Source organism: Phalacrocorax carbo, chromosome 13 (assembly GCF_963921805.1).
Source record: "Phalacrocorax carbo chromosome 13, bPhaCar2.1, whole genome shotgun sequence".
Taxonomy (NCBI): domain Eukaryota; kingdom Metazoa; phylum Chordata; class Aves; order Suliformes; family Phalacrocoracidae; genus Phalacrocorax; species Phalacrocorax carbo.
In genome coordinates, this window is record NC_087525.1 from 14,333,505 (window position 1) to 14,455,400 (window position 121,896).

The window sequence follows — 121,896 nt, forward strand, 5'->3', positions numbered from 1 at the left end:
GTAGCAGTACATCTTACATGTTATTACTAGAAAAGGTCATGAAAAGATCAATACATGCCTTATGCTTACGTATCTTACTGTAAGAAATTGTCCTTTAGAAGCAATATAAAAAAAACCTTCCTTAGAAGGAAGCAGAATCATAAGAAATAAAAGTGGTAATTAATAGAAAGCAGATGGAATGCCTTGAACTTTCAAGGTTTGTTCCTGTGCAGGCTAAGAGGAGATAACATCCATAATAGACTCCTAATAACACCAAGCACAGATATAAGTGGAGCTAAATAGGAAAAGCAAGGGGGGAGTTGCGTGTTTACCTACTGAGAAGTGGATGAGACTATAATCAGTAGATTAAGCAAAACTGCTTCCTCCCAATGCCCCACCCATCCATTTTTTGTAAGAATGGCATAATTGCCCGCTCCTTCTAAGCGCTGACTGCATCGCAGAACCAGCAAAGATTTTACTCAATAACTAACTCAAAGGAACCAGGTTACAAATATAATTTTAAGTTGTGGTGCAAGTCACCAGTTGGCCCAAAGTCTATTTTAATTATGTGTTGTTACTACTGTTGCACGATGACTTCATTTCTGGTTTGGAGTAGATGGGCATAATGGAGTCAACCTTTCCCTATTGTACCAAAGGCCTTGCAAAGGTTTACCATTATAGATAACATTTTAAATCTACTCCCTCCTATCATTTAAGGATGAACATTTTGGCTGAAGAATTTTATCACAGCTCCCTTCCTGCATGGCTGTGACCACCAGGAAACCTGCATACTACTTAATCACTTATGTCCTTTTCATGCACAGAAGAACAAGGCACAAAAAACCCCAATTCTGAGATGCAAGAGGAATTTTTGTGTTGAAAGTTGGAGTTACTGGAATGCAGGAACCTAAGCCAAAATTATCATCTTCAAAGCCCATGTTCACTTACTGCCTAAATTTCCCGATACATTAGTTTTCAACTTTTCAAATTCCCCATCTGCTTAGAGCTTGGCTTCTGCACATCCATGTCAGGCAGGTGAGGAAGGCTGAGGAATTCGGAACTTGACATCCGTTTCTTGTTAACACACATAAAGCAAAGTACTTCACATATTTTAGCTGAGGAGGTGGTCTAGCAGGCATTCCCATGATACGCTGAACAAGTTTAACTCCATAACAAAAGTAAAGTTTATCTATCAACTTCAACCCCAGTGACATGCCTCATTCATTCTTTTATAGGCTATCCTAGCGATGAGAGCACTCACCCAGGAAAGAAAAAAAGCTCTTTTTCTGAACACCTAAATATTTAAGATGTGATTTTATAAGAGAGATCTCTACAAGGACAGATTTCCTCCTACAGCACATGACATTCCCCCTGTTCCTTTTCCATTTACTCTATCTGAATCCCTAGGAAACAGACCAACTTCAACAGGAAAGATGGATAATACGTCCACACAAACAGCCTCCAGTCAGACAAAGCACAGCTCCAGCAAGGATGGGGGCTGAGCCCTCGCCAGACAGAGGGAAGGACGACAACACTAGTAACCCACACAATGTGGACATCTTTGGTCACTCCTGTTTCACAGAAGAAAATAGTTAACTAATTTAGTGCTTCTGGGGTTGGATTTTTTTAATTATTTAAAAAAAAAAAAGAAATCACTGCAGTATTGACAAAAGGATTCCCAGTTACAACATCCAAATGGGTTGGGCAGCTTCTGGGGTGGATATCAGTTTTAGCGTACACTTGTGCAGCTTATCTGGCTTACTAACTCCTTTCATAGAGTAGCTCGGTAGGCACCCATCTCCATCTGTTTAATTTTGTGTGTCTTGCTGAGAAACCAAGGACTCTTCTCTAAGTTTACACAGAAAAGTTAGGGCTATAAATCTTCCTGGTAGGAAAAAAAGGGCCAAACAATGTGTTGTTGAATCCCCACCTCTGATTTGCTCTTAGTAACTTGTGTATCTCCTCTCACAAAGGCACCTGTACAACCGTGCCCAAGACAAGGACAGCTTTCAAAACCAGATATTCAGACATTTCCTCAGAGTGCTTTTGTTCTGCTCCTTCTTTGACAGGTTCTTGTACACTGTGTCTCAGTTAAGTGTATCCAGCTGGACTGTCCAGGCAAGAGTTTCTTACCAGTTTGGGAACCAGGTCACCATACTCAGCTGTGACAGTTCTACTTCAGCTCCTGATCCAGACACTTGTCCAAACAGATTGTTTTAAAAGAACTGCCTTCCACCTGGAAGCGGTTCCACCATCTGGTTGGAGATGTGCAGTACTGCAGAAGCAAAAGCCCAAAGCCAGGCTTGTGAAGGTGGCAAACACCCCTGATGCCAGCTCTGCACCTTTCAGGAGTAAAGGAGTTTTTTATTCTTTTATTGTCACTCCCCATGCATTGTCTACAATAGATTGTTCTGCCTTTTATTTTTTTATGGCTCACAACATTTTAACTAACTAAATAACAGGGCATTTTCCACAGGGTGTCATTCATATCCTAGTACTACCAAGTGACCAATTGTCAGCATGTGGCCATGTTTACTTAAGCTGTCACCTAGAAACTACTGTGTTTTTCCATTTGGAGCTCAACTATATTGCAACATAGACAAACAATGAGCTATAAGCATGTCAGCAAATAACCAGCCCGCCTTTAGTATTTTACACCTATTGTTTCACTTCCCATAGCCAATGGGTTTTGTTGTTGAAACAGTTTTAGCCCAAGGTGTCCTGCAGCATGACTGAAAAAAAAATCCACCTCCTGGGGTATTTTCAGGACTCTCTTGGAAAACATTGTATAACTTTTGTCCTTTCTCTTGGAACTCAAGAGTCCTGACCTGTTTTATTGTTATTATAAGCTTGAGATCCTGTTGTTCAAGTTTAAACCTAGAGACACTTGAACCAAGATTGTTTTTACAATTAGGTACATCTGCCTCTAGTGAGAAGGGAAGCAGAGTCAGTTCTCACATTGGTCCTTTACTCTGGAAGGAGTGAAGTGCCTCAAAATACAAGTTACATTTTAGCCTTTTTCTAGTAATTACACATATCAAACCATGAATTAATGCCGATGGCATTACTAAATAGGTGTATTGTAACCGCTAACTGCGCCTCGATGTTATGTAAACCAAGCACCCAGCAAAGACTGATAAGAACAATTAAAGTGAGCAACCACTCCTGGTGAAAAAGCAGTCCCTTCCTTCACTTTGGTGATTCAGAGGAAGCTGGGGGAATTTAAATTAAGTAAAATATTGATTTTTATCTTCCATTATTTCTTAATCTTGGTAGCAACTCGATGCACCTTAGACGCAAGTTTTCTTAGGCGCCGAACAGGCACAAACAATTGCCCTTTTTGTGTTCCTCACTGCAGCACATCAGACACTGAAAGCAATAGAGAAATCAATAGCAACTGCTTATAACTTTCCCGCTGAATGCGGCCAACACCCATGCATGTGCCTGGGCTGAAAGTTTCCTCCTGGTCCAAGCGTCAGGCTGAGACTTTCACCTATGTAGAGACACAACTCCCCAACACTTTGAAAAGCAATCTTCCTACCAGAGACTAATAATAGAGAGGTCCCAATGACTATGGCCAAGGCTTTGTTTCCTTAGACTAGCCTAGGCATTCTCCGATTTATAATGTAGAGACATGGACAGATCAAAGTCAACAATTTACTTTGCCACTAGACCCGATTAAATACATTTTGTTAAATTTCCTTAACCTTTTCTGGATTACAAGCCTCACAGTCTGGATTTTATATGTGATTTCAGACTGCTAGGAGACAAGATTCAGCAGAGGTGAGCTTTCTCTGAGTCTGCATTAGACCACTCCAGCCAATCAGCAATTTTTCCATTTGCTTCAGTCACATAACCTCTGTTGAAATAACCTACGGATTTACTCTAGAAATGCAGTCCCTTACACTGTCTGTGTTTGAAAGTGAGCATAGTCACTGACCTTGAAATATCTCAGCAACATAACTCTATCTAATTCTTCAAGAGAGAAAAATAAATATTCTCTCAAGATCACTAGAACAACTCAGACACCTAAGTATACGTCTTTGCCAAGAATTACACTGCATGCCAAACTTTGCTTAGGGTGTACATGGAAAACTTGTACCTAAAATAAGTCCATATATTTTATTACACTTTATACAGGTGCCTTAACCTATGTAAGAGTGAGTTTTAGTGTACAAATGAGTTTGTCTTGTTCTCAGAGCAAGTTTATGCCGTTATACCAGCACATCCAGTCAATATCTAATTTAGAGCAGATGACAATGCAGAGCAGACTGTACAAAAGAGCACAGCACCAGGACAGAAAAAAAAGGAATACAAATATCAACTCTTTCAAAACAGATAGTTGTTCAGCAAGACAAGCAAGAAACAAAACTAACTAAAAAAAAATATCAATACATGCAAAGAAAAATGACCAGACTGTGACATATCCCCATTGCTTGATAAATGTGTCTCCAGCCATGCTAAGCTTATATTACATCCAGTTTCAAGTGAGTGGAACTCAAAGAAAATATTCTCTGTGAAAATATAACCTGAATTACTTCAGTTAAGCTACATGGAAGCTATAGAATATTTTTGAGCTAGTTGGGGGGGGGGGGGGGGGGTTTAATTAAAAAATAACCTCAGTTCTGTATACACCTGAAAAAATGAGACATTCACATTGAATATTCCTGATATTCTTATCCTGAGAATAAGCCCAAGAGTAACATGAATAAGGCTTTTTGAGGTAGAGCACAACAAATACATTAGCCAATATTTTAGCAGTAATTTCACTAATGGGCAGGAAAACACAGTAAAATGGCTTTTGAAATATTCTACGGATATTCCTTGAAAACATGATTCTAACAGAAAAAAGTTTTGGCTTTTAAAGGTTTGTCTGTTGGACATTTATTTCTTTTTCCCCACCCCCGCTGCTTCTCCCCCTTGTTGTCTACCCATTCGTTATTTCCCCAGAGTAGTCTCCTTAATCTCTATTCAAGTACTTCTTTCCCAGACACGCTCTCTCTCTCCATTTGTTCTGAAATACAAAAAGTAGCCTGCATATTGCTCAAAGATTAGCTTATAGCTAATAAGTTCTGACTTGTATAAAAGACTCCAAGGGAAACAGTTCTGTAAAGCGGGAGAGAGCATGCAGACTAATTCAAGGTTAAAATATTTAAAATTGACCCACTAAAGAGATACAGAATAACAAAAATCCACATAGTTCATCTTTTAAGGAATCTTCAGCCTCCCATTTTCTTCCATTACACATTTTACAACCAAAATTTGTCAGGTTTAACATGCTCCCCCCACCCCCAGCACAAGACAACTTTACTTAAGAATCCAATTTGTCTGCCATTCATCAATGCCCTCCACGTGAACCTCGTGGCATCACGGAGACATTTCTATCCCCTGCATTCACAATGCTGGAGTCTCTTGAGCCAACAAACTGTCAAATTAGTGCCAACTCATGACAGCTTTATGATATGTAATCTTGTTCACCAGCAAATGGTCTGAGACCCCCTGCTTGCTACTGCTGTCAAACAAGAAATGCTTTTTTGTGTCTTTGATAAATTTATAATTTTAAAAGCAGATCCCAGCTGGGAAAGTAGTGGTTCTGCCTCACAAAAATCTTGCATAAACACACTTAACTGCTTTCTCCATGTGTTACTTAAAAAGAAGCTTTTAGGTTTTTGCTTGAAAATGATAAGTTAGGGAACAGCAAATTGGCTTAGATTAATTCAAAATGTACATTGTCCTGCTAATTCAAAATCCTTATTCACCTAACAAGCAACAAATCCTTACTCCTTCAACATTCAACCACAACTGATGCAATGCTAAAAATATTTTGCCTGATCTATGTGGGCTGTAAAGCCCACCTATCAAAAGCTGAGGTGCAGATATACCCAGTTTATTCAGACATAATCTGAAAGAGGAAAAGTTGAATCCACAGCGAAACACTTTTTAAGACTTCAAGATTGTCAACGCTGGATGACACAACAGCACAGAGAAGTTTGGCAAGTATCTCACAAACACCCTCTTACATAGAGAGTTCTTTGAGATGGGAACTGAGTCTTTCCTTTACATATCTTTATAACAACTTTGTTCTAGGCATTGCAATATAAACCAACAAGAGTATACTAGCTGAATTGTCATATGTATCCTGAAATGATCACCTTTTACATCCCTCTTTGTATAAGTGATCTAGTAGTAGCTGCCTGCATTTATTTCTTAATCGGTGGCAGAATTAACCACAAGAAGTAGCCAAAGGGAAAAATTAGTGCGAGAAACACTTAAAAGCAAGAATGCTATTTTCAATTTGCTTCATTTATAATTCAACAGATAAAGGGTGCAATTCTGCAAAGTTCCCATACAGAGTACCCTAGTGAAGTCAGTAGAAACACAAGCATTTACAGGAACAAGCCCTACAAACAGGGTCAAAAAAATCCAAACCAACCAAGGGGGGGACAACACAAAAATGGGACAGTAGGCAAACATCAGTGACAGTTTCCATTTTAAAAGATTAGTTATACAGTCTCCCCTTCAAAAAGGGGTCCAAGTGTAACAACTCTGCTAGAAACTGTCTCTAATTTTCTTCTACTGCATGTTCCTCTGCTCTGCAGCACACCAGAAAGCATTAGTGCTTTTGCTTAAGAAAATCTATTCACAGGTGCAACATACATATCTAGACTTGAGCCAATAGGTTTTAACTAATGGAGCACTTGTACATACCTCTATGTAAAGTCTATCAAATAATACCCCCAAATTACTCACATCAGAAACAACCTGGACAATTAACAGACAAACTTTCCTCACCATCCCATTAATCTAGCTATGTTAGGACTTGCAGAGACCGTACGAAACCAGGTATGCAAATGCCCTGAATCCCTGGCTGCACAGCCACTTGACCCTGCATTTGTGGCTGGGTGCATCAGACAGACTGCTGCAGGATCGTGCAGCAATCCTGATCTGGGGAACACAGAGCTGCTGGAGGGAAGGCCGTCCCCAGGCAGTCAATAATGCTGCTACAGGTGAGCAAATGTTGTCTCTGGGTGTGGGTGGCTTCACATGAAGAAAAACAAACTCTATTCTAAATCAAAACCCCAAGGATTATTCCTAAAACTCACTCAGTTTTGGGGGGAGGTTTAGCACACATGGGTACCAAATGAGAGGCAAGGGGTTTGTTTCTTTTTAGAACCAATTCTTGAAAACCCATTCTTGAACTTCTGGGTGAGGCTCTTCAAAAGCCTAACTCGGGACCTCTGGCACCAGGGTAACCTGTGCACTGCACCATGTCACACGACAGCCGGTGACTATGAAAAACTGCAAGAAACACATTCCTGCCACTTGGCTCTTCACCCTCCATACACTGGAGAGAAAGCCCTGCCGCCCGGGACTGTCCTCCCCCGAGGTGCACTCAGGAGTCCTGGAGGAACCAAGTGCTTTTCCCACTAGAGTTACCTTCCCACTCAGTTCTGCTTGCAGAGGAGGAGGGTGGCCTCTGCTGGCACACACCACACCAGAAAGGCCAGCAGCAGCAGCTGGGCAGATGCTGTCTGATATCACCCCAAAGAAATTCCATTTTTTGGCAGAAATTACTACAGGTTGTCTCATAGAAGAGGTTTCTGTGTCTTTAAGATTAAAAAACATGGCAGATATTCCACTAGTATCTTATAATTGAAGCTGAGATACTTTGGGGGATGAGGGGGAAGAGTTTCTAACATGGCTGACATTAAAGCCTGTTTTTTAATGGGAGAAAAGAATCTGCAGCTTATCCTATTTCAGCTTTAGTTTATTTGAAAACATTGCTTGTTCCTTTACTCTGGCCACCTAGTGCTACATCACGTAGTCTGAAATTGGTTAGGTATTAACAGAAAAATTGACAGCACAAGTAGGCAAGTTTCTGTACAACATCTAACCACACAAACTAACCAATTCAAATGTACAAGCCCACAGTTCTTCCATCTTTGCTGTTTCTGGAAATGAGAATATCAATGTGAAGTATGATCGACTTTTGCAAAACGATTTGTCCACTGGAGTTTCAGTTTGCAGAACAATTGCCAGATACCAGTTGGAATGAAGTATTGGAAAGATGGGAACTCAGTTGTTTACAATCCTCTAAATTTAGTCCTTTAGTCTAGCATTTTCTGTATTCAGATAAGAATTTTTAGATCATCCTACAGTTAAGCATACTAATATGACTTTAAATTATTTGAATTACATTTTCTTAAGTAAAATCTCCAATTAATTTAGGTTCATACAGCCAGGGACTTCGGTGCAACTAAGAATTTGCCACGTTGCAAGAATTAGAAGCAATATGCCTAAACGCAGGCAATCCAGTCAGTAGCTCTGCATACACAACTGCCTGCCCATGAGCGGCTAAGACGTGCTAATTGGTCTTTCCTGTCACATCAGCAATCCATCTTTCCCATTTACCTGCCTTCTAATCACAGAGAAGCGACCTTTCCTCTTGCAAGTTAACAAGTTAGAACTGCTGCTCCCTTCACAGAAGGGCAGCTGGAGATTTGGACAAAATAGGTGATCTACAAATGCACTTCAATAATGCAAGGCATAAAGTCAAGCAGGAAGATTGTTTTTTATTAGTCGTCTTTTTAGCAGAGAAGTCTTATGTTGTAAGCCAGGTAAATCCCTGTCACTCTTTCCTCTGTATATTAGCACACAGAAAGGTACCTTTCCTCCTTAGTGCCAGGTCACAACCTAAAGAGAGCTGAGGAAGGGAGGCACACAAGCTTCTTGACACAATAAGAAACGTAAGCCAATCTCTGGTGCTCCTGCTGAGATGTATCCTTTAACCCTCACCACATGTCTAAAACGGATATATAGGCTAGAGATATTGCAGTGTATTCAATATATAGTATGGTTTGTATTAATAAATAATATATGTACTCAGGTATACTTATGAAATACTCTTAATCATTGCAGTCTATGATCCTTCCATGAAATCTGCTGCTATAAAGTTACATAAAGTATCATCTGAGTATAGGCTGCAGCAACTAACATCTCCGCAGTGTATAGCTGAGCGTGAACCTTTCTGTGCGTGATCTATGGTAGTAAACTTGTGTTTGTAGCCAAGGAAAGACTGCATAGACCTCTGGATGAAATGTAGTCAACCTTTAACTTTCATTACAGTTAAACAGTGACATTCACAACTGTCAAACAGGTCCTAACAAAAAAGGAACTGATAGTTACTGCAGATTTTGAAGAAAGCCACTAAATCCTTCAAATCCCAGACTGCTACAGAAAAGCAGTAAACCTAAAAAATTATTTAAAAAAAAATTAAAAAGAGCAAGCAAGTGGGAGATTATGGTGCATTTGTTCTTTGGTGCCACCAGAGAAAGACTCCTGAGAACAATCTGTATTTATCATGATTGCCAGACTCAAACTTCAGTGTATATGCCTTGGGTCCTGAAAGCAGGTAGATTGCTTTCATGGAGAAATCAGTTCTGCAGGGAAATCAGATCAATAAAGCCCTCAAAAATGTGCCACAGTTTCTTGGTAATTTTGCGTTGGTTACCACCCAATAGATGAGCATTAGTCAGCCTGCCTTTCCTTGATCAAGCATGTAGTTAACTCCCCCTAAAAGAAGTAATCCGCTACGCTGCACCAGACGTGCTGTCCTCTGGGGGATCAGGAAGAGCCAGGGTTCCAGGCATCACTTCTCCACTTAGAATTGAATTTGCATTCAGACTTCAGATAAAGCAAGAAATGAAAACATTATTTCTAAATAAAGAAAAGCATGAATCTCATTCATACTCTCTTTCATGAAAAAGCATTAAAATTAATTCTCACCACTATACTAATGCTTCACATTCATTTTCAAAAAGCACTGTTCAGTATTAATAACAGATGCTCCATCCAACACTAATCCTTCACATATCCTGTCATTTGTTTTGGCTTTCAAGCTTGCTGCTCTTAATGGATTCTTTTTCCAAGTAATGCACATCAGCCTAGATGCTGTATCACTGCAACAGACGGAGGTGCCTCTCTTTTCTTCTTCCTCCCCACACCCTACATGCACATTTTCTGATGTGCCTTTCCCGAACTATTACCATACAGTGTTAAAAACAATACACAAGCAGAAAAAATAATCTTACTCGAACAACAATATATTGTACCCGTAGGTAAACAGTGAGTTAAGGTAAGCAAGGTTTCATGGTTAAGATGTTAGACCAGGACACACAAGACCTGCATCTGCTTCCAGACAGCCAGGATTCTCTTACAACCTTGGGTAAAATTTATAATCCTTCAGCTCCAGCTTTCTCATCTATAAAATTAGAATAATGGCATAGTCCATATGGTTATTTTATTTTTGAGCAATTTTGAGGCTCAGAGTATTCTGTATTTGCTGATGTCCAATATTTAACACCACAGAATACAGATTGGTAGGGCTCTCTAAACATTTCAAGGAAGAAAAATAAGACAGACAGACTTACAAGGATTTTGTTCTGCTTGTTTCTTTTTTAATTCATATCTATTTATAGAAAAACTAACAGTTTTCATTCTTTCATTGCCAGAAACTGAATGGGATACAAACTCTTCAACACCATTAGACAGGAGGAATCAGAGAGTGACTGACAGTTCCCTTCATTAAAAGATTAGAGCCACGGTTGGAAGCAGGATCATCTCACTCCTTTTCACTGACAAGATCTGTGATACATTGCTATATAAATATATCTCTCTCTTTAATGATATAGATATTGTTTGATTTTATATATCTATAGATGTGTATCTATGTACGTATACAAAAATCACACACAAGCAAAATATGGCAGCAATATGTGTCTTGGCAGCCTACATGAAGATGACCTTTTAAAGAAATATCCTTTTGTAAAATCAAAAGTTCATTCTGCTTCACAAGGCAAATTTTAAAGGAAAAATAGTGAAGCAGTGTTGAGTTACTATAGAAAAAAACATATATAATGTTCTGATATATATAGATGTATATACTCACACACACTGGACATATACACATATATAGAAAAAAAACGCATGTCTAAAAAGCCAGAGCAGAAATTCCCATCCACTAGGTAATATCACTGCTGTCTTAAAACAGTTGGGAAAAGTACAAATAGGATGCAGAAGTCTGTCCGTCCATCATCAAAAGTTATAGTCAGTGCAACAATATTATCAGTGTCCTACATGAATACCCTTCCCCTTATCGATTCCTTTGACTAACATTGTTCCAGGAAGGTGGCATACGATCTTCACGTTATATTGGCGATTGCGATAAACCAAAGGTTTTGTGGTGCGTATACGTTTATACATACATGTGCTCAGAGCAGAAATTACTCTGACACCATTCTTGTGTGATTCCAGTTCAGCATATGAACAAAGCATAAATTAAGCATATGCTTAATTTAAATACTATGCTTGAAGTTAAACATGGATTGATGTCCTTCATCTAGGCAGTTTAAATAACTAACAGAGAGAAATACAGTTTTTGCTTGATCCTGATTTGGGCTGGATTCCACAGGTTCTGTGCAGAGCCCATCACATACTGTGAACTCTGTTACCCCCCTAAAAACTGGGTATGAGAGTTGAACTAAAGAAAAAAAGAAATCAACCCCCCAATACCTGTCACTAGCAAGGGGCTCACCAGGTGAGGGAGGGAAATAAAAGGTAAAGAAAAGGTGTATCCCTGGCAATTGTATGCCATTTTCTATGCATTTCACAGTCTCTGAGCTAAAGACACCTGGAAAAGACAGGCTTTAAGCTTTTGACAGTTACCTTCAGTTAGTCTTTTCTATCCCTAACCAGTGACATTTCACACCATGTGATGGGGAATGCCTTAAGGAAGAGCAGCAGCAAAGCACACAAATACACATTGCTCTAACTCTATCCAATTTCTAGGACACCCAGAGTCCCTCGGTTCCGAGAAACTCCCCCATTCTGCTGCTCTCTGAGGTAGAGGAGACAAAGTTAGAGAGACACAGCGCGCTGATAGAGAGAGACGTCTCTGACTGCCAAGTTTCCTGTTCCTGCGAGTGCTGGCATTGCTCCTGGAACAGGGGGGAAGAACAGTCTGTTAAAGTGCTATTGTTATTGTCTCCAATAACTCAAACATCTGCAGGAATGAGGGAATTTACTCTTCTTTCCCCTTTCCTTTCTCCCACTTCTTGGCCACTTTCAACTACAAATTTGTGATGTTCGTGTATATGCCACACTGCAATATTGACTTGAATCGGACAGCGGAAAGCTCCAGTTATTTATTAGTTTTAGCTCATAACACTACATTTCTGTAGCAGCTTTTCAAAAGCATTACATTGAGAACTCATGGAAAACATAACAAAACCTTTTAAAAAAAATTATGCCAGTTAGTTTAAATCATCCACATAAGATTTTATTACAGGTAACTGGCCATTTTTCACTGTTAAAATTAAAGCATTCAGAAGGCTGCAGAATATAAAACCTAAGTCATGTTTCCAAAGTGGTTTAAGATGATCCAGAGTCAAGCTGAATATATGAATACATCTAACACCAATTTCATTATAAGTTTTGTTACATGTAATTGGAAACATTAACACAGAGTCTTTTCTATAGTTGTATAGCTAATTTGTTACACTAGAAAGAGGTCTTAAACCACTACTTTTATACATAGATCTTCATCCAGAAGCACCCAGGATTCATCTTTTGTGAATAGCAACGTATGCTGAAGCAACTTCTCAGTAGCCACAACTGTCCCCAAAATGATCTTTTGAAGCAATGCAAGCATGGAAGTAGATTAATATCATGGAACTCTAAATAGTTCTGAACTGATGCATTATCTGAAGCGAGATATAAGTATACTCCAGTTTGTTACCAAACGGCTTGCTAGCTCACGTTCTGAGCATCTGGGTCACAGCGAAGCATGTGGGCTCTCTTCTGAGGGTACATACGTCTCCATTTCTTAGCCATTAACATTAAAACTAGTATTTAAGTGTTGGAACAACTTGGTGTGTGAAAAGGTGAGCTAGTCCTCATCTAGGACTCATATAAATAGATCATGAATGGCTATGCTCAACCACACATTATAGGCTCAATGAATAAATCACAGGATGAAGTTCTGTATCATTGACTTCTACAGCAGATTAGATGATAATGGTCCCTGCTGTTCCCAAAACCTACTCCTCAAAAAAAAAAATTAAAAACCCAACACACCATAAAAACAACATAAAACAAACAAAATAAATACCACCAAAACCACATGCACCACACTTGACTCATTTTCCCAGTCTGTAGTTTATATGAGTTGAGTTGGCTTAGGAGGGAGAGCTGGCATCTTCCTTGTTATGATAAATCAAGTTTTCATCTCAGAAAACTTTTAACACACATTATCTGCAGCATTCAGACATAAAAAGAAAAACTGTCTAGCACACATGCCCCAACTCTATTAGATGCGCTTTCTAAGCTTGTACATGACAGTTCAGTTCCCCTCTCATTTCTCAGGTCAGAGAGGGCTCGCAGTACTTCAAAAGGTAGCACATACTCTCAGCTGGTTAAGTTCTTTCACTGTGGGGGGAATTACAGTCCCAAAGGAAACTGCTTTCTTCTATTAAAAGGAGAATTTTTGGCTGCTAAGGGAAGCAGAGCTGTGGGAGAAGATTTTTAATGAACTCGAGTAGAAATTGCGTGAATTAACAGCTGCGTCACTGGACCGGGAGTCAGGAGAGACGTGCTCTATTCCTGGCTTTGCGACCTCAGGCAGATCAGTTTTACTTAATAATTACTGCACTACAAGTAATTGGTAGCCAAAAGATGTTGCAATGCTACTCATATAGTACTGTTAGCCATTTTATGTTGCTTTCAGTTTAGTACCAAATGAGACAGATGATGTCTCAGCCCTTCTAAAAAGGTAAAGTGGAAAGAGAAGACAAAACCCAGGATCTGGTTCTCTGGGTGCCACATGTGTGCCCAGTGAGGGGCAAAAATTGAACAGGCAGACACAGCAAGTGAGGAAGAAATCCAAGAAGCGGGATTGCCCTAGCCATACTGACCAGCCACAGAGCAGCATCCAGATCATCCTATTTCCAGGCATTTCCCCTTTCACAGGGCTATGAAGCTGCCTTCACCTGGTGCTGCTTCAGTGGCCTCACGGCTGATGCCCGAGGTTGTTTGCTTTCTGTTATCCTTGACAAAGAATGGTGACAAACAGCAACAGGGCTTTTTTCCCAGAAAACCTCAGGTGCCTCTTACATCCTTTTTAAGATCAGTTCAAAGCAACACAAAATATCCAATGGTCAGTACTGCGAAGAAACTGGCATAGTGACTTTTTTAAAAAAAAAAAAAACAAAAAACAAAATCAAAAAAGAACCTAGAAATCATTAAGCATTTTAACTCCGTAAGTCCAATAAGTCACAGAATTGTCTAGGACTTGGCTGGTCACTATGTCAAGCATATTTAAGGGAATTAGTGACATATAACAAACTGTACGTGCAACGGGTCATATCTTGCCTTCCGAAAGCCACATGGATGGCTTAAAGTTTGGAAGGGGAAGAGGATTATTAATCCTCTATAATACTCTTATTACCAGACTATCAATCACTTTGCTATATGTTATAAAACAGAGACTAGATCCCCGAAGCCTAATAAAATTTAGAAAGACATTCTGCATCCCTTCTGGTTTTGCAGAGTCTTTCCCCAGCTGGTATTAACCCAGACAACCTGTCTTTTCACATTAGCCTCAAGCTGCCTCTAAGCTCTTGGTGCACCCTGCATGGAGAGATTTCTGTTCTCATCCTGCACCTTAACCAGTAAAGTTTCTAGTTCTAATGTCAATATTTTCTCTACGTCAGGTCAATATTTGATATCTTGGCTTTCTTCATAAATGAAATTAATACAGCAGCAAGGAAAAGCCCTCTGAGTTTTGCTAGTTTTGAAACATAAGCTCAAAAAGGAAATCTTAGGTGTCTTTTGAAAACAGAAGGAAAATACCCCAGCCATGAACTTTAGACAATGACTATGCTTTTTAGTATCTACCTACAACTACTTCAAATTATTGTATCTAGTATTTTTCAGAAAGCTAACCTTAAGTGTTAGGACACATTAACCTCTTTGTTCCAAATAAAGACATTTATAAAACAAAAGTAAAAAAGAGGCAGGAAAAACCAATGACCAGGTTCCTGTCATGCTGCATCATGTAACCAGGTTGTACAGAGTAAGAAATGTAGGATATTTGCAATAACCTCTGTCATGGAAAATTCAATTGAATAGAGGCTTCTCTTTCCTATCGATCTGCAAGTTGGCAGGCTAGGTGCATGACATCACGTTTGCTCTTTTTCCCCCTTCTACATATATATACATACAAGGCTAAAGAACCTGATAATCAAACAGCGTGTTACAGCATAAATTTTCACCAGAAGAATTACCTGATGGCAGCATCCCATGTCGTACCTGACATCTAGCTGAATTCACAGGTGTTCACCACCATTCTCATGTGCGTGTCCAGTTTGCCATAGCAAAAATAAAAAGGCAAAGCAAAACAAAAACCCACACAGTGTTTTTCAGCTATAATTTTGCTATGCAGAAAAAAGGTGAAATGTCCTGTTGTGGGCTAAGAGAGGGACACAGCATGTCCTCAGAGGACAGAATGGCCTCAGACAGCGATGAGCTATGACTCAGCAAGCACAGCTCAAAGCCGAGTGTCTCGGCACTGTCACAGCACACGCGCTCAGTACAGGTAAGCTCTGTGCACCCTAAGATCACAGGCAAAATCCTCCTGGTCTGAAGCCCTCTTCTCTAGAAACACATCACCAGCTTCAACACCTCCAAAGTACCTTAACTTTAAATCCAGCAGCATGAGAATACCACCTTTGGAAAAGTCTTTTCAGCTCCAGCCCAGTAAAATCAGATGGCTCAACTAAATTAAAAGCTTTTTTCCCCTCTTTATACACCGTTCAGGAACAATTAAGTCCATAATGTACTCAAACTATGAAATCTCATGTGTCTTGTATTATTATATATTTTATCATATGTATCTTGTAGAAATCTCATGTTTAGTTGCCAGTATAAAGCACAACTTTTTTCCATTCCTTTTATAATACTCATCACCAACGTACAACCATACTCCATGCAAAACTATTGAAAAACAGTGAGAAAACCAGTATGTTTAGAAGATATGCTTGTTATTTGATTGCAGAAATAAAATTATAACGGAGTTTCTAGAGACTTAAATATTTCAATTATTTCTCATGGGAATTAAAGTGGTTTATACTTTTTCTACCCCTTCCTGACTATATTTGCACGAGCTTTGTTGAAAGAAATCAGTTTTGGCTTTTCTAACAAACTGGAAAGGTTAAACCCCCTGTCTCAATAAGAAAAGAAACAAATTAAGAAAATGCTGGAACTGATGGCTCACACGTGCTTCCTACCACCTTCAGCGTAAGCACCAGCACGTTTTAGACAACAGAAATTCTCCAGTCCTATTTTACTTCAGTAGCATTTGCAAGAATTAAATAAATCTTTGCCGCTTCTCCAGTACCATGGTAAATATGAATCACACCCCATAATCAGTAAATCACATAGCAGCCTGGTCCAGTGACGGAAAAGGTTTAAGAGCGAGCAAAGGTTCCAAGGTGGAAGCCAGGCACAGCCAGGAGAGCCCCGCACCTGAGAGCTTGCGTGTGGTGTAAGCCAGGCTCAGCTGCCCTTCCCTGCCTATGGCCATTCTTCACAGCTACCATATGTTCTTTTGTACCATGGGTTTCCTTCCCAGAGCACGGAATAAGAAGATTACTTCAGTTGGCCCCTTTTGCACTTTAATCCACCTGACCAGGAACATGCTTCAGCAAGTAGATGCTCTGGTGTCACACTTCACAAGTAAGCAAAACAAAGAGCAGCAACAAGCTTCATGTGTAAAGTTATACATCACGGAATAAACACACCTGGCTCACATGCCTGCTCAGGAAGACCTGATATTATCCAAAACATAAGTTACCAGTGCACATATAGCCTCTGCAAAGGGCATTTCTAGATCTACTTCTCAGTGCCCAGCAGGTCACAAGTCACTCCCATCTCACAGAAGGAAATCAGCCTGCCTTCTCTTGTTGTCTTGAGAAGGGCTGATTGACAGGACTGGGAAACAGGAACTACAAGACGACCCATAACACTCTTTCTGTTGTAGGCAAGAGCTCCACACATGCTGTGGACTGCAGAGCAGGAAGTAACCTCTCTTGGTGCTGCCCCACCTGCAGCAGCGGCTGAGGAGCCTCTGCATATCTTGGGCTGCCAGGAGCCCCTGCTGCAGGATGGGCAGCAACTGCCTGACACCTCCCTGGGCACCAGAGAGGGGTACTTCACGTAACAGCAGCATCTGGGGAAAGAATGTGTAAGTGTGTACAAACCCAATTTTCTTCCTGATGTCCTCTCCTTCACTCCCCTTAATAAGGCACCGCTTTATTATGGTACTTGGCAAAGAGCATCTTGTTCAGGACAAGGGCAATTAGCTTAAGTTTTTCTGGGTAGGAGCTTAAACCAGCTTTTGTTAGTGACCTCTAAAATTCAAGTTGGGTCCCTGTTGCTCTCAACAGCATCCTGACAGGAGGTTAGAGGTTCAGTGCAGTAACAAGCACTTACTTACTGTGCATGCATCCAGTGACCAGACTTGCAGGGCAGTGGGGAACAGGCATTTGGGGCTCCAGCTACCAATTCAAGACAAAGTTACAAAACTGAAATACATCAACAAGATTTCTCCCCTTTCTTAACAAGAAGGGAGGAAAGGAACTCAACTGAAGCAGCACACTGGCCTTGTCACAGCACTCCTCTGCCCTCGGATCGCAGTTTAAGAAAGCAGCCTGGGATTACAGCAAGCCTGTAGCAATTGCTTAACTGCTGCTCTGAAAAATAGAGCCTTTGCCTCTTGTAGCCTTGTTCCTGTGCTTCCAACAAAAGACTGCCTAACAGGAGAGGAGACCTGACATACTCATTTCTTTTCACTGATTAAATACTGCTAAGGGTAAACAGAAATTATGGGTTATCACTGGCACGACTGAATATCGTAGACAATGCTTAATACCATGTCCTGTAACAAGCCATGGATTTTAGCTGTATCGCTTCTATTTGTGCTAACGTTTATAATGGAGGTAATTTAGGAATATGGAGAGGATTTAAAACAATTTGCACAAAAATCTAGCAAAATAACAATCGGTAATAAACCAGCTGCAATCCAGCGCTCAAGCTCTTCTTAGGGAATGTGTAAAACTGTTCAAGGCTTTCAGCTTGTTATGCAGAAGCATTCTTCCCGGGCAAGCCCAGCAGGTGCTTACCCAGAGCTTTGCTCAGAGGCCAGAGAGCAGAACGAGAGTTTGCTGAAGCCTGGGACATATGGAAGCCAACTGCTTCAATGTCCAAATTAAAAAGCTGCAACAGAGACAATGAAGGGTGTTGAGGTTAAAACAATGCTTTTTAACAGAGTTTGATTAAAAGAACAAAGCTATATTGCCCAGGTGAACATAAAACATATTCCTTCAAACAGGGATCACATGTGGCATGACTGCGCTCAGCAACTCAACCCACACCCATCACTGAAGTCAGAGCTATTTCTTAAACTATTTGACAAAAACACCTCTCTTCCAGTCTGCTGAGCGGATGGCTCACTCCGGAGTCCCTAGCCTGACTCCCTCCATGGTTCTGCTCTCACACTTCTTAACCCGCCCTGGAGCTCTCTGGCTGCACACCCTGGTCACAGCAGGGCATGGACATGTACATGTACATACATATGCTTGCTTCTTGCCAGGATGTGCTGCTTCGTAAGTACCACGCCTTCTCTCACCAAATAGGGCTGAACCGCAGCAAAATGCCAGATGGGTTTACTGGTCTAAAGGCCAAGAATGTAGCCATTACAACTAAATCTTAAACTTTTTCTGAAGGAGAGGTTCAGGTTGATGGCGTGAGCCTCCAGGCCAGCCATCACTCTGCAAATGCCATTTCCCAAGAGGCAGCAGATGAGCATACACTGGCCTGTCTCCACCTCAGATTTACTACACTCTAGGGAGAATAAATCTTAACAACTAAGGAAAAAGACATCATTGCAAACTTATTACAAATGCATGGTTTATGAACTTATTTTTAGAAGTTGGTCAAAGTATCACTTTTTTTCTTGCTTAAGTTTTGTTTCATTTTTTTACCCCAAATATACCAGTGATTTGACTAACAGGAAATCAGAGAAGACAGAAGTACCTCCTTCTTCCTGACGTAAAAGCTTTAGTAAAGAAAAGCATTTCCTGAATATTGCAAGAAAATAGCTAACAGTATTATCATCTACCAAGACAAGAGAGTTACATTTGCCTTCTATCGGCTAGCTACAATATTTATTCCAAATTATCATGGATTTGGACACAAAGCTGAAGGTGCAACATGGGTACTGATGGAGGAATAAACATAAGCCACAGCTTTTCTTTACTGCCTTACGCATCATGTCAGGCATCATTCCTGCCCCAACACTCAGGCAAGAGGCACCAGCCACCCTGTGCTGCTGCTCAGGGATTACCAAAGATTTGGCATGGGGAAGGGGACCTCAGCCAGAGAAAGAGGAGAGGAGGATGACCTGGAGAGCTGAGGACTGCCTGCCTGCTCTCCCAGCTCCAGGTCTGCCAAGACACTCCTCACATTTCCCATCTCTGAGCACAGTCACTGCTCCTGCAGCCGTATTCCTAGATTTTCCTCCTAACAAGTGTCCCTTCACCATTCATTCACCTAAGGCAAATGCTGTGACTTCTGCACCCGAAATTGCATCAGAGCTGCATCATATTTATAAAACAAACCTTTGGAAGGGGGGGAAGGAAAGAAAAAAAAGCCAAACACACGCCAAGAACAGGAAACAGTCATCCTTGACTCTTACAATGTATTTTTTTGCACTGTATTACACTAAACCAACATGCTTGGAAAGCAAGCTGGGGGTGGGGGAAATACCATTCTGTTTGTAGAATTTATTTTACCCAGTGCATAGCATTTTCTATGGTTGAATCACCATATTCCACAGGAATATGTGGTATAAGTATTCTTAACCTCCAAGGAAGCTTAGGTTAAAGAGCCCTCTACTGAAACCTGTGTTTTCTCACAGGTTCGCTGCACTAAACTTTCCGTTCTCCTCCACGTGTCTTAGAACACTCGCATTGATTATTCAAGCCATAATATCATAACCTCCCTCCACAGCTAATACTGTCAGTCAAATCCTGGAGATATTCACTGTTTTTATTTAAAATGCTTTCTCTTTCTGCTGACAGTAACAGTGCTCACTAAGCCTGAACTCTTAATCACCCAATATAATCAGAGAACAGCCTTCAAGACCTACATTTAATTAACTAAGCTTACAAATTTGCACACACCTAGGTTTTCTTCAGACAAAGAAGAACATGCAGTTCTTCCTCCAAAAACTTTACAGTACATTCATTCCAAAACACCTCATTTGGGGAAAAAAAAAAAGAAAAGAAGAAATAAGTTAGATTAGAAGAGTGTGGATGGTTCCAAACTTTACAGAATATCAATTCAAACCCCTTTTCAGTACAAAACTTAATGTAAAAAAAAATATGAGAAAATAAAAAGTAAATTGCACATAAACTTTCCACTGATGGCAACTGAAGAGTAAAGCACAGAGTTATCTGACACAGAGAAGGTTAAGAGGACAAAAGAATGAATTGGGTGGACATGAAAAATTGAAGGAAAGACAAATTCGGAACTGATGTCAGGCCACACATTTTAATTGCGGAACTGCATGCCAGACATTAACACAGAGCCGGGGTCATTCAGAGAACGATCAAAGGGCACTTGGGGGACAATGGGCACTGGGGTGCAGCAACTTCCTACAGAAAATCTTGCTAGTCTTTACTTACTTGTACTATTGCTGTGTTATTTGAAATAGTTAGCACAAACTGTGGTGCTCCTTTAGGGGAAAAAAAAAAAAAAGCACCACACAGAAAGAAAGGAAATAGTCATACCATTGAGGTTGTCAATCATGCACAAGAGAAACTACAGGCATTCCAAACAAACTGCCCCTTTGGAGCTGAGGTCACCTTGTCAATATCAATCTTCTCATTTTGATGCACATTAAGGGCTATTGGAGTGTCCCCTTTTATCCTATGACTGTGAATTGACCTTACTGACACTACTGAATACAATATAGTCATTTAAGGATGTGGTAATTATTGGTAACTGCACTAACCAAGTTAGTGGCACACAGGGCATCGTTGCTCTGGCTTGTATTGCCACCTGGCCTTTATTTTAAGAGATTTATTCTAATTTCATATGCCTTGACTCAAACTATAGTCACATCAGTCCCTAATTTATAGTTATTTTCCATTAGACTCCCATGACAACTTACACCAAAGAAGAATATCTTTCACCTGAAAAAAAAAAAGCTGTTGATTTACAATTTCTAATTAAGTCTATTAAAGCTCATACTACACAAACAGAAATACCTTTAGACTTCCAGCCTTATCATAGCACCATTCTTCATTCTCTGTTTGAACATTATATCAAGGCACTGATGGAAAAAATGCTGCACTAGCACTATCTTGCCATTTGTAAAAGAGAAGAGTTTATTAGAGAGAAAGGCACGCCTGTGAAGTGTTATTGAGAGTATAATATACACACCATTATGCCACAATGCAATGTGCTTGCTAAGCTTCAGCCCTTTAACAGAAGCACCGAGATTAACTACGTGCAGGGTAGCACCAGTTTAGTGACCTTTATTTAGTTAAAACAATAACTGATAGGTGGGTCCTACACATAAAGTATTGAATAGACTTAATTTCTTTGCATAACAATTTAAGATATGATCCATGCACAAAACTACGACTTTAGGAAGACAGGCTTTGTACAAACTTCTTGATTATGAATGGCAGTTCTCAAAAGGGAATACTTTGTGTGTGCATTACTACCTTCGGCACAGCATTAAAGTGGTCTTTGTCATCTCACATTTACTCCTTCTGACAAAAACACTTGCAAATGAATCAAACGACTTTTGTCAAAATACAACAGAGGAATAATCACAGCTGGGTCAAGAATGAGACCTCCCGCTGTGTGCGTCACCGCCCGTCACTGCGGAGGTGACACGGCACGCACCCCAGCGCCTCTGATACACACCAGGTCATCAGAAGCAAAACCCACCAAACCGCAGTGCCCTTTCTCTGGGATGAAGTGAAGTGCCCTTTCACTTCGGTACTCCAGCTCCAAAGTGAATCGAACAATAAAACAACCTGCCTCCAACACTCAAGACTGGGAAGGGCAGGTGCCCAATATTTGCATACGTGCTCCTTTTTGCATTACTTCAGAGCAGCTGCAGCCTTGCGAGCCCAAGACCTGGCCTTACCCGGATGACACCGCTCAACCTGGGCACACACGCCAGCAGCCACACGGCTGCCAACCGCAAGCCACAGCGCTTCCTCATGCAGCCGCTTCCTTCGGTCTGAAATTGGCTTTACTGATTTACTGACGAAGATATATAACATGATCGCCACAGAGATGACTTTGTTAAAAGGAAAAAAGAAATAATCAATAGTAGCTTGGGCTGGAAAGGGACCTCGGAATTGATTTGGAGATGACATGCTGGGCTTAGGCCCAAAGCAGAGATCGTGGCCAAACTAAGACTAATGCTTTTAGACTTCATTTAAAGATGACCCCAAATTAAATTTCCAATTGTAGGAGCCTAATTCACTCTAGATTGTTTAGAAACACTACTAAGGGGGACAAAAAAAAAAATCCTGACACAAATATCCTTCAGAGGTTTTTAGAGTTCAACTTAATAAATTTTTAATCAGACCTTGTATATTCTTCCATGCTTGTTCACTTTTGTTGCTATCGGTTGTCACATTCTGTTAACCCGGAGGATCAATAAGGAGGCAAGCCTCTCCGACAGCTTGCAAACACTACTGTTCTCTTCACACTGTTCCTATTCAGTGCTACTTCTGCCATAGATACACCCACATTTTTAAAGCTATTTATTTTCCACCGAAATAGGTGCAAAATCTGTAGCAAGGAGAAGGCACAATACTCCACCTATTTAAACTGAGCAGCCAAAGATACCTCACCTTGTTTTGCCATGTCACGAGCCAGACTCGAGAAGTTACCTGGCTTTAGACACTGCCATACATTCATCCCTCCAGCCTGCAGCAGCCCCATCACATCAGATTCATCTGCAGCGCAGTCTTACCTGCAAACTATGCCGGCAGCATTTGCTTCTCAACTGTGCGAAAAGTGAGAATAAACTACACGCTGGTGACCCATCAAAAGGTCACCAAACCTGACTCCACTGTGAAATACCAGGAAAAGATCCAGAGCACCAGAAACACAGTGGCCATGGAAAACCTGTCATCTGCTACTCAGAGCATTTCGGGAGCTCCAGCAGCCCTAACACTACCTTAGCACAGTTCTCAGCACCAAAGCCTTAGTGCTTACCTAAAGCATCACTCTACAAAGATAAGGGTGATGGGGTGAGCAGGGGGGCAGAGGAGGGGAAACAAAGGTAAAAAACACGTCTTTAAAGTGAGTCATACTCGCTTTGACTGGGGCGTCAACTGTGCCTTGACAAACAATTAATGCTTGATTTTCACACTACCACTCATTTGGCAGAACATATTTAAGCCAATACAAAACACAGATCGGATTTCAAATTAGCAAGATCACCAGTGAATTATATGATGAGAACGATAGCAAGTCTGTGCTGGCACCGGGCTTCAGCATGCCACCTGGTATTCCAGATTGCACTGATCCCAGCCTGTGCTGATCCCCACCACCTGGTGCATTGCAAAATGCCTCCTCTGCAATACTGCAAGGCTTTCTGAGCAGCCCTCTTGGAGGGAGGGCCCTTCTGTTTCCAAGGTCACCCACATTTCCAAGAAACAGCCTTGAAGAAAGGCTGCTCAGCTGGATCAGACCTTTATTTGCACCTCAGCACCACAAGAACTGTACACCATTTTAGCCTGCTGGCTGAGCGGTGCTCCTGACACTGCGCTCATCCTCATGCCCGTTCTGCTCATTGAGAGCAGCTCCACTTCTCCTGGACACAATCCACAGCAAGCACCCCCACTCCGAAAGAGTGTGTGTGCTTCTGCCCAAATTACCTTCTCCTTGCTGCTTCAGTGGTACCATAACTACACTGCATACAGCATCAAGCATCAATTCTCCACGAGAAGAGAAGGTGGTCACTGTGCCTTCACAGCTCAACAGATAAATAACCTTTATGGCCCCTCTCCTCTTCTCCCCTGTTGAGCCAGTTTGCACAACAGCTCCTCTCTGTTCTCTGGTCACAGCTGGGGCCAGACCACCACCTAAAGCATACCCAGACACATCCAGCACATGCCTTAGCAAGCCCTGCTGTTTGCCAAGTTGAGGTCATCTTCTACTGTATCATCTGACCAAGAAACATAACTTCTTAAATACAGGCAGACAAATTTGCTACTCCAGAAACTACCCAGGGGAAGGTCTGTGGCTATATTTAGCTACAGGTAATTTTGTAAGTTCAAACAATAATGAAATAATCAACTGTTTAGCAGAAGAGGTCAGTTGCCTGATCTGCGTTGATGAGCAGAGGGCAATCATGCAAGGGTCCAGCCCAGCTTCCCCACAGAAGCCTCACACTTTTAGCAGAAACAAGGCACTGCTGTTGTACATAGGCAGCTCTGCATTACTATTTATCTTCTTAAAAACTGACAACAAAAAGCTCCAGGGGTTCTTCAGAGGGCTGAAGAAAAATGGACAGAGACTGCAAGCCTTGGCCAGGGCCCCTCCAAGCGTGCTCACAGGGACACAGCACACAGTACCTGGTGCTCCAGCCCTTGGCACACCGCAGGGACCCACAACCAGCTGGACCCCACACTGGAACACAAGGCTCAGCAAGCAGCACCACCTACAAAATCAGCCCAACCCATCCACCCCCTAGCACTGCATGGAGCAAGTACCAGGGCTGATGCAACATTCATAACAGCAGCAACATATTTGGCTTAGAAAGCCTTTTTCTTACATTAGCCAATAGTCCCTAAGGAGGCTTCCAGGAACACTAGGGATTCTACAGTAAAAAAAGATCCATCTTACTCACCCAGTTTCACCACCAGCCTCCAAGTGCAGCAGCTTTTGTGACCATGCTCAACCTTTATATGGACCAACTTCAGCCACCCAACACTGAACAGCTGTGATGCTGAAACACCTGCAAAACAAGGTGTAGCAGATGAGTTATCACTTACCTTAATCAGAAAAGCCTGTGTCTCATCTGTTAGACCATAGAGCTCTAGCAAATTTTCTGGGGTCTATCTAGCCTAACAGTGGGGAGGGGAGCCAAGGGACTATGGAGCCTGCCTATGTCAGGTGTGGTGCTGGCACACCAGCTGAGCTCCTTGGGCAAAACAAGCACAAGAGAGCTAGAACTGAACTGTGAAAAGATAGGTGGACAGTCTGGTTGTATATAGGAAAACAAAAAGGACACATGAACTGAAACAAAACCTGCCAAAATGAAGTTAAATCATTATGATTTAAAAAAAAATAAAAAGGCATTTTAACCGATAGGATAAAGATATACAGAATTACTGCTTTGTGACTCACAACTATGATGTTCTAAATCCAGTACCAGGAACAGTAAAGCGCAATGTCATGCCATTGCTCTGTTCTCCACCTTGGCAAAAGGAGATAATTTATGATCTCCCTGCTATCAGAGTAGCTTAGAGGCTTCTTACACTAACGTGAGTAAAAGCCATCAAGACTCTTGGAGTGGAGGTAGAATAAAAATGCAAAATATATTAACCGTCCACATTAGCTATGGCTGGAAGGAAAATAGGAGGCTCATCAGACTAATTGCTTTACTCAGTATGGCAAATTATCCATTCCAAAAGGCAACTAGTGGCATGAAAATAATAAGTGAGTGTTAGAGGGCATTAACAGAGGTGCAAGAATTCGCTAGCATTAACAATGTTAGTTTATGCTTTTAAGTTTACAGCAAATTAGCCATACTTTTCTAAATCTTATCAACACTTCTCTCACTAGAAATTAAACCTTGAACCCTAAAATATTGGCACCTCTGCCTTTTCATAATAACAAACCTTAAACAAGACAAAATAACACTTTTCTGTAGTGGTTAGGAAAAAACCCACCGTATCAAATAATGCAACGGTAGCTTCAAAGGCAAAAGCCCACTTACCCCTGCTCCTCCTAATGTATGCCTATTTGCTTCAACGAGAACATTAACATTCAAGAGCAGCCAGGTCTGCTTCACCTGCTCCAGTGCACCAGAGGCTGCTTTGGAGGCACAGCTGACACCCCAGTGGCACAGGCTGCCCTCAGCAGGACACGCTGTCCGCGCGCGCTCCAGCCCATGGCACGGATGTGTCTTCAGGGGCCCTGTTCGTATCAGCGGGGTGAAGGAGCAAGGAAGCCTCTCAGAGAATTTGTTATGGGTTTGAATGGAGTAAGTTACTTGATACTGTGAAACAGTCAAAGAGAAATCACTTCTGAACTGGGGGAGCAAGAGGCTGAGATGGGTTCTGCTTCCCACAATTAGGCATAGTTAAATGAAGGACACATTTCCCTAACAAGCCCTTTTACCCCTATAACAACAGGATTAATTATGCCCAATATCTATTCCAGTTCATTACTTGAGAGGATTAAAATGGCATCTTTCAGTTTTCCAGAAGTGAAAGGCTGGATCACTATCTTTCCCACTCGCAAAGCCTCTGGGACTAACAGGCATCGCTCCATATGGGAGACAAAAATCTGCCCTTCCAGCTGAGACCATAACCCACGAGTATTGATCAAATGTCCACCTCCCTTCCACATAATAGAATTTCCCGGTGAGCTAATTGTTTTTACTTCTTTCATCTCCGTAAATGAGGTCAATGGCAAGGGCAAAGAAGAGAGAATTAGCTCTACGTGTTCTTGGCTTCAAAGCAAGAGGAGACAAAGCTTCCAGGTTTTGGAGAGTGCTGTACAGCATTTATAAAGCACTGTGGGACCTTCCACATATCTGAACTTAGAATTGCTTCAGCTTAGGACGAGGCTCGCCTGCACTGCCCGAGGATCTATGCTTCCAACATCTGCTGTTACAGTTTGGCAATGCCACTTGTGGGTCAATGATGGCCTTAATCCACGCTGTCCCTCCAACAGTGACTGGCTCTCATCCGCAGCTCCTAACGCACTTTGCATGAAGCTTCACAACGGATGTGGAGGCAGGCAAGTACCACAGCGCGTGTCGGTGCCTCATCCTCATAACCATCTGCCTGCAGTGACAGAGCTGAATGGCACCTCCTGCGGTGCAGCCCCACACTGTGGGAGTCTAAGGGAGGCAAGGCAGGGCTGTAGCAATGCAGATTTGTGTGTGTGGGTACACACCAACATCAGGTTTCCAGAAAGGAAAAGTGAACCACCAGCAAAGATGAGAAAGGCAGAATTAAAACCTGACTATCAGGAGAAAAGCGGGTCCTTTGGCTTTCTTTCCCAAAGCCTCATAGTCCTCTGAGGTCTAGCCTTTAGCTCTCCTCACTTCCCCTCCACACACACAGAGGCATCTGTCCTAAATCAAGGCTTTTCCTTGTGCAATGCTGCAGTTTCCTGCAGTAGAAAAACCCTACAGGACCCACTACTGTCTCAGCAAAATAATACTTTATAACATAGTTATCACAGGCAGAACTATTAACAAGGATCAGGAGCACTGGCCTGAGACAGGCACCTGCAGAACTCTGCTTGTATGGGTGGGGAAGCAACTAATTTGCTGCTGAAGTCTTCATGGAGTTACCTCCAGTATTTTGGGAACAGCTAGAATTGCACAGAAATCATGCCACTAGTATAAACAGCAAGAGCAAAACCTCAGTTCTCCAATAGAAAGATTTATAACAAACCCACCTGACCTTTATATACAGCACAATAAGAACACCGCATATTTTTTCATCTCTGAGTCCCGGCCCTATGAGACTGGCAGCCAAACGCTGGCTGCACGTGGTGAAGCCTCTGGCACACCCAGGGCTATTGCAGCATCTGCTTTATAGCCCTCAGGTTATAACCTGTTCCTAACTGCCCAAGTACAAGACAAGGTGGAGAACTGTAAGCAGGGCCGAGGCTTTGGAGGTGGCAGGTCTGTTATGGCCTCACCAGACCTTGCTCCTGCAAGAAGGACGCTAGACCCAGCCCCCTCCCTCATCTACCAGGCAGCCAAATAGCCAACAGGTGGAAACGCTTTTACTCTCTCCCAGTCTGGGCAGGACAAAACTCATTGCTGGAGGTCTCAGCAGTTTGCTTTTCCTCCCTAAACACTAATTCTAAAGCTGTACAAATCAGTTTTGCATTCTGGAAAGATGCCTTTTAAACCAAGCTCTGATTTTTGTGGAGTTTGCAGAGACCACATCTCAAGACACAGAAGAGACCTAGCAGGCATTAATGCTCTGAAAACACATGCTGTACCCTGTCCTTGGGGACCAGCCCCCATTAACCAAAAGCTACAATACAAGTAAGGTCAATAGTAGCACAACGTCCAACATTTGTAAACGGATTCTGCAAAGCAAAATTGTTATGGGAATCTTCCTGACACATCTACATATGTTTTCACTGCATTATTGCCAAAAAGGACACCTTATACAATATAAAACTACCCAAAAACATATGCAGCTCAACTCTGGGAGTAATTTTTGAAAGTCTGTTCCTTCCTGGATGTAAGCAAAGGTTATTTTGTGTCTAGAATAGATGTAGTCTAGACAGATGGAACATCATGGGGGGAGGAGGACTGAAGTCACGATCTGTTTGTTTCCCGAAAAGCCTTTTGTAACGAACTTTGTAAAAGCCTTTTTGTAAATCCAAGTGAATTAAATTGCTTTTATATAGCACTGGGATAAACAACTCATTGACAATTATATTTTTAAAAAATTATTTAAATGATGAATCTTGAAACAGGCGAGGAGGCAGGAAAATTTGGATAAAATTATTTTAAAATACACACATTCCAGTAGGCTGGAAATTAATTCTTTTCCCAAAAAAAAAGTGGTTTTAATTTAAATCATACAAGCAATCCCAGCAAAGTCAAGGCTTTAATATTTTCAGGAATAAAGGTCTCAAGCTATTCAAGCTATATTCAAGCTATGACCAGTGTCAGATCACAGATTCATCTAGCAAGATCCTCAATAATCCATCTCTTACCCTGCATTGATCACTGGCTGTAATGAACTATGAAGACCTCTGAACCTTGAGCAGTCTGTAGCCCCGTATTCTCTCTTGACAATTTTTGAAAGGCCATACAACACTACGAATACAGCCTGAAAACTTGAGCATAAAGGAGAATTCCTATGACATAGTTGTTTTCCTTTGGCATCGGGTATATATTATTAAAAAAAAATTACAAATAACAAAACAAAAGAAAGGAATTTATGATCTTAAAGCCAAACCAGAGAACGAGACAACCTAAGAGACAATCTTAGCAGGCCTGATGAGACTGAAGTGACTTTCAGCTAAGGATAACATTATTTTAACCTATCTTTGTATCATGTAAGCCTGTTGTGGCACAAAAGCCATGTTCTTCCTTATGCACTGAAACTCCAGGTTTGGTGCAAATCCCAGAGGGAAAACATGAGCATGTTTCAGTGCAGTCCCAACTATGATATATCCAGCTTACTAGCCTGCTTCGTCTCCGGCATGGTGCTTTTACCCCTTCCCCTGTTCATATGACAGGAGCCCCAGCAAGACAGAGTAACGGGTTCCTGATCACCATTTTAGCTCTTTCCCACAACATAGTGGTGAGACTTCTGTCTCGAGGTCCTACAACTGCTCTTCTCACAGGGAAACAAGAAAAATATTTTTTCAGATTATTCAAAGTAAAAACCTTCTGCAAACATACAATCTGTGAGTTACCTTTTGAGTTAGCCAGTCTTTACCTTGTTTTGCTTACATACAGTCCTCTCCTACATAAAAAAACTTAGGAACTCCTTCACAGATATTATCCACTGATAATTTAAAATGAGGCTTAAATGGCAACCTGTTTATACCACAAAAGGTGAAATTGCTAAGTGGATGATACTGTGAATAATTCAACTAGCTTTTAATATTTAATTTCCATGGATCAAAAGTTTGTTTCATAGTTCCTATGAAACCTGCCCTTAATAGTAATTAAAAATAATTACAGTAGCATTTTTCAAACATCTGTGTGTGAATGGTGACTGCACTGAGCATTGGGAGCTGCAGCCACAGTTCAGTGAGGTGGTAAAACTGAAAGCTGGCTCAATGAATTTGCCCCCTCCTCCGCCTCCCCGTGAGTTTTTGCCACAGCAGATGACACCCTGAGCTGTGCCACGCAGCAAACCAGAGCAGAGAATTGATCTGTGTCAGAAGTACCTCCCCTGTTTTTCCCTTTAGACACCACTGATGAAGGGCACCAGCAGCATTCACTTGGCATTGCTATCCAAGCGCCCATGTCCTTAGGCCATAGTCTGAAACCCTGCTTTTTCACCTCGGAAACCTGGCATTCAGCAACCAAAATTCCAAGCCAAAGAGCCAGTTGCTCCAGACTGCAGCTTCACAGATGACCCGCCTCGGGTTTGCTGCTAAGTTATCTTGCCGCCAAGTTTTCAGTATAACAGTCTTCTGGTGTAGGAATTTAAGAACCTCCAAAATAGGAAAACATAACCCAGAGGGGAAAAAAAAAAAAGGACACGACAAGATAAATCTAAATATATCCAGCAATATCTTGGGGGGAAAAGAAATGGATGAAGGAAAAAGTTGTGGATAGCTCTTTATCAGATTTTATACAATCAGCATAGAAATGCTTTATAATCCCCTACAATATAAGCAACCCAACATTTTTAGTACTATTTAGAAGCAAATATCTTTCATGTACTAAAGAGAATTCATTTTTAATCTATTTCCACGCATTTCCATTTTCTCTACCAATACATTTCTTATAATTGGAATGAGCTGCTCTAGTAAGCTTCTTAATAGATTCTATGTTCTCAAAACCCAATAACTTCAGGACAATACATTAAAATAGGCAACAAATTAAGCTTGGTGTTTGTGAATGCAAGGTTCCATCAACAGTGACCTTTAAAGCTACAGCAAGGATGCTGTTTAAAATTGGTTGCAGAGAAACCAGTGTCTAATATATCTAATTGCATTAGCTTGTGTCAATGCTATAACACTCTGAGACTCTTTGCAAACAGTTTGTTGGTGGCCAGGAACAAATTACAGTCCTGATGTGAAGCAGCAATGGACACGTGCAGACATCAATGAATTCATTTAGAGCTGTGGGTCCATAGCAGTTGTGAAATAAACAGGACCTCTGTGTTTAGCTGCATCACCTAGCACAGACAGAGCCTAGTTTGAGTGATGAAGTCAAGACTGGCCCTAGCTTTGTATATGCAAGCAACAATGAGCATCACACACAGCACAAAAATATTTTGACAGTATAACATAGTTATTTTAATTATATCAATCAAACCCAATAACTATGCCTCAATATCACATTCATTTATTTTGAAATACAAATGTGAATGGAGGTTTTATTTGCAAACTATTACAAAGATGTAATTCCATTTTAAAATAGCAAACAGCATAAAATAATTCTCTCAACTCTGCTTAGCCCTGGTATGATTCCTACAGCTCCCCCATAGCTACACAGCCTTCACATGTATTATATTATCACCTCTTAAGTCAGTCAGAGAGGAGTTTTCCACCACAAGTAAAGAACAAGGTGACTTAACGTGTGGGGTGAAGTCTTGAACACACGATGAGCAACCGGGGCCAGGGGATGGGGACACCTAGACAGATACTTTGCAAACCACTGAAGCAGGTATTTGCCAGATACCCACCCTACAACCCAGCCTCTAGGAGAGGGCATGAGACCTCATCTGCTCCAGTATGTGTAACACCAAGTCCAGCTTGAAATCACACTGGAGCAACACTAAGAGTTGGGAGGAATGGGGTCTAAATCCTTATAAAATTAATTGAGGTAGTTAACCCAATATAGAGTATATTCTTCATCTACCTTTGTGCTTCCTAGGACAGGTTTTATTTAAAAAGCCAGCTCCTAGCTGTTCTTCACCTGGCATTAGCCTTTGCTAGCCATTTGCACAGATAGCACTGTGGGTAACAGACTCCTGTCAGCAACATGACTCACCTCTTGATTGTACCCTGTCGCCCCATCACATCACATCTCTTTTATAATTCTAATTCCAAACCACATGTGGCCTGTCTCTTTGCAATATCACTTTCTCTCCCAAGTTATACATTTGTGCAGTCTCATAGGTTAAACTGCTGCTGTTGAAATCCCCTTGCACGCAGGCAATTAGCATCCTCTCCTAGGTGAAATATTTTGGGATCATTTTGCATTGCCCTGCCTTCCACCAGCCGATTACTCTTTTATTTTTTTCCCCTCTCCTTTAACATGGAAATCATTGTACGAAATACTTTGCTTTTGTTACAGGTTTTCATGTTTGCCTAGGGCTTAATCACAAACAAGACTGATAATTATTTGTACCTCCTGCAGTGCTGACTAGGTTTATCCACTATAAGAACAGTTCAGGCCCTTGTTCCGCCACCTGCCAGCGCAAGACTGTTGCCAAAGATTCCCCCTGATAACTCAGGCTTTTTTTTTTTTTTTTTGCAGCTGATGAGGAGTAAATATTGGTTTTGTTTTCCTAGCAGGAGGTTTTACTTGGTGGCTGCAGGGCAGGCTTTGGCCTCCTCGCTACCGAAGGCCCAGGCAAGGGGGCGCACAAGGTGCACCTTGTGGCCCAGTGGCGGGAAACAGGTTTCTGAGGACAGGGGATGCATTTGGGGGTTTGAGTAACTTTGGGGGTTACTTAAGACATTTTCTGCAAGGGCAGCAGCTTTCACCAGAGCAAACCGCCCTCGGCTGCCCTTCGTGGGTGCCGGTGCCAGACCAGGGAGGTGCTGAGGGCTCGGCCCAGCTCCACCACCTCAGCACTAACCACCGCCCTGTCTTATGCCAGGGGCAAAACTAAGACATTCAGTGTTAAAAACAGGACAAAAGCACTATTAGGGGCTCTGCTGGGACAGTCACTACACTGGTTCTCTTTTCATCAGTTTGCAAAATAAAGTCATCACTGCCAAAGACTGCAAAACCTCTGCCTTCTTTTTAGCAGGGCTCACACTGGCTCCTACCCACTGCCCGCTGCATATTAAACTTTGTTTTTAATAAAATCAGTTAAATTTACAAAATTCTCTCTCCCTTTGAAGAGGGCTACCTAAAGAGTTAAAAAAAATGGAATATAATTCAGAACAAACAAGTGCGTTGTATAGTCTTTGCAGATGAAACATTTTCATGCTCAATTGGCTCTCTGAGTGGTTCTCTCCACAACGTAAACAAGACTGAAGTCCACCATTTCCCCATTTTCATCTTTGGCAGAGCTATCATGAAAAAACTAGATCAAAACTAGTTTTCATTACATATTAACAGCAGACGTGAAAGCTTAAGTCAAGCGTTGCGGTGGTAACTAACTCCTCAGGTGCTCAAAAAAACTACAACTACTTGTCACGTGTGACTAGATGGAAGATGCAAACAACAGCACAGAAAAATGGAAGTTTGCTCACCACAGCATAAAAAGAGAATTAATAGGAAACACTTCCTTGTCGGTTTAGATCAGACCAGGCCTAGCACAGTATGACAGAAGAGAAAGAACCCTGCAGAATGAAGTCATGGTGGGCCACCCTGCACCACTCTGTGGGGCAAAAAAGCCAACAGCTTTATTGGAAATCTCTGAAGGCAGCGGTTGTTTTTTCAGCAGAGAATCTTCAATTATTTAAGCATAAATCATGTTTTCATATTCACGTGACCTCAACTGAATCTCACGGGGAAAAAAAACTACTGACAAATTAATTAGAGTCAGGCTTTAGCCTAATATCATATAGGCAAAGAGACATGCATTAGAATTTCAATATCAGTACACAGAACATTATGAAAATCCTGAAATGCTAAATGTTCACAAAAAAGTCTACAAACCCATTCAGCAGAAAGCTTTTGTGTGAGGCAGCCTGATCCCACACAGGATCTCCCATGTAAGATAGCAAATATTACTACAGTGTAATAATAATAATAATGAGTTTTGGCTTGACGATAAGGAGTGAACTCATTCAGGAAGGAGACCAAGAAATTAGTGATGTTATCTGACCCACTGCCTGTTCGAAGATGAATTATTAAAAATATATATATCACAGTAACTATTTGATGCCATATATGGCATAACAGAAACTCTACTGCTCTTCCAACAGAATAATTGTTCAAAGCCTCTTGTTGTGACAAGAAAGATTTCAACTCTCAGTTAATTCAACAGGACTGAAACAATCTACTACCTCTCCTCTCCATTCATCTTAAGAAAGTCTAACACCAAATCATCAAACCAAGCTGGCTGGACATAAGACATTCCCAAAGGAAGCAAGTTACCCCGTCTGTGCTTACCTCTCAGAAAACCACCAAGTAGTTACACACATTTAGGAAGGGTCTGATACTGCTTGCCCCAAAGTTACAGTCATTGAGGGATCTACTGCCAGTCTCAGTGTACCAAAACTGGTCAAGTGACAGAGGATCTGGATGGAACACTATTTTGAAGATCTGCTTAGTATCTAGTGAGAAGTGGAAAAAACTGAGATGCTTTCATGCACAGGAGCGAGCTACTCTGGTGGCATCTGCCAGCACATCAAAGAGAGAGAGTCCAGAACTCCTGCCCAGTAACATCTGATCTTCACCCCTTTTAACGGAAGACTTGCCAAGGGTAAAATTTAGGCAGTGGCTCAAAGTACTACCAACACAGAAGCACGTTCAGAGACATCCACAGGGGTTCGCTCTCCCACAGAAATCCACCAGTACTAAGACAAAACACTTACAAACAATATTCTGTAATTAACATTAAAATACTTTATTGGCTAGATAGAATGTGCAGCATAGATAGAAATATACTGAAATACAAAGTCCTCCAGACAATCATGTAGAAAAACCACAATCCACACTTCTACATCTTATTTATATACACTGCCAAATGTATTCAAGAGATTAAGTAAGGTCATATTTGCATTTTTTCTTCTCTTGAAAGCATGTCTAGTGTAGTCCAAAGCCTTTTTGTTTCTTCAACAGAAAATTGCACTGCTACCCTATTTCCTCATTTGGCCTAAAATCTGACGAAATTTTTACATATTCTTCTCTCCCTTGCCAGATCCTTTCAAGCTTGACTTCTGCCTCTTTTTCTCCCTTTGTCCCAATATCCGATAGACTTTTTTCTTAGCCTCCTTTTGCCTCTTGAATTTCTGTTCATCCTCCTTCTGCTTCACTTTGAGATATTCTTTAAGCTGTTCCCGGTGCTTTACTTTGGCTTTCCTTATCTTGTAATTATTCACTGTACTCAAAGCATTGAGTAGGGCTGATATCTAAAATAGAAAATAGAGAATCAGTATACCAACAGTTCAGTTTTGGTAAGCAAAACACAGTTTAACCTCAGCAGAGAGCCATATAATGAATCAAAGATTCAGGGCAAGTTCCTAACTAATTTTGCACCTGTTAACCAATTTCTAAAATGGTTGAATCATTTATCTTGTCTGGAAGTTCATAAAAAAATTTTTGTGAACTCTGATTTTTGGTTAGGTAACATTTAAAAGGCTGTGCCTAATTGCTACTATAGAACACAAAGTGAAGTTTGGATCTTCTTGCCTTTGCGAGCACTCCATAATCCTCAATTTTTCAAGCAGAGTATTTGCTTCAAGTCCTGTCTTTGTTAATAATGCATAGCAATGACAAGTCAAATAAAAGACTGCAGCTGCCAATTTAAGCTACCCATAATGTGAGAGCACTACATTCAACTGAAATACCTCACAAGTCCTGTGACAAGGACAAAAGTCCTATTCAGGCTTCAGGTGACCTACTAGTTAAAAAAAGAACACAGACACCATCCACTCGGAGCCAGTTCCATACACCTACCGCATGCCAAACAGGAACAAAACAAATTGCAGGTGATTGTTTTTCACTAGGAGCAAGTATGTCTTTAGCACTAGCAGTAAATTCAAGTGCTAAAACAATAGTTAGAAATGGTCTAAGCAACACATTTACCCTTCGGGAGTCCTTGCTTCAGAGTAAGTGATAATTACCTTCTTTTCATGAGGCTCCCTGATAACAGCTGGTCTCCACTGGTCTTTTGGAGTCTTGCCTTTCTTCTCAAGATTCTTAGGCTTGTTCTTAAAAGGCAGTGCCTTCTGCAGCGCTTTAGGAATGTGGAGCTTATTGAAATGCCTTTTCTCCCTCACAATAGGCTAAAAGAAATGATATAGAACACATGAGATTCAGGATCTTAAAAAGCTTTTATTTTCCATCTTTCAGGGGAAAAGAAACCAAAAACACCACAAGCAACAACCACCAAAAAAAACCCACCCCACCCACCAAACACTCAAAAAACATTCTCTGATGTCCTTGAATCAAACTGTGAATGGTATTTTTACCCCTATTTTACTATGACAGAAGTCTCACTAAGCTTTTCCAAAAGACTTCTATCCTGCAGATTACATTATAAACTCTCATTGACCCACAACAATCTGCTTTCCACTGCTTTATTCCTGTCTCATGCCAGGAAAGACTGCCTGGCAGATAAAAATATGAAGTCACACATGCATATGTATGAACACATATTTACACAAGCCTTGGCCTGCACAGGTCTGAGGCAGAGCGCAAATTTGGCTGTGATGGCTGTTTTTTTAAGAAGAAAAAAGAAAGAGACATATCAAATATACCTGATAGAGAGAATCTTTGTTTTGTTTCAGTTTGATGCCTCGCTCATGCCTCAGCTGGCCTGTTGTCTTCATTCCACTCCAACTATCTTTCTCACCTGCTGGCTTCAGCAAGGACGTTACAGGGTTATAAAATGTTGGGATAGAAACGGGATACCAAGTCCTCACAAAGACAATATCTGAAAGAAAAAGAAACATTACTTGGCTCTGTAACACCACAGTTCATCACATGCACGCTCTAAGCAAGGATTGCCTGAATAGAATAGATAACTAACATCTAGACCACATGCTAGCGTTGTGTTTGGTATACATCCCGAAACTCTTCAAAGTTCAGCAAAAGAAATGTAACTATTTGTACACTTGGATTCTGCAAAATCCCATAACATCATAAACAGTACATACTTCTGAAAAGCAGCCAGCTGAATACCACCCTATGCATACGCAACTAAAGAACTAGCAACAGAGTTCACATATATAATCTGTGCCTCTGCCATCACTGACAGAAATTATTTCCTTTTCCACTGCCTATTCTTAATAAAAAGAACTAACTTGCTTTTATTTTGCACTATCCATAATTTCCATCAGTTTAGGAAAACAGAAGTCATATAAACCCAAATAAGCAATAAACTCAGGTTCTCAACATCACAGTGATGCTCAGCAAACACGGGAGATCACTTACCCCTATCCCCTGCATTAACTCCCCAAAAGGTTAGTAAAAAAGTTAACTAGAGTTACAATGCCTCTCTTTGGATTTCTCAGAAAAATGTCCTTCTAGCACTTGTACCACTGAATACAATTCATCTGCACGTTCAAGGAGAAAAGCATACCATGCTGTGTAAACCACTTAAAAACCCTCGGAGGAATAGGTCTCCAAGACAAACCTTTTCATCTGGATACTATATGACTTCTGAGTATAACTGAAAGAAATCCAACATAAAAAGTTCTTTTTTTAAAATTCCATTCTGCATCTCACCAGATATTTCATGCTCTTTGAATTCACATCTCAATTATCAGATTCTGGAGATTCTGAGACACAGCTTCTCAATCTGTGAAGCAGGATGAAAGTTGTGTGATAACTTCCATGGAAAGTGCAACTTACCACTCATCAGCAACTTGTCTTCAAATGTTGCTCTGAAAGCACCTACTGGAGTTCGGAGGGCCTTTTTGATCTGTCCTCGGATACCACTCACAGTACGGATCGCTGCACCTTCAAACTTAGCCACTTCCAACGGAGAGTTAAACATCCCCTGAAAGTGTAAATTACCCACCGTCACTCAAGATGCCAAGTCTCTCTCTGTGACCTACGTAGGCCACAAAAACGTAGGTAATTCCCACAAACATATCTTGAAAAGAAATAGGAAGAACGTAACATTGTCTGTATACTAAGAGTGCTGATCATACCAAAAACCTACTGAGCTGAGTTAAAGGTAAGCTACTAAAAGCAAACTTATCGAGTCATATACCACAGGCAAGGCTTCTTAGCATGAAATATATACATTTAAAGTTCTAAAACAGAACACGTTTAAGAGAATCTGCCCAGTTCTTTTACTGCTAGAACACAATATACCTTAAAAGCAAGTAAGATCCCTTAAGCTGCCAGCTGTGAGACTGATACAATACAGCTCTCCAAGGTTTGTGCTTCTTTCATATATCACAAGGAGGTCAGGAAAAATTCAGCATACTCTCAGAGCAAATACTCAAGTGCTTCACTGTTGGCGTCAGTGCTTAGCTCCTTACTGCCCCAAATGCCGAATAACCTAACCTCTTCCTGAGCCTGAAAGCCCAACTAAGGACAGCTGGAAGGTCACTGAAAATTCACTTCATAGAATTCAGAATCATTAGGGTTGGAAAAGACCTCTAGGATCATCAAGTCCAACCGCCAACCCAACACCCCCAGGCCTCCTAAACCATGCCCTGAAGTGCCACGGCTACGCGTTTTTTGAACCCCTGAAGGGATGGTGACTCCCCCACCTCTCTGGGCTGCAACGCTTCCTGCCCCAATCACTTTTGTAACTGTAATTTGTGACGTCCTAAGCACTGCTAGAAGTCATCTTTGATCCCAGAGCTGAAATTCAGTGGGATCAAACTGCCTGAACCACCCCCGAGACAGGTTTGCATTCTCCAGAGGTGTCTGCCATTGCAGGAAGCTCATCAGTGGGTTTGAGCAAGGAGGCCGGGGAGGAGAAAAAAAGAAAAACCCCACACATTGCAACAGTCTGCTGGCTCACACTCAGATTTTTGTCTGGTTAACAGTAATTCATATTCATTGGCTAATGATCAGTACCTTTAGAGCTTGAAGAGATCTCAAAAAAACCCCAAGCAGCGACTGAGATCCAGGATGCTACAGAACAATTATGGGCAACTTCTGCCTCGGGAAAGACAGCTGGAGTCCTAGGTTGCATTCCTTCCTAACACCGGTACCTGTGGTTTCACAGTACACATACCTACATACGTACCTTAATAAAAGACGTGTTCTTAAAAATTTTGAATGGGAAACCGGTTAGCTTTAATTTCTTTACAATAGTTATGGATTTATCTAAATCGAGCACAACTCCTGTCGCAGCAATCCGGAAATCAGGCTGAAACATACAGAGACAAAAGACACTGCTGAACGTGTATTACCAAACAGTGAAGAAACCGTTTCGCTGATATTGTTTCACTGCTTTTTAGAGTTTGAGTTCAGAATTTATAACCTTTACAGGAGTACAGCAGCATGACAAATGCAAACTGACTTCGTACAGACTAGTTGAGGCGCCGCTGACATAACATTCCTAACATTCACTAATGAGATTTTCAGAACTGCCATTCTAATTACCTTGGAAGCCATCTAAGAGTCCTTGTTATCTACCTCACCGTGTTCTCTTTACCAAACAAATCTTACTCAGACAGAAAGTCTCAAAGGAAAAGTGCTTTGTGCACTGTATGTGACTGTAAGTCACTGTATTATGCTAGGGAAACATGACGAAAATAGCCTTATACATATATACACACACATATATAACAAGATGACTGTGCAATAGGACTTAAACAAGGTGTATTTTAGGAAGGAAGTAACTATCACCACTCTGACTACCGTCATGCTCATTACAATGCCATGCAAAGCTTTCATTATACGTTGTACGTAAATGTAAGTCTACCTGGGTAACACATATATGCAACAAAGATCGTATTTGATAAATAGTGCTTTTACGCTATTTAAATTAATTCAGATACCCATAAACATGATAATAAGGTGCACAGAAATCCCACCGAGGGCAAACTTTTTCAACAGGAACATCAGTATCTCACCCTGTAAAGAGGCTTTAAGTTATCTAAATACTTAGTGCCTGAAAATCAAGCAGGTATAAATCCTTCCACAGATTTTCAGTGTAGCAGATGAGAATTGTTAAAAAAGTCTCCATCCAGTTTCCCATCTCATCACAACACAACTTTCAAAAGCTTGAGTCCACCTACTTTCTCAGTTCCTACATCACGGCTTTACCATACGTAAGCCTTCTTCCCCACTTCTATATATTTTATCCAAAGACCCGTGGAAAGCAGTAACCAACGTTTTGCGATAACAACCCTACCGTTGTGCCACTGACAGACTGAACTGCCAAAAATCCTGTCCCCTGAGGAGTGATGGGCCCTACAAGAAAATTAAATTTAAAAATTCATGAAAAGCTTTGCTACAAAACATCTACCCTCTATTTAAACTCAGAAAACTTAGAAATACATGCCAAATATGAATAAAACCAAAGAATAAAGCATTCAACCCACCACTCGCATATATAGCCCCACAAAAGTTATAGGAATGGTTAGCAAGAAGTTTACTCATCTACGGAAGCATTTGCAGGGCTGGGCCCATAATGTGCGCAAGTGCCTCTCTGCACACAGCCAACAAATCAGGTTCCTCTTTGATACAACCTACCAGAATGCTCAGAATTTTATTAAAAACCAAATAATTCACAAGTCCTTCACATAATTCACAAATAATAGGCAATTGCCTGTTTCCCCATACTACTTGGTGTTACTCTATATTCCACGGGGAGCACATCTTTTTAAAGACTTCTCATTCCAAAAGCTACTGGCTGTATTTCCTGATACATCCTGTAAAGCTTGAGATTTTTGTAATGATTAAGTGATACAAGATAGTAATTCCTGAACACCCTCACCCCAAAAAGTCGCTCCACAATGCATATGTTGTGGCGTGTACTTCAGCAGCCTGTGACGCCCATTGTGATCTTCAATGTAGAACATTGGGATGGTCTGAAATCGCCTCCATCCTAACGAGAGGATTAAAGGATCGCGTGTCTTAAGTATCTTCTTATGCCATCGGTGCTTCTTCAGGCGCAACTAATTAGAAGGAAAGACGAACAATGCTATTACAGGATAATAACATCAATTCTGAAATTCGAGCCTTAATTTTCAGGAATGATTGAAAGCAACATCCATCTACACTAGAATTTTTTATTCAGTAAGCTTTATATCTTCGAACGTTCTCATTAACACTAGGTTGACCGGAAACATAAAGCTAATCAGTATTTCACTCCCTTTGAAGTCACATTTTTATGCATACGAGCAAGTATTATGTTAAAATATATATACATGTGTGCTTGTAACTTCTCTATAGTCACTTGTCCATAGACCATGAACCTCAAGAGTGCAATTTATGTTTGCAGTTTAGCAGTCACAATATCAGACCTTAGTCCTGAGACGTCTCTGCAGATGAGCATTAAACAACAAAAACTTCTTCCAGTTATCCATTAAGCCTGTAAAAATCCTGCATCTGATACTGTAGAGTTAATCGTGTCAAAAGCAAATCCTCCATTCAAGAGACAAAGGCAAAGGTTTCTGTATTCACTGTATCTGTAATAAACAGCAAATAACAACTCCAGACGCTCTGAAGCACACCTGTACCAGTATGACGTGCACTCCCAGCTTTGGCTACATACCTGTACATATCCGACATTTCCTTCGCTGTTGCCTAAACCGCCCAGGATAATAGGATAACGAGGGTCAAAATTCAGGACAAATTCACATGGGACATTCTCAATCTCTATTCGAACATACATCCCAGGCCGGAATCCCTCATACTGCACTCTGGTCTCATCATCTTGATCTTCAAATTCCGCTCGATTAAGCTATGTGACAAAGAGAAAGTCACCACAGGTTTTACAAAACTCAAGTATTAGCACCTTGTTCATGAGGTGCCAGTTCTATTTAAAACATGCTAGCATTTATATACATCTTTCAGGAAAGATCTAATAGGTTTTCTGACTTTATTCAGAGCAAGATCTCTGCCACCATGAATTCCTTCCAATTTGGAATCCCAAGTGGGCCTGTTAGTCTACTTGAAAGACAGTACCCAAGAGAAGGAAATGACTGAGTGGCTTCTGATACACCTTTCATAATGGTGACTTTGGATTTTAAAGATACAACTGTCAAAAGAACATTTTTTGATTTAGGAGCCCAAGTACCTTTTTAAAGTTAACATCCTGACCTATAAGGTGTCACTTCATGAGAAGGCTGGGCTCCCGTCTTACTCAGCAGCTTAAAAATATTTCTGTGCATCCTCACACTGTATATCATATCAAAAGGGTCTTTTAAAGCTCTTCTGTACCATATGAATCTAGATATTGTGTAAATATTTAAGAAGACATCCTTGTGAACAACAGAAGCCTGACCCTCCTGTTCCAGCTCCTGATGTTCAGCTACGTAAAAGACACCATGTTTAAGCAAACATTATTAATTCTTTTCTCATGGTACTGAGATATGGCACAAATCTTCTGGTCCAAGTTTATTTTTCTAGAAGCCTTTACTCATCCCCAGTTTGAGATCCTTGCCCTTCCATCCTGCAGTAGGAGTATTGCCGATAGGTATTTCTGTAAAAGACCCCAAGTGAAACAGTTGTAAATTGTCTCACGTTCTTTTACTGGAATGTCCTTCTTTACGCTCTAAGTGCTCTTAGTAAGTACATCAGCATACCAGATCTCATATGATCACTTATGACAGAGGCTAATGCAAGAAGGTAACGATTAATTTAATGACTATTTAGGGCAAGATTTTGTCAGAAGAGGAGACAGGGAAGTTATTAGCCATTTAAGGCAATGTTCTTCCAAGTCAGCTGAAGAAAGAAGCAACTTTTAAGCTTACAATATTTTATCTAAAAAAACAAGGCCTGAAACAAAATCTGATTCTGGATACAATTACCCTGAAGACTCCTACCAAACGTAGAGAGCAATGGTCATCCGTTATTTTTACCTCAAAATAACTTGCAATTTGATGAAAAAGACTGCCACGCAGAACTTACTTATCCATTAATAACATTGCAAAAACCACACTAAATATAATACCAGAAAAATATTTGTCACAAATTAGTATGAGAAAGATTTTCACCTTCGGCCCCCAGCTCCTCTTCCTTGAGGGGAACCTTCTCTCTCATGTTTTGGGCTTTTTTTTTTTTCTTTTCTTTTTTTTTTTTTTTGGAGACCTGTCATGCGAGTCCCACCACTAAGGGACAAATGTTAAAAACCTTTACGCAGAGAAAGTTTAGATGACACATCCTGACTTATTTAGTGTTTTAGAATATGGTTAACTACTTAAGTCAATTTAAATTAAGCTTTCTGTATTTTGGCTTGTTTTTCTTGCCAGCTAATGCAACCAAAGACGTTCAACCATACAAAAATCACAAGCATGTATTACTTTGTGTATGCTTTCTGAAGGAACTCCGAATGTCACATGTGTCTCCAGGAAAAAAAGCCTTTGGGCAAACTCTGTGGGGTGTTTCTGAAGACATATAGCCAGATAAATTGCCAAGTTAACAGCTTGTACCTGTGCTTGTTTATGCATTTCTTCTTTAAGCTCATCAAAGTACGTGGCATCCCCTTCATCATACTCTGCATCAAACATTTCCTTCAGTTTTCGTTTCTTGTCCATGCGCTCCTTTTTCTTTCCTCCTCCTCAGGTTCTGGTTTAGACATTTTCCATCTTCCTCCTCTTCTTCACTTCCAGATAATCAACAGTAAGTTATCAAACATGTAAAACGGTTCATTGAAAACAGTCCATTCCAATTAACAGTTTAATATATAAATTTAAGTTATATTTTGTCATAATGCAAATTATTAGACACTTTAAAAACACTTCTATTTTAGACAGAAAAGGGTAAATTATTCATACAAGTAGATGTAACTTCAGCAATGACCAAAACATTCCATGGTCTAATCATATCCCTTTTCACTGAGAAAACTTTGACTAACATTTATTTTCAGACCCTAGAATTGACCTATCTCTTATTCTACAGCTAAAATAAGCATACACAATGAAAGAGGAAAAAGAAGTAATTGTTGGTAGCATTGAGTAATACTGCACTCGAAGGCAGCACTCCAGAGGCCAGAGAGGAGGAAGTTTGTTCACAGACCATTTGAAAACTGCCAAAATTATGCCGTTACCCTCACTTTTACAATGAAATGCAAAATCATCAAGTTGCTCAGTTGAAAAAAATTTGATTTTCCATCTGTATTGTCACAGACAACTACAGCTCTGTTCTTGGAAGATATCCAAGCCATGGCATGAAATTGCTTGCACCGCTCACTTTTATGCAGATAGGAGAAAAGACTAGAAACTCTGTCAGTTTCCACAATTTTTTGTGTTTAAACAGAGCTCTGTAAACTTCTGCATCAGATGAAATTACATCATACAAACAGTTACCATCACATTTGGTTGTAGAATACTTCCCTCCTACCTCCAGATCCTCCAGCCCTGGATTAAGCTGACACCTACTGTTAAATAAGTGAGGGTGACTTCTCCTACATAATTAAACAATTTAATTTGAGACTGAAGACATGTCATTCTACATATTTATAGGTCCAAAGTCTGTAATAAATATACCTTTCTTCCTTGTTCCCCTTGATTTCTTTTCCACTGATTCACAAAAACTAAATGTATTACACATAGGACGCCTATCGCTTGATCAGAAGCTCACAAACACGTGTGTTGCTAAAGAACATAAAAGTACAGGGTCAGACCTCATCTCCTTCAGCAGCAGGCTGTCCTTTGTGCACAACACCAGTTTCAAGGTCTTCAAAATCTCCATACAGTTCTTCTGCAACAACAAGCACCCAAGATACCTGACAGTTAACCATTCTGCTGTATCGTCCCATACCACTTCTCACATTTGCAGTGTTGTGCATTTCTCAGTACTGCTTTGTGGATTAGTTTCAGCCCAAATAATTTTTCTTCCCATCAACAGTTTTTCTGCCCTCTCTCTAGTTTCAGCTGAAATTTCTCAGCTGCACTCCAGTGACTCCTTTTTCCTTTCAGTACCTTTATTATTTCAAAAATGTAAATAAAGTTTAGATCTTCCCACAGGGCCACACAGCACATTAGGAGGCACTCTAATGGCGCAAGACACCAGCTCAGCAATCAAGCTCCTATCCTTATTTTTAAAAAATAAAATTATTTTTGAAATTGAATATAGCAGACAATGTTTATGTTAAAAACTAGTGCTTATAGAAGCCTGTCAAACCACAATCATTTTGCATGTAAGATACGGCCACATTATTAATATTTTCTTAGTATTTCCTAATTTTAAAAAACCAAACAACATCTCCAAAACATCTGAAGATAAATCTCACTTTTCATCCCAATGTGAATGACCGGTTTGCCTTCCCATTAAAAATGAATTTCTGTTTATTTCTACCAAGACTATCCAAAAGAAGAAACCATACTTAGAGGGTCAATAGCTAAACTCAGATACATAACTCAAAGCTGGTAGGGCCAAGCGGTGACTAAGGACTCCATTCCCTAATTTAAATTATATTTTCAGAACATGCTACTTGCCTACTGTTTGTACAGAGATTTACAGCAATGTTTAATTATATTGGTATAATATTTTATGTAACCATTTGAAAACTTTGCAAGTGTATCACTAATGCAAAACATTCGACATAGATAACTACAAAGTCATACTTTTTTCAAAAATCCTGTATACACTAATCATTTTTAAGTCTTATACGTACCATCTTCCTCCAACAACTTTGCTGCATCTTTGTCATCTTCCCACTTTCCAGTAACAAAGCAGTCTCGAATACTGCTCATAACCTGCAAAATAAGTGTCATTGCCTTGTACAGTTACACCTCCTCATCAACAGGATTCTCCAACATGTTCCCCACTCCCCATCAGAGGTAGCACCTCAGAGATAATCTGATATTCTCACACACAGCTCCAGATGAAGACAGCATTACTAAAGCTACACAGTGCCTCAGCAAAAGCAGGAGCATGAAACCACCTCAACTCTTGCCCAAAGGTCTTTACACTAACAAGGTCTCTACCCTACATCATATTTTCACTTGTGATTCCCCTGCTTTTTACTTTTCAGTATATCAGTAGCAAACTATGATTCATCAAATAGTCAACAGCACCACGCATTAAATGGACTTACTCAAAACTTGCCATTCCCATAAGAACAAACCTTGGAACCTGTTAGCTCGTAAAGACTTCTGACAACAGCCAGTAGCAGAAGATAGGTCACTCTGGCCATAGCTCCGATAGGTCTGTTTCAATGACAGCTCAGTAGTACCGTATGAGACACAGCCAGGACATGACCAGTATAGGATACGCAGAAGCAATTATCCAAGGGTATTACCTCTTCTAAATCCCAGTCTTGCGGCTTTTCTATCAGAAATTTGGAGCAGTCAAGAGCATTAGCCTTCTGTTTGGATGCTTTGTCTGGACGGCTGACGCGAAACAAACCTCCAAGTTCATCACCTGCATCCTCACTCTCATGGTCTTCATCCTCGACAGCTAAATGAAACGTACAAGCTGTGATTACTGCCAACACAGTACAGGGATTGCATTCATTAACCACCTCTCTTCTGCCTTACGTTTCACAATACCTGCAGTAGTCTGAGGAAAAATAAGATGCAAACTAATAATAGTTTTAAATATAAAAGACTGAAGAAAAAGGTACACTGATCCAGCATAAGACTTAAATTAATACCCTAGCAAGGACAAAACAGGGTGAGCAGCAACCAGGGAGATACTGTACACTGTCATCATAGTGAACTTCAGTTCTACACTTTTTCCATATGGAAACATGTAATTCCTTCACAATTTGCACACAGTTCAAATTTCTTTGAAAAATTTTGAAGTCTGGTTCTATTTGCATAACTGTAATCATCTGAAAAAAATATTGCCTGACAAGTAAGCGCAGAATGTTCATTCAATATCATAAGTAGAAACAATGCCAAAACTACCTGTGCATAGAAGAGAGATTAAGCTAGGCAGTAAATCAAGAATACCAGACTTGAGAATCTGTCAGCAAACTTTCCCGCTCCTGCACTGTGGGAGGTTTACAAAAGTCAAATTCTCACTGTGTTCTACAGAGATTCTGCGTTATGGGGTTTGTACACTCAGACAGCTGCTGGAAAAGTTGTGAACTGAACAGGACAAACTACATGAACAGCTATTTTCTTCCCCTTCTAAGCCAGTTAGCTTTTTATTTCTTGACAAACATCCTTATTAGAGACATGATAATACTAAGTCATGTCTAAGAGACATGTCTATTCCGCCCTCACTGAGAAATTCCTGAAAACAGTCATACGACACCCCTTTATGAAATGCATCAGTTAATACAATGTATTTGCATAATATCCATCAGATAATTATATAAATGACCGAACTTTAACTGCTATGGGGGAGAAAACAGCTGTACCCAAAAACAGGGGTAACCATCCAGTAGTCTGGAAAAAGAGCTCAAAATGAGTTTTATTGGAAAAGTAAAAACTGCCTTTATTACAATTACTAGTGAAAATTAGTACCAGCAGTTTAAAAAGTCAATTAACTCTCCTCAAGCTTCCCACCAAAAGACAGCGTTCAACAACTCAGACTTGCAAACTCGGTAACAGCTAAAAAGGTACCATGTATTAAGACAGTACAAGTTTCCAAGCAGATTTGTACCTGTTCCATAGACGAGTTTACGAAGATTGGGGGTTGAACGTTGCTGTCTCAGAAAGGCCTGAGCTGCCTTCTGCGTAAGGTCCTCCTTCCACTTAAGTGCACCTGAAAAGGGAAAAAAATTGCATTCTACCTCCAAAAAAATGACAAGAATTAGGAGCTACACAAATAATTTAAAGAAGGACATGACCACAATAGGCATAAGAACTGTACCCCCAGAGTTTGGTTTTTTTATACTCCATACATGCACAGAAACATAAGTTGTGGCTAACCAATTGTGTCACTGATTTTTTTTGTCTGGTCAGTCCCAGTTCTAGGACAAAATTTTAAGAGCTTATTAGCAATAGTACCAGATTATTTTTCACGATGATACATGTCTTCTTCACAAACTTGCAGAATGGCTCAAATTGGAAGGTTCTTCTCGAGGCCATCTTGTCCAGCCCCACTGCTCAAGCTGGGTCACCTAGAGCACATTGCCCAGCACCATCTCCAGGTGGCTTCTGAGTATCTCCAAGGATGGAGATTCCACTCCTTCTTGGGGCAACCTGCTCCAGTGCTCAGTGAGTAGTTAGTACATTTCAGTAATGGTCCCCTAACAATGTTTTACTCTAACTGTAATAGAGTATCATAATTTGTCTTACACATATAGCCATAAAGATTAAAGTTAGAAAGAAATGTATGAGGAATTAATGAAGTTTACAAAATTAATCACCTCCATTTTAGGGGAAGGAAACCGGAGACCTGCCTACTACATTGGAAATCAAAGGCTTAACAGCAGATAATCCCAGGTTTCCTAACTGGAAGTTTGCCACAGAACAACTGTGTGTGTGTGTATATATATATATATATGTATATGAGAGGCAACATTAAATAATATTTACTATGTATAATATCCTTTAACAATGAACTCAATCAAAAATGGAGAATAAAAATTTAACATTTATAGCCTACCTGTTGTGTCAGCAGAAGAATCTATTTTTTCTTCATACTCCTCTTCCTCTTTCAGTAGATTCTCCACATCATCATCCTCAGCTTCTACAGCTTTAAGTTTAGTCTGTTTAATTCTATCAGCTTTCTTTGCTTGAGCGTGCCGAAATTCCCTTCTATTTGACTCTTGAACTTCTGATTCATCATGTGATCCTTCATCATCTCCCTCATCAAGGGAAGAGTTTTCAACCTCAGATTCTGATGCCTCTTCTGCTGTGCAGTTCCCTGAATCTGTAGTGAGCACTGCTTTTCTTTTCAGGCTGTGATCTGAGATTTGTGATTTGATTTCTCGATCTTCACTATTTACTTCATTTTGCTTAGATTCAGCTACCCTTTTGCTTGCAGCCTCAAATTCACTATCTGAGCTTCCATTTTCATCAGTCCTTTGCTCCTCCTCCTCCTCCTCCTCCTCCTCCTCATCATCATCTTCCTCCATCTCGTCCTCTTCAAGGGCAGTTTTTCCCTCTTCTCCGTCAGAACTCATCTCAAGATCATCATCACTGTCCGCAAATGCTGGCAGTTCATTCACAGCTTCTTCTTTGGCCACCTCTGTTTTCAGACGTTTGACACTCCCAAGAGCCATCTTTCCACCTAATAGCTCTCTGTCACTTTCTTCCTCAGCATCATCTTCATCATCGCCATCACTTCCGTCCTCAGACATTACTTCATCATCATCATCTTCTTGGTCATCTTCCCCATCACTTACTGCACCATCATTTTCTTTCTCCTCTTCTTCAAATAATGCCTTCCGACGTACTCTTCCAGACTTCAAATCAATCTGTCTCTCTTCTTTTGGCATCACAAACCTGTTTTGTGAAATACCACATTTCAGGTAAGCTGGTAAAGTACAAGGAAATTTCAATGAAACAACGAAGCTTTATGTTAATATTTAAATATTTTTTTTAAGCAGAGCAAAATTATTGAGAATATTAAAAAGGCAATGGAGTTCTTTAAGTACAGAACGCCTCATAATTCAAAATACACCCTATGTTATAGCCATGAATAATTCCAAGAAATTCCTTCATTTTCCATGGAACAAAAATGGGTTATAAAATGAATTTTACTGAAGAGTATGACTGCCATTCTACAAAACTCTGAAGAAAAACAGAAGTATGTTACTTAGGGCTATATCAGCAAGGAATTCCTGGAAGGCAGGACTATACTGCTTGCAAAACTTTTCTAATATCAATTATTCCTATCTCAATACACACGTGGGGCATACAAGTAGTCTCAGAAGAGGAAGAATTGGGCAACAAGCCATTCTACTACCTGTGTTCTGTTGAGAATTTTTCCTAAATTAGAACCTGAAATTAGAGATTTCTTTCATGCTCAAACACTGCTCAGTATTCAAAACTTACTCTTGTCCTACATCTTCTGAACCTAAGGGTGTAGAGTCCATGAAGAGAGAGACCTTGCTTGATGCCATCTTAACATCAATGGCCGAATGCGTGGAGATGAGGCTCTGAACTAGTTCGTGATTTGGTCTCACTTCCTCCTGGAAAGCCAAGATTTTTTACTTTGCAATTAGAATGAATAAACAAATATCTAATGAACAGCTAACGGAGTCATTAACCTGCCTAAAACGGGAGAAATATGCACATGCAACAAAAAATTCCAAAGCATTTTCAACAAACGTTTTCTCAGAATAGCAAGGTCTCCCTTCCCCTCTTCACATTTCAAGAACACATACAGCATTAACCCAAGAAAAATTAAAGAGGGCCTCCTTCGCAGTATGCAAGCGCTACAGTAAACATCAGGAAGCACACATTATCATAGACCCAAACGTATGTTATGTTTCGCATGATACAGGGGAAGACAGCTGAATTCAGTCTGTTTGCATGCAAACGCTTTCCACCTGTCCCTTTGACCAGTCAAATCCTTAAGTGTTCTCCCACAATCACCCTGCCCTGCAAAAATAAGAGTGATCGTATCCCAGAACCTGGAGTTTTTATAAATCTTAAGTCAGTGTTTGGGAAGTTTGTGAAACTAACTTTAGGTACTTACTTTTAACTGATCCATCAAATGCTTTGCACAATATTTTACACAGAGATAACAAACATATCCCTCCTCTGAAAACACCAGAGGAGAAAAAGTTACCCACTACGGACATATGATTATTTTCAAGAAGCTTATTTTCAAACACTTATTTTGACTCTAAGGATAAGCGCTACATTTTGCAAGAGAATTCGAATCACTAACAGCATTCCCTTACCTCTTCTTTTTCATGAGCATGGCTTCCACCAAGGTCAATATAAACAGCATCTTTATCATATACAATGCCCCCAACTCCTGAAAGAGGGGCATAGACTAGTTTCTCTTTCTCATTTAAAGAACGCTTCTTCTGCTGTTCAGGTAGAGCACAGGGGTCTGGCAGGAAGCTCACATCACTCACAGTAAAGTCTCCTACACCTGGTGTGACAGACAAGGGAAGCAATCAGCTTTCCAATAAGTTTTGATTCTGCAATTTGTACAATTCAGAATGAATTGAAAAAAAATCCTCAGAAAAAAACCCCAAACATTGTAGCATTCAGTGACTCACCAACAGCGAGCTCTGTATCGAACATCCAATTCTTCTGCCTTACCACTGAACTTAGAGAAGCACACCTCAATTCCCCAGATTACTGCCAAGCTTTGGTTTTGTTTGCTTGTTTTCAAATGAGAAAACTATCAACTCACTTTTCAGAGCAGGTCTTTGAATTTATTATTAAAATATTTCCAAATTTAAGCTTTTCAATCATTCACGTAAAATATTAAATTTATTCAGTGAACATGAGAAGTTTTGCATACGCCAAATTTACTTTTCACTATTAGGACTGGTATGTTTTGCACTTCAAGCACCTTTTAAAGTGAAAGACCTTTGAAAAACTTCAGACGCTGCCAATATTGTGTTTAACACTACAATAAAACTACAGAACTATGTACAAGGATTTACTTTTACAAAACATGTATTATGAAAAATAATTTCCAAAAGCATAACATGCATTTAGACAGGCAAAAAAAAAAAATCTATTTTACCATGTACAGTTGAAAGATACAAATCATTGCACGATAAAAATAGCAACAGTTATGTGGCTACTCATAGTTCAGTACAAAACCAGTTTTAAGAATCCAATAAATTACCTGGCATATGAATTTGACTTTTGTTTTTCAGGTGTGCTCCTCTCAAGTACCCATAAAGTGATATCTTCCTGTCGCATTTGGGATTGATTCGAACATCTTCCGGGTTTGTCAACTCTTCCATTCTACCCAATATTTAAAAAAAAAAACCACAAAAGTTAGAATAGCCAGCAGTACTAACACTAACTTTTGATAAAAGGTCATTTAAGAAAAGAGAATTGCAGCATCACTGCTGCCACTGCATGCACTGCAGACTAACAATCAAAAATAGAATAATAATAAGAAAACAATCCATGGAAAAAAAGATCTTTCAAAAATATCTTAAAATTGTATTTTACAACTTGTATAATCATGGTTAACAATACATTTCCAGAGACTTATTGACATGTCACTAAACACGTACTTTCTTAGCACATCTTGATTACTGTTTATACACTTTCCACACACAACCCTCCTCAAATCAATTTTGCCGTTAGAGGGAAAACAGAATAACCATCCTAAGACAGCTGAAAGATGCATTTCCTGCAGCCACACAATACCTTCTTTTCTACCACAGGAAAGGGAAGAGGGAAAGATTGGCTCTTTTCAGGCAGATGAGGGGGAAACTCCTTCCAGAGCTCCCTTCTACACTTCACAAGAGAGGCAACATGAAGACACAGCCAAGGAGGAGAATGGGACGCACGTTCTGGCTGCAGATCAGCTTAAAACCGACCCAACAACCAAAATAACTGTAACAGTGATAGCAACCTAAAACAACGCTACTGAAAGGCTACGTAATATTTTTTTCTTATTTTCCCTCTCCCTGTTCTGTGTATTATTTTGCAGGACTTCACACGATGCTTATCTTCTACTCTGACAATTTCTTCTAAAGAATTTGAGCTTTCAAAGCGACTTGTGGACACCTTAGATTCTTGGGGGAGTTTAGTCCCAACTGTAAGAGTTCTGACAATAAAATATGAAAGGTGAGGTAATTTCTCAGGTAGGCACAGCCACATCAAGATTACTTTCACATTCCAAAGACGCTGTGAATCAAACACTATAGAGATGGAGCAGAAGGGATGTTCCAGGGAACTCAGAGGACTAATTCACCAGCTACTGTTAAATTGCTGGCATCCTGTTTCTTTTCCACAGAAATTCAATATAATCATCAACAAGCAGGATTATTTTAATTTTTTCTCCTGTGTTTCAAAAGTATTTACAATATACCAAATGCCTACCTACATGATCTGATGCAGGTGAAAACTGAATGGCTGAAGGTATTGGCACAAACCTGAGGAGTATGCTTTCATTTCCCCAAAGCCATCTAGATAACACTAAATACCCACGCACACACAGAGATGACCGGCTCTAATATTATAGCGGTTTTTTTAAACCACAAGGTGCTATGTATGCTGAGAATGAGGAACAGAGAGAAAAGCACACACCTGTCTGCGAGAACATATGGGTGAGACGTTTGCCAAGTGAGAGGTCGGAATTTCATAACAGAGATAAAACGCCCCAAATTGTGAACTTCCTGCTTTTGATATTCTCCGTGAACCATCCCAGACAGATAAAACAGCTTAGCACCCTGAACACGTTAAAAAGACATAAAAACATGAAACACCAATTTAATACCTACAAAACTAAAAAACATAATACAACTCTAATTTGTAAACTATAATCAGAAATTGCAAATTACTCTTGGTTCCAAAAGATCAAACTAGTTTACTTCAACATGAAAATTGTACCCTAAATCTTAGCGAAAATAATTCACATCCAGAAAACCTCATGTAAAGGTTAATTTGTCTCTCAGACCTACAAGCATCACACCTGCGTAACAGACCTTTTCACTAGTATCACGTTTAGTAGCCAGTCACGCTGGGATAGACAATAACTACATAAGTACGTTAGCAAATAGAAGAAAGATTACTTAGTCTGGTGCAACATCAGCACTGCCCCTTTCTAGGATTATTTAAAAGATGCAAGAACGTAATAAATACTTAAGTATTGCCCCACTTTTAATTCAGCTTCCATAATGCAAAATATATGGAAAAATGAATGTTGAACGTCATACCGGATACACTTCAGTCCAGAACCTGTGCTTTAACTTCTTTTTAGTCTTCTTTAATTGTTTGTTGTTCTTGAATGTATCCAGGTGGGTAAGAACTCCCATGATTTTGGGAAAGCCATGTACCTGACAGATGTTCAGGAATTCAAACGTTTCCATCTCAAATCCAAAGCTGGCATCAATAAGCATTAGAACCTGAAAACACAACATCAGCATTTCACTGTAACAATACCACCGTGCCCACAGGAGCTCATTTCAAAGACCACACCTTTAAAGACATAAGCTTCTTGGGAACCAAAACCTTGCAAAAAGTTTTATTCTTTGTTTTCATATAACCTGAGTATCAACTTGGGCTTTTTAATTAAAGTTCATTTAGAAGTTAGTGGGGTTTAGGAAATCAAGTCTCTTCTTTCAGTCAAACAAACCTCCTTGATTCGCCCATTGTCTCCGAGAAAACTATAGAGAATAAGGCTGCCCTACAAATGCAAAGACATACAGTATCATAATAAGGTCCGAACAGGTCTTTACTTGGTGAATTTAAAATATGAAAAATTAAGTATCTTCCAATATTTGCAGGAATGTCTGAGAAAATTAAGACAATTTTTATATCTGTGTCTTGGATGCACTAATGCCTCTAAGGCCACGTCTTTCGGTAAAACGAGACAAACTTAGTTCACACATTGCAATTGCTGTTACGCATCGCTAAAACACACTGTCACGGGAAAACAGCACCCAACAGTCACATGAAAACAGAAGCAAAGTTGAGTAAGGACCTCAGCAATTAAGAACTTAAAACGCATGGGAAATGATGGCAGATCTGCAAGCAATTATGTAGTCTCAGCCTCCTATCAATAAAACCAAAGAGATTCTCAGCATGCAGAATCTCAGATGTCCACCACGTCTACTAACAGAAAACCTTTGTATTTTTTAATACATTTCCCTTCAAGTAGGAAACATGCGAGCAGAACAATACCTGGATCAGTGCACACATGTATTTAGGTATTTAATATTTAGATAAGGATCCCAAATCCTAATCAGCTATAAGATACTCCAAATCCACATGTACAGTAAAACTTTAAATAGACAAACGGATCCTGCACTGGGTCCCCAGGATCAGTTGACATAATCCACTGAACCGCAGGTTACAAGTAAATTACAATGGTGACCACACTCCACTGAAATCAATCGTATTACTACCCAGTGATCTTCAAAGACGGACACATCAGAGTGCACTGCATCAAACTGGCTAGGAAACTAATACATATTTCTACTTGAAAACTTCTTGACTAAAAAACTTTTTCAGATTTTTATGTGGTTTGACCAAATCCCTTCACAAAAAGTCACTGTATCACCTTGGCTTGTTATAAGATCTTCCACTAAAATCTTACCAGTTGCATTCGCAATGAAGTTCAGTTGCATTTCCCTTCTTCCACATCCTCCCCACCACCACACACATGCTTTATTATCCCCTACACCCAGGATAAGGAAAGTCCGAGGGGCTGTTCCAGAATATTGGGTTTATTGGTTTCTGGAAGAACAGGACTAAGCTCATCAAGGACAGTTTTGCTTTTGACAGCAATGGGGAGAGGAATCAGACATTGGTGCAGTCCAGTCAAAAGTAGTATTTTCAATATAAATTATAGTAGGAATCACATGCCATTTTTAACTTACCAAATCGGCAACTTTAGCCAGGTCAATCATTGTGTTAATGTCACATCCACATTCAATAATAGTTAGCCTGCGCTTTTTACCTGAAAACAGAAGTAAGAATCAAAAACTGAAACAGAGGAAGTAATTTAATTAGTCCACTGTTTCCTTTTCAGGTCACATTCTCAAAGTTCCTAAAGAGTATCTGGGACTCAAATTCATGTCTAGCATATGGATCATCCAACACGCACCACTGTAGAGGTGGTTGTTTTCAAATATTTATACTTTTGCTAAATTTTAACATTTTATTTTAAAATTATCAGGTTGAACACAAGTTTTCAAAGCAGTTGTTTGGTCTTTTCCAAAAACAATGCTAATAAACCAAACTTTTTTTGCCTTTTTTTTTAACTTCGCTTTTTTTATCTTTAGTGCCCCAGAGTTAGTACTGAGGATTTTATTTTACCATATATTTTTGTTCTTTTGATATTCTTAGGAAAAATACACTCTCTTCTAGCCTTAAAAAAAAAAAAAGAATAGATTTACACATCAAAAAATTTCACAACATGCATCCAAATGAGAAAAAAATACCCACTGTTTCCTTGGCTTCACTAACTTGAGTTAGCTAACAACTTCAGGCAATAGGAATAACAACTTTCAACAACTACAGACAACAGGTATCATCGATTTTTTTTTTTTCCATTCAGGTTATCAGTTGCAAAATTCAACCCTTGAGTCCCAGTAACCCAAACAGGAAATCCAATTTATCACATAAACTTCCCTTTCCGTTTTATCCTACCCATATTTGTCAATCATTCCTTGGCAAAAAGGAAATTTATTAAAGTCTCTGAAGAATCTACCTGTACCAAACACACAGTTGTCTGTGTCCAAGCAAGATCTCCCTTGTTCTCTCTGCTTCCTTGAGCTGCTGTGGGCTGTGCTCCCACTAAAACCTCAATCATCCTTACTGGCAATATTCAGGGGAAAGTACGAAGGGAACAGGCTAAGACAAGTGAAAACTTCACGGAAAAAAAAAGGAACTGACCAGGGGGTGAGGTGGAGAAACGTAACTGGAAATGGCTGGGCAAACTAATTCTTGGCTTACAAAAGAAAGGAACACAAAAAAGGGATTACAGGACAGGGAGCCTGAAGGAGTGTGAAATGCATGTAGAGGTTAGGAGGAAGCCAGAGAAAAACAGTTCAAAAGGAAAAAAAAAAAAGGACCCACTGGAAAACAAAAACTTGGGGAAAGTTTGGGGGATGGAAGAAACCAGGGAAAAAGCCAGAAAGGAGAAAAAAAAAAAAAAAAACACAACCAAAAACAAAACCACCAACAGAATTTGGATCCCAGCAAGGTGGAAAACAAGTTTAGAGGGACAAGTCCCCTAAAGCCTAGACCTCAACATTCTTTTACTGTTAATAAGTGTATGCCTGATAACGCATCCAAATGATTTCTTAAAAGTGACTGAGATTTATGAGAACATGAACAAGTCCTATCTCTAAAAGCAAGACAAATAAAGAGTGCAAAGTGAGCATTTTCATTTCTCGTATCTTTGCTCTCACCTGAAACAATTGTAACAGGACCCCGGATTTCAACCAGTTTTTGCCTTGTGAAGTTCTTAATGAGGCATTTTATTAAGGTGCTCTTCCCAACCTTGGGAGGGCCGACTACAACCACCACCACAGGAGGGGGCTCCAAAGGAGTACGGTCAACCACAGGAATGTGATGCTTCTTAGTCTTCAAATCCTGAGTTCTGAGAAGAAATTTGTCAGAAATAAATACAAGAACTTAAAAAACAGTAACATTTATTCTTTGGACGTCTTCAATATTTGCAAAAGCTCAGACACAAAGGTTCACCACAAGCCCAGATGCCAATATGTAGGTGGAACTCCCACCAAGTCCAAGAAGCTATACACATTTTCGCCCATTAAGACTAATGCAGCCATACCACTTAACGCCGTCGCAGAAAGCACCACACTGCCCACACACGGCTCAGCTACAACCCGTGGCATTGACACGGTGAGTGACAAAAGCTACAGGAGCATGCCAGGGAAAATTACACTATGTGTGTTTCTACATAAAGTAACAAAGAAACCCCAGCCAACACTTATCCATCCAGCTGACCTTGTACGCTCCCTAACTACTTCCCACTTCTTACCTGTGGAAAGTTCTGGCCATCCGCACAGCGGACTGGACCGTAAAGGCTTTGGGGTTTCTCTTCCGTGCATTCTCCTCATCGCCTATTCCCAAGTCATTGAGATAACGCTTCCTTTTCTTCTCCGCCTTTGGCCCGCTGTGCTTTGCACGATGCTTCTTCTTCTCTTTTTCCTCCATCTCACTCTTTCATCAATTGCTTATGATCAGTATGATATAGATCACTTCCGTGTTGATACTGCGCACAGCTGAGGCAAGACGAAAGCGCAGTCACAGTCAGCACATAGAGGATACGTATACAGGATACCTGCGGGACAGCAGTGGCGCCGCGTGAACATCATTAACCATCTCTAAGAACAGATTTATAGTTCGTACCCTCCCTGGCCGCACACAGAAAGCGCCGCGGCCCACTCAGCGGTAAGGCAGCACTCCCGGCTGAGCCCAGGCCCTGTGCACCGGCTGCAGGGCTGCGCCCAGGACGGGCCCCGCAGGGCCGGACCCAAGTCGGGCTCAGGCCAGGCTCCGCAGGGCCGGCCCCAAAGCGAAGGCCGCTGCTTTCCTCCAGCGAGAGCTGATTTCCAAGGCCCCCTGCGGCAGGACGGTGCCGGGCACGCCGCGGACCGACCCCACGCCCCCCAAAGGAACGGAGAGGGCTGTGCCGTGGGGGCCGCCGCGCCGCGGGGCCGCCGCCACCACCATCACCACCCACCTCTCCCGCTGCACGCTCCGCGTGGGCCCGCACCCGCCCGCCCGCAATAGCGGCCCTCCCGGAAACAGCGGCCGCGCCTGGAGTTCCGGGAGAAGCGGCCGCGGCGGAGGCCTATTGCCGTCGCACAGGGCGGCCGCTCCCTCGGCTCTACCCGGGCGAACCACGAGAACCTTGTTTAAAAAAAAAAAAACAAAAAACCCTTACCAAGGGCTGTGGGAGGGCGAACAGGCCGGAGGGTAAAACCCCGCGAAGGGCTTTCCAGTGCTACGAGCTGGGGCGACACGCACTTAGGCGGGGGCTTTTCTCCAGCTGCCGAGTCGGGCGCCCCACGGGGCGTGAGGAGACACGCGGGGACAGGGGCGCTGGGCGGGAAGGCAGCGGTTCTTCACCCCAGGCCTGTGCCTGCGCCTTAAGGCGAGTCCTCCTGACGTTATTCACAGGTACAGGCCCTGTGTAATTAAGCGAAGAACCACCTTCTCCGGGGTAATTTGCCTCATGCCAGGAAACAGTGAGGAGCTGGGCTGCTGAAAAGGCATCTAGGCCATGAACTGCTGTCTGTCTGTCTGTCTGTCTCTCCGATGCTGGCCACGTCTGGCCCCCCCAGGCAGGCGCTTCCAGCCAGGACTCTCAGCTGCAGCGCAACTGTTGCTCTGGTCCCGCTCAGGGAAGAGGTGGCTGAGAAGAAAGGCATGGGCTTTGCGGGCTCCCACCAGATGAGGAACTCGGGACACCCTGCAGTGGGGCAGGCCTGGGCTGACCATAAACCACGTTGGTAAATTTGGGTCCTCACTATCTCTATGTTATGTAGAAGAAAATAGTTTTCACTATTCACCACACAAAATCCTCCTTTTTTCTAGAAACAGGAGCATTTTAAAGGCAGTAGAAGAGTAGACCAATACTGACAACACTTGGTTCCTGCCCCACCTCTTCCTCAGCATCACCTACTGGTATGACAGCAGAGATGCTTTTGGCACACAAGTCCAGGGGAAGCTACTAATACCACCGCTGTGAAAGTACCTCCTGCATGTTGAATAAGCATGCAGTTTCCGTCCTGATGTTCTCCACCTCCTAGCAAGGAGTGAAAGTTTACGGAAAGGTCAGATGAGAGGGCTCTGCACAGATTTTTCTTATTTGTGAAATACATACTGAGTAGGCGTGTTAAAAGTAACTTGTAACAAAATAAAGAAACCCAGTAACTTACAGAAAACCTCTACCCTGAGCTGTTGGTAGCTCTGTGACCAGAGAATGATTTATTTTTTCTTGGACTTGCTCACAAGGAATATTCAGAGTGTATTCCGCTTCAGTGTTGGAAATGTGGGTTTGCTAATAAGGGAATCGTGTTCCCTAGACCAGATGAAGGGCTTGTAAAGCCTGGTATTATTAGAGCAGCCAGGAGTGACAGCTCAACACCGAATGCCTACCACAGCCGCCTTGGTGCGGCTTTGTGAGATTTGACAGAAGAGGATGTCTACAGAGTGAGAGGGGGAAGGAGCTGGATGCGCTGCAGAGAGCAGGCTCACTTTAAGAGTCTGTAACAACAACCCCCCCAATTATTTACCTCAGACCCCTGTGAGGTAAGAGGGTGCTGGTCAATGCCTGGTGAGCGCAGCAGGGAGGATACCATGGGGAGAGCCGGTGCTGCCTGCCAGGAGCAAGGCTCACTTCCCATTAAGTAGGCCTTATGAGGGAGAGGGTATATGTAAATAAATAAGTCTTAATGCACAGTTTTTCAAAAGTTTACCAAAGTAGTCATATATACAATTATAAATACATTCAACACCTTGTACTTGGCGCTCAGGTCAAACTGTTTGTGTTCAAAGCACCTTGCAGCTATTGTCGGAAGTTACGGTTCTTCCATATTGCAGGAACGTGTTCTGATTCTTCGGGTCAAGGCAGAAAAGTTAAATGACTTCTTCACAGCTACGGCTAACAATGACTGACTGAAGTCAGGACTAATTTTCTGAACTTCTTGTGTACACACCTTCAGGAGACAGCTTTGTCACAGAGATAGCAGCTTTATTAATAAAATAATGGTCTGTGTTTATTTTTACTATGTATCTTTTCTTCTATAAACAAAGTCATTAAGTTAATAACATTTGTCTTAAAATCTGGGCATACTTAAAATATTCCAGAGCCACACTTTAAATGCGCAAAAAAAAGGATTTGCATGTAGAGTTTTCAGCTTCCTAGGCCCAATATTGCTTTAATGCACAGACACGGCAGCACATGAAGAACTCTTCCATCCTACAGCTGTCTTCCAGACAGCCGTGCATCCTGAGAAGTCTAAAAATAGGCTCAATGTGCAAAGATGGAACACAGTAATTTTTTTTTTATGTGAGTGCAGTTCTACAAGTTCATTATCACCCAGGTAGAAAACGTTCATTTGGCAAATAGAAAATTACAATTTTAAAAAAAAGATAATTTGGAAAAAAATTATACAAAAGGAAATAATAAAAATCTGCCTTTTAAAAGGCTACACATGTGGTCATTTTTAAATAAAAACACTATACATTAAGTATGTAGGAAAAGACCGGCAGTGTTCTTTATCAGGAGCACACCTAAAACGCAAACACACCCAGTGAGCCGTCCCCTGCCACCACCACGACTGCTTTTCCCATGCTTGGAGCCCTCTCACGTTAACGCTTTCTACACTAAAAACTATAAGTCTGTTTTCTACAGATTTCTTAAGTTAAAGTAGTGAATTCTGACCAGAATAGGAAAAAACCCTCAATATGGTAAGGCCACAAAACCAGTGCCGCAGTCCCAAACCTCTCGGCAGAATTACTCCGGCACGGTCTGAACACAGAAAGAGTAGATCTCTAGTACTGCCGTGTTTGTGAAGAAGGTCAGTCTGTGCATGCAAGTTAACGTGAAGTTAACTGCCGATAACCAAAGGCGTGCAGGAATGCTGCAAGCAGCTTGGCAACAGCTCCCATCGGATGGGACGGGGAGGCAGCAAGTTATGCTCCTGGAGAAGCTTTGCTTCTTCTTCCCCTCCCAGCCAGCCCACACACCTCAGAGCAAGCACTCCACACTTAGACCTGCAAAACCTCCAGCCGCTTGGGACAGCACTGCCAATCGAACAAAAAAAAAATAAAATCCCACATTGATCTTTCCATCGGGCAAGCAGATACACTGTCACTTTCACACTTGACCCAAATGACACGCTGAACTCTGGCCGCCAAAAGCAAAAAGGTAACTTTTTGGCCCACCTTGCTCCCCGTTTTGCTCAAACAAGGAATCTAAGCCTGTTCCCAACATTTCGTTTCTTCCGCCCAGCCAGTGAGGGTCATAGCCACTTACTGTCTCCAGCAGCTGCTGCTGCCCATACGAGGGGGCTGGAGCGGCGAGTGTCCCCTGATACCCCCCTTCGTGTTTTGGGAGTACCAAAGGCAGAGCGGTGTGACTAGCCGTAACCAGGGGCGGGCTGTGCCTCATCGGCTCGAGCTCAAGCTTATATTCCCCTTCACCATAACTGAAAGCGGAGCCCTTCCCAAAGGGAGAAGTGTTTGACTTGATATACAAAGAGTTCTCATCGCCCAGGCCCTGGTTAGCATTCACGTAGTTCATGACAGGCCTCCTATACACGTTCTCTTTAGCTGCCAAGTACTGGTGATCTTCTCTACAAGACTGGAACACGTCTGCGTCGGAGCAGTAGCTTTCAGGGAAGGGTTTCTTCAGGTATTCCTGCACCTGCTGCGCAGGGAGGGAGAGCTGAGGGGGGCTCCCCACGCTTCCCGCCCCCAGCGGCACCCCTCTTCCCACGCAGTCCAGACCGAAATGAGCCGGGGTCTGACCCGGCCCCCCAAAAGTGTTATCCAGGCTCCTGAAATGAGTATCGAGCCTCGAGTACGGCTGCCCCGAGAAGCTCTGGTGCCCTCCCGGTAGGCCGGGCTGGGGACGGAGGAGGCTGGGGTCCGGCCCGAGACCCAGCGCCGCCCCCGGGGCCCTGTCCTGGCAGCCACCGCCGCAGCGGGGCGGCTTTTGCTTGCCACAGGCCGGCTTGGGGTAAGCGGCGGCTTCGCTCTTCTTGTGGTTCAGCTGCCGGGCCCTCCTGTTCTGGAACCAGACCTGCCGAGGCAGCAGAGAGTGAGCGCCGGCCCCCGCCTCGCCCGCCCGCCCGGGGAGGGCCGCCCCGCCGCCCTTCCCGCCCCTCGCACCTGGATCCTGGACTCGGGGATGTCGGTGAGGCCGGCGAGCTGCTCCCGCAGGGCGATGCCGGGGTACGGCTCCTTCTCGAAGGCGCGGACCAGCAGTTCCAGCTGGGCTTTGCTGAACGTGGTGCGTTTCCTGCGGCCGCCCTCCCGCCCGGCGCTGGGGCGCGCGCGGGCCTCGCCTGAGGGGAGAGGAGAGAGGCGGTCAGGGGCTGCCCGGCCCGGCCCAGCCAAACCCGGCCCAGCCACCCCCCACCCCGGCGCACCCCGGGGAGGCTGACCAGCGGGGCCGGGACTGGGGGGCCGGCTGGCCAGCTCCATGCGGGCCGGGGGCTGCGGGCGATGGGGCGGCACAGCCCGCTCCCCGCCTTAAGAGCCCTCCACCCGCCCGGCCCGGCCCCCCGAGGGTGACTCACAGCCGGCCCCCACACCTCCATTGTCATCCCATCACCAAAATACACATAATGAGGTCTCGCCCCATCAAAGGAGCCAAAGCGTCTCCCGGAGAAGCCCCCGCCGCCGCCACGAACCCATCTGCCTTTCTTTAATTCAAATGGAGGGTGGATAATTCAATGAAGTTATCTTCCACCTCCCCTTCTCCCTGCACCACACATCTGGGGCTCCAGTGGAAAGCCGGGGCTCCACCGGGTGCGGGGACGCCTCTAAACTACCCTTCTCCTGAAGGGAAACCATCCTGGCTGCTATTGTAATAGAAGCCTGACACGTCCTTGTCTTCCCCATTTAGCTGCCCTGCTCCCACTCCCATCCGTGGGACTTTTCTCATCGACTTAACTGCAGTAAATAAAACTCTGGTGGCTTTACTAGACATGGCATCAAACACAGCAAAGGACAAAGCCTCCCGGGTCAGCTCGTGGAGAAGCAGCCATCTCCCTCCAGAACATGTCCTGAAGAGCTCAGCGCAACCTTTCCCTCTCCTCGGGCCGCTTTTTTTTTTCCCCTCCAGACAGCTCTACTCATCCAAGTCATGTACAGAACAAGCAAAGTCTGTGCTTTCAGCCCAAGGTGAAATCATGGCCAACATATTAATCCAAAAGCGAGGCCAGAAATATTATTTAAGAGAGCCAGGAGTGACATAAGGACTTAGGGGGAGCAACAGTTGCAATGCCGAAAAGGATTAGATGTTAGAACAGGATTAGAACAGCAGCATAATTTGTCAAATGATAATTTGTCAAATGAGCCCGTTAATGGCTAGCACTGAAGGTGTTCAAGAACAATGGCATCATTACTTCATGTGTTTTTCATCTCAACATGTCCCCATTCATTTTCCAGCCTTGCGACCTGCTCCACCCTGTTCTGAAGCTGAAGGGTACAAGGGCAAAGCAATCTGCAAAGCTGTTACAAACTGCTTGCATTCTGCAGGGACCGGTGCGTCTGCCATTCAAGCAGCCACTTTGGGGTTGAGCTGGGCCAGGGCTTTAACGTTGCACGCACCACCACAGTGGTTCACAACAAAACTGAATGCCCTCCCAGATGGGGGCAACAGTCAGGCCCTGGGAGTCTGGTACTCCAGAGACTGGATTCCTTCAGCAGCGCTGTCTGTGACCACAGCGTGTAGTCCAAAACATCTGGAAACAACAGCTTGAAGCATTTTCTCGGTGCTCCTCCCCTTTCCTCTACTGTATCATTCCCATAAGCCTGGACTGTCATAGCACAGGTACATCCCACAAGATTTGTTTTCTTCCCCATAGTTCCAGAATAGTTCGGAGTCTTTCCTTTCCATGTAAACAATAAATTTGTATTTAGGCAAGAATTTACATGTGGGAGGAGAAAAAAGCAGCCAGCTGTCAAGTGGTTCATCAGTTCTAGGTCCAGTCAAGGTGTGCTGCTAGCCCTTCAGTTTTAGTTCCATTTTAATACTCTTTTACTTACTTTACTTCACTTTTAGTACATACATAGGGAGGGGTGGATGAAGGCTCAGATGCAGTAATCAGACATACAAAGCTTGGTGGCACAGTTTCACTGACAGCCTACAGCAAATCCAGCTGCAGCTACTCCTTGTCCTAAGCATGCAGGGTGCAATTCTACCTGCCTTTAAACCCCCGTATGGCTTCGCACACAGTCCTGCGCAAGCCACCTCCAGTGGACGCTTGGCTAGAAAATGAGCCAACTCACAGAGCTACTCCTTCCATAAACCGTTCACATTTTTTTGGCCAGGTTAGTTTGTGATGAGCTTAGCTCATGCACCAGCATGGGATGGGGATACACAGGAGCAGAGGGTAAAAGAGAGTTGGGGAGCCCCGATTTAAGCTGGCAGAAGAAACTATGGAATCACACATGACCTTCCCATCCCTCTGCAATTCTGTTACAACTGTCCATGGGGTGCATAACGAAAACTGTATCAAGGATGTCTGTAGGGTACCAAGAGAGCTTGCTTACTCGTTCAGTCTGGCCACAGGAAAGGCTAGAACAAATGCTGTCATTTTTCTTTCCGGATTTCCAATTTTCATGGCAGAAAACATCATCTTGTAGGAATAACTACAACACAAAGCTGACCCTGCAGGCAGCCTGCAATACTGATCTCAATAGGAGAGGGAAGCTGCCCCCTCCAACACACACATACACCTTATAGCCACAGCCAGTGCAGAAGAGAGATAAGGAGGAGTCAGCAGAGGCTTGCACCGACTTGCACTGCTTGCTAATAGTGACTGTCCATCACCACTAGCTAGGTCAAACAGACCAGGCTTTTGTTAACATCCTCTGGCTATGGAGAGAGCAGTTCACACTTCCCGGAGTTATTGTTTCAGGCACTCTGCCAGGCAGCCTCTTTACACCCTTCATTTTCAGAGATTTTCTTTGCAATGCTAATTGATAGAGACTTAGATTGCGAGTTTTGTTTTTAAGTGAGATTCCAGGAAAGAAGATGGCAATCTTGGCCTCTCCCCCACCTTTTCCCCCCTCTGCTGCTGGATCGTATGGACTTTACCAAACACAAGAGCTAATTTCTGCTACAGCTACTTTGACCATACCCAAATCCAGGCTACAACACTGACCAGCCCTTCCTGCCTGTGTTCCCTTGGCATCGTCGTGCTGTCGCATGTCAGTCGTAATAAAAAAAAAACAAAACACCAAACTGTTTGTGAGCTCCCCCATCTCTTCTCTAAATTGTTTTGGGAATATAGTATCTGGAATTTTTCATTCATTTTGCAAATAGGGGAATGGGAAGTATGCAGGGAAAGAAGCAGGAATACCCAAAGCAACATGCTTAACAGAACCATCTCTTTGCTTCATAGATTGCCTTCAGGCTCCCATCAAAATCCATGGAATTTTGCTAATAGATTTCCATAGAGTCCAAATGTCTCAAGTGTCCAAGTGTCCCTCTCACTGTGTCCTCTGCCAGTGCTCCTTTATGCCAGAGCTGTGGTATAACTGCGTCCACAGAGGAATCCAAATCGCACGTGGAATATGCTGAAAATACAACAAAAATTAAGGATATGTATGTAAAGGACATTTACGAGAGACCACACAGTTGTTAGACAAGGACTAGCCACAGTGCTCTTTAAAATGGCTCTCAGAAAAGTTTTGCATCTATCTTAGTCCAGATCAGGGCATCGGGAGCTCCTCTGCCCCTCCAGAGCAGCCCTAGCATTAGGGGGTGCAAAGGTGACCTCCAAACCATGCTAGCATGACAGGATGCCAAACGACCCAGTGCACCAGGCGCCCACCTGGGGAGTCTTAGGACAAGAGCAACCCTCTGGAAATCCCTACATCAAACATTTTCTCGGGCAGTACAATGCTATTGATGTTTAAGCAGAACTTTCATCCTGAAGGAGGCAAGATCAATTTCACTAGTTGGTCTTCAGACATTAACACCTCATAAAAAGGATGCTCATGCCCTGCTTATCTGCAGTGCATCTTTAATTATCTCTTGGTACACCTTTTGCAGCCCATTACTTACCAGTCAACCCTGCTTTAATTATGGGCTTGGCAGTAAAAGGCAGCTCTTACATCACTGAAATAAAAATGTTACAAAGCAACCCCGGAGAATTGAAAAGAGATTTCATGTTCAAACAGAAAACTCTGGAATTCAGCAAAACAACGTGGATTCTCTTCCACAAAGATTCCTCCCCGTGGGCAGCACTGTCACAGCCAGCCGCACCCAGGAACCCTCCAAAGAACAGGAGCAGCCAAGTCACCGTTGTGCTCTCACCTGCTCTTCAGGGGAAGGAACATTCAGAGCAGCCTGTCTTGTTTTGAAAAGAATTCAATGGCCAGACATGCACACTTCCATGGTGTGTCAGGGCAAGCCGGGTGGAGACATATTTTGCACACCTTGAGCAAAAAGAGGGTTTATGATAATCCTTGAAAATCTTACGATAATCCTTTCTTTCTAAGAGCATTCATTCCACAGTCCAGAAGTGGCTCTTGGGAGAACTCTGTCACCAGCACCACTGGGCTTTCCCTTACACTACACGCCTTTATTATGCCAAAGCATTGCTCTAGCCTTCTTTCCTACCTGAAATTAATGTTGTTTCTAACACCTGAAGATGGAAGAGAACAATATTGCTGAAAACAACATGAACCCTTAAGTCTTGCTCTGACTAGGTTCATATTAAAACACCAGATTTCAAAGTGAAAAAGGCATTAGATCAGTTTCACATACCTTTCCAATAATCTCACACTGAAGTTTTTCTGATATTTAATCCTTTAAAAAAAAAATCATGGCATTGATTGTAAGCATCTGAAATTTGGGGCAACCATACCAAAAGGGCCATACCTGCTAAGACAAAATGTCTGTCTAGCCTGATATTTACCTCTTCAGCAATGGCCAAAAATGGACACCTGTCTAGGGAAGGCAGGTACCTAGAACCAGCTCAGTCAGCACCGTAGTGGTACTTTTACCTGGTAATGATGATGATGACGTCTGTTATTTTCAGCCCAGAGGCTTCCTGAGGTGGACGAGAGTTTCTAAGTGTACAGAAAACACAACATGCTTCTCTGTTGTGAAATTAACCAGTCGCTTTTTGAAACTATACAAAATTTTAGCTTCCAAAGCATCCTCTGACTTCCACAGCTTAACTGCGTGTTATATGTAATACCACTTTTATTTGTACTTAACAGGCTGCCTGCTGGAATGATTTGGTTCCTGCTGCCTCCCAGACAAGCATGTGACATGACCGTTGCTGGTTCCAGCAGTTCACATTGCCCATGTTTTTAATTTCATCAAACCCCATCACTTGCCCCCTCCAGCCACCTCTTTTCCAGACTGAAAAAATCCCATCTTACTCACGGCGGCTGATCCACAATTACCCACCCTATGGCAACTGCTTCATGCCTTTCATCATTCTTGTTGCTCTTTTCAGAACTTTTTTCCATTCTACAATATTCTTCCTGAGATAGGGAGACTAGAATGACTCTCAGTATTTAAGATGTAGATGAACCATGGTGTTTTAGGTATTATGATTATTATAATTATTTTTTTCTCCATTGCTTTCCTAATGTTGCTTTGCTTTTTTGACCATGTCACAGAACTACCTACCGAACTCCAGGGTCCCATTTCTGAGCTATAATGGTCACCTGTTGGCTGAACCTGAGAATGGTTCCTTACCTGTACTGTCATCATGCTGCCTTCTGGTGAGTTTTTGAGTCCTGTGACAATCCTGAAAGAAATTGTCGCCCCTTTCAGAGAGAAGGCTGCCTTAACTTTTAAAGGAAATGAGACCCCAGGTAAAACCGAAGCCACATTTGCTAACTCTGTGTCTTTCATTAAGTGGTAGCCTGGTGGTGTCCAAAACTGATCATTTTTCTTGTGGGCAGTAGAACAAAAGTCTTGGGAGGTGACTGTGGGATAGCACAGACCTGCTGGGAAGGTAATGATTAGTGCTCCCACTCTCACACAAAGCAATGTCTCCTGCTCTGCTGGAGGGAAATCTCCCTCCTGTGGGACAGACCCACCTCACACAGCCGCACAGAACAGTGAGCTAGAGTTTGCATGGGCTGAGCCTGAGCCTGTAAAGAGTTCGGGTGACCACAGGGAAGGGCAAATCAGCAGAGCAGAGTCCGCACCAGCACAGGAATGGGCTGGAGCAGGATTTCTACTTGTAATAAGCCTAATGCATAGATTATCAGTATCCTTGTACCCCTTTGAATGTTGAGTAGAAAAGCCACACAGGAACCCCTGTGGTAGCACACCTGTGTTCGCTAAAATCCTGCCTTAAGAAACATAAAAAAACTGTGCATAAAATATCCTCCTGAAACCCAGCCTGGGTCCCCGGAGGGTTACTGAGTGAGGTTCAGTCTGGCAAGCCCTCACTTGCTCCAGCACCACTGAGATAAATATCATTCCATTTAAACGCAGCGGTACTTCATGCCCAGTACGGTCAGGTTCACAGTCTGCATTACTTTGTGGCAATCCTTTCGTATTTGCTGTTGTCTCCTTCCCTGTCTCCTCTCCTTTGTGAGGGACTGACGGTCATCGTCCTCACCGGTGCTGTTTGTGTTACTGGCAGATGCCAGATCAGCTCCAGGAACACTTGTGGACTCTTAGCACTTGAGAAGATCAGACCTCTGAACTGCAGATGTTTTAGGACAAGGACTATGTCTTTTTCTTGTGCTGGCAGAATACAAACACACCCATGTGATACTATAGAAATACTACAAATCGCAACATCATAGTCTGCCGAACTTGATTACGATAACTAGTCACCTAAAGATGAGTGAATTTGGCCTTAAGGCTAGTCTGCTGGGACTGGAGACAAGTTGTCTGGAGTCTTCTCCTCCCTGTTCAAAGAACTATCGCTCTAACCTCCCTTGTCAGTCCTACTCCTTCTCATCTCCCGAATAACATCCCCACCCGTATGGTTGTACTGCAATGTGCTTCACACCCATCTAACCCACCTGCTTGTGACCCCATTTCTCTGCTAGATCTGTGCTAGACATGTAGAAAAAAGAAACAAACCTCAGAGCTAGAAAACTGTGTCAATTGACACGGCTTGTTCATTAACTGAGAAACACAATAAAGATGCATTAGCTGGTCCCAAGAGACCCTCAAAAACAGTGAACTAATTGGAAACCTTTCCTTTTCCCCAACACTGCAGTCCTGTGTTCACTACCATGCATGTGAAGAACTTGGCAACCTAAGGCAGCGTCTTTCAAAACAGAAAGCAGAAAGAAAAAGTTTGGAGTTCCTTCAGAGAGAAACAAGAAGCGGTATCAGATACCAAATACTATGTATTAAAATACATGTGCACTGTCATCAAGTGGTTAAAGAACAGAACAAAGCATCCAAATGCTGATGGTTGGCTGGAGACTTACTCCTTCAGCCTGTTTTAACCACTTAGTCTATAATGCTGGAGGATGCTGGTACGCAGAGTCACGGACCCTTATCTGCATGCAATACAGTTTTGAATAGTCTAAACTACTGAGACTTTTCTAATATGACCAATATGAACAAGGCTGTCTGGTCACATGTAATTTATCCTTGCAAGGTATGTTCAGTATTATTAAATAACTTCCCCAAATGACATAAAATATTGTTTTGCCCACATACCTTTAAAAAAAATCCTGCCAAATACCTGTAGCATATATCCAATTAAAAAAATTCCACCCAATACTTGTGGCATAAATCCAACCTTTATAAACTGAGCTTTATAATGGATGTTACTTGTTACTGTTTAACTTTTTAAAGCTACCTCACACAATAAAACAAAGCCACCAGAGATGTTCACAAAATATTTTTAGGAGCACTAAAGTTATTGGCTTCCATCAGGTATCAGTAAAAACAAATACAGAACTGTAAAATGCACAACTGTGATCAAAACTGAAGCTCTCTGTGCAACCTGACTTCAGACTGGTGAGCTTTGGCTGTCTATTTAGAAGGGCTTAATGAGAATTTTTAATCATGAAGCTGAAGCGCATCACAATATAAAAAAGTCTGTTTCACCTTTCTGTTCCTTTTTAATAACAGAAAAAATCCCACAGTGATAGCATTAGGATGAACATACAGAACTCTGACATAAATTCATCTCTAAAATGCAGAAACTGAATTTGTAGTAAAATCAACGAGAAATTCATACCTTTATAGCTCATCGGTATTACTTACTTCTTAATCTTTGCAAAGAATGAAGTATTTGGCTGGGATCTTCATAGCTGACAATTTCCAAGACTTGAATTACGCTCCCAATTGTGTTAAAAATACGATAGAAGAAAACTAATTTTATCAAACAGCCAAGGAATCCATTTACCTATGACAAGGACACAGCAGAGATATGTGCAAAGGTTTATTTACTTCCAAGTCACAAAGAATATTCATTACAACAACAAGCAGCATTACTATACCCCGTTGCTACTTCTTAAGCATGTCTCACTCCTCTTGACATTCTTTTTTTGTAAGTATGGGAATTTGCTGAAAATCTTGACCATTGACCTTGAAACTGTAATGCTTGTCAAATTGCAACATGAAATATTTTTAAAGAACGTACTTTTTCTTAGCTTCTCTAGTCCAAGAACTAAAAGATAAAAGTGACATAATTTTTAACTCCCCATTAAAAATTATAGAGGACCGGTCATGTGTTAACTAGTTACATTAGGAATCAGACTTGCTTGCAGTAGTTTCATTACAGCATTGTGTCACTTAACTCTGATTAAAAATGTTTTATTGTTAATTCCATCTCCTTAGGTAATTTCACTGAATGCATCTCTTAAATACCAGCTTCAAATCTAGTTTAAAGTTGGCTGCAGTTTATTTCCAAGTAACTTCCTAAAAGGAGCCCAGTCCCTTAAGCCCCATACAGAAAATTGCTGTTGACACAAGTCACATCTCTGACTCCAGTAGGATGACTCACACCATAAAGGTTGGTCTGAATTAGACTAATCCTCCGCCCCCCACTTTTTTTTTTTGCTAAAGAATTTTAAAAGACACAGAAGAGCTAACATGTCTCTATCTAGTCTCTGGCATCTACCAAGAACACCAAACAAAAGAGGCAGACTACCTGGCAAATACCCTTTGTACTTCCCGATGAAAGTGAGATAGTCAATATCTCTAAGTTAGAGATAGCAAATGCTTCTGAACTGAAGGAGGAACAAGTTTTCTCCACCACTAGGTACAACAGAAACTTAGTATTTGAAAATCTAAGGGAGTGATATACTGATATAAACGGTGTGTGAAATGAACCAGCCATGCCTCAGGGATTAGGCAGGAAGAATGCACTGGTCCATTTTATTGTTTCCAGCAGAACCAGCCCATCTCAGTTTATGTAGCCCATCACTAGGAGACCCCAGGACCCTACGGACACAACTTCAGTGATAAATGTTTTTGAAAACTTATAGAGTTGTCTTTGAAACCTCAAAGAGGATCATACACCCCATTTTCACATTATTGTACGGTCAGTAGCCTTACCAGTTGATCTCATAACCAACATCCCTTTCAGTCTTAGATTCTTAAAAAGTACTTGCGGCTTTAATTACTGACCTAATTTGAAATCTAAGCCAAGTAATGCAAGTGAAAGAAAAATATTTGTACGCACTTATGAAGGAGCACGCTTTTTTCCTTTCCAATTTGTTTTTTAAGGTTTTACTTTCTCTCTCTTGTCTATGGCCTTGACTGCTATAAAAATAGACTCAATTTAGCAATTTGTGCAGCCTGAAGCAGGGTAAAGCTGGATTAGCTCATCTTCTTCAAATGCTTGCACAGCCCTGTCATTGTGACTGCAGCTGTGCCGATCGCTAGCTACCAATATCTGCGTGTTCTCCAGCACAGGAAAAGCCCGGGTAAGAACACGGAGCAGTGTTAATCCTGTCACAACAGAGATACATGTTCCAGACTATAAATCTAAATCTGCCTTCTGGTAAGCGTGGCCAGAGCTGCCCGAGCTGGCTGGCTGCGCTCAGCCTTGCTGATATTTCGGTGTGTAGTATGCTGTTGAGAGCTGCCAACTCGTAACAGCGTGCCGGGTCTTCATGCAGTCACTTTGTGGCACTGAGTAAGAAAAAAGGAAAGGAAAAATGTAGAAATCTCAGAAGTTACAATTGGTGAAGTAAAGCATGCAGAAATAGTTTTATTTCCTGTAAACTTGGCAAAGTAAATTGGTTCTGCATTTCTTCAATAATTCACATAACTGTTTGGGATTTGTAGTTTCCAATTTAGATTATACTAAATGCAGTTCACTGACAAATAACGTTTTGAGCGTTGTGGCCACAAATACCTGAAGGTAGGAAATAGGTAGGTAACCTATTGGTCCAAAACACAAAGGCATAAATTCAAATATTTTGCAAAATACAATAGAGTAAGCTTTTCAGCTAGACTCTGGAAAATTACTTCCTCAAAATTAGTTGTTCAGTACATACTAACATCGCTTAAGAAACACAAGAAAGACTAATCATTGACAGCACTGGATTCTTTGTCTTTTGACATCTTCAAAGTTAAGATAAAACGCACCTTGAAAAGTACGCTTTAAGGAAATGCAAGTTACTGAGCGTGATTCGGAGAAATAAGGTAATATTTAATGGCTGGTGCTGGCCAGACTAGATAATGCTACGGGACTTCAGGCTTTAATTATGAAAACTGGAACTATATTCACCTTCCTAAATACTCCAAAGCCTCCTCTCTCTGCCAAGAGAAACAGCCTTTTTTAAAAAGTCAGGTCAAAGACGCTGCCTTGGATTAGAAATGGAATCGCTGGAAGTCCACCCCCACAAAAGGTCTGAGCAGGGAGCTGTCTTCATTAACTACTTCACTTTCCAGTCCGAGGCTGTGGAGACGCCCAGGGCTGGTAGAGCTACCTGTGTCAACAAGGCTGGCAGCGAGTGGGGGCTGCTGTCACACACGAAGACTGGCCCCTTCTGGCGCGCCGCGTGTGGGCTAGCGGGTTTTGTGATCGTGGTCTATCCGGGCCAGGATGAATATCACTTAATAAAAATGTAAATCAATTATTGTTGGTGAAGGAAAAAGAAAAGTAAGCCAGCTACCCCTCCTCTGCCCAAGGCGACACAGCGCGGGCAGTCTTCACTGGAGCGTGGCAGAAAGGCTAACATGACATCACCTCAGACCTCACCTGGCTGCTTTTGGCCACCAAAGCCAGAGAGATGCGCGAGGCGTGTGTCCCCCTCCAAGGGGCAGTAGGAAGGGAACAGGTTTGCCTCCCCAACCCCAGCTGGGGGTCACACACCCCATGGCCGAGATGGCAACACCTTTCTCCTCCCAACACCTTGCTGCTACAGCAGCGCCTGGTTGCTGACCGCCCTCTCCAGTCGACTCTGCGCAGCAGCACAGCCATCCTTTTAAAAAGCCACTGCTTTTTGTTTACATGCTAATAAAACTGCTTTAATTATGCCCTTAGAACTTGTTCTTGGCGTGTGGGCAGAGCTCCTTGTGTGGGGCAGTCCTAGGCACTCCTACTGCAAAGCCCAGGCCTCCTCAGGATCTCAGCACAACCTTTGGACATGGATTTACAGGCAGGCAGAAACAATTTGTGTAGAATGTTCTGAAGAACAAGAAATTAAGTAATAGGAGACAAAAAATATGTTGAATTTTAGAAATCTCTGCCAGATACCAAGATGTTGTAGGTGGAGCCACACACGCGTTTCCTCTGCATCAGCAAAACAAGCCAGGCAAGTGTTTCATGCAGAGGGTATTCCATGTAGCCAACCTCGACGGTTCTATAGATGGCCTCCCAGCAAGTTTTACCACTGCAGGAATAGCTTAGCAAACTGTCCCGTAATCTCCACGGAACACCTCAGCAAAAAAATCACAGTGCTTTGGGCAGGAATAGCTGGAAATGAAATACAGAGGGAGGGAAACAGAACAGTCTCAGAACAGAACTAACCCAAACACATGCAAAGCCAATGCCCTCTACAGCCACCCTTTTCTGCAGCACAGTGCTCCTGCTGGGAGAACCTGGGGACTTGCTGCGTTAGTTGTTGAAGAAAACAGCTCGACAGGCATGCCATTAACACATAGTTAAAAGAGCAGCTGTATTTAGCCTTCAGGCAAGAAGAGGGAACGGCTCGGTCAACATTTCTCGCCCTGTCAAAGTCGCTGTCAAGCAAACAGGTAGCAAAGCTCTAAGGAAAGCATGAGACATCCCGCCCCCGCCAGCATTTCTGTCCGTGGGCGCCTTTCCCAAGGGCCTAGGGACTTCTCTGGACAGGCTCAGCACAGACCCCCAAGTCCCAAAATGCCACAGAGTGGAAAATGCTGGATTGAATATGTTTTAATACGCTGTATAGTTTTCAAAACGGAAGGCAGTATGTAGTATTCTAGGAGTGTCTCTCATATATTGGTAGATCATATAGCATTATGTATGTGCATATTTACATGTATTTTCTACCAGGAATAGCTTAAGTAATTTATTTAATATACAGCACCGATCTCAACGTGTTTTATAACCAGTTAAATCTCATATGGTTGGACTTGATGATCCTAGAGATCTTTTCCAACCTTAATGATTCTATTATTTTAGTCTATAAACCCAGGAGAAATTAACTTAGACCCTTCTAGCGCCTCTTTCAGCTCTGCCTTAAGTTGAGGGTCACCCAAGGGCACGATGCGCCTAAGCCTGGGCTTGCCCAGCCTAGCTGAGCCCTGCCGGACGCCTTCCCAGGGCTCCCCGGCCCTCTGGATTCCCCGTCCTCCCAAGCACCGAAGTGCTCAGCGCCAGAACTGTCGCTAGCTGTTTGCTTTAGCCCGGTGGCGAGAAGCAGCGCTGATTTGCAGCCCCCGGGCGGGCTGTGTCGGCGACACGGGGCGCGCCTGTCGCAGAGGCAGCCCTTTGCGCCCCCCGGGGCCGGCGGCGCCCCTCGCCGCACGCCTTTCCGCCTTATTTCCCCTCCTTTTGCGGCTGTTCAGCACCTGCGCCACCAGAGAGCACCCTCGGTGCGAGGTGCGGGCCTGGTTCCCCGCCGGCCGGGAGGCTGCATCCCGCCCCGGGGAGCGGCGCGGCCCCTCCGCCGGCGGGAAGGGACGGGCCGCTGCTACCTCCCCCCCACCCCAAATGGCCGCCATACCCGGGGGGTGGGTACATGACACCCAGGTGAGGGTGGGGAGCGCACCCCAGCGCTTCCGACACCCGCCCCCCCCCACACCCCCCCGCAGGCCCCGGGAGGCTCCGCCGCACTCCCCGCCCGCCGCCGGGCTGTCCCAGCCGCACCGCGTCCCGCCTTTCCCCGCGGGCACCCCCCGCTCAGGTGTGGACCGGGCCACGCCACCCCCCCGCCACCGAGCGCGGTGGTACGGCCGGCCCCGCCCCACCCCGCGCGCGGCCTTAGCGGCGGCGGCTGGACGCGGCCCCTCAGAGCGGCGCGATGGCGGCGGCGGGCACGGGGGCGGGAGCGGAGCGGCTCCGCGATGGCAGCTGCCACTTCCAGCGCTCCCGGCTCATCTGGATGATCGCCATCACCTTCGGCATGATCATCCTCGGCGTAAGGAGCGGCGGGTGGGCGCGGGGCGGGGGGGATCCCCTGAACGCATCCATGAAGGAGGTTCGGAGGAAAACAAATCAAAATACTTTAACTGGACTCCGGAGCGAAGCGAGGCCGTGCGGCGTCCCTGGGCGCGGTGATAGCAACCGGGTGCTGCGGCTTGGGTGGGTTTGCGTTGCAGGTCGCCTGCGGAAGCGTCTTCGGCGCTCACGGGACTGAGAGCGTCGGGCGCCGGTAAAACTCGCTCTGGGACGGCTGTCGGTTATATCCCTAAGCGTGGCGCATTCACAAGCGGTGGCTTCAGGTACAGGCTGTATTAGCTGGTAGCGTTGTTGGAAAACAGGCTAGTTCAGTCACTGTGTTGTCTTAATTTCTAAAAACGGACTTCGGCTGTGACAGGTCAGATTACTGGAGTGGGAACATCGATGGCGATTTGGACATATGTATCGAGTTTATGAGGTGATCCCTTGGCTGCCATGTGGTGTAGTTTTTCCTTCTATTTGCATGGATTTTCTGTGCGTAAGAACCACCGCGGAAAAAGCGACAGGCGAGGCAGGCCAGACAAGCTCACAGAACAGCTTTTGGACCATTTCAAGGCACAGAACGAGCTTTAAGCCGGTATAAATCCATCATCTTGCCACATCCTTGGCATACCCGAATTTACATGTAGTTACGAACTGTGGCGTTGATACCAGAGGAAAGATAAGCCAGAGTGAACTTTGGCCTAGCTTAGTGCTTACCTTGTGTCCCCAGTGGACCCTGCTGCTCACCGACTCCCTGCTTCTCCACAGCCTGCTAAAACCAGGGCAGACAGTGACAATCACTGCAGACACCAGAGTGACAGGGAAGACACCTGAACGCCGTGTGCGTCTTCAGCCTTGGGCTTTGTGCTCAATTATCTTCTGTCCCCTGTTCAAAATAGAAGAAAATCTGTCATTTTCTTTTTTTTAAGATACAAAAGAAGAAAGACTGATCCCCTAGTTGTAGATAAGTAGTTATTCCTCCCTCTCAGTCTAGTTATTGTTTGAATTCTTCGGGTCAGTTGCATCAGATTAACCTCTTCGGGACAGAGACAGTGTTTTTTTTGCTGCTACCATGTGTAACAGGTAGTGAGCTTACAACCTAAATGCCACTTAATGTGCAGATGTACTCTTCGTACACAGGTAGCAACCTTAAACTTATCACCTTGGCATCTTGTATGTCGAGGAAAAGATATTTCATAGGTTTGAATCTTCTCAGATAAGTGTGCTTTAGAAGGGTAGCGGTCTTGTTGAAGAATACAGGTCTTGGACAAGGATAATGGAATGAGAGTTGAAGTACTATGAACAGATGAGCCCTAAACCGTGTTCGGCAGACATGGGGGGTGGGGAGGAGAGCAAAAAGCAAGCTAATTTGAAGATTAAGTTGATAGTAATTCTACCTTGAAGTAAGTTAACTAATTTTTATTTTTTATTTTTTTCCAGTGGGTAACGCTTTGGCCTTCAACTATACCTTATAGTTATTTGGGAATATTTGGTAGCTTCCTCAAGTATTTAGTGGAAAACCACCACAAATGGGTATGCTATGGGTAAGTTATATTTGACTGTATAATTATTTTGCATCTCTTCTGCTGCCTCTGACTCCTCTGCTTAGTCTGTGTTAACAAGCTTTCCTGTAACCCAGTTGTTAATTACATTTAAAGAGCTCTTCTTTCAAGCTCATTACAGCTAAGGGTGTGGGGCAATAAGTATGTTGAAGACTAGACAGGCTAAGACCAGTATGAGAGTTTAAAAATTCAACATAGAATTTGGCATCTGTGGTGTTATAGTGAGAAAGAAAAAATATTAGGATACTACTTTTGGAGGCAGTTCTTCGTCCGTGTGTAAACTTCCATTTGTAGCACCTCCTAAAGGTGGTTCTTTTGGCCAAATTGTTACTCGAGTTGTCTAGCTCACTCTTTAGGAGCCTTTTTCCAGCTTCAATTAAAGGACATTTTCTACCCTGCTACTAACTTACTCTGATCCTGTCCACGTGAGAAGTAACCTGCTGAGCCAACTGCCCAGCGCCAAGTTTTGCTGGGTTACAAGAGTTAGTTTTTGTTACTTCAGTCAACAAGAGAGCTGGAAAACAATTCCCTGTAACCAGGTCTGACTTCCTGTGAAGACAGCAACACTTTCTTGTATATTTTACCATGCATCACACAGAAGATAAGCTTTCATCTTTGCTCAGAGCATCTTTTGTTTTAGCAAGGTATTAGATTGATCCTAACTGAATATCCAATGGAAGTTTTTTTAAAAAAGCTTCTATATGAAAATTTGTAGACCAAGTTTGACTAACAAGTCATATATATTCTGAATCTATACACACAGTTGTTTTCATAGACCTAAATTATAAAAATTTCAGTAGCTCATTAGGACCACTAAAAATACTTGTGTAAGTAAAAGGGTAGATTTTTTTTCCTGCTTAGCTGAGATTAACTTGTACTGCTTTCACTAAGCGTTCGCCTTTTTGGCTTAATCTAAACACTGGAAGTCTTGGAAGTGTGCTGTGGATACTTGAAATGGCAGGTCCAGGCATACTGCATGACTTACAGTTCCGCTAACTTTGTCAGTGGACTTCAGTTTCTTTTGACACTACGCATGTTTAGTTGTTTGGTTTGGTTCCCCGCCCCCCCCCACCCCCCCCCCCCAAGGTAAGAAACAGACCTCATGCCTTTCTAGGTTTAAGTGAGGCATCACTTCTATGCTACCAGTTTTACACTCTGTGTATAACGCATCTTGGGTACAACAGTCATCTCCCTGTTACTTTCAACAAAATAAAACATGTTGTGGTTTTTTTTAGGTTCTGGGTGTCCTGGTTGATTCACGTAGTAGAAGCCTTCTACGGTGTTAAGTTATGCCAGTAAGTTGTTCCCTCCCCTCACCCCAACACAGATTCTCTGAAAAGGATTTCTGATACGAGTGACATAAGCTACAGAGTGATTTTGGTGGTTCTCAGCAGCAATATTAGTTCAGGGGGTACTGATACAATTCTTCAGTGATAGTCTGCTGTCCTGCACGAGAGGTTACTGCAGATTCTGCAGTGGTTACGGTTGTACAGGGTGGCAAAAGCAAGGGATGGCAACTTGCAGAACCGGCAGCGGCAAAGTTTGCCAGAGCTTGTCTGTCTGCCTCTGAACTCACTGCTCCCTGGGTAACATTGCGTTTTAGGAAGCAGAGGGAACAATAGATGGTGTGGAAATAGCCTGATAACCTCAGGTGTTGTAACTTCATCAGATCTTACCTCATCAGAATTTTGAGACTGCTAATTACCTACATAAATGATTGCATCTTTATTGTGAAAATACAATTGGACACTTCCATTTGGGACTATTTAAGATCTACTTGTGTCTGCAGGTTTGTGAGATAAAATACTTTGACTAATCAGACTATGAAAGTAAGGCCTACTAAGTCTTAGGATAACAAATTATTTGGAAAGGTATGCTGTCCAAATATCCTCCTTCTGTTCATTTAAACTTTGTAATAATTCAGAAGAACGTGGATACTGGTTTTCATGCTCTACAGAGTAGATGAACAGTCTGTTTGCTATTGTAGAAATGGTGGTTTTCCACTTCATCCAGTTCACTTCATAGCTGTCTGTCACAGGCTTCTCAGGTACCATCTCTTGGAGGCGAAGGGATTTTGTTCCATGGAAAGCTATTTAGGGTGGTTCTCGAGATAATAGAATATAGATGAGCATTTTCTGCCTTCAGAATGGGAGTTAGTACTAAATTTTTTACCAGGCTCCAGTTTTAAAGCTACATAATTTAAAGGTAACACTAACTCAGATTCTGCAGATGGGTGGGTGTATAGACTTCAGGTGATGTTTAGGCACGAAGGAACTTCATTACCTGTGAATGTACCAAGTGGGTGTATTGTAATGACATTTTACAGAGTAGTGTTGAAGCCCATAGGAAAGAGAGCACAGATTTCCTGCCCATCATCGTCTCTTCAGGCATACTTGCCTGGATTACTAAGCAGTTATACTTTACTATGAGCACCAAGCACCATGTACTTTCTACTGATGTAAAGGTGATGTCTACTCACGAACATCACATAGGAGGCATGAGGAAGAACGAGGGAGGAAGCAGATGTAAATTAGTTAATCAACAGTAGTACTGTCATGGGCTGTCGACTTCTATTTCTGGATATGGTCTATTCAAGGAAGCTTGCTTTATATAAGCAGGGACGTTTCTTAAGCCCTAGTTTGCCAGTTTCTGCACTCATTTGGAAACGCTGCAGCTGAGATTTTTTTAAAAAAGGGTTTTCAGAGCTGATAAGAAAATTTAAGAATGAGCATTAAGAAATGTTGTGTTAAAGCAACACTTACTACACCATTATTTTGTATGTGTAGAGGCTATGGAACAATTAAGACATGAACTGTTCTAGCAAAGGTCAGCAGAGGGAGCTCCCTTGTAAAGTACTGAGTTGGAGCACAGCTAATGCTTGACATAATTGTTTGCTGGAAATGTGGAATCCATTGGGTTTGCTGTCATGTTATACCCATTCTTTTCTCTGAGAATTCAGTAGTACTTCTCAACAATGAAGCGGAGGGAAAAGTGACATCTTCTGTAATACGCAGATGAATTCACATATGCCAAGTTAAAACTAACTGACATAGGAAGGTCCCCGCTTCATAAATCAAGTCAGGTGTTGTCAGCCCCCTGCACCTGCATTTTTCTAGGCACAAATTCAGGTGACATTGCTTCTCCACCCTGCATTGCACAGTAATTGTCAGCCTCTTTGCCCTGCTGGCATATAATCTACCTTCAGTGACTGTAGCCAACAAGAAGTTATATACAGACTTGTGTGTTAAGATTAGTATTAAGCTACTCTGATTTCTTGGTTCTTTGTACATAAATGTCTAGGATCAGTCATTTCAAATAGCAGAGACTGAGATTGTAATTTATGTTATTGAGGAAATTGTATGCATGAAATCTCCCACAGAAGTTTCTGTAGAAATCTTAAAATCCACTAAAGTCACAAAACCTGGTATTTTTAGTCAGTACAGGAATTAGGTGTCAGCATCGTTAATTTCAAACTACTAAGTTCAAGTGTTCTAATCAAGTCTGACATATCAAGGGTGGGTAGAAATATCTAACCTTACTTTTTAAGTATCACAGTACAGTCTGCAAGGCCAGAAATTTTTTTTGACACATTTTTTGCTTTTGTTAATGTTGCAGATCTAAAGGAATCACTGACCCGGCGGTTCAGTTCCACTGGTTCATCCAGACACTTTTATTTGGGTACGCTTCCTTTGGTCTTCTGGTGTCTTACAAACCTTCAGCCAAGAAGCAGTACTAGAAGACAATCCAAGAAGTCACTTCTCACATTCTTCAGCCTCATTTTTTGGAAAATATCCTCACTTAAACATCTAGGTGCTGTAATTAGCTGAATTACATTCCTGCTATGTGATGCAGTGCCCTTCTACCCAAGTAACTCTCCTCTTCCTAAAGACGACAATTAGAATTCACTGGGCTCCGTGGGTAGTTCAGTAGAAATTCAGCCCTTCGGTCTTGGCACTGCCAAAGTTTAATGCCATTTATTATACAAGACAAGGAAAGTTGCTCCTCTGTAGTTTTCCACCTAGATTGTATACTCTGATCGTCATTGACAAGTCCCTGACACCTGTTAGCAGTGGTTGATAAATCACCTTTTCCTGTGGAAGAATTTTCTTCTAGAACAGGGAGAGTTATTTACAGCCACAAGGCAACTTGCACCTGTTTTATGATAAGATGTATATTTAACTATATTTTCTTTACTACTAGGATGTTTTACTGGCTGTGTTATTGTTGTTAGAGCCTGGTCTCTGTACTTGTTTCATCAACTTCTTGTCTTCCACAAAGGACAGACCACTCTATGGATGCAGGCACATTAAAAAGGCCAGGCCTCAGCTCGGGTTGAGGTGCAGCGATGAGCTTGGATACATTCAGCACTTCAACTTGGTTTAACAGATGTGCCTTAAATTTCATGCAGCATGACCTCATCTTTTGAGTGAAGACTTTAATCTTTGAGTTAGAGTAGTGTAAACTAGTAATCCTGTAGCTTTGAGGGCAGCTTTTTTGAAAAGTAATTTATTACACAAGAAATGAAGACACCAATTAGCATTCCAAAACCTAGCTGAAAATTTTGTATTTGCGAATGAAAGTAGATGTAGTGAGTCAGCCTACGCCACTGTTTCTCAGATGCTGATATCCTGCCATCTATGGTTGAGAGACCATCTCGAGCACCCCTCAGAGAACTTCCTGTATGTGTAATGAGCCTTTTATTGTATGTCTTTTACTTTTGACTAGTTGAACAAGAATTTAGCCTGACTTGTTTTAGCACTTTTCAAAGTAATAACTATTTAAAACAGTAACTATGGTGTGGGGAGAAGTTTTACCATGCCACCTGTGGTGCTACTGTTCTGGAAGAAAGGACAAGAAAAAGTTGTTCTTCCTGTAACGAAGAGCTGCACAAGGCAGTAACAAAAATACTTATGCCTTGTGCAGGACCCACAGACTGTGATGCTTCTGATGGAGAAGTCTTATTCGAGCACGGGTACATAAAGGTGTTTTCTTTTCAGTGGGTACTAAAAGCACAGAGAACTGAAGCATTTGAAATGGTGGGTGTGGGGTTTCTTTTTTTTAATGGCCAAGTGCTGACACTAACATTCTTTAGAGAACTGGAAACTCATGTTTAGTGGCTAGAAATCCAACACGAGCACCTAGAGCCTGAGCTATGTTTTACCTTGTAACCTTTTATCTTAGTCTGTGACCCTGGAATAAAGATTTAAAAAAACAAAAAAGAAGTTTGTTTTCTTTGTAATTTATCCTGGAACTAAATATCTACACAAAATACACAGGCATCATCATTACACTGATATCAGTGTTCGCCCTTGGAACATACAGGGTCAGCGGGCAGTTTGCTTTCCAGAGCAAGTCCCACAGATCCCTCACAGGGCAAGATATTGATGTGACTTGTCTCTACAACAGAAAAAAAAATGCTCCGTAGCACTAAAACATCTATAGGTAGAACACTTTGTGTTTCAAGATGAATTCTAACTGAATGCCTGATGAGCATTCACTTAATATGAAGGGATCAAAGGAATGACTTTGGTTCAACGTTTTCATAATGTGCTTGTACAGAGGAAGAGGTGTCACAATAATGCCAAGGCTAGTTAAATACTTGGAAAAGGTGCTAAAAGACTTCTTTTTCTTCTTAATAGGCTTTTTTGCCTGTTCTTATTTGCCACTACTCCCCTCCCATCAACGGAGCTGTAAATACAGTCAGAACTACCACGCGAGCTTCCCCTCCCACCGCCAGTCTGCACACCGAGCGCTTGTGCCGCTCCCCATCACAGCCCTTCCACGAGGGCCCTGGAATGGCCGTGGATAAATCACAGCTTTGAGGAGCTGACAGCTTGCTCTTTGGGTCAACCTAGAGGGCTGCTTTTCAGCAAGGCAATGGTAAAAGCCTCTGGGATTTTTCTGTGTTTTGGGGTTGGTGGTTTATTTTCGCTTGACAGATCCCAGCAGCTTGCTGTTCGGAGGTTGTTGGGCATTGCTTGTCATCTTCAGAAGTGCAGCTACGTTGCATTCATCTACCTTCAAACACTTTCTCTTCCCTACCCTTGCATGGCAGCAGTTCAGTTTTTCCACTTGTTTTAATAAGTAATTTACTTTCAGAGTTACCCCAGAGCTGTGAGCAGCGTAGATGCCTGTTTTCTGGTGTTTTTGAAGCCCATGAGATCCCCATCTCAAAACCTGAGAAGCACAGGGTAAGCAATGCTGACTAGCTTTTCATGCAAAATAGCCTTGAGGAAAAGGAAGAAACCCGCAGAATGACAAGATTCAAAATAATATTGAGATACCATTTCTGAATATTTGTTTATAGTGTCCCTAACATCGCAGCAAGATAAACATACCATAGCTCTTTACAAAATTATTAGTTTAAAAAAAAAAAAGCCCGCAGAAGCACGAATCCAGGTCAACAACTCACTAAGCCCATCAAGAGACTTTCATTCATGGCCAGTAACACGCTTTTTGGAAACAGCGCTGGTTGCACCAGGCGTAAGCATTTCTCCAGGCTATCCTAATAGTGACAGTAAAGGATTGCTCTTCATCACAGAGCGATTCTTCCCACTGCTGTCCAAATACCCTTTCCACAACAAAAGGGGAGAGCAACAGAGGCGTATCCTTGTGTTCCGAGAGCGGCTCAAAGGCTAGGCTGAGTGTCGGACCATCTCCCACATCAACACCCAACCCACCCGGCCCGCTGAAAGAAAACACTTGCAAGCGTTAGTGCTTCACTAGAGAAAAAAATGTTTCAAAAATATTGCTTCCCACCAAAAGGAAAACCCAATGAAACTTAGAGAAGGGCTCATTCTGTTAAAACACACCACTAAGTAAGAAGGTAGATCACCAAGAAAGCTGAGCTGACACTGAGACAGGTTTTCCAGGATATTTCTGCCAACTAGGCTGTTGACTGAGCTGAAGAGATACAAATACTGTTTACCCATCCATTTCAAATTGAAAACATAAGAAAAAACACCCTTGCTATGGAAGCCTATGTGCAAAACCGGGTAAGCTCTATGCTAACAATGTAAATGAGACGCCAAGAACACTTAAGCCAGCAGCACCTCTTTTTTCTAGGCATATACAAAAAGAAGTTGTTATTTATTTGACCTGCATTGGTGATCAAAAGAAATAATTTCATACAAGTCACAAATAACCCCATCACTTCCAACAGTGCTTCTACTCTGTGACTGCTTGGTAACTTCGTTGCAGAACACCACACAAAGACACTGCCCAGATCCATTTTCACCTTTAAATCATACTACATGGGAGGTGAGCGTAAGGCACTGCTCGAAGTAAGGCGAGCCATCGGGATTGGCATGTTTGGCAAATCACTGCTCAGATCAAGCTCTGTTGGCGAGAGGCTGGGTCAGGAAATGCACCGTCAGCTCCGGAACTTTGCTGAGCCCGAGCAGAGGCAATGTGATGTCGCCTGTCGGTTTCCAGGGACGATTTCTAAAGCCTTAAGGGCTGTAGCTCATTTTTGCGAGGGAGGGATTAAAAACCTTTCAGAATCACAATACATTGTCTCACTTTGCCTGTCTTTTTTGCTGACCTACAACTTTTCTAAACGCAAGAGGAGTCAACTGGGCCAACCTTTGGAAATACCCGAATGTTGGTTCATTAGGGACATTTAATTTGCCCTGGGGCTGGGCAGTGGGGCTCCTGAACAGCAGCCGAGCCCACTTAGCACTGGGGGAATGGCCTCGCTGACCATTAGCCTACAGCCTGCGCTAAGTTTGACCACTACAGGTCTTTGAAGTCCTACAGTCTGCTGCCTGGGGGCATTCCGGCACGATCTCTGGGGCAGGGGCAGGCAGAAACTGCAGGGCTTCCACAGAAAGAAAGTAGATTTTAGAGGAACACGTTATGGAAAACAACTTCTACCTCGCTGATTTTAAGGTGCCCTTGAAGAGGAAGATTTGCAAGTGACCTCTGCAAAGGAAAAAGGAACTAATGCAGTGGCTTTTCCATTAATAAAAGAATCTGAATTATATATTCCTTCTGTATGTATACTGTATGTTTGAATAAAGAGGGGGTAACATGAATTCACATTTCTTAATTACGGTACTGTTGCATACAAGCCCTCATTAATGAGGCCGTCAGTCTCCCTTCACTATTTACCAGGCTATACATTTAAAAAAATCCTTTGCTTTTTTGCTTATTAATTACAAGCTTGCACATTTTTATTCCTCTGCCTCCCAGCAGGTGATCTCCGCATACAAAATACAGAGGTTTTTCTAGAAGTTATTTTAATGATTCCACTTACTTAAGGACTTCATGAAAACTTTTGGCATACGACCAACAGCCTGTACATTGAGTTTATCTTGTCAGCAACATGCTTGTTCAGATGGGTGCCTGTGTGCAAGGCCTGCGCCTACAGCTCAAGAAATCGTCATGGTTTGTTGAAAGCAAGAGAAACAACAACCCCCTCAACTTTTCCTTTGCTATTGCTCTTCAGGGGAGAGGCCGTAACCCGCACGCTGTGCTACACCTCATGATGCCCCTGCAACTCCGCACGTAGCCACAGCACATACGAAGAAGGGGAGAGAAACAAAGAAAGGTCTAAGAAATACCATTGTATCATTCATCAGCATTCTTCAAGACTGTTCTCTCAAAGCCAAACCTATTAGGTGCACAGGGAGACAAATTTACCAAGTTCAGAAACCACGCAAGTTAAAATCTCCTCCTAAAGATGCTCTGGACTTCTTATCAAAAGTCAAACCACACACAAACAACATCTTTTTCCACAAATTTCAGAAGCACTGAAGATTAAAAAGCTCACAGGTAAAAAAACAGAAACAAAACAGGACCAAAAAAAAGGCAAGTAAGAGTACCTGCGTCCCGCAGAGCTTTCCAACAGCACAGCTGAAACCCCTCACCACCAGGGCAAGCCCCTCATATCCTTTCTGTGGCCACACTCAGGTGTGGCTGATCTGGCTCTGCCCCTTAAGGCCTTGCCCAGCTCTTCCTTCCTTCATGGAGGCAGGTTGTGTGGTGGTGTTATGTAGGATCACTGCTGAGTTAATTCAAGATGTGGTTTTTGTTTCTTTTTAAAAGGGTCTCTAATCACAGCCACTAATTTTTGCTGCAGCTTTACTTAAAATAAACAAGGTGATTTTGAGCAATGTGAAATTCATCAGCTCAGGAGGGATGACATTCAACAGGATTCCCCCTCCACTGGGAAACAGCAAAAAGCTGGGAACACATGAAAGCAAAGGTTTGTAGCAGAAAGAAACTCTGCGAACTTCAATGTTCTATATGTGGCAGACTGCTTACAGTCAAACAGCAAAGGTGGCGATGGGAGAATCAAGGCTATCAAATAAATGACTGGCAGGAATTACAGCCCAACCCCAGGGTCTTGCAGTTTGCTTTTTTTTGATCCCTAAACCACATGCCGAGGTCTGGATCTAGCCAAAGTTTGATATAGCACGTCTAATGCACTTCCTGCATTTGCAAGTGCTGTTCGCGCCGCTGCAGGAGGCACAGGCGTTTCTAAGTCTTCCAGAAGTAGTGGGCTAGATGGCAAGGCGCTTCTTGCGCGGACACGCCGCCCGCATGGGGAGATGAACTTCCCCTGATGGTACGTAAACATGTACTGGCAGAGCTTTAGGTGTTAATCCAGAGTTAACAGGACCTGGCTGAAGAAATTAAGGAATCAATGTGGGAAGAGGTTTTGTTTCCATTAGAGATATGCCTGGTTTGCATCAGTCCTCGGAAGAAGTCGTGCTGTGTCCCTGCCAAACCCTGCGTTCACAGGGCTGCTCCCAAAGCCGAGAAGCTTAGCTTTAGTGGAATTACCTGCATCAAAGCATCTTCTTCCACTGGAGACGACAACATGTATTTTACCTGGTGGAGTCTGCTCCACCCTGGAATTGAAGGACCGGATACCAAAGTTCACAATATTTGTGACGAGTACCTCCGAGATCCGATTCACCAGATATCATGGCCTTAATTCACCCACACGAGCCCAGCCCAGGACCCCTCTGCACCCAGACTCCACACGTTGCCCAGGAACACAGCCAGGTACCAGCAAGGTGGGATTTGCACCTGGCCCGCTACGCGAAACAGAATCTCTTTCCAAGCTGGAAAGGAGAGATGCTCACGCAGCCGTGCTGCTGAGCAGCCTGGCAGTCTCCCAGCCCACTCCACGGGGCAAGAGCAGCAGTCCTGCCCACCTGGGCTCACCTCCTCAGCAGCCCAGAGCTCCCCGTGCACGAACGACATGGATTTTGTGTCGATGTCAATGACAGAGCAAGGAAAAAATAAAATTAATTCTGAATTTTTAATGCAAGGCTGCTATCAACACCGTACGAGAGAACGACAGATCTTTCACTGCTGAGGCGGCACAACATCATTTTCATTATTTTTTAAATCAATACAAAGCTTGGATTTAACGATGCTGATTTAACAATTTGTCAAATTTTTACATAATCGTTAAAGTTTTTTTTTTCCAAGGTGCATAAGAACAGTCTCCGTAAAAATACTTCTTTAAATGAAACATTTAAAAACACATTCTTAGATCTTTGAAATGCCATAGTCCTATTCTATTTCATAATGCAAACAAGTCAGCAGCACAGATATTTCGGTATTCTTTCTAGTTGCACACAGTCATTTCAATGTTTAATTTTCAATTTTTTTTTTAACTTCATCATAGCTTGAGAGCCAATGGACTTGCGTAAAAGCAATATAGAATAGAAATCACCTCTGGTATCGTTATATTCACATGCAAAGTGTTTACCACTGAAGAGTGATTTACAATTTATATTTATACTTAATACAATAAAAATGAAACCAAACCACATATATCATGGTTGATAATTTAAGTAACTTCTAGACAGCATTTTCCTTTTTTATCTTTTTCTCCCCCTTCCCCCCATTTTCAAAATCATGCAGTGATTTTGAGTGCATTGATTTTTGGTTGCGCTCTCTGCTACTTCTCTTCCCCCAGTTTCTTGAAGACTTGCTAAAGGCAGTTGTCACTGATTAGAAAAGAAGTTGTTAATGCTCTGAGCTTCTAAAAAACCGAAACCCAGGATAAAGCAGGACAATAAAGCAAGGACTCGGACAGCAGAAGCTGTTGGCCGCTACTGAGAACATCGGTTATTAAGTCCCTTTTTTTTTTTTTCTCACGTAGATACCGGAGACATCCTCAAAATTTCCTGCGAGTTTTGCCAAAAGAAATGAGAGGATAATCAGACCCCTGCTTATAGTGGTTTTACATCCCCAAATCTGCTCTTTGATGACGTGCTTCATCACTTGTTTCAACGGCAGAGGCACGTACACAGTACATAGTCCAAATCACGTGTTTCTGTACAGATTTCTTAAACCCTTCCGACCACGAAGAAAGGCTGTGATTTACAGGCCATGTTCTGGAGGCCGAGCCCCGTACCCATCAGTCCGGATGGCAAGAAGGGAAAGAAACCAACCACTGGGGCATCAATAACTTTTAGTTCCATGTGCAAACCAACATGGTCCTTCCAAAAACCAATCACATCAGTGAACTTATATTATTTGTCCACCATTTGTGGGAGTCTCTCCCTACTCCTGCTCCTTCATGAGCCACAATAAGACAGAATAAACACATTATTTCCCAGACAAAAATACTGCAGAGACAGCCAGAATGCTGCCTTCTTCACCCCACCTTGCAGGCACGTGTTAAGTTACAGATAGAGCCGGAGAGCTGTAAGTAGTAGATACAATACAGATGAGATCTGCCTAGGATTGTATATACCGTTCCTTCTTTTTAGTCCATAGGGAGTCTCTGTTTAGGTTGCTCTAACTCTCAGGATGATGCCCTTCCTAGCCTGCAGATGGACTACAGTTAAGAGAGCGCAGAGGGAACTTTTGCCTGCTCCAGGGCATCCTCTCTTCTACATGTGGCTTCTTGCTTGTCCTTCAGAGACCAAAGCTTCCCACTGAAGAACCAGGAGAGGAAATGTACCAGCAAGCCCTTTCCTAACTTCAGGGGAGGACTAAAGATGGAAGCTTAAATTATAAATTGTAATCAGACAACAGAGGAGCGTCCCTATGGGCTTGCAGCATCTTTCTCCCTGAAAAGCTATAGAAGTTGGTTTTCATGGCCACCTGGCACCAGCTCGCCCAGCTCCACACGTAGGAACTGCAATGCTTTGATCCCACGCAGCCCATGGAGACGCTCACTCTGACCTTCCTGGATTTTCAGCTGGGCTCTGCTAGGGCACTGCTAAATACTTCATATTTATTTTACATACTTAATTATCCACTTGATATGCTAGAGGCAGGATTAAGACTTCTCACTAAAATACCTATACCCGAAATTTGGATCAACCCTCGTTAAATTTAACCAAGTGGAATCGCATATATTGGCTCTGTTGCAGCCGGCCTTAAATTGAATTTTGCCCAAGCAGAAAGGCGACTGTTGTGCGCCCACTCGGAAGCGGGCCTGAATTTCTCTGGCGTTTCTTGCCGTCCCACTCTGTAACCTTATTAGCTGGTCTCTGCCCGTAGCGATGAAAATGGTATTTAGGTCAACACGTTCTTTGTTAATTGCATTAGCCATGTGCCAAAGACTTAGGCTTCCTCTTCTCCCGGCACTGCCTTTGGCTATTAACATGTAGTCTTTAAATATATTTTGCTCTTAACAGTGTACTTAATCTGTCAGGTGAGATGGATAGAGTCTGTTTTGGGCAGACTAAGATGATCAGAGGAATGCTAATTACAAAATTCACATGGGTGGAGAGACCCCTTTTTATAAGGAAACACAAGCCATGTTATATGCTACTTCTTATACTGAGTCCCCAAAAGCAGACGGATGAATTACATGTGTGTTCCGCACATAAGGTCTAATTATATTCAGAATATATTAGGGTTTTTTTGTTGCTGCAATATCTTTTTGGAACTTCACTTTATAAATAGGATCATTTTTCCCTTGGGAAAAAAAAGAAATTAATACAATATTGGCTTTTATCTTCCAAGGGTTTGGGTTTTTTTTGCTTTTGTTTAAATTGCATTTTAGTAGCATAACTTTTCCTCACGTGATAGCAAAGATCAGAACAGATGTGTGCTCAGACCCACACCCACACACATGTATCTATCTCCGGAAGCAGATTCAGTAAATGGAGAACTGCTTCTGGCTTGGAAATGGAAAATTTCTACACTAGTAGTATGGCAAAATCCAGCAGAAGGAGCTGCGTTACTTTAAGCAGGGGCAAAAATCAAAAGACCTTTGAGACGTCTACATTCGGATGTAAAGAAGAATGCCTTCTCCCTGTTTTTTATTGAACGCCATTGGATGCTACACACTAGCCAAAAACCAGGCAGCCAGCTGATAATGAATTATTGAATTCCAACACCAGCAGAAACTAGGAGTTTCCCTTAGCTAAGCTACAGTTTTGAGTTTAACTTTATTCCCAAGGACATTCACTACATTTTTGAGCAGGAAATAAATATCCTGAACTATTCACTAACTCTTCAGCTTTGCAAGATAATATTTGTTCTGAATGCCTCGAGATCAGGGCTCTGTAAAATACTTGTCAGAGGACCTCGGCCCTTTCCCTTGTGCTGTGCCCATCACCGCTCGGTCCAGGCGGCTGTGGGGTAGCGTTCCAGGAGCGCGTTCCTCAGCTGGGCTGTGTGGATCTTGTCTCTGGTCTCCACAGTGCAGGTGACCTGGGAAATGAATTAGGAACATTCCTTAAGGCACGGCAGCAATCTCAGACAAAGGCATTTCCAATGAAATCCTAAAATATGCTCATAAAAGCTAAAGGATCAGTTCAACGTAAAAACCCCGGACCTCGCATCCCCTGTCTAAGCAGGTAAGAAAACTGACACTGCAGGCAGCTGGGGCTCTTCCAGCCTTCTGCGAGGTCTTAAGACTCTTCCAGCAGCCCTACTTTTTATTGCCTTCAAAGCTTGAAGAACAGACCGATCCTCTGCTGGCTCCTGGGCAAGTACCCATCTGCTGTTGCCATCCGTCAGCAGCTTCTCTTTCCCGTTCCCTGGGGTACGGATGCGGTGCCGCCGCCACCTCTCCCATCTCTGACTCTTACCTCACCCCATCTCCCGTGTTTCTGGGCAGCGTTTGTTCCATCCTTCAAGCTTTTTATATTCTCCTCCTCTTCTCTCTCATGGGCTAATACCCCGGTCATTTATCATCTCGGCGCTGTTCTGCCTGGTTTCATCTACTCACAGACCTTCTTGTTTTACTCTGATTTTTTTTGTTTGCCCACTGATTCACTTCTAGTTTTCAGTTATGGTTGTTCTGCTGCTAAATCAAACCAAACCCAGACAAAGCTAATCATGCAGATGCTGAAGACAGTAATTTCAATGTCTTTTTTTTTTTTTTCAATTCTTTTAAAATCCCTCTTTTCTACATACTCACCTTTCTGCTGCATCATTTGAAAAGCTGGGCACTACTGAAGGTAGAGGCACCAATGCAAAGGTGCAGGAGGAAAATTATACTTCACCGTTTTAGATTACTAACTTCACCACCGCTGACCCTGCCGGAATTATCACTGATGACGAAAGTGCTACGTGATAAAGACCTCACAGAAACACGGAAATCTAGCGAGGAAAGGATCCAAGATGAGTCACGGTGCAACAACAGAGAGTTTATTGTAACAGAGAATAGACGATAAACTGGTCATGGTAACCTTACGGTGGACTACTAGAGATGGATGCCCCGTAAGATGTTCCTATCAGAGCTGCATCCTTCACAGAAGCCACAAGGCAAAAATAAAATTGTCTCTACTCAAATATGTTTATAAGGACGTTTCTAAACAAGAACTTTGTGAATTTGTGTTTCTAGGAATAAGCTTAAAATTACTATAAACTTTTAGCAAAACCGTTGACTAAGAAGATAAAACACTAACTCCAGGTTATTCTAAACAGCCATGAGCTCACTTAATTAAAAAAAACTGGCTATAGCTTCTCAAATATCCATCATGAAATAAGCCACGTATCTGATCTGTTTCCATAATTCTTTGCCTCTTATCCTGAACATAGTTCTATTCTTGCTTGGATCTTTGGAATGCAAATTAAATGCTAATTGCTTTCTCCTCTGAAAAAAGTGGGATTTAGTCTCAAGAGAAGGACAGTCAAAGAAGAGAGTTAATAATGAGGGAAGAGGAGAGAACACAAAGATTAGGAAAAGTATCTAAAGGATATCTAGGCACCGAAGTACCACATACCCATTTATCCATTCCACGGCTCTCATAAAACCCCTAAAGCTCTGCGGTTGTACCTTCAAGAGCACATCCTCATCTCTCACTGAGCCTGTAATTAAAAAACCCAAACTTTTCCCCCTTCCACAGCGATCGTGCCTATTTTGTCCTGAGCAAATCAATTGCTCTGCTTGGAACCAGTCTGGACTTGCCAGGTTCAGCTGTGAGTATCTGGCAGCAAGAAGTTGCTCTGCCCTGGGAGCAAGCATGGGAAAGCATTTTGATTTATAGAGCTAAGTATCCTCCTCCTCTCTGCCCTTTTCTTCCTGCTAATGACCGAAGCCAGACACACTTGGATAGATTGGAGCCAGAGAGCTTGTAAACAGCTTGCATAAATACTGCCTTTTTGTTCTGTGCCTGCACAGCATCCCACACGTGGTATGGCCGTTAATGTGCTGTAGTGTATTATAAAAGCCATAACAGCAGCAATGATAAACAGTTCCAGAAGTTTACCTGATTTTCACACTTGTCAAATAGAGGACGAGAGAACATTTGCACACAGCAGGAGCCAACAAGAATCACACTACACTTTAGAGCAGCTACAGGTCTGAACAGCAAGGAAGGCAAAAATTTGCTTTCCTGCTCAGATTAAGCCCATTTAGCACCGCAGTTTTACCTTCGCAGAACTCCTCTCTCGCATTCGCTTCTCCTGGGAAGCACGATTTATCTGAGTGTCCAACAGGGCAACCCTCATATTCGTGGGGAGGCACATGAGGGTTATATTTATCCAGGATGAACAGTCACCTAGGTGCTACCAGCTATGGGAGGCTGCGTACCTACTGACAAACTGGGTGCTCCAAATTGGTCTTATTTAAGAAGAAATGACAAAACCTATTGCCTGATGTTTCTTACACTCCAGACAAGAGAACCCACGACAACTAGAGAAAACAAGTTTGTTTCAAACCCATAAGCCCTCAGTACTAGACATAGGCTTTTTGACCCAGCAGAGCTCTCGTTGACTGCAGGACCACGTTTGCACAGCAGACCTTTCTTTTCTGTGTATCAAAAAAACCCACGAAACCCACCAACAACAACAACAAAAAATGAGTATATTTTATGTATTTTTCTCCTGCTTATTATATCCTTGCTGGATTAAAAATAATAATAATAAAAATTTATCTGCCCCCCAGAAGACACTTAAAATAACTGGCCAGACGGATCTTTTACTGCATTTATAGTTCCGCCCTCTGCAGCGGGTAGTCTAAAGATTGATTCCAGCCTAAGGGTTTAGTTAGTCTGTTGGGTTTTTTTTATAGCAGACCTACAAGTACTGGAAGATAGAACGATCTTCACTGAATACTGATGTCTCGTAGGTGTTATTTAATAACTAGAAATAATTGAGGGAGCAGGACAAAGGCCAAAAAAGACATAAAGGAAGATATCGATCACAAGTTATTACTCTGTGCACCACCAAAATCCAGACGCATAAATTAAAACATTCATAGCAATTAATTCCATTTCAAGGAGAGGAATGTTCGAAACTTCACAAAAGGAGGAAATTTGCAGCAGTTCTGTGCTGAATAATTTGGGCGACAGGGCGGGCATCTCTGCTCCCCTTTAACTGCAATCTCGTATGTGGGCACTTCGCCTTTTAGATCGTATTTTCCTTAGTATTAAAAATAAATCTGGTGTGCCTCTCAACTCCCTGATACCTGAGAGCTGTAGGTTGTGTGTGCAAATAAAGATATTGGGTGGACATGCCGAGCCAGCGCTAGAGAGCAGAGGGAACGTCAGTAGCATTGCTCAAGCAAAAGATTTCAGTCTTTTGTGCTTTCCCAGGCTCCATGTAAAGATAGATTGTAACCAGCTAGCGCAATTCCTTCTGTCCCTGACTCATCTGTTGAACCTTTGTATACCACTTCTTTAACCCTAGAAACAATATTCACCACCGTCTTCTATGCTGTTGGTCTCGGAGGATTCACATTACTTAATATTCATGATACACCTTGCTCAGCAACGGTGTAGGTTGGTTTGCTTTAAAATCACTGGAGTTAGGAAAGAAAACTTTATTTATATATACCGGTTTCAGTTCTATAAACAAAGCAAGGCTTTTCATTTTTGTTTGAAAAAAATCAACAATTGGGCAATTTTCTGAATTATTCAGTAAACGCCCAGCGCAGGTTACTGCACGTTATAGATTATTTGCCAACAGCACTTCAGTTCATGGTTTGGGGATCATCTGCCAGACAGCCCCCAAGGTCGGTGCAGTGCAACGCTTGAGAAAGAGCATTACAGTTGTCACAGCTGTCACTCGTTTGTGCCACCTGAGCCCTTATCTTTTGGCATATTCCTGCATTCAGGTCGGCGAGCATGAGGACGAACCAGTTACCTCTGCATTACATAAATGAGATGATAATCCAACAGGCCTACTCTCAGCCTCCCCAGAGTCACGTTCGTGTTCCTACGACTGGGGCAGGCTATGCCGTACCGCGTTACTCTGCAGCGAAATGCCATTAAAGAAAACGAGTGAATTCTTTTGCAGGGCCTCAGAAGAAATGTATTGTTGAGGTTCCCCCTCCAAGTGTCTCTGTTTTGCAGATGGGGAACTGAAGCATGGGAACAGTGCCTCGCTCAGGGTCATGCAGGAAATACTTTAGAAATTATAGCATCCTTCTCATAGCTGGACAGCCCCATGCTCTTCTGTGTTCTCTTCACAGACAGGAACATGGAATATGTTGACAACTGGGGACTCTAATCCAAAACATGCTCCTCCAGCCTTTTACAAAATGCAACTTGCCCCAGAGGAATTTACTCAAATTAACCCGAGCGGACTAAAATCGTTTAATGCGTTCTGGCCTGAGGTGAATAAACTGTATGGCAAAAACAGGTATTACGCCACACAAAATGAGCCAGGAAACCCAGCACAGCTGGGGCGGTGTGAAAATGTTATCGTAGAGAAAAAGTGACACTTGATTGATGAATTACTATTTTGCTGCACAGTCAGAGGGAGAAGTAATGCAATGGATGTTCTTTTTATAACTGGCCTCCTCTGAGTTATTTAAAACCACAGCAGAGCTAAGCTCCTGAGAGGTTTGAAGTGAACAGACCAGACAACCCCGTAACGCCAAACAGGACCGAGGTCAGAGGGAAAAGGCACCGCAGCTGCTTCTCTGCAAAGCTGCTGGAGCACCTCGAGACCTCGCAGGCCTTCGCTGCTCTGCTCCAGGACCCTCCTGTACCTGCCAGTCTGATTATGCCGCAGTTTCGGTGGTGAGGAGAAGGCTTTTCTAGAAACTTGATGAGCTCAAAGACTTTTGTTTTCCGCTGAGTTGTCTGAATCTAAATATGAGACACCTGTTAAGGGGGCAAGCTGCTGATCTATGGCAGAGCCCTGCATGGCTTCGTAGGAAAGGTAGTTCCTACCTTATTAAGTGGCTTATTGACTTTGCTCTCATTGACTTCTTTGAGTCAATAATAATATGGAATTAAAGGGATTTAAATGAGGTTTACAGACAGAAGAAATTAAAGCAGTATATTGTCCCACATTGAATCTGAGGAATGTTACTGATAAAGAAGAGGGAGAGTTCCCAGAAGCAAGCTGTAGCTTCCTCCCACGAGCTGGGTCATCCTTCAGATCTCTGTATCCAGGTAGCTGGTGTGGCTGGATTTTTTTTTCTTAGCTCTGATCTTTATTTCTGTCTAGATACTCCTGGTCACCGAACCTTCTTCAATAGCTGTAAAATATGAAGCCTACCAGACTGGTTATTTGTGTGATTTGCTAAGAGTTAGCTATTTCAGTTCTGGGACTTTGGAAGCCATTTCCTGACTGCTCGGGTAAGCGTGAAGCAGGGTGAAGTCCTCTGCAAGACAGAAATCCCGTACGAACCGCAAGGAAGGAGGATCTGAGCTGGAGGTATGAGCAGGCAGTGTCCAAAAGACACTCCCATGTTGTTTCAAAGAACATGACCAGCCGATGGCAACGCACAAGGCGCTTCATTAAGAATCAGCTGAATCTGATGTAGCCATAAACCCTTTTTATCCCATCAAAAAAATCTCTTGTTTTTGTCAGTAAAATGTTCCAAAATGTGTTTTTTCCAAAAGTATAGTTTGAACATAATGATTCATTTTAGAAAGTCCTTACTACTCCATGAAATCAGACTATCAAGGATCTTCCCATGGACTGTTCCAAGCGTGCACCAGGTGAATAAACGCTAACCCAGCAAGGCATTTCACCAGAAGGAGGAAAAACCAAAATGCACTGTCTTCCTGATAAGCAGTGACTAGAAGCCCGCTTTCTCTCCTTTGGAAATGAAGAGGTAACTCTAAAAGGATAATTAAATACTGAGACAACAATCCTGACAGGACTTAGTGTTTCAAACCAGCCACTGCACTTACTGCTCTCTTCTGTCTAACACTTCATCTACCCCCACAGTCACAAGTATGTATCAGAGTGGAGGGGGTATAGCTGTAATGCCTTTCTTACTATTACCACCAGCTCAACACATGAAAATTTTGATTCTTGATCCAGTTTTAAGTGCATGCTTAATTTAATGTGCTGTGATTTGCACTCACGAAAATGATAGAAAGTTCTTTGCAGGTCTGCTTTGTAGCAAATGCTTGAAATGCTTTGCTGACACAGGGCTTCGGCTCTTACAAGCAAGAAAAAAGCAAAGCCTCCCCCACATGTGTTAGCTTTACTATGAAAATATGTACAATTTTCTATATCTGGTTAGGGCAAATTCATTTAGATTCTTAAAGATAAATTCAATGTTTTTCCCTTTTTGATAACGCTTGTTTTAATATGCAGAGCAAAGCTTCCCGATTCACTAGGTGTCACCAGACAGAGCTGCCTCCAAAGTCACTGAGACCTATAAATCTGGATCGCTGCTTTGTACTTCACATCTAATTATCCGATAGCCTCTCCCCGACTGATTAAAAGCCATCATGCAAATCCAACATCCAATTAAATTACTCAGGGATGCAAATTCCTCCCTTCAACCCTCTCATAGTACAACACTGTCAGATTCTCAAAGCGGACAGTCAGGGAAAATACATTGCGCTTAAAGCGCAGACAAGGGCATCGGCACTTTTTTATTCAGGGACTGTCTTTACTACCAATTCTGATAAAACTGGCTCATTGGGAGAGGTTTAAAAGCAATGGAAAATTGTTCTAACGTTCTCAATCAAAAACTAAGCGTATGCATTTTGTTTAATTTACTCAGAAGCATTAATAAAAACTACAAGCCTTACTTCATAAAGACCACACTGAAAACTTCAGAAGAGTTACAGGGTTTGTCGAAGCTAGCCTTCGGTAAAAAGGCTTTTCAGAGCTAAGGTAGCCACTGATTCAGAGGGGTTCCTCTACCCCATGCAGTGTCGCATTATCTACCCGCAGCAGCGAGCTGGCCTATCGTTACGGCACACTGCGGAACCTCATACAGTCCTAGGTGCTTGAGAAAACTGACGACGTCCTTGGATGTTATCTGTTGAACACATTCATGAACATATGAATGAGCATATGATGAACACGGAAGGGCGTTCGTGAACTTCTTTGCAGTCCTTTGCTACAGTCGTCTGTAATCTAACCTAGTCTTTATATCCGCAAGTGAAAATACTGAGCTGGTTTTCGCATCCAGGTGGGAAATTAGATTTAAATGCCAAAATCGAAGAACTTGCTTATTCAATAGCATTACTGAATTCCAGTTAAGAGCCTGTTTAGCAAAGATCCCTAATTTGACTTCCACCTGTGATTTCACAAACTAAGTCAGGTTGGACTTGGACAGCCAGTGGCATGAAACCGGTGGAACCACGCCTTTGCCCAAACCAGTTGAAATAAGAGATACGCCAGGAGACAAACGATCCCTTTAAGATATGCCGTTAACTGATAACACCTCCTCACTGCCACTCTATCAAATACTGAACAAAAGAATGACGATTCTGCTCTGCGCTCTTTGTGGATAGGGTACAGAACCGAGGCCCTAGTTAAAATTGAGGATTCCTTATGAGTAAGGGTGTTCTCCACATTGCTTTAAGGCAAACTGATCTCGGATAATTACAGCCAGCCTACACAGCTGGTTCTTCAAGTTCTGGACTGATGCTGCAGCTTGCTCACCACCTCCAGGACACCACCACACACGTAAGGAAGGTTTGCAATAGTGACAGCTGGAGTATTTCGCCCACGGTGTCACAACCAGCAGGTAAAACAGGCCCCGTATCGTTCACATGCCTGCTAAGTGTTTGGTGAGGCAAGGTGCTCTGTAACGCACAGAAATAACCTGTCACACTGCTCCCCGAATCACTGTGCACGCGCTATTGGATTTCATCAACACAGCCATATAGAGATATAGGAACAGAGAATAAACTAGGGGAGGTCAGTATTGCTGGAGAAACTGAAACTGCATCTCATCTTACCTTGACAGCGAAGAGCTCAGATGTCACAAACATGCGTTCTTGTTTGATATCCAAAACTCTAGATCAAATAAGGGATAAATTAGAGGTCGCAACAATCCTTTAGCATTGTAAAATTGTTACTGTGTTTGAAGTGTAACTAGCTTTGCTGCTTTCTGTATTAGACACCTATTCTACGCTGCAAAAGTGCTTTCACATTGGAGAAAAAAAGAAGGAAAAAAAGGTTTTCTGAAATATAACGAGAAAAGACCCTTTGATTAATTAGAGAACATTTGGAAACAACTCCAAATCTTTAAGAATCTTTGTGCTATTCTGTGATTTTATTTCCCTACTATTAGTCTGATTTACCTTGCTTCTTCCCGAGCCAAAATCTCCAGTAGCTTTGAAATGTCTCCTGGGCAGTCAGAAAGCACAAGGGAAAATCTGCACACCCTGTTATCGAGGGTCAGGGCACGAGCTATGCACTGTTGCAGCAAATGTAATTCCAAGTTTCCACTGCATATGACGACCGCCACTCTGAAAATGGAGAGAAAAATAGGGTTTTTGATTAGCACTTGTCTGTGCAGAGGAACCATAAATCACAGACACTGTATTCAATATCAGCTTAAGATCTGCTAGGACTGCCCTTCGATAAATAGGTATTACATGTCGGAGGGCTCTTGGCCCTCAGTATCAATTGTGGGCAGGCAGTGGGAGCCTAGAAGCTGGCTGCATCAGTTGGTCTGAAGCTTTGTTTTCATTTTGCATTTCCTGGAGATTTTAGTTTTGTTCAAGATAATTAACTGGGGAAGTCTAGGTCTATTCCAAATTTTAAAAATGTGACATTTTTCCTTGCAAGTTCTGAGTCTCAACTGTTTAATGGCTAGACAAAGTATATGTTCAAGTCTTTCTGTAACCACTAATTAAATCCATCTCAACCCTGCAAAATGAATGCAGAAACGTTTGAAGAGCGAGTGAAGAGCCACATGGTTGGCCCATCTGTCTGCAGAGTCAAACCTGACCTCTTTAAAACAAAACTTTTGCATTTTCCTTTTTATTTTAGCTGTACTGAATTGAAACGTGTTGCTGCTCTGTGTGTGCTCTGCCAGCCTGTCCTGAAGAGCTGCCTCAGCAGCATTTTAGCTCACAATGCTGTCTGTGCGTGGGAAATTTTATTTCGTCTTCAGTGCATGTACGTCTAAATACATTCTGGACTGTGTCCTGAGCCAAGGCTCAATCTGCTTAAGTGCTGAGTGCTCAAGCCCAGGTGCAAGAAGGCACTTACCCACACGTTTAACGCTAAGCACAGGGTAATCCCATTGACTCTCTGGACAGGCGTTCTCGGGCCAGGAGGCAGGTGCCCCCGAGCGACTGCGGAAGGCAGCCTAGCTCCTGCCCCACCGCAGACAGGGCTGATTTCCACAAGCGGAATGAGAGAAGGCAACAGGCTGACAAGAGCAGGACGCTCTCCTGGCAGATTTTGGAGCTGTGAGTACCCGCCTTTCCCCCAGCCATTTGAGAATACAGGAAAACGACAAGATTTGGCAGGTCTCCAGGCTGACATTTGCCTTGTTCAGTACTGTCTTGTGACCTGTGGGTGGTCTCTTCAGCCCGAGGTAGATGCCACAGACAAGCCTGTTGCCAGTTCAGGGGCAGGAACCACCTTGTCACTCAAAAAACAAGTAGCTTCTCTCTGTTTCCTGGGGCCAGGGCACTCGACCCCATGCTTTTGCTGCAGCTCCCCGTTTGCGATACCTGCCGTACCTTTTACCCTTCAGCTCGGGCAGCTTCCCTGCAACCAACGCTGCAAATCCAATGGCCCCTTCTGCATCAACCGTGGCTCGTTCGTACTCCAGCAATCTCAGCATCGAAACGAGGATGTCCTCCTCCCTGAAGGCAAGAGAGTTGTGCCAAAACAGAACAAAAGAGCTATCAAAAGCAGAAGACCATACATTTATGTATAACTGGATCCCTTCCACCCTCCCAGGTATATCCGACCCCAAGGTGGTGTTACAGGAAGCTGTGCTGCTGGGGGGGGATGTACATCTCAGCCTTGTTACAGACTGAAGACAGGATGGCATTTTTTTACCACAACCATTGCGCTCATAAATCCTAGCGGTAAGTATATTCTGCCAGCTTGGCCTCTCTGTGAAGATTTAGAAGAGTTTCATCAAAGGCTGCCTTCGAGCGTTGCAGAACACAACAAGGACAAGTTTTACACCCAGAACGTGACCGGGTACTAGCAGCAGGTGAGATTTTGGCCAAAGGGGCCAGTCTGGACACCGCTCTGAGTCATTCGATTTAGTTTTAGGTAGTCCTGCGAGGAGCAGGGAGTGGGACGCAATGATCCTTCATAGGTCTCTTCCAACTTGAGCTGTTCTATGATCCTATGAAGTGTGGGGTTGGGTTCAGTGTCTTCAGTGCCCCCTTGGAAGGAAAGGCACGCCACCACCCCCCCGCTCTCACAGTGTGCGCACGACGGCGACCTCCACCAACCTGCTCTCCCCACGGCACGGGAAGAACCACCACACCCTGGTGCCTCAGCACGTTCTTCATATACAACAGTTTTCACACAGTATTATTTGTTTCACTGTTTTTCTTCACCTACCTCACAGCAACAACTTTATCCACAAGTTTCCCAGTCAGCTGCAAAGAATTGCTGCCAAAGCAAAGTCCACTCACATCTGCAGATTTCAAAAGACAAAAATACAAAGCTGGCTGCTTTAGACAAGTTCAACATTTTTTAGAGCCCTGTCTGGTTTATGCCCTTAACGAGAGCAGCACACTGCTGTTATATGAGTTGCTTGGTTTTGCATTTACCAAAAATGCATTTGGTAATGAAAGACCAAATCACGCAGGAAGATTTTACCATTTTGGACCCCTTTAAGAAAATGAGGATTCTTCACTGGCACAGCTGCACTGTGAGAGTGACCCTGCAGCCCGGTGCTTTTCCCTGTTCAGTGAAGCTTGAGGGAGAGGAGAACTCAGCATGGCACCGGGTTTGTTAGCTACAACAGTACAGTTAGCAAAGCAGAGCAGACAGGCAGAGCCTACCAAGAGAGTTAAGAAATTGTTTGTTCGTAGAACTCAGCTTTCACCCAAAGCTTCCAGACTTTTGAACGTCAGGTAAACAGGATATTCTTAAATTGCTTAACAGCTGAGGGTTTTTTTGAGCAAATGATATGGAAACAACTGTATCATTTATAAACACTGTTGCTCCGAGAACAGTTTCGTGAGTCTAAATATTTAAACGCTGTATTTTCCTGCCTTTTCACAAATTAGTCTTTTACACAAGAGCTTTCCTGTTGGCTTCACTGGTTAAGATGCTGCTTGTGAGCACAACGGTCAGATAAATACTCTCATATTTCTAACCATTCACCTGAACGTTTCCCGTGCACTGGCAATAGTATTGCACCCCAGGGCGGGGGTACAATGTGGCAGAAGTTGCTCTTACAGCTTGAATTAAATTCTGACTCTTCAGAGGTTTGCTTTAGAATATTTTTCAACTGAACTAACGAGAAAATAATATGGCTGGAGAAATCAAATACAACCTTTATTTTACCTCCAAAAGAACAATCCATTTTCTTACCTCCATAGAAGTGATGATTGCTGCAAGCCCGGTCTTCGGTGGGGTGGCCAGCCTTTAAGGACTGTTGCAATACAGGGAAACTTTCAGATTCAACCCCCTGGGGAACACAAGGGTTATAACTGCATCAATAAAAAAGCGACAGCAGAAGTCACCACCAAAGCGGACACCAAAAAACGCTCCACAAAGTTTCCTCTTCAAGTTAACAATTAATTTCAAATTGCTTAATAACTGTGCTATCAATAAACTTATCCTGTGGCTTATTTAGGGGGAAACTTTTCCTGTAAGAAATTGTTTCAAAACACAGAACTGGATTTCATTTGCTTTGGAAAAGTCTTCCCACATTTTTTCTTAAATCTGGCCAAGCAGCCATGGGACAGGAGGCTTCCCAGGCTCTCAGAGGCTCTTCTTCTTGGTGAAGCCCATGGGATCAGATAGTCCCTGTTCCCAGCATATCCAGTCTCCACCAGCGTACCACTAGATACCAGCGCAGTGTTATCACTAGATACCAGTGCCTTTTGAAAATAGCTGCGGCGAAACCTGACAAAACGCAAGGCTTGACGGGTGAATGGAAACTTACAATTACAGAAATATGTGGGTTGAGGTGTTTGAGTGCAGCAGCCGACCCCGCCAGCAAGCCAGAATGGCCCCCTGCGGGGAAAATCACTGCGTCCAGCTTTGGCACCTGCTCGTACACCTCCAGCCCCACGGTCCCCAGGCCCGACAGGTAGGCAGCACTATCCTCCCTGCGGGAAGGAAGGGCACAGCTCAGCAGAGTTCACAGCTGTCAACGCAATCATAGTGCAATCTACTACTTTAAAGACATCATTCAGCAGAAAAAAAAAACATATGTGAGAATAAATCACCAGCACAACGAGGGGAGGAGGCGATACACCAGGATACTGCCATCAGACGGACCATTACCTACTGGGAAAAAACCTGTGCCATTGACAAACCCTTCAAATACCCTTCAGGCTGAAGAGCGCTTATCTCTGCTCTTACCAGTGTCAGATGTTTACAGAGCTGGTGAGACAGCAGTCATGTTTCCATTGCCATCACTTCCTTCAGTTTCCTGAATTTTAAATGTTGCAGTCCAAACTAAAAGCAAAGCCTCAAAAGGAAATCTCCTTCTCTTTAGTTATAAGTGGAATTTAGTGTTTGTGGTAAATGGGAATTGTCATGAAATTTAAGCACCCTGTTCAACCTCACAAATACCAAACCAATTGCTACAGTTAAGTCCTTCCACATTCCAGGGCCAATATCCGATACCTCCACATTACTCTGGAAGACTCTGGAAGAGCAAGAGAAGCATTTAGTCATGCCAAGATACTCACTGGTAAAACGCTTTCAGGCAAAGGTAATCTAATGAGCAGAATAGGGACAGAGTCAAAACACTGAAGAAAAGTCCACTGTCCCGTCACGTGGTTGACTTGGATCTATTTCTAAAAGCTGTTTGCATTTTATTTAAAAGTTAGCAGTGATGTAAACGTAGAATTATATTGAAACAAAAAAAAAAAAATTATGAAAGAGAGACCTCTGTATGCCGGTATGTTCTGCTCTTTCTGGCAAACAGCTAAGCAAATGGAATTATAGATCCAATGACTTAAATTGATTTACTTGACCCAGGATGTTTGGGTACGAGGAAGCAACGCTTTTATTACCTTTAGGCATGTACAGAGAGGCTCAGCACAGGAGCGCAGAACACCTGCAGGGTGGAGACCAAGGCCCTCTTGAGAAGTTACCTCACATACAGAGCAAAACACAGCAAATTCCTCAGCGTAAGAGTCTACAGAACTACACAAGAAAGGACGGGATGAATGAATTTTCACTCCTATAGCACAGCTAAAGACAAAAGGCAAGAAATCATAGTGGGATGAGTAACTGAACCCTTGAATTTGTCGTCTTTATCAAGATACTGAAGGAGCTCCCTCCTCCTTCTTACATGTGACAGAATATAGCACTGGCTTCCTGAACAACTCTCCTCGAGCCTTATTCGCAAGTAAGATTCAGAACTGAGTTTGCGGAGTTACCCCTGCCATGGTTACATGGCAAACCATGGGGACTTGCAAAAATGAATGAGGACCTGGGGTATTCAATTTATGAGTAAAACTTCTCTACCAACTGAAAATTCTGTCTGAAGGAGACTGCTCGGGGCATGGAGACTTATTAGCAGTTTGATCTAATGTTTCGGATAATCATGTTTTCCTTGCTAACATCGAGTTAGAACACCAGTTCACTGATCAGCCTTCAGCTTTTTATAATAAAATGGGTTATTTTATTTGCACTGGGACTGATTATTTTTGCTTTGTGAGATCAAACATGTCTCTTTCAGTATCATATGCCATTGAAGGAAAAATCAAGGGAAAGGATAAATCTAAAGACTGTAGATTTAACTAAGTGTTTTTGAGTCAGAGCTAGAAATTTGGCCATTCGCCTTCTGAAACATGCCATATATCAGCAATCAAAGATGGGCTGTCAAGCTTCAGCTTCCCAATGAAATTTTGACGCGGCAGCTAGCAGGCTCTGTTCCCTCTTCTCCAAAGAAAGGGCTCAAGAGCTATCGGCTGTCCTTTCTAGAGTGACAGACTAACAGGATCACAAACGAGGATCAGGTCTGATCAGTATTAGGATAAGGAGTTACACAAGAAAAAACTGGACTGTCAAGGCAGGAAGGTGCATAATTCAGTCTGTAGCACTCTCAGCTCTCTGATTCACGAATCAGTCTTTCTCACATCAAAGCGGAGGTACTGTGTCACTTATTGGCAATATTTGCATTGCATTTGAAATGAGGTCCTGAACATCTATGGTTATTAAAAGTCCCATGTTACCTAGCAATTAGGTAGATTTAATGATTGAATTCCAACTTGAAAAATTACATTTCCTTCCTGGAATTTCACAGGAAGTTGCAGTTGGATAAAAAGTTTCCTTCCTTTAACTGAACTCTTGCACAATCATTTTCATAACAGAGTATTTTAATTGCACTCAAGACATGGGTAGACCTGACACTGACACACCCAACTACAGGGCACTACCCGTGCAGGTAAAACCCAAGGACAGTCACATAACATCTACTTCAGGAAGAAGAGAATGAATTGCTTGTTGAGAAGATCTACAGACCAAAATGCTAGGGTTTTTGCACAAGCTAAATTAATCTGAAATAAAATAACATTTCAGGTTTTTTCTATTTTATTTTCCTCCAGAGTGTGAAAAATTGCATCTGAGTGGTTTTAATTAAGCATAGTAACAGACTGAATAACTCTGTTTCTTGTAATCTGAAATACCTGCTGCTCGTAACATGAAACCTGAAATAAATCAGAGCGCTTGGCTGTTATTAATGGTAACGTTACACACAGTTCCTCAAAGAGGGATGCTGAGGTCCTTCACGTGCGTTGTCCCTGGAGCTTCGTGAACCTGGAGACTACCTACCTTATGCAACATAAATAATTATCTGGGGAGGAGGGGAAGATTAAACATGCAATTACAATACAATAATTTAGTTCTTATGTGCAAACATGATAGCTGATGCAAGACAGCTTAGGGAGTGAGCACATCGACCGAAAAATGGCTGGCAGAAACCTGGAAATCACAGAGTTATGGAAAGCTGTGATTCCCAAAAAGAGCCTAAATGGGTTTAAAATTCAATGGGATCTAGGGCACCTCATTCCCTTGGGTTTCTTTGCAAGTCTCAGTCTGGGACAAGGTTGTGCCCATGGTGACACACGGGGACACCAACCAGCCCTGTGGGTCTCTTGCAGACCTAATGTGCAGCTGAAAAGGAGAGTTTTAAAAATTGCCTTCCCTATAAACCAACCAGGAAAGAAGTGAGGACTTGATTCTGCTCATTCTGGGATCCTCTTTCCAAGCAACGCTACTCATTATTGCTATGTTTAATGCAGTAGTGCCTGGGAGCCAAAGGGGAACGGGCACTCACTGCATTAGGTGCCGTACAAACACGGTGGTAGATAAAGCCTGCACAGAGGCAGCGATGGGGAGGGACAATAACATTCCAGCTCAGTGCATCAGAGGGACCGCTGGCTACCCCATGCTAACGGTTCACCCCTCTGCGCTTTTGGAAATCTTACTTGAAAAATGTTAAGGAAAAAGAAAAGGGATGGGGGGGAAGGGAAAGGCAGAAGAGACTGTACAGAGAAAAGTAAAACAAAAATAGAAAATGCATCAGTTCTAAACATTTTTGCCTGTCTTGTCTTATTCTAAGCATGTTTTTATTAGATCCAGCTTGTTCAATGACCTCAAATTGTTCAGACTTAAATTTATACTCACCCTTAGCTACTTCAAATATATGTGTGAAGTCGCCTCTTAATCATCTTTCTCAAGACAAAATCACAGTTTTGTCACCCACAATACACAGGTGAAAATTTTACAGCATTAACCTGTTCTTGCTCCACACTACACCTCTGACCCTTTCCATTAAAGGTTACCTTTTACCCACCTTACTCCAAACAGAGACACCAAAAACGAATGCTAGCCTTAATGCTTTCTGACAGGGTTCGTAAAAAGTTAACATATATCCGTTATCGCACTAGCCCACGTAATTCCTAATCAGGAAGTTTGTCTAATTTGAGGGAAGAGTGTTCCATTTGGTTTTCCAGCCCCGACTGCTATAGAAAGATTCATGGTTTGTGCCTGGGAGTATGTCACTGTCCATATTCCAGTTAATGGGAACGTTTTGACGACCTGTGATCAGATTTTAATGAAACGTTTTTGCAGAGCTGTGCAAGTACCTAATCTAACCTTTCTAACCAGCTTGACTTTCCACTTACTCTTCGAGGTAGAGGTAACCGTTCTCCTGGGCCAACCTTCTTGCGTGCATCTGGGAATCCTTCGCTGTAGTGCCGTAGGATATAACCATGGCACCATACTCACGGCACATTTTCACTCTGGCCGGGGACGTGCTGGTTGACATGATGACAAACACTGGAATACGGAGCTCTGAGGCGTGGTAGGCAACAGCCATGGAAAAGTTACTGTCCGAAGCCACGATCACCCCTTTTCTTTGCTGATCCTAAAAAACAGGGTTGCTTACTGCACATTATATAGTGTCAGAGAGTTGTCCTGTATGACCCTGGATCGTTCTAATGGTCTGACTTCCTCCTTTTCTTCTACAAGCTGATAATATTATAATACAGTATGTGCATGTCTGGTGTGATCTCAGGACTCACACGCAGAGCTAAGGCAGCACAAGATCGGTCCCTGGTTCCTGTGCTCCTCTGGGTTCAATTCTTGTTCCATTGGAATCAGCTGCAAAACTCCAGCCGATCCCAGAAGAGCCGATATCTGGTCCCTTTTCCCTGTCTGCGTGAAATTATTTCATTTCAGGTTTCCCTTTGATAGAAGGACTTAATCATATTATTACAAAAGCGCAGGAATAACCACTGTTTCTGGGCTGCTCTATCATGACCATTACAATTATTATTGCTGCAGAGGCTCAGTAACTTCCTACAACAAATGGCAAACAAGCTATTCATGTAATGATACTGAAATTCATTACAAAATCAAGTGGCGATCTAGATCCTTCTCATCACCAGCTGTAACTCAATTTCTTCATCGCAAAGTTTGGTGGTTTCAACATGTCACAACCATAGTACACATACACACACCGTCATCTAAATGCCACAGAAAAATGCTGATGTTGACAGTTTGCAGGCTTTTCTTTCAAACAGTTTTAAGCATTTCACCAGCAGATTGGCCAAGCATAAATAAAGTAGTAAATTATTTTACATTCAGGTACTTGCAGACCTATCTGTGTTGTTCAGCACAATGGTTCAAACAGAAGAAACACTGCAATGCCATGGACATTATGGGCAAAATTCTCTTTGATTCTGCTCCACTTCTGTGAAGCAGAACTCATCTATTTCTTTTTCAGCATTGACATTTTATTATACCTGAGGCAACGATGTCAGAAGGTAAAGTACACCTCGTTCCTTCACAGATCCCGTGTACTGGAGGAACTCTTTCTTTAGGTAGATGTCCATTCCATACTGCTTGGATAGCCTAGAATACTGGAGTATAGAATTGTTATTATGGGGATATATCTAAAATTAAGAAAAATCTTCCATACCCCACCAGCTCCCTGGTGAGGCTTGCATTCAACTGCCATGTATGTGCTCCAAAAAGTAAATTTCGTAACCCATTTCTTTAGAAATACGTGACAGCGTGGCATCACCAAGCAGGTTCTTCTGGTTTATGGAAGTCTTTTTCAAACTTGCAGGAGTGAAATATGTACCCCATACCATTATGAATTCTGAAAATAGCACTTTTTCTGCTCTTACTGTTCAAATACAGATAGTAAAATAATTATTTTCAATTATTTAAAAAACCACCCAATGGTCCGATATTCTAGCACTTGCCAGAACTGGATATTGAATACCCAGAAAAAAAGTTCATCTCCAAATAGGTACAAAAGCAGTTAGAAAATTCCTCCTTGAGTCCCATTATGACTCTGCTACAGTTTCTGCCACTGATTCTCTACTAAAGATTGTGCATTTTGTATCATAAGGCCAGTAAGACATTAGTAAAGATATTTCTTATTTGAAGAATGATGGAAATAATAAAAAATATTTCCCAGGGTGGCAAGTGTAAGCAGCAGCTCTTTGAAAATGCTCAGTGTTGGGAACAGAAAGGATCCCTGAGCTGAGAGGAATTAGGAAGCACAGCACATGCCACGCGGTGTGCAAGTGCATAATTTTTTTAATTAACTTTTTTGTAACCAATTTTCATAGTAAGACATGCAAGACAGCGTGCATCGCCATATTAATTTCCTATTGCCATATTATCTAAAACAAGAGTTTTAAACAAGGTAACTGATGAAATAGAGCTGCAGCACACCTGCGGGTTCCAGTTCCCCAGGCTTACTGCACCTATATTTCATAATTGGCTCTATATCTTTTGTTGGCTGTCAAAGCAAATGAGGACCTGGGGTTTTAGGGGGTCAAGCCCTCATTTTATGATGTCACAAAAAGAGACAGATTAAAAGACAGCATGACAACATTTTTTAAACATTGATATCAAAAAGCATCTGGCAGTGTCATGCACATGGTATATAGTGCACATAGTAACATGTACTGATGTGTTTTTCAGACTGTAGGACTTTCAAAGTGAATTTATATAAACTAAATATATCTGAAACAGATACTTTCTTTAAGGTATGCAATTAAACTAAATATTTCAGATTAATGTTTCAAGGCTTTTTAGCGGATTTCCGAGCACATGTTCAGTTCCTCACCCGTAGGTGGGGCCAGATTCTCTATTTTGCTTCTGAAAATCCTGCAATAGGAGCCACCACTTGCTGCTGCTTTGCAAATCTGGCTGCAGAGCGGAAAGAATGGAAAGTGCTTAGCACACTAATAGGATAACAGCTTCTATCCTCAACAGCCTAATCTGCGGAGAAGGCCTATGCAAAGCAGAACAAGAACACTAGACAAGAAACACTCCTGTACTGGTTCTTTACATATCATACTAGTTTATAAGTTTTGGTTTCATAGACAATCTCAGATTCTAGAGTGAACAATGAGAAAAGGGATTTAAGGAGATGAATCCTGTGACTTTATAAAGTTGCTAAGTCTCCTACGTTTAAAAATATGTGTCATTAAATCACTCTTTACCACAGAGGTGGTGTACTTCAGATTATAATTATTTTTCTTTAATTTTGATACTTAATATTTTAGCTCTTCAGGTGATCCTTTTCTGCTTCCTTTAACTGAGGGGTTTTTTTAATGTAGCCTAAATATAGCAATTACTTCTAACAAAGGAGGTGTCAGTGCTATTTTCAGCTGTACTGGCCTGATGCATGACCTTGTAAGACTCATTGAACCAAGCCTGTAAGTTTTCCCTTTTGTCACCGTGATCTTACCACAGGACTACAGATACTGTGCCTAATGCACAACGCACAGCGTGGCCTCCCTCTGGCACCCACAAAGCTAACACAAAACAACCCCTAAAGTTCCGACATCAGTAACCAAACCAAGTGCCCAATTTAATGCTAATTCCTTGTTTTCCTATACTCGCTACCTCTACAACATCTGTTACAATCATTCATGATGCCATATCTCAGCTCTGGGCAAACTCCTGCGCACGGATCCAGGACGCTCCATCCATCGTCTTACCTGCAGGTTAGGAATCACCCTGCAAAGCGTTTCTCCTTTCCATCAACTGAATGGGCTGCAGTCATGCTTGCTTTTTTAATCCAAACAAATGTCCCTAACCTTTTAGGGACTTACTTTTAGGCTCTTACATCTCAGAGACAATTTAAAATAAAGGTTATCTGCACTTTCCTTGACACCACTCTGGGCTTTCAATGCTTTCCTTTTGAATCAGTGCATGACACAGGTACTAATGACTTCTACGGGAACGTTACTGTGAACAGCAACAGTCACGGGCTATTTTCACACTAAAAGAAGTGGGAATATAGGTTTTCCACTATTCTGATCATCCCAAAAGCACAGTTCATAAAAACAGACTAAAGAAAGTTAGCCTGTTTACCTTGGCACAGTGAATGCGGAAAGGGGATACAACCATGTTGCAGAAATCTGCCAGGGGCACCCAAGGGAAAAGAGCTATTTTAAGCTGAGGGGCAAAGCTGCCTGAGAGCAAGCGCCGTGAATTGGCCAAGGAGAGCTTAACTACTTGTGAGCAAGAGCACGATCAATTTTTGAAAAGGTTCATATTACACGGGTGCCTGCGGGAGCAGGAGGTGGACCCCGTGGTGCAGTCTCGCCTTCTCCTGCATTAGCACGTGTTGAGAGCAAGGGCATGGCTCGGGATGGGGCTGAGACGGACTCTACTAGTTTGGCAGAAGTGTACGACGCCATGAGCCGCAGGGAAGGGATGATCCAGGCTATCACAGGGAGCTAGCTAGTTTTGCTTTTCAAATTAAGCCCTGGCAGTCTCCCTCTCCCCACCCATAGACCTATTTTCATGCAGCAAGATCAAACCCATCTAACAAATATGACCAGAACTGTCAATTACAGAGAAACACGGTGCTCGCTACTTGCAATGTAGATGCAAATCCTCTCTTCCTGGGACAGTGTCTCCACAAAAGCAGAAGACTGACACTTCTGTCTACAGCACTGGCTGTGCTCTCAAACTTGACAGCCTGAGCATTTTGGTGACAAACGATGCAATGTGCAGTTTGGTACTCTCCCTCTGTTTGCCCACGCCCCGGCCCCCCAACCACCCGTGCTGCACATGTGTTTGCTCGCTGCCCCGCCACCTTCCCGAGCAAGCCAGCTTTTCCACTCTGAAAGGAAATCCAGGTACAGCTGGCAGGATGGCTTACTCCCGAGTCACTCTGAACAGGCAGCATATGAATGTAAGATGCATCCAGTTTGGCTCCCTGCACTCGGGCCAGCACTACCCTGCCAGTTTTTTGTGCCACCTCACAGACCCAAAGAGTCTTGTATCACGCCCTTTGTCACAAGACACACTTCTTCGGTACTATGCTACAAAAAAATCACATCCACCCTCATTTTGGGGACTCTAAGCTAAAAAAAAAACCAAAAAACAAACCCAGCGAAAGCAGTTATGATGTCTCTGGGTCAGCAGGCACCATCTGCAGACCAGGAAAACTGCCGAGTCTTGCAGACCCAACCACTTTGCTCCAGGGACTGTTAACTCCGAGCAGCGGCTCAGACACAAGGTCCTTTCCCTGTGCAGGCCAGAAAGACAATCCCCAGCCGGTGAGGCTGGCGGGGCACCCTGGGTCAGCAACAGGGAGGGATTCATTGGGAGAGCAAGTTGGGGCTGCTGTTATGAATTGCCATTTGGCAAGGACACTTTTTACCCACTGCAGGGAAAAGAGATGAGCCACAGATTTGATAAAGAGCCTTCATGAAGAGCTCCCAACACTAGAAATACACTACGAATTAAATAGCTTGCCTCTGTACTTCTGTTACACTTTAGCACATGTTTGTACATTTATGGGAGCGTCTCAGTCATTTTCATACCTAGACTGACCAATAGGTGAGTATGTTTGTGCGTGTGTATCTTAATATCCTTGTTTTGTTGAAGACGCACGTGGCAGAACCACCTGGTTATAGGCATACCCAGCCTTGCCAGGCTGGCCAAGCAAGGAAGGCAAATCTGCACCTTCAAACTCTCCAAATATGAGGGCTGGTTCCAAACCAGACCCTCCCACAAGAGCGCTTACCCAAACGCTGACAGTCCACCATCTCCCACTCCGGTTCCTTGTAGCAAGAGTTTTGCACCGGGAGCATAATACGCCAGTGCATTAAGTCTACGCCTAATGTGGTTGATCCTTTGTTTACAGGTCACTGCAATCTTTGAGGATTTAGGTTAGTGAAAACAGGCAAGAAGAAAATGCTTATTGACAGTTAACAACAACTAACATGAACATGAGTCATCTTACACAGCCCTATCTGCTGCAACTCACACATACTCTTCGTGCATTTCTGATCAACTTCTATAAAGAAAACTAAAGAAATACTGAGAAAAGGCAAAGCCGTATAAACGCCCTACCATGCAGGGTGTTTTCTGAACACCGCACTGGATTTTGAAAGCTGCTGCACTAATATCTTCAAATCGAATCAGCTTGTTACAGCTTGACAGGCTGGTCCTACTGCTTGACTGAGGGATGCAGGAAAGGGCATCCCCAAGTAACTCCTCATTACGGCTCACTATCTTCATTTCCCAGGTCTTCACATCCCCATTCAGGTAATCCTCCTCACCAAAATCTTTCAGTCTCTCAGGGTTGATAGAGGGTGGCTTCTGCCCAATAAGGCCATTTCTTATTGGCCCATCCTTACAACAGCGAAGATCACAAAGTGCCGGGGCATCTTGTTTCTTTATTTTATTGTCATCCCTAAAAACAAATAAAAGATCCGTGTTAGGAAAGCTCGGATGATTAAAGGCTTGTCGCTCAGCATTTAAGAAGGATGCAAATCTCAGTTGCTCTTTGCAAGCCTCAAATAGGCAGACTGAATTATTACTGTCGTATTACCTGATCTTGTAGGTGGATTGAAAGCTACTGTAACCAGCCAGCTTTGAGAAAAGCCACAGATAACCCAGCATGCGGACAAACTGGGAAACCATCATACCCAAGAAAATAAGAAAGATATAATCTGTGCTGTCTGGGCAGCCAGACCTTCCTCAGTACTCCATCTCAGCTGGCAACGATCCCAGTTCAGTGCTTCCAGAAATTTTGGCATAACTGGAATTGTATTTCCTGTCTGCAGCAACTTGTTTTTCAAAAAAGGCAAATAGCTGCTGCAGAGCGTTCCCCAATACTATTAATAGCAGTAACAAATGTCATTACGTTGTACACGAGGTCTGTGTCCCTGCTCTGGCATACTTGCAGAGCGCGCTCGTGGTGGTCGTCAGCTGCCTCATGGCGGGAAGTAAATTACTTTGATAAGGGAAAACAATTATATCCTACTACAGAGCTAAAGAACTAGGTCTCCTGATCTGTCAGTTAACACTTCATAAATAAACACACCTGTAGATCAGACGACACCACGATGCCACACAAGCGTCTTCCCCAAGAAACTTTGGAGAGACAACACTGCTACAAAAATTTGCCAGTTTTCCTACGTTCAGCTGCCGTACTTGATGGTCCAGAGTGTTCAGGAGTTCACAAGGGGTAATATACTGTAGTGTAGGATTTTGCAGCCCTACTAGCAAATAACTGCAAAACTTCTAGCAATTCTAGGAACCTGGGGAGTAATGTGGGGAAAAAGGAGCATTAAGCAGACCACCAGTGATTTGGAAACGAGCTGATACCACCCCTGCTCTGTGGCTATGCTTACACAGATGGTAGAAGCCCCTCTACATGAAGGGCTCAATATTAATCTATTTAGGAGGAAGGTTTTTCTAAAAAATATACATGTTAAATTACATCAGAGATTTCTGCATCATCTCCAACAAAAAATATTTACCAGTTTCACAAAATAATTTGGATTTAAGTTATGCAGCTATTCATCAGCAGGGCTGGCTAAAGCAGAAGTTGCCCTAGGTTTACAGCAGCCATCAGCACTGTAATATGCATTGTAATAATTCCTAAAAAGAATTTAAAAACATTTAGAAACAGCTGCTTTTTGAGCAATTGCCCCACTTCTGGCAGTGCCATCCAGTTTCTTTGTGGTCCCGTCGATTAGTGGCAGCAGCTCTGCCTCCTGTTACGCTTCCAAGCGTTCCACTGAGGACTTCACATAACAATACGGGCAACATCAAAGGTGGTGTTATTTGAATCAAGTAACATACCAGGAGCATCAACCATTCTGCATATCCTCACAGGAGACAAAAAAAGGTCAATTTTTGTAGCAAGGTCTTCTCTTCCCAAAACTAATGAGATCAACACCAATTTTCTAAGATAAATAATTTACACATTTGTTTATGTTGAAACTTGTGATTTAAAATGTTCCCAATACCATACCTTAAAGCAGACACACACAAACAGCAGGCACCCTGCCTTCAGATTAAATAGCTTATCAAGTAGCTCTAGCCCATGCTTTTCTGCATTTTTGGTCCTTTGGGGTTAGGGGGTTGGAACGCTTCATACAGATGTTAAGCTTGCAGCATTAGTTCTCATGCGTATCAGTCAGTTTAATGCAAAGATGAGAATCAGATCAGACTCTCTCCCCTTGAACTCTTTACAGCACAGCCCCTGGCATAAACAACAGCTATTATCATCTAAGAGGCCACATCGCTGTTAAGAGTTCAATCCCTACCTCCCCCCAGAAAAAAACCACAACATTTTCCATATCATGGCGGGCCATAACCACTCCAAAAAGAGAAGGACGTGTACATCTTATCTCTAAACATGTTATCTAAAATCTTTAGCAAGCATTAGCAATGAATGATATTTCTTACACTGGCAATGGGTTAAAAGGGTATGTGTAGGGTAAAATACGTAGGTAGATCCAAAAAATTGTGATTTTTTTCTAGGTCAACTTTTTTTTTTACTGACTGACATTTGAGATAGGAAATAAATTCACGCCTTTTCCTTGCATCTGTTGCAATCAACTACAAAAAGTCCATTAAAAAAACCAAACCAGCAAAAGATGACTACAAAAAGTCTATTGATGAACAAGGATTCTGCTGGAAAGTCCAAACCACTGGGCAATGTCTCGCCACACTAGTGCCATCAGATATTTTTATCCGCAAATAGGAAAACCGAAACAGGATACTGATTTTTGGGCCTACTTTTGCATTTCCTTTTTTTTTGTCAGAACAAAGAGGGGGAAGTAAATCAGACTCTCAGTCCCTGATCTGCAGCACTGCTCTCGTGAGCAGTGAGTACCTGCTCAGGACCCCGACGGAGGCAACGCCTTATGACCGTTGGCAAAAGAGAACAGAAGTTGAAGAGCTGTAAGATACGTGCAGGATTTCAAGCTTGAGAGAGATTTAAAGCACATCTGAAGCGTTACCATCTCAACATTTGATATGGACGCTATCACCCATTTGCACCTGAAAGGCCAGCAGCCTCCTTACCAAAGGAATAGCATCATCATGCCATTGTATCCGTATGTGTTGTATATATTTATTTCAGATGAATTTTTAGTATCATTCTAAGCACATATTTTTTATTTACATTAACTCCCAAGGTAAACAGTGGATTGAGATTTGATAATCCATCACAAACAGGCAACTAATAACCCTGTTGGGTTCAGATGCGTTTCTCTCCTCAGACACAGTTCGTGTGCTTGGCGCAGATCACCTCAGCAAGAATTTCTCATGCAGGAGCAGTCAAAGCAGGCAGCAAAGCATGCACGTGCTCCCAGAAAGACAGCACGTGACTTCTCATGCACAGTAACAAAATATGGCCCTATTCTAGTGATCAAGCCCACCAGATGAAAATCTGAGCCAATATAAATACGAACCCCGGCATTAGAAAACATTGCTCCTTTCAAATGGATTGCTTTTCCTTTTTTGGAATTTGTCTAGGACAGTTTTCATGAAAAAGTCTATTTATTTCCAGCCATAAAACAAATATCCAGCTGGCAAGCTTTGTTACATGGTTATAAATTACGACATTTTACCTTTAAAGCGATTAGTAAAAGCAAACATGTAAAATACAGTTTATAAACCTACTTTTTCAAGAACAGCTGCTCGGCATAACTGCAAAAAAATAAAAGAGAAGATCCGTATGCAGACATTCCATGAATAATTAAAGAACTGGAAAAAATATCATTTGTTTAAGCAGATAGCTTTACGTGGTTTAAAGTCTCAACGGCAATGCAAAGACAGTGTGTGCTGAAATGTACTCTTAGAATGATAAAAAGCAACAACTCGGAATGAAAATTTTTCTGTTTCCCATTTGTTTTTTTGAATATACTGATAATTTTCATCAAGTTAAATAGCGCTGGGGAAATCAAGCTTGGAAAAATAGTAATAATAATAAACTAAAAAGTTAATAAAAACAACAACAATAATTTTGAGACTATAAAATGCAGTAGATTTTATATATATAAATATATATAATACCTAGATACCTAAAGACCCAACTGTTGCCTTTGTAACAAGGAGAAGGAAATGCCCACGCAGTTACCCTGCAATGATGGGACAGTTGCGTGTCCCCGTCAGATGAAGCACATGCGGATTGCCTTCCTCAGGATCCACGAAAGAGACTGAGCAGATTCAACTGATCTACTGGATCTCTGCAGCTTCAAAAACTGAAGGAGCAAAAAAAATCTGCAAGGTCACGGACGTCCAGGAAACAGCAAACTGGGCAGGATTAGTCGCTGTTTCTCCCAGTATAAATGTTAGGGGGAGATCATATGAAAGTATCAGAAAATTTAGAAGTCCCCTTCTTACAGAAGATAATTAGCTTGCAGAACTCATTGCCACAGGATGCTATGAAGAACAATGGTGTAAACAGGTTCCTAAAAACATCTGTGCAACTATATGGAAGTAGGTCTAATAGTGACCAATAACACATCATTCAAGAAGCAATCTGTGAAGCCTCTAAGCACTTACTTGGCAGGCTCCACGAAAGCACATGAGAAAAAGCATCTTAGGCGGCTTTTATTTCTTCTCCAAGTTCCTGTTTTCTCCAAGCTCATGATCTCAAGCTGCTTCAGGGGAGGCTCAGATTGGATATTAGGAAAAGTTTCTTCTCTGCAAGAGTGGTCAGGCACTGGCACAGGCTGCCCAGAGAGGTGGGGGAGTCACCATCCCTGGAGGGGATGTAGCCGTGTAGCCGTGGCACTTGAGGGCATGGTTTAGGAGGCCTGGGGGTGTTGGGTTGGTGGTTGGACTTGATGATCCTAGAGGTCTTTTCCAACCTTAGTGATTCTATGAGTCTATTCTATGCTACTGGCCACCACCAGAGAGAGGCAGAGGCAATCTACTTTTTGGTCTGACCCGCTGTTGCCATTTTGATTTGCAGACATACATAATGTCAGCAATTGGCATCTTTTAAAGCACTTACAAAATGAGTCAAAACAACGCGTTTTGAGGCAGAAATTAAGTTGGGATTATGGATGTACATTCCCATGTTACTGTGCTGCTTCACAGATAGAAATTCAAGTGTTACAAAAGGAAACAAAGAAATTTCAGTATAAGACTGAAAACTCAGTATTTCTTTGTCATTTCTACAGCAGTTTTGATCATCCGCATTCACAATGATACACGCTCACCATGAAGAGGGACTGACACTACAGGTACAAGTTCTGTAGAGCACTTTAGCATCCTTATAGGTCTACGCCATGACAAGAATTGCAAACTTCCAATGCCAAACTCTGACTGATCAGTGGCACAGTGCAAACCGGCAGAGTGTTAAGCTTGAATGCCACTTCAGGTCATCCCAATGAGCTGGGACTAGCCTGTAATTAACCCAGGAACACACATACGCACATATGCACATGTTCTCTAGATATGGATTTTTTTCTTTTTTTTTTCTTTTTTTTTTTTTAATATTTTGGGGGTAGGGGTTTCTTAAGCTCATATTTACATGTTCCCTGAACACCTTCCTGGAGCACACAGAGCAAGAGACATTAGCAAGATACAGTTTTAGACATACTTACGTGCCTTCTGAATAAATGGGCTCACATCTTATGCCATCAAGTTTGGAATATTTATTACAGCAAAATGTGACCTTTAAAGTCACTTCTGCCTCATTCCTGAAGGGCTTGAGCAGAGATGGGTCACGTACTGTGGGGGTGCAGCCTGCTGCAGGAAGCAGTCTGCTCGACTTACAACTGAGATGTGGCTAGGGCTGGGATCTCCTCTCATAGGAGTGACAAAGAGGTAATCCCAGGATGTGACAGAGAGGGCCCTTTCCCTCATCCAAACCCCTCCCTTAACCACAACTTCCCCAGCCCCATTAATCCTTCTTATTCCACATTCCCAGCCCCATCTCCCCTGACCCTTCCACGCTCCTCTGATATCTTTCCCGTTTGTTGTCATTCCCTTTCCCAATAGCTCCTAAGCATTCCTGTTCCATCCCGACTCCTCTTCTACTTTTTCTCCCTCCTCCCGGAACACATCTAAATGCTGCAATAGCAGCAATTCTTAAAAGCACCTCAGTAGCTTGTGCAAGTGGGCCTTTATGAAAGAGAAATGATGGAAAAACTGAGGCCGCTTGAGATACAAATGGCAAGAAGCATCATAACAGATGTCTCCTTCGCTGCTAGCAATTCTAGGCTACTGCACCGTGTAGTGTCTGAGTGTCCTCTGCAGGACTTCAGGGTGACAAGCAAACTCCCCCAGGCACGGGGAAGGAACACGCTAGATCTCTTTTTGACAATACAGTTAAGATAGATCAAAGGCAATACCGCATCAAACATTACTTTCTCGATTATTATTCTCCTGTATAACACTATTACTTAGAAACACCCGTTTGAGACTGTAACACTCCAACTAGTTGCAATTACAGGATGGAAATTTAAAATGCATCTCTGACATTTAGCTACCCAAACCCTATGCAAAGCGGTTGTTCCTAAATCACGTAGGAATCACCAACATCTTCCCCTAAACAGAAAGGCAAATTCAGTAAATATTAGCTCAACTTTATTGATAGAAACTGGGGCACAGACAGATCGAGTGGCTTGCCTAAGACTCCCGCAGGAAGTTCGTGGCAGGGCTACTTATCAGAGTGTCTTAAAGATGAAGAGATCAGGGCTTAGTTACTAGCCTGTATGACACGAGCGCTGGGGGATGTATGCACTGGGGCCGTCCAGCATAGACAGGTACATAATAACCAGGCCTTGAGATCAAGCAGGCATTTATAACTCTACTCACCATATACAGGTCTGAGAACACCTTGTGGTGTTACGGCAGCAACAGATGTAAAGAAAGCTCAAGCTCATGCAGGGAACAACCAAGCTGCATTATGATTTCTGATAAAATAGCTCCTTGCTTTCAGTCAGTTAGATATACCACAACCTGAGCCTAGTCCTGTAGCTGCCTTCATCTGTGGCTATAATCCCTTGCCAGACTTCTGTACGCACTGCTGAAATGTCGTTGCTTGCTGCTGGCAACAGCAACTGGCTCTCAGCTGCTAAATAGATAACATGAGAAAAAGTAATCTGAAAGCAAGAAGAACTCAGAAGGTCATCCCTCTTGGTTACCTCAGCTTCCACACCTTCCAAGCGTCCCTCAAACAGGCCCGTCCTTCTACGCAGCCCTTACAGGACATTCACACCTCTGAATGTCGAATGATCGCTATCAAACACTGCATGTAGTTTGGCAGTTAATACTCTTCAAGTAATTAAACTTTTTCCCTCTTTAAGTTAAATGTATATTGAGTTCAGAGGTTCTCCGGTGATTAACACATCTCTATAATTCACTTGTAATAAAGAATGAACAGCATAACCCAAACTAGAGGAAAGAGTGGTCCTGTGATGAAAGGACTGGTTTAAGGTTCTCAGTTCGCTGCAGAACACATCACACCGTGTGTGACTTTGGGCGAGCCATTTTTTCAGTGCAGAACTGGGACCTTTTTTTCCCTTTGGTGTTCCATGAGCGTTTATTAACGGCATTGAGCCCACAGAAACGATTTACGGTTTACATATTACCAACATCTGCAACTATTGGCAAGACGCAGGATAGGAGAAATGCCCCTGTTTATACCACATCTGGCTACACCCGGTTGTGATCTTGCTAGCGGTGTCAAGATAATAAAATTCGGGGAGAAAACAACCATGGAAAAGGTCAAGAGGGAGGCTGTGCAAACACAACCATGCCATAGGGCTGCACACCCCACCAGCGGGGGCTATGCAGGGCACTAGACACCTCCTAAATTCCGTCGGCACCATCCAAGCCTGAAAACAGGAATTCAAGAAGACCATAAGCACCATAACAAAGACGACTGCAGAACACCCCTAATAACAGGATCTGATACAGGCTATACCAAGACAAATTTTCAGCAGCCCATCGGCCTGTCTAGGGTTATTTCTAATACCGTACTCATGCAGAAATTAAAAAGCTGAATTCCACAGGCTTGAAGTATTCAAATCTCCGCTGCTTCTAGTGGATGACACCAAGAGCAACTCATACCCACAGAACCCAGGGAGATATTGGAAAATTACAAAATTTTTTTGGTCTTTTTTTTTTTTTTAAAGAAAGTAAGGAAAGGAAAAAGAAAGCATTACCTATACAGCACAGCGACTAAATAAACAACGAGGTGAAGCAAAACTCCAACTACGACACCATAAGGAGGCAGGAGGGGTCCAGGGGTTGTCACGTCCATTGGCCTGGCCCTGGGTGGACCCCGAGGGCTGACCATGACCCCTGAGGGGGAGAAAGGAGCAGTCTAGCTCTAAGTCAGACAGCAATATTCTCCAACCTTTGCCAGAAAGGATCGTAGTCTTCATCTTCCCTGGAGTGGTCCCTGGGGGTTCTGTTTTTTAACACCCTGGAGTAGAGAAATTGTGCTGCAAAATTCATTGTAATTCCCGGTGCAAAGCAAAGCTGGGAGGCTGCAGGCACTTGCCTGCCAGAAGTGCCAGCCCTGCAGTGCCTGGGTGGGGAACAGTGGGCGACCGTGCTGAAAGCAGCTCCAGCGCCGGCTGGGGGAGGGAAGTGCCTTTGAGAGAGATGGCTGCTGCTATTTAAAGAGATTATTTCAGAGGCCAACCTGTCCTTGTCAATTTGAGTCAGGGCCTGGATTATGCTTGGGTGACGCTCTGTTAGCAGGACACTCGAAGCTTTAGTTACTTACTGCTTAGCTGTGCAGCATGATCGAGACCTGCTGAACGGCCCGTGATTTAACAGCATGCACCTGGGTAGGCAGAGGCAGCAAGAAAGGGATGCCTTTTTTTGTGGTGCTTGAGTCACCTGCAGGTATCCTTTAAGGCAGCACCAAGGGACAGGGGTCTTCGTGAGGTGCAGAGGAGACCAATCACTTAATTCGGGTCTTCTCTTGGCACAGGTCCTTGTAGCAGAAAACCAGAGATATCCAGATCATACAGATAGAAGAGATCACCTAGGGGAAAGACTGCAGCAGCAGATATTAAAAAACCCATGTAAATCTGTTCTTC

The 121,896-nt window shown here is 42.5% G+C and overlaps 4 protein-coding genes across 5 annotated transcripts; 1 reads left to right on the top strand and 3 right to left on the bottom strand.

Annotated features, from left to right (window-relative positions):
* Nucleotides 1-34,754: 34,754 nt before the first annotated feature.
* BMS1 (BMS1 ribosome biogenesis factor) lies at nucleotides 34,755-58,280 on the bottom strand. Its single transcript, XM_064464876.1, is given in 25 exon segments — nucleotides 34,755-35,283; nucleotides 35,998-36,159; nucleotides 36,634-36,809; nucleotides 37,730-37,877; nucleotides 39,087-39,209; nucleotides 40,200-40,258; nucleotides 40,785-40,965; nucleotides 41,565-41,753; nucleotides 43,444-43,565; nucleotides 43,568-43,597; nucleotides 43,600-43,625; nucleotides 44,638-44,713; nucleotides 45,630-45,711; nucleotides 46,257-46,414; nucleotides 47,570-47,671; nucleotides 48,518-49,359; nucleotides 49,912-50,048; nucleotides 50,766-50,962; nucleotides 51,674-51,795; nucleotides 53,095-53,237; nucleotides 53,724-53,912; nucleotides 55,389-55,468; nucleotides 56,925-57,115; nucleotides 57,521-57,823; nucleotides 58,226-58,280. Coding segments are annotated over 24 exon segments (3,948 nt in total). The 5' UTR covers nucleotides 57,697-57,823; nucleotides 58,226-58,280; the 3' UTR covers nucleotides 34,755-35,046.
* Nucleotides 58,281-59,987: 1,707 nt separating this feature from the next.
* Nucleotides 59,988-62,700, bottom strand: LOC135315639 (retinal homeobox protein Rx-A-like). The gene is made up of 2 exons (XM_064465009.1): nucleotides 62,386-62,700; nucleotides 59,988-62,296 (listed from the first exon to the last, which is right to left on the bottom strand). Exons 1-2 carry the CDS (start codon nucleotides 62,698-62,700, stop codon nucleotides 61,370-61,372), a joined length of 1,242 nt encoding a protein of 413 aa, XP_064321079.1. The 3' UTR covers nucleotides 59,988-61,369.
* A 12,571-nt stretch (nucleotides 62,701-75,271) lies between these two features.
* Nucleotides 75,272-82,560, top strand: TMEM254 (transmembrane protein 254). Of its 2 annotated transcripts, none has more exons than XM_064464878.1 (4): nucleotides 75,272-75,365; nucleotides 77,217-77,320; nucleotides 78,574-78,633; nucleotides 80,954-82,560. In XM_064464878.1, exons 1-4 carry the CDS (start codon nucleotides 75,327-75,329, stop codon nucleotides 81,072-81,074), a joined length of 324 nt encoding a protein of 107 aa, XP_064320948.1. In that variant the 5' UTR covers nucleotides 75,272-75,326; the 3' UTR covers nucleotides 81,075-82,560. The 2 variants fall into 2 exon arrangements, with proteins under 2 accessions (XP_064320948.1, XP_064320947.1); XM_064464877.1 differs by lacking the exon at nucleotides 75,272-75,365 and adding an exon at nucleotides 75,568-75,753.
* Nucleotides 82,561-87,592: 5,032 nt separating this feature from the next.
* LOC104053065 (L-threonine ammonia-lyase) lies at nucleotides 87,593-121,369 on the bottom strand. Its single transcript, XM_064464880.1, has 12 exons — nucleotides 121,009-121,369; nucleotides 116,507-116,533; nucleotides 112,937-113,279; nucleotides 108,346-108,462; nucleotides 107,224-107,465; nucleotides 103,023-103,188; nucleotides 102,446-102,542; nucleotides 101,465-101,540; nucleotides 100,621-100,746; nucleotides 99,226-99,393; nucleotides 98,881-98,938; nucleotides 87,593-90,976 (listed from the first exon to the last, which is right to left on the bottom strand). Exons 1-12 carry the CDS (start codon nucleotides 121,140-121,142, stop codon nucleotides 90,878-90,880), a joined length of 1,653 nt encoding a protein of 550 aa, XP_064320950.1. The 5' UTR covers nucleotides 121,143-121,369; the 3' UTR covers nucleotides 87,593-90,877.
* Between the last annotated feature and the right edge of the window lie 527 nt (nucleotides 121,370-121,896).

Coding starts and splice junctions, on each gene's coding strand:
- LOC135315639 (XM_064465009.1), bottom strand. CDS start 62,700: ATGGAGCTGGCCAGCCGGCCCCCCAGTCCCGGCCCCGCTGGTCAGCCT. Junction 62,297..62,385: donor TCCCCGAGTCCAGGATCCAG/GTGCGAGGGGCG, acceptor CTGCCTCGGCAG/GTCTGGTTCCAGAACAGGAG.
- TMEM254 (XM_064464877.1), top strand. CDS start 75,637: ATGGCGGCGGCGGGCACGGGGGCGGGAGCGGAGCGGCTCCGCGATGGC. Junction 77,321..78,573: donor CACAAATGGGTATGCTATGG/GTAAGTTATATT, acceptor GGTTTTTTTTAG/GTTCTGGGTGTCCTGGTTGA. Junction 78,634..80,953: donor TACGGTGTTAAGTTATGCCA/GTAAGTTGTTCC, acceptor TTAATGTTGCAG/ATCTAAAGGAATCACTGACC.
- LOC104053065 (XM_064464880.1), bottom strand. CDS start 121,142: ATGGTCAGCCCTCGGGGTCCACCCAGGGCCAGGCCAATGGACGTGACA. Junction 99,394..100,620: donor CCCGAGCTGAAGGGTAAAAG/GTACGGCAGGTA, acceptor CTCCATTTTCAG/AGTGGCGGTCGTCATATGCA. Junction 90,977..98,880: donor CTGAGCTCTTCGCTGTCAAG/GTAAGATGAGAT, acceptor TTCATTTCCCAG/GTCACCTGCACTGTGGAGAC.